At 39.4% G+C, this 144,179-nt stretch overlaps 1 pseudogene; it reads left to right on the plus strand.

Moving 5' to 3' along the window:
• Nucleotides 1-35,558: 35,558 nt before the first annotated feature.
• On the plus strand, nt 35,559-114,560 carry LOC122095507 (annotated as a pseudogene).
• The last annotated feature ends 29,619 nt before the right edge of the window (nt 114,561-144,179 follow it).

Here is a 144,179-nt window from a genome sequence, read left to right on the forward strand (position 1 = left end):
TTTTAAACTTTTATTTGTGGTCCTTAATGTTGGTGCTGGGGAATGAATTCTAGTCCTTCATGTGTCTTAGTCTCCTGTGTGCCTCTGAGCCTGATGCGTCCTGTAGTTTTATTTTCAATCAACTAGAATAAAGAAAAATTTCACTAGGACGGATTATTACTTGTTTACTTTCTCCAGCATCTCTTGCATACATAAAAGTAATATAAGTCTACACTGACAGAAAATGGTGTTCTTATATGGTATTTATTCGTGGTAACTGTTCATTTTTTGTAGCCTCACTCTGCACTGTCTTGCCCCTTTCCTATCCCCCCCATCCCATAAAACTTGACTGGATCCACTGGAAACCCACTTCCAGGCAGCTTCCTCCTTAAATAGCCTAATCTAAACTAACCTACCCCTGGTAGACCTGCTATAAACTTTCAAAGGCTTAACTGCAACAAGACGCTTTACTGAAACGCCTTCTCTGCTATAGTAAAATCCCTCTTCCACTCCACCCCTTCCTGGAATCCCTGTTCTGCACCACCAGATACCAGGCCACATCTATATCTCCTTTCATGTCCCAACATACTACACCAAGAACCCGGCCTACATGGGGCTCCTCGCTCGAAGCCCCATCTCATCCACCAGATACCCTGCTCCTAACTACTCTAGTCCCTCTCAGTCCCATTGCTCCCATATTCTATTACCTCCAAGATCCCCCCTTCCCTTTCTTCCCCACCCCCAACCAGCCTTCTCCCTGGAGCTCCTCCTGATTTTATCAGAATCTCTGCCCATAACTAGCCTACTTCTAAGTGGCCTAAATTCTAAAACACAGCCCTGAACCTACCTCTTCCCACAAAGCCCATCGTGCTATATCAAAAAACCTTCACCTCCCTATAACTTCCCTTGAAGCCCCACCTTGCTTGGCCAGAAGCTTCTCACACAGCCCATCTCCTGCCTGGAGAGCCAGCCCTGTTCCTCCACAAGACTCTTCACCTCCCACATCTACCTTCTCAATGCCCTGCCTTGCTCCCCAGATAAACCCAACCCCTATTGGCTCTTCCCTAAGATCTACACGATACTCCACCTGATACCCTGCCCATAATTATCCTACACCATTGTAGCCTTTCCACTCCTTCTCAAAGCTCCTCCTTCAACTAGCCCCATGGCTCCAAGCCCTGCCCTGGTCCAGAAAAACTCCAACAGAAAACCCACACTACTCCATCTCTCAACACCCACATTGCTCCACTGGAAAACACTTGCACCAGTTGCCCTCCCTCTGGAAGTCTCACCAGGCTCAACTGTAAAACACTCCCTCCATAGTCCCTTTTGAAGGTTGCTTTGCCCTACTGGAAACCCTGTCCAAAGTCCATGTCCTGACTTGCAACACTGAGATCCCCACCCAAACTTCTCTTTTCGAGTTGTGACTGGCTACACCAGAAACCCCATCCTAACTATTCTAGAGCACTGGATACTATCACTGCTCTCACAAAGCTCTGGTCCTGAAAAACTCCTACATACATTGTGACTACATCTTGCTCTGTAGGAAACTCCACCTCCACCCTAACACACTTCCCAAAGGCCTGCCATTCTCCACCAGAAACCCTGCCCCTTACTAGCCCATGTCTTCCTAGTACCACCCTGCCCTCTCAAATCTAGAACCTGAAAGGCCTCTCCCTCATAGCTGCACATTCCTGCACCAGAATCCCCACCTTCTGTCTGCCTCTTGCCTCCATTCCCTGCCCTGCCTTATGGGAAACCTCACCCTACATATCCCACAAGGGCTCACAGTGCTCTACCAGCACCGCTCCTCTAAGTAAGCTCCTCCTTTGTAGCCTTGTTCTTCCTTCCAAAAGTTCTGCCCCAAACAGACTCCTCCCCAGTGAACCCGCCTTCTTCAACTGAAAACCTGTCTCCCTGCCAGCCTCCATCTTAAATCTTGCCTACTCCACAAGAGACCATGTCCCTAACAAGTTTAGCCATTCCTGTCCCTTCCCTGCTGTCTCAAAGCCCTACACAGACTGGCTTTCACCCTCAAAGCCCCGCTCTGCTCCACCACAGAGGTTGGCCAATACCAACTCCTCCTTTGAACGAGACAGGACTACACCAGAAACCCCACACCATCTCACCCATGAAGGTCCCATCTAGTAACTTTTATTACAAATATGATTTTATAATGGTCATAGACTTCATACTAATCAATATGAGAAGAAAGAAGTATTGCAAAAAGGCAACAAAAATTAGATATCTATTAGATGTCTTAATCTAGTTTGGTGTTCTGTTACCAGGAAGATACACATTGGGTGAAAATGTCTGAAGGTGATTCTTCTTATTGAAAGTATTCTTTGAAGTATCAGTAAGGTTTCATGAGTGATCATTTTATTTCTAGAAAATTCGTGCACATTACTGCCCATTAACTTAAAAAATATTAGCTATTTAAAATCCTCTGGTTTCGTTGAGGAAAGAGTATCAGTGTGTAAAAAGATGACTTTCAACTCATCTTTCTAATGAATAATTTTGGAGTTGCTTACCTTAATATGTACCAGAAATTATCTACCAGAATCCACTTTGAATTTCCTCCTTCCACTAAAGTGACCTTTGGAAAAGATTGAAGTGAGATTATACAAGTAAAATGTTAGATATGAAAACATATTTGAGATCATGACAAAATTATGATGAAGACCCCACCCAATTGCTTTAATTTTCTAACAAAAGGAACTTAAGCCTATTTAACTGCAGACTTTCTGAAGACTAGAAGACAAGAAAATAAGAAATACCCTGTTACACCATGGTTCTGAAAACAAAACCAAAACAAAGAAAGACAACATAATGAGACAGAAGGGAATGAGGAAGTTGTACATGTGATATAGAGTTTAAAAAACACACTGAATCAGGTAAAAATAATTTTGGTCAACATATTTCATTGTAAATATTGTTCTTTGTTAAGCTGTGATTTAATATATATAGGTCTCAGCAGGGATCTGCCCAGGTAATTGTGTAGTTAGTCAATTTCATCATTATAAGATCATAAGGATGGAAAACTCCACACACCTTAAGACACAACTGCAACATCACTAGACATACACTCTTATTGGTCCAACATTGTAAGACAGACCTGTGTTTTACCAAAGCTTTGTATGTGGTATGCTGTAGTATATTCAGGCTAAAGAGCTAAAGTAACTCCAATTTGAGATTAATGCCACCATCTTGTGGAGGCTGCCCTCCGATTAACCCCAAGAGAGAGAGAAAAAACACAGGTTGCCAACAACTCTGCCCACCCTTAAGAAAGCAGAACAGTTACCCAAGTGTTCCAGGAACAGAACATACCAATAGTTCATAAAAAGGGCAGTGTACTTAGGGTGGCCTCAAACCAATCATGTAACTGCTTGTGTGGAAATTCCCTAAACTTGTTTGTTCAATACTATAAAAGTTGTGCTGATTTTGTGCTCGGGTCTCTTACTGTCACAGGTTACCGGGTGCATGGAGGAACAAGCTTGAGCTTGCAAATAAAGGACTCTTTTGCTGTTTGCATTGGTCGTGGTCTCTGGTGGTCTTTCGGGGTTCCCAAGTCCATGCAAAATTTTTGGGGGCTCATCTGGAATCCCCCTCATGAGACCTTCCAGACGCCCCACCACAGAGTCCCAAAAAACCCATCTGTTAAGTCAAGGCATTGCTGTTCTGTATAGTTGGTTGCCTGTAGGTTCTGTATCTGTAATTCTGTTTTCCCACGGAGTCTGTATTCTGGGTGGCAAGGAGTCTTGGTGGACGCGCTATAAGACTGCCAACGGGGTCTGTGAGGAGACGTCCCCAGACCCCTCTGGTTAGATTGCTGTTTAGTACAGACATTTTTTTTGGGGAAATGTTGCGTTTGTAGTCTCACACTTTCATGCAGACATTTTTTTTGGGAAGTTTTCCATCTGTATTGGGAAGTTTTCTGTTTTAGGGGAAACTCTCCATCTATAGTCTGGCACTTTCTGGTTGGTAATTTACAATGCTGCAGCGTGCCTTTGTAAGTTGTGTCTTTGTGTTGAGTGTTCTGTTTGTCATTAGGTGTTTATCTTAGCCTTAGGCCTTGGCCCAGGGAGGTGTGAGTATGGGGGAGAATCTACCAGTCAGAGGGGATTTATTTCCCTTGCTACAAAATGATTGGGACTTCCCTTCCACCTTGGAAGGACCCTGGGTAAACAAATGTTGGTGAGATGTCACCCCATTCACTGAGATTTGACTGTTCTCTGTTTTATGTTTCCTGAGATAGAGAAGTTCTGGGTGAGAGTGGCAGGCTCACTCAGAACACTCTGAATACAGTTTGCTGAGTGAGAATGGCACAGAGTTCTGGTAGAGACAAAGGCAGCCTTTGATTGTTGTCTTGTCTAGTTCTGTTTTAGAATTGGTATTAGTTTTAAATGTATGTTTTTGGTTTTGCGTTTTTCTTATTTATTTGAACATCTCTGTGGAAATAAAAGCTCCAGCCTCCAGCTGGCCTGAGTCACAGAGAAGGCTATGTGGCTGGTTTTGACTTTTCAGCTAGTCCCAAAAATGTAAAGTGATTTTATCTAAAATTGATTAAAAAAATCAGGCCAGTTTAGTTTCAGGTGACCCCCGTCACCCCCAGCCTTCCTCCAACAGAAGAGATTCAAAATACCAATTGGTAAAATTCCTTGCTAAACAAGCAAGCCCTGGGAAAACGAAACTCAACAAAGTTACTTAGTTTAAAAGAAATATTGTCTTAATTTTTTGTTTGAAAACTTTAGAATGTCTACAAACAACTGATTTTTATTTTTGCATGCTTAAAGATCTGTGTGAGTGTGTTTTGTATGTGTTTGTGAACATGTTCATGATATAAATTGTCAGCATGCTATAACAATTGGGTGAGTTTAAGTTTAAAATTCAAAAGGTTATAAGGTTTGGACATTACCAAAATCTTTTGAAGAATTTACACATTGTTTTTAATGGCTTTTTAAGGATTCTTTAACTTGAAAATTAGAAAATCTGGTATTTTAGAATGCATAATCAACACTGTAATCAAGATATCTGGCTTAACAAAAAGGAGAAAATTAGAAGCCAACAGAAGACTCATTTTTAGGAGTGAAGGGTGAACAGACACAAGTACAGTTCTGCTGGACATGCATGGTGGAACAGGCCCTGGGAGGAGTCTATGCATGGCGAAAGAGGGCAAGCTGGCACCAACATAGTTCATCTAACCATAAAGAGTTGGACTGGGTGCGTGCCCATTCCACAGGAAGGGTCAAGTGGCCCATCTTTATTCTGTCCCCTTTCCCTGCAGATAGACACTGGAAACCTAATGGTAAAAATGATTGATGTGATGATCTGATTAGCATTGCTAAAACTGCCCCTTGGATGTGTTAAAATTAAAATTAAGGCGGCCCTAAAAAGAGGGTTAAAAAGTTTATTTGTATAATGTGATTTGCTCTCAATGATATTCTGCCATAGGAATTTTTTTAAGGCATAAAGGTGTTTTATGTCTAGCTTCTTGGTACAGTGATGGTGATTGTAATTTTTGCATTAAGAAAAATTTGTTATTTGAGTTTAAAAGTTTGAATGTGTATCTGTTTTAAAACAAGCATCCAAGAGGAAATGAGTGACACCTAGCATCGAGAGTTCAAGGGATTTTTCATAATGCAACCAAAAACTAAAGTATAGAATATTGAAACAGAGATTAATAGGAGGCTTACAAATTAGGAATTGATTTCTGTATATAAAGTTTAAAAGTAAATTTGTTCTAAACATTTGCCTCAAAGTGCAAAAAGGAAAAATTAGGATTACCAAAATAATTGCTTAATTCCCATTTCAGTTTGCTCTCATAGGTTTTTTAGTAACAGTTCCCATCAGGCCCACAAAAATGAGGGAGGATTCTTGAAAGTTTGTCACATGTAACTTTAGCACTTAATATGTTTCAGGTAAGAACATGCTTAAAAGCTACTTCTATGTTGACCACCGTGTTGCTTTTAATTTGAGTAAAGTGGCCTTTAAGAGACTCATTGATCTGCAAACCGGTTCGAAGCCAGCCCGAGTAGAAAAAGGTCCATATGAGAATGTCACCTCTACTCAGCCAGCAGAAAGCTGAAAGAGTAAGCAGTGCTGCTTTAGGATTCAAAAGTGGCAGAGTGCTAGCCTCGAGCTGTAGAGCTGAGGGACAACACTCAGGCCCTGAGTTCAAGTCCAGCAACCAACTAAGAGAAATGCCAATGAGGCATTTTTCCCAGTGTGGAGAAGACACTTCTGGGATGAAAGCAATGGAGGAGCATTCAGAGACTGTAAGCCACTGCTTGGATTGCAGAAATAAGATCAGATCCTAGAGTCATTTGTGTGTGGCCCTTCAAAAATTGGTCAGAGCCAGAAGGTAATGGAAAGATAGATTGTAAGCATGCCTAATGTCTATGACTATCTACCTTGTAAGCGACAGGAACTTGTCGGTCATCTGTGATAGTAGTAAAAAGCTAGGGTTGTAGAATATGGAGGATAGTTTAGATCCCAACCCCTGTATGTGCCAAAAGCTCTAATTGGCAGTAACTTTTGAGCTGAAACCAGCTACATGAAATTCATCTACTCAGGAAAAATGTTTGTAAACCTGAGAGTGTGTTTCTATTGATATCTGTCTGAAGGGCTGCATAGTGAACTCTCACATTGTTAGGATTACTAGAGATCACATTCCTAAACCATCCAGAAAGATGCTTTAACAAACCAGAGTGCTAAATAAGCTCCACTCTTGTAGCCAGAACAAAAGGTCTGTGCATTTGTCAAAAGTTAAAATATTGTTCTTAATGACATTTAACCCTGGTAACCTCTTTGTAAAATGGGCTAAGGTTATAGCTTCCTGGCTAGGTACAATCAACAACCCTGAATCAGCTTAAAGAAATGACAGAAGATGAATCTTCGTCCATCTTCCCCGTTGAAGAACAAGGGACCAGAGTCACCTTTTTAAAAATGTGGTAAAATTGACAGAAGGGAAAGGCATGGGAAAAAATAGTACACACCTGAGCCCTCTATTTCTGCCTAGAAAATCCTAGATTTATTAAAAACTGTAGTTTAAACAGTTGTCATCTTGGTAAATTGTCCTGGATTATTGTCTAAACAGTCTTAAAAACTAGTGGAGTCACAGACTGCCAAGCCTATGCAATGTATCCTTAACCAGTCTGTGTATGAATTTGCAGCCCAGCACAAGGTGTGACAGTCCCTTGCAGCCACGAAGAGACCATGCTACTGCAAGGTAAAGGTCAACAACAGCCTGGCAGTCACCTGGAGGAAATCTCATCATCACCTAGTTCATCTCCACTGTGGTAGATGTCGACTGAACTCCTGCCTGATTCCATCACCTGAGACTGCTTCCCGGTTGAAAGCTGCTAAAACTAAGCTCTTGTGGAATATTCTTTTGGTGATATCCAGTAACCCTCTCTAATCCCCCAGTGGATATTGGGGGCAAGGATATCACTGTCTTGCCTTAGGCACTCCAGGGTCACAGCCTAGTTTGGCTCTCGTATGGTAATAGCCTGCTTCCTCCTATGTGTGTTTTAAAGATAAAGGAGAGATTTTTTTAATCAGTGGAAGTAGTAAGAGGAATGAGACCCAGACCTAATCTTAGCCTTAAAAATCTAGCATGCTTTTCATCCCACTGGTGCATTGAGGCTTTCTGAGATAACTTGGTTCCACAAGACAAAGGAAAAATGGGCAGTTTTAAACTCTAGCCACAAAGAAGCTTATGGAATTTTAAAGAACAGAAGGGTAGTAAAGAAAGCCTTAAGAAATGAATTGGGGAAAAATTGGTATCCTCTGGATAAGAAAGGATTTAAAAAGTACTGATCGTCTTAAAATGTTTGTAAAGAAGACAAACCTCAGAAAGTTTAAGTATGTAGCAAATACTATGAGTATGTCTTAAAATTGGAGCTTAGGAGTACAGTTGGTATAAAATTTTGTTAGCTGTGACATACGGAGTCAGGATTGCTGGAAGGAAATGTTAGGGCCTTTGATACGGTTAATTTTGTTACTCACAATCGGACCTTGTAGACTGGTGTCCTTTGTAAAAGAGAGAATCAGCACAATCCATCTATTAGCTCTGAGACCCCAATACCAAACTGTATATATAGAAGACTGTGCCAATTATGGGACCATGATTGGTCCCTGATGCTCTAGAAGAGGAGAGAATGAAGAGCCAAAGTAAATCCAATTTGAGATAAACGCCACCATCTTGTGCTAGGCTGTCCTCAGAGTAACCAAGAGAGAGAAAAAAAAACACAGGTTGCCACCAACCCTGCCCACCCTTAAGAAAGCAGAACAGTTACCCAAGTGTTCCAGGAACAGAACATACCAATAGTCCAGAAAAAAGACATTGCAGTTAGGGTGGCCTCAAACCAATCATGTAACTGCTTGTGTGGAAATTCCCTAAACTTGTTTTTTCAATATTATAAAAGCTGTGCTGGTTTTGTGCTTGGGGTCTCTCACCCTCACCAGTTACCTAGAGCATGGAAGAACAAGCTTGAGCTTGAAAAGAAAGGACTCTTCTGCTTTTCACATTGGTTGTGGTCTCTGGTGGTCTTTCGGGGGTCCCAAGACCTTACAACAGGGCTTGATACAAAATGTCTCTGTCCAGAGAATTAAATGACGGCATTTGTATCTAAAAGGATTTGGGGTCATTATTAAAATCTAACACATTCTGAGGTTTTTATTTGTACCTCTCTCCCTTTCTTTCTTCCTCCCTTTCTTTCTTTTCTTTCCCTCCTTCCTTCCTACCCTCCTTTCTTCCTTCCCTCCTTCCTCCCCTTCTCTCCTCCTCCTTCTCTACTTTCTTTTATTTCTCTCTTTTCTCTTTTTATCTTTCTTCTCTTTTCGTTCCTCTTTTAGGAAATGAGTATGAATTTAGATATTTTGTTTGCAGAACAAGTATTCTACCATTAGAACAATCCTTTTTCAATTTAGTTACTTTGCTCATAGGTTATCAATTTTGCTGAGCGCTGAACAGAGGCTAAGATCCTCACCTCTATCTGCCAAGTAGCTGGGATCACAAATGCATTCCAACATGCCAGGTTTTAGGATGATATGAAAACCTTATTACTTTTCTTGCACACTGGTTCTGAACTGTGATACTCTCAAATTCTACCTCTTTAGATAGTTATGTGAGCTCCAATAACCTGCCCTCAGTATAGATGGTCTAAATAAATGATTGAAGGCAATTTCACTTTAATCTATTTTTTACCAGTCCAGGAGCTGTTATAATTTTATTTCTAGACAACATTTGTGTATATGTGCACATTAGCTTTAAAATATTGCTTTCCTCCCTTTTTTCCTTTTTTACTTTTCATGGTCATGGGGCTTGAACTCCGGGCCTGGGCACTGTCTCTAAGCTGTTTAGATCAAGGCTAGCACTTTATCACTTGAGCCACAGTGCCACTTCCGGTTTTCTGGTGGTTAATTGGAGGTAAGGGCGTCACGGATTTCCTGCCAGGACTAGCTATGAACTACCATCCTCAGATCTCAGCTCCTGAGTAGCTAGGATTACAGGCATGAGCCACTGGCTCCCAGCTAAAATGTTACTTATTTCAAGTTCTGTGACTTAGTTGAGGGAGTATCATAGGTGTGTAGAAAGGTAACTTTCATGTCATCTCTCTAAATAATTTCAGAATTTTATTTTCATAATATTTATTGCAGTGATTAATAACAAAAGCTCCCAAAGTAACAGAATGATCCTTCATTTTCTCCTTTCCATAGATATTATTGGAAGAAGTGAGTGAGACCTAAGTCTAAGAAAATAGGTACTTGAAATTATAAACAATTTTTTGATGACACATAAAGAGCCAGATTACACAACGTGTTTTTCATTTTCTAAAGAAAGGAATGTTATAAAAGTATATTTATTGGCTGGATTTTTCATCTGAAAAAGAAAAAAACAATATCATAAAAAAGCTGAAGGGGATCAGCAAACATGTAAGTGTGATATAGTATTGGAGACTTTAAGACACGTTATTCAGGTAAAATAATTATTTGGGAAAGGTATATGCTCACTAAATTTATTCATTTTAAATTTTATTTGATTTACATGCCACTTAATATATAAATACATACATGTGTATATTTAGTGTATTGTGTATTTATGTATATATATGTATATATATATATACATATATATATATATGTATATATATATATATGTCAGCAGTATCTGTTCAGTGAACTGTATGGTTAGGTAATTTCATCATGCCAAGCTCATCAAAATGATGGACTTCCATAAACCTTAACAACCCAGCACAGCACTGCACATGCAAACTTAAGCGTTCACCATTGTAAGCCAGACCTATGCTTTACCAAAGCTTTGTATATAGTATGTTATTTTCTCATTTAGCCTTGACACAAAATGTATTTGCCCCTAGAATTATATGATGGCATTATAACTACAATGATTTAGTGTAAATTTTTACATTGAACATATGCTCATTGTGAGTTGTTCTTTCTTTCCTTTTCTTATTTTTATCTTTAGGAAGTTGATTTGAGTTTTGATGTTGTGTTTGCCAGACAGATACTCCACCACTGGAGTCCCTCCACCAATCCTTTCTTGTTTAAGTTACATTACTCATAGAGTAGCAACTTTTGCACCAAGCGTAAAAAGCAGGGATCATGATTACATTCCAATATCCCTACCTAGTAGGATGATATGGGTGATACTTTCCTTCCTAGACTGATTCAGAACTATGATCCTGTCAAATTCTACCACCTCAGTTAATAGTGTGTGCTCCAGTTCTGCCTACCTCTAGAAGATATGACAAAAATAAATGATTACAGGTAATTTGGGTTAAACATTGTCTAATATAGGTGATTTGTTATTAAAATGTAGGGTAAGTTTGTAAGTATAATCACATTAGTCAGATATTTTGCTAAGTAATTTCGTTTTACATTAAAAACACGTCTCGACCAGAATTAAGGACTTATTTTGCTGTCTGTCAACTTGTATGTCACTTGGGAAACTGCGTGTCTTCCATGTGTGATAAAGAACTTTGAATGGTCTGATGTGCTGGTTCACATTGGCTCACATCTATAATCATGGTTAGAAATCAGAAATAAATAGATCACAATTTGAACATAGCCTAACCAAAAATTTAGGAAGTCCCAATCGCAACAATCTAGTGGATCATGTTGAATCATGCCATTAATCTCAGCATGACAAGAGGATAAGTCTCTGCTCAATACCTGTGTCATGTAGGTAACTGGCTCACTTGGAAGCAGTCACCTCTCCTGACGCAGAAACTGTGCTGAGATTTAGCCAAGAGGAGGGAGGAGTCTGCCTCACCTTCCCAGGGTGGACCTGACAGAATGCAGTGAACGTGCTTGCTTTCCTCCTCCAAATGGCTTTGAGATGCCATGCTGCTGTGTTCCTTATTTGATTCCAGTGACCTGTGGAAGAGGTGTAAGGAAACATGAAATTAAATATCACAATGGCCAATTGAGCTGCTCTTCCCAGCTTCTGAGTTCAACTCACCAAGTGTTCATTATTTGAGAGTTGAGAATACTGAGGTAGGGGATAGAAATCGATAGAGAGAGGGAGAGAGAAAGAGAGAAAAGAAAGGAAGGAAGGAAGGAAGGAAGGACGAAGGAAAGAAAGAAAGAAAGAAAGAAACAAACAAACAAAAAAGAAAGCAAGAAGGAAGGAAGGAAAGAAAATGATTGAGAATGAATGGTTTGGAGTTAGGAGTCACAACGCAGAGTTACTACTTGTATTTGGTATTAGGTCTGCCCCAGCCATGCCTAACCTATGCAGACACCCTTCACTTCGTGGCTAAGTTTCCACCCTTTATGTGTTACCTAGGTATCTGGCACACCTGGAGGCAGCCACCTCCCCCTCCTGCTAAGTCACAACCTGGTCAGCCTCTGGTCACACTTTCTATCTGACCATAGGAGAGTCCCAGGCCCTGAGGTCACATCCAGATCCAGTGTGGCCAGACATTTCCCCCACCTGGCCATACCTCATCCAGTCTTTGGCCTAGAAACATCCTGGCCCTAGGTTGGGTCACCCCATTTTTTTTACATGCCTTCTCACCATGTATGGCATGGGCAGCAATTCAGTTAATAAACTACTTTACCTGACAATACCATGTGGTGTTTTCTTCTTGGCTACCCAATGAAACTTATCTAATTAATATACCTTACATTTCAAATTTTCTAGTTATGAATCCATGGATATTTTTCTGATATATGTGAGTTCAGTATCTACAAAACATATGTACTAGCTCACGATATAAAAGAATAATTCTGCCTGGAATCTTTTTTTTTTCCAATTTTTTAATTGTGAAAATAACGTACAGAGAAGTTACAATTACATGAGCAAGGTAATGAGTACATTTCTTATGAAATATTGTTGCCTCCTCCTTTATTTCCCCTTCCTATCCATTCCCAACTCCCACCTCCCCCGCCAAAGTTGTAAAGTTCGTTTTTTGACATAATGTGTTGTACATCTCATGTTGCAATGGGTCCATCTGTATACCTATTTAAACAATATGTTTTTTCCCTTCCCCTCCACAAAGTATACCATCTGAATCTTTAATAGCAGCCTAATTAACCTTAAAGTCTATTGTTTTTACTTTGCGTTGTTTTGTTTTTTGCTTAATCAAAGATTTAGTGGGACAAGCTGAAAAGATCTTTGCCTTCATATTTTCTAATCACCCTTGGCTACAACCTGTGTGTTACCAGCTCAGATGATGGGACTTTGAAATTCTGGAAAGCAGATGCACATCATAAGGCCCCATGCCTTTGGGATTTCTCAGATTCCTTTTTAAATGTAATTGTCACTAAGGTGTGTACAGTGAGGTTACCATTTCACAATTCAAGTAACATACACATTTGTCTTTTAGACAATGCCATTCTTTCCTGAGCTTTCTCCCAGTTTCTCTTTTTTTGTTGTTGATTGTTTTTGTGCCTGACTTTCAGCTTGAACTCAGGATTGGGTGCTGCCCCTGAGATTTTGTAATCAAGGCTACTCTACCTCTGGAGGCTCAACTCGCTTTAAAGCTTTTGGGTGGCAAATTGGAGAGAAGAGTATTACAGATTTTCTCACTCCAGATGGCTTTGAAATGTGATCATCAGCCTCCAGAGTAGCTAGGATTATAGGGCCGAGTCCCCATTGTCCAGCTACTAAAGTGTTGGTTTCATGCTTCCCTAGTTGTGTTACAATTTTCCTCGACTCTTGGCACTAATACTACATATTGCCTGACTCAAATCTGAATTGGTGGAATATGCTTGTATTTTCAGGAAGGTAGGAATAGGAAACTATAGACCATAGGGACATATAAGCTAAACAATTCACTTGGAACATGGCATAAAGACAAGTAAGTTTATTGCCATTTGACTGTGTCCTGTCTTTACTGTTAATTCTCTATGGCCTGTGAATGATGTTAGACATATCCAAATGGCCATTGGCAGAAATAAGGTTTCTCATCCTAAGACAAAACAGAATCAACCAAAAAATACTACGTATGAACAAGTTTACACTCCCACAAACAATGAAGTAAGGTTCCCTTCTGTCCACATCCCCTCCAGCATCTGTTGTTGTTAGACTTCTTGATTATAGCCATTCTAACTGGGGTGAGGTGGTATCTCAATGTTGTTTTGATTTGCATTTCTTTTATGGCTAGGGAGGTTGAGCATTTCTTCATGTGTCTATTGGCCATCCTTCTTGCTCCTTCAGAGAAGTTTCTCTTCAAGTCTTTAGCCCACTTATTTATTGGGCAGTTGTTTCTTTGAGGATTTGTTGTTGGGGGATTTAATATTTTTAGTTCCAAGTATATTTTAGATACGAGACCCTTGTCTGTTGTATGGCTAGTGAAGTTCTTCTCCCTATCTGTGGGCTTTCTATTGACCTTGCTAGCTATGTCCTTTGCCATGCAGAAGCTCTGCAACTTCATGCAATCCCATTTGTCCAACCTTTCTTTGATTTGTTGTGTCTCTGGGTCTCTATTAAGAAAATTTTGGCCTGAGCCAAGGAGGCCTAGGGTTTCTCCTATTCCATCCTGTAATGTTTTCAGAGTGTCTGCTTTGACTCCGAGGTCTTTGATCCATTTGGAGTTGATTCTGGTGCAGGGTGATATATAAGGATCTAGTTTTAGTTTTCTACAAGTAGTTAATCAATTTTGCCAGCACCATTTACTGAAGAGGCTGTCTTTCTTCCATTCTATTATTTGGTGGGAGTGTAAACTTGTTCAACCACTTTGGAAAGCAGTATGGAGTTTCTTCAAAAGACTTCACATAGAGCTCCCCTTTGTTCCAGCAATCCCACTTTTGGGCATTTACCCAAGTATTTACAAACAAGACCACAGTAAATCTACCAGCACAACTATGTTTATTGCAGCATTATTTAGCATAGCTAAGATATGGAACCAACCCAGATGCCCCTCAGTATACGAATGGATCAAGAAAATGGGGCATATATACACAATGGAATTCTATGCCTCAATCAGAAAGAATGACATTTCCCCATTTGTTAGGAAATGGAAAGGATTGGAAAAAATTATATTAAGTGATGTAAGCCAAGCCCAAAGAAACATAGGTCCCATGGTTTCCCTTATTTGCAATATCTAGTATATGTATGAGTCAAGCAGGAAAGGTCAGATAATATGATGTTAGGAAAATGAACCCTTTGATATGTATTTAAATGTTTTTTTTTTCTTTCATGCATTTGTTTCTAACTCATTTATAAGATTATTTCTTTGTAGGTTTGTATGTTCCTCCCCCACAATATAACTCCTGTTTTCACTATATTTGATGTCGGTATAATTTGTGGAGGAGATGGGGGAAAACATGTCGTTTAAGGATACAGGTGGACCCGATGCAACTATGAGAAGTACAAATCGTCATGACAAAAACGAACTTTACAACTTTGGTGCTGGGGGGGGAGGGACTGGATGGGTGGGGGGGGCTGGGAAGGGATGTGAAGGGTAAACAAAGGAGGAGGCTGCAGTGCTTGATAAGAAATGTACTCTTTATCTTGCCCATGTAATTTAACCCCTGTGTACAGTATGTTCACAAAAATAAAAATTAAAATTAAAAAATAAAATAATTAAATAAATAAATAATATACTTCACTACATAAAAAAATACTACGTGTGAGTCCAACAATTTCCTCTAATTAGAGACCAGTCTGCCCCAGTTTATGAAAAAAGTCCTTTATTCAGGTGCTGCTACTTTTGCTGACTACCAATATAATTAAATCTGTAGTAGTCTGTAGAATTGCATACCACAGCTGTCATTTTAATTCACAAGAAATTCAGACATTAAAATGTTTATTTTTTGTCAGTTTTGGGGCTTGAACTCAGGGCCTGAGCTCTATCCCTGAGACTTGTGATCAAGTTAGATAACACTCTACCAATTGAGCCACAGAACCAGTTCTGTTCTTTTGAGTTGTTAATTGTAGATAAGAGTCTTATGGGGACTGTTCTTCCTGGGTTGAATTTGAACTGTGATCCTCAGACCTCAACCTTATAAGTAGGTGGGATTACAGGCATCAGACCCTGGCACCTGGCATCAAATAGTCATTTTTAAAATAATGAGCTGCTTGGTGCCTCTGGCTCACATATATAATCATAGAAACAGTTAAGATTACAGGTATGAGTAACAAACACGAGTGTGTTGTGTGTGTTGTTCATGATGGTTTGTATTGGCATGCTTTAATATTGTTTGTTATACTAAAATGCTGTTATTTTTATTTTAACCTAGATAGGGGTGATAGGTGCTAGCCAGTGTTGAGATGGAGCCATGTGGAAGTTCTTGCCTTGAATGGCATGGAATTGAAATCCTCCTGCTCTCAGCTCCCCATGGACCTGGGATGATATACGTATTCCATCATGCATAGCTAGGGTTGGGGAGCATTGCAGGTAAAACTACACTGGTCTGGAACTGATGTCCCAAATATCTAGCTTTGCAGGCAGAATCTTGTTGTATTCCATTTCACTTTGAAGTGTTGTATGTACATACTTACAGAGTACAGTGAGAACACACTACATGTCTAATATATAGAATAGTCAATATAATTAGCACGTTTATCTCATAAAAGATTTAAACTAATGTATTTTGGTAACCTCCTGACACTGCTAGTTATTTGGGAGCATACCATAAACCTGAATACATTGATAATATGCACTAGAAGATTGGAAGTTGATAGAGATAGAGACAAGTTAGACTATGTGTACTAAATATATATTCATCTATTTCTGCTCTGAAGAACATTATCATATATTCACCATAACAATACCACCATATATTCAGCATGGCAATAATTTTCCTGCAGTGTAGAATTTTCCATTTCATAATCTGCCATCTTTTATCTTTTTTAACATTCTCCTTATAAGTATAAATATTTTTCCTGTGTCTTATAATGTTTTGAAATTATTATAAAATGGAATTAAAAAATTTGTAGAGTCCACTAAAATTATCTTTTGGTTTGATTTTGTGATTCCAAATCATTAACACCAAGGTTTCCTGAAAATTATGCTAGCAGACTATATCACTAAATTGTATTCTAATTACATCTAATTATTGTATTTTGATATAGGACTTTGCTGTTGTTGTTTTATGATATAGAGTGTTGTGAAGCTGAAATGAAACTTGCAACCCCACAGCCTCCAGTAACAATGCTTTATCATCAGGTTCTGGAGGCTCATAATTATATGTCTAGCTAATCAGGAGGTTGAGACCTGAGGTTCAGTTCAGATAGCCTGACCAGGAAATTTTATGAGGCTCTCCAGTTCACTACAAAAAAACTTGAAGGGGAACTGTGGTACAATTGGTAGAGCATTACAGTCAAGGGAAAGATACCTCAGGATTGTCATAGAGCCCTTGAGTTCAAGTCCTAAAACACACATATGCACAGACACACATTCACACACATACACATACACTCCCCACATATGAGCACACAGTAGCCCACTTATTTGTGAAAGTTTTTCTTGATTATTTTGAAGGAGGAGGATAGTTTATGGGACACAGATGACAAGATTTTAGTGAGGAAAATTTTATAAACGACTAGCTTATAAAAAGAACAGGAGTACAGTTTTTATCTTTAAATCTTACATTCCTTCAACTATAGTATTTTTAAATAATAATCATTGAATTATGAGAAGACAATGCAGCACCTTTTCGCTTCTCCACTTCCCCTCTGTCATAAAATGTGACAAATGTATCAAAAATAGTCTTTTACAAGAATGTACACCTGTAAAAATGTCTGACTATATGTGCAAGGTTTGTTTTTCAATACTTGTACGATTTTCCCACCTCTAAGTACTTGCGTTTTTTTTTTTTAGGTAGGTAGAAAGTGAGCTGTTTATTTTTTCTTTCTTTCTTCGTTCTTTCTTTCTTTCTTTCTTTCTTTCTTTCTTCCTTTCTTTCTTTCTTTCTTTCTTTCTTCTTTTTATTGTGAGAATACCATACAGAGGAATTACAATTACATAGGCAAGATAACGAGTACAGTTCTTATCAAGCATTGTTGCCTCCTTTTTGTTTCCCCTTCCCATCTGTACCCATACTCCCCCCACCTCTCTCCACTCGATCCTCTCCCCACACACACAACAAAGTTGTAAAGTTCGGGTATATATACACTATGAATTCTATGCCTCCATCAGAAAGAATGACATTTCCCCATTTGTTAGGAAATGGAAAGACTTGGAAAAAAATATATTAAGTAAAGGAAGCCAGGCCAAAAGAAACTTAAGTCCCATGGTTTCCCTTATTTGCAATAATTAGTATATGTCTGAGTCAAGCAGAAAAGGCCAGATAAGTTGATGTTTTTTTTTCTTTCATGCAATTGTTTCTAACATATTTATATGATAATTTCTATGTTGCTTTGTATGTCCCTCCTGCACTGTTTAACCTTGCTTTCACTGTATTTGATGTGGGTATAATTTGTGGAGGGAAAGGTAAAAAAATAATTTAACTAGGGATACAGGTGGACCCATTGCCACAATGAGATGTACAAGTACTTGCTTTTTTTCCACATGACTGCACACAGGGGCTTTAAGAGCAAACAGAAGATTAGGAAACAAAAACCTAACAATGTCCTAGGAAGTAGGTGTCAAAAATGGATGCAAGAAGCAAATGGCAGGCTGAGAGGGCCCTGAGAGCAAAATGATTTGGGTAGGATGAGAGGAATAGTGACAAATAAGGCATGGATCTGACCTAGGAAGTGTTCCTTGAGACTGAGACCATGCTGTTTCCTAGATCTAGTTGAGGATGTTGGGATTTGACAATGTCCACATGTGTTTAGAGTGATGTGGGAGGGGATATTTCAGCCTCCAGTTCGTCTTTCGGATGGTCGTATGTGAGCAATCAGTTTAGATCATTGAGATCTGAGAAATGACACTACTTCCCTCAAAATAAAACAGAATATGGAACTCTGAGAGCCAGGCAACTATAACTGACAGTCAAATCAAGCCAGATCACGTGGCCTGTGGTTCAGGAACAAGAAAGATGTTCCTGTATTATTTTATTATTTTATTGTGAACATTCTGTACAGAGGGGTTAAAATTACATGGGGAAGATAGTGAGTACATTTCTTATCAAGCATTATAGCCTCCTCCTTTGTTTACACTTCACATCCCTTCCCTGCCTCCCCCTGCCCCCCCTATCCTCCTCCCCCCAACAAAGTTGTGAAGTTCGTTTTCGACATGACAAATTGTACTTCTCATTGTTGCAACGGGTCCACCTGTATCCTTATTAAACGACTTGTTTTTCCCCTTCCCCTCCACAAATTATACCGACATTAAACACAGTGAAAGCACGGGTTATACTGTGAGGGAGGGACATACAAAGCAACAAAGAAATAATTGTATAAATGCGTTAGAAACAAATGCATGAAAGAAAAAAAAACATTTAAGTTCAAGAGACTCAGATCTCAGGCATGAGAGGTGTGAGTGCCTCACTCGATGCTGCAGACATTGGATCAGTGCCAAACCAGGAATCCAATGTCTCAGGCCTTTTTAAAGGAATCACAAGGCAACTCAGTTCAGGTATAACTATCACAGGAAACTTATTTAATCTCATCCTAGCCCACAGTACAACATTCTCTTGTGTGCTTTTATATGTGTATATTGAGAAAATATATACTGTGTTCATTTCAATCAACTCTATTACTAATTTTGAAGTGTACTCCCATTTCCATGTTTCAAAGATCCATTCTTTTTACCATCTAAGAGTGACTAAGAGTCAGCCCAAACCCTAAATGTGCCTTATAATATATGGACCTTGGACTCAGGATTGTTGGAAATGCTGGTAATGGACCTGGTCCTGCCTACCAGAAAGTTGATCTCTTTTATGTTGGAAACTTCCTCCACCACTATAGAGAGTGGGGGACAATGGAGAAGTTGCTGGAAATTCTGTTTAAAAAGTGTGTTCCTCTTTCAAACCCAGGGCTGATGAGACACAGCTGGCAGATTATTGAAATATTTGGTACCTCTCAGACTGTTTCACTGGGGTCTTATCACAGGAGTTTGGCTTGAGACAAAGAGGTGCACTCTCAGGCTAATTTCTTAGGATTGGGCTGCCAGAAGATTTCATTTGACTCAGAAGGTAGTGGAGACTTAGCAGTTTGCTTGCTGAAAAACTAGGATTAAAGGAATGAGCCAGTGGCACCCAACGCCCACCCTCACCTAGGAAATCACTATTTGGAGGGCTTTGAAAGAATATAGATAGAAGAAAGGATGAAAGTTGAACTTGAATTTGGGGCCTGAGCACTCTACCATTTGAGCCCCAGGTATGGCCTTTGGCTGGTTAATTGAAGATAAGTGTCTTTAGAATTTTACAAACTAGAATTTCCATAAAATCGTGTAGACATATCATCAGTTTTTGTCTGTCATTTTTCCATTACCATGTGGGACTTAGCTAGTAACATGTGTGTCGTGTTCAGGAAAGGAGATTCATACAGTTAGCCTCTTTCTCTCCTCCCATTGGTACAGATCCTTCTACAGTAACTGGGAGGAAGATGAACAAGATAAGAAGTGGATGTTGGCAAAAAGAGAACTTCTGTCCTTGCAACTAGGTATCTTGGAGGCTTCTGAATCAAAGTCAACTTCCTTCTTTGCACACCAGTTATGATGTTCACCACAGGGTTGAGGCTTAGCACTTTAGTGGATAGCAGATTACACAGTTGTGGATGGGGTTGTAGTTTTGGACTCTCATGGATGACAAGGAGGGCTGTGTATAACAAGTCAGATCCAGTGGGGAAACAACATTCTCCTCCTATCACATGTGGAACTTTAGAAGATTGCATTTGAGAAATTCCTAGATGTGGGTTGTGAGGAGCATCCTGCTTACAGAAGTCTCTTCCCACTTCCGAACATGCACGTCCCGCCAGAGAAACGCTATAGTATAAGGTTCAGGATAGGGAGGGCAGGCTCACATTTTTCTTGTCACCAATCTGCCCACAGCATGGTTTGCTCCATCTTCCCTATGTGGATGGACTTCTACCCTGATGATTTCTATGAGCACAAAAACTATGACACCCTGAAAGAACTTACACAGTATGTCAAGCTCAAGATGCCCTCTTCAGACTTGCTCTTCTGCTTACATATTCTTCTGTACCAGCTGGAGGAATGCATGACCCATGAGACCAAGAAAATGGGGAAGAAGTCCTTGTTTAGATGCCTCAGAGCTGGTGAGTAGGGATGGAACCTCGGTCCCTAGGGATGGGCCTAATTGGTCAACAACCCTTAGAATGCCCCAGCTTCGCAAATATCCCTTTATGGATAGTCTTTGCTTGGTAATATCTGTTCTCCTTTTGAAAGAACTTGGAAGTAGCCACTCATTAGAAACATTCTACCTTCTCATCAGTGTTCATTCCAAACTAAATTTCTACAGCTTCCCCCATTAGATCCTCAAGAAAGTTTAGTCACACCTTAACTTCTAGAGTTCTAACACTCCTGTACCTATTTCCATGCTCAGGTTTGCCTCACAGTAGAGCAGCTTCTGCAGAACTCCAGATAAAGAACTCATCAATCATGTCACCTATGGTGATTGATAGAGATTGGAAGCCATCACTAATCTCCAGAAAGCATGTGAATATCGAGGTTTTTTTTTTTTTAATTTGTAGAAAGGAACAAGCAGCTTTTGAATCCTATGGATAACCCACTGGTTCTGAACCCCACATGTGATGCAGGTTCACCTCCATATACCACCAAGGAAGAAAATCCAGAATATCTTTCATTCATACTCAAAATCCACCTAGATCTGCTCCAAACCAGTCAAAAAAAACATCTTGGTGTGCAGGGTAAATGTGTGCTAATGGAAAATGACCCCAGTCTATGTTCAGGAAAACCAATAAGTAAGGTTTAAAATCCAGAGTCAGTTGAGGAAAGGGAATCTTTCCTCACAGAATACCCAGACCCATCTGTACTCCTGTAGGAGATCTAATTTCCAATTGAGAAATTAGAATCTGTTCCTCCCTGGACTCAGGAAGAAAATCCTGTCTGTAATGAGGAAGTCAATCCCTTTGAGGCAGAATTTCTGCCTGAAGGCAACTTAGAGGCAAATCTAGATTTACAGATTCGTTTCACCCTTCCTGGGAAAATCTTTATTTTTCTTTTTGTTCTGATTTTTGTAAAATGTTCATTCTATTTATTTTTCTAAATTTATTAAAATGTCAATGATTTTATTTATTCTAGATTCATGAATCCAAAATATGTTTCTTTTTAAGCCTAAAATCTAGAGCATCGTGCATATGTGTTATGTTGGGGGAAAACACAGAGTGACAGGGGGCTGTACTAGAGAGCCTACTGCATATAAAGGGAACTGTTAAATGTACAGGGAACTGAAAAGAATCCAGGACATGCCTGCATGGGGTGATAAGGTGCCTACAAAAGGTCTAGGACAGCGGATAAGATGTCCTAGAAAGCTATTCGTTCAATTGGGACAAATGCCACAATTCTTATAGTGGTATGTGGGACACCCTTCCAACAGTGAGTTCAAATCTGTATGCATATTTATTGTGCTTTGGGTAAATATGGAAGAAAAATTTGGCTCCAATAATATAAAAAATCTACTTAGGGCTGAAAATATTTGACAAAATATATAGGAAATATGTATACTGGAAAGGAAAAGCCATCATCAATAGAAAAAAGGCTTACATACATGAACAAACACAAAATCAGGAAGAAAAATAACACAGTTAAATCAGTTTTATGTAAATACATATTATATTCATTAGGTTATAAATGGTATGATATATAATGTAAGAGATTGAATAACTCCATACTGCTTTCCAAAGTGGTTGAACAAGTTTACACTCCCACCAAATAATAGAATGGAAGAAAGACAGCCTCTTCAGTAAATGGTGCTGGCAAAATTGATTAACTACTTGTAGAAAACTAAAACTAGATCCTTATATATCACCCTGCACCAGAATCAACTCCAAATGGATCAAAGACCTCGGAGTCAAAGCAGACACTCTGAAAACATTACAGGATGGAATAGGAGAAACCCTAGGCCTCCTTGGCTCAGGCCAAAATTTTCTTAATAGAGACCCAGAGACACAACAAATCAAAGAAAGGTTGGACAAATGGGATTGCATGAAGTTGCAGAGCTTCTGCATGGCAAAGGACATAGCTAGCAAGGTCAATAGAAAGCCCACAGATAGGGAGAAGAACTTCACTAGCCATACAACAGACAAGGGTCTCGTATCTAAAATATACTTGGAACTAAAAATATTAAATCCCCCAACAACAAATCCTCAAAGAAACAACTGCCCAATAAATAAGTGGGCTAAAGACTTGAAGAGAAACTTCTCTGAAGGAGCAAGAAGGATGGCCAATAGACACATGAAGAAATGCTCAACCTCCCTAGCCATAAAAGAAATGCAAATCAAAACAACATTGAGATACCACCTCACCCCAGTTAGAATGGCTATAATCAAGAAGTCTAACAACAACAGATGCTGGAGGGGATGTGGACAGAAGGGAACCTTACTTCATTGTTTGTGGGAGTGTAAACTTGTTCATACGTAGTATTTTTTGGTTGATTCTGTTTTGTCTTAGGATGAGAAACCTTATTTCTGCCAATGGCCATTTGGATATGTCTAACATCATTCACAGGCCATAGAGAATTAACAGTAAAGACAGGACACAGTCAAATGGCAATAAACTTACTTGTCTTTATGCCATGTTCCAAGTGAATTGTTTAGCTTATATGTCCCTATGGTCTATAGTTTCCTATTCCTACCTTCCTGAAAATACAAGCATATTCCACCAATTCAGATTTGAGTCAGGCAATATGTAGTATTAGTGCCAAGAGTCGAGGAAAATTGTAACACAACTAGGGAAGCATGAAACCAACACTTTAGTAGCTGGACAATGGGGACTCGGCCCTATAATCCTAGCTACTCTGGAGGCTGATGATCACATTTCAAAGCCATCTGGAGTGAGAAAATCTGTAATACTCTTCTCTCCAATTTGCCACCCAAAAGCTTTAAAGCGAGTTGAGCCTCCAGAGGTAGAGTAGCCTTGATTACAAAATCTCAGGGGCAGCACCCAATCCTGAGTTCAAGCTGAAAGTCAGGCACAAAAACAATCAACAACAAAAAAAGAGAAACTGGGAGAAAGCTCAGGAAAGAATGGCATTGTCTAAAAGACAAATGTGTATGTTACTTGAATTGTGAAATGGTAACCTCACTGTACACACCTTAGTGACAATTACATTTAAAAAGGAATCTGAGAAATCCCAAAGGCATGGGGCCTTATGATGTGCATCTGCTTTCCAGAATTTCAAAGTCCCATCATCTGAGCTGGTAACACACAGGTTGTAGCCAAGGGTGATTAGAAAATATGAAGGCAAAGATCTTTTCAGCTTGTCCCACTAAATCTTTGATTAAGCAAAAAACAAAACAACGCAAAGTAAAAACAATAGACTTTAAGGTTAATTAGGCTGCTATTAAAGATTCAGATGGTATACTTTGTGGAGGGGAAGGGAAAAAACATATTGTTTAAATAGGTATACAGATGGACCCATTGCAACATGAGATGTACAACACATTATGTCAAAAAACGAACTTTACAACTTTGGCGGGGGAGGTGGGAGTTGGGAATGGATAGGAAGGGGAAATAAAGGAGGAGGCAACAATATTTCATAAGAAATGTACTCATTACCTTGCTCATGTAATTGTAACTTCTCTGTACGTTATTTTCACAATTAAAAAATTGGAAAAAAAAAAGATTCCAGGCAGAATTATTCTTTTATATCGTGAGCTAGTACATATGTTTTGTAGATACTGAACTCACATATATCAGAAAAATATCCATGGATTCATAACTAGAAAATTTGAAATGTAAGGTATATTAATTAGATAAGTTTCATTGGGTAGCCAAGAAGAAAACACCACATGGTATTGTCAGGTAAAGTAGTTTATTAACTGAATTGCTGCCCATGCCATACATGGTGAGAAGGCATGTAAAAAAAATGGGGTGACCCAACCTAGGGCCAGGATGTTTCTAGGCCAAAGACTGGATGAGGTATGGCCAGGTGGGGGAAATGTCTGGCCACACTGGATCTGGATGTGACCTCAGGGCCTGGGACTCTCCTATGGTCAGATAGAAAGTGTGACCAGAGGCTGACCAGGTTGTGACTTAGCAGGAGGGGGAGGTGGCTGCCTCCAGGTGTGCCAGATACCTAGGTAACACATAAAGGGTGGAAACTTAGCCACGAAGTGAAGGGTGTCTGCATAGGTTAGGCATGGCTGGGGCAGACCTAATACCAAATACAAGTAGTAACTCTGCGTTGTGACTCCTAACTCCAAACCATTCATTCTCAATCATTTTCTTTCCTTCCTTCCTTCTTGCTTTCTTTTTTGTTTGTTTGTTTGTTTCTTTCTTTCTTTCTTTCCTTCGTCCTTCCTTCCTTCCTTCCTTCCTTTCTTTTCTCTCTTTCTCTCTCCCTCTCTCTATCGATTTCTATCCCCTACCTCAGTATTCTCAACTCTCAAATAATGAACACTTGGTGAGTTGAACTCAGAAGCTGGGAAGAGCAGCTCAATTGGCCATTGTGATATTTAATTTCATGTTTCCTTACACCTCTTCCACAGGTCACTGGAATCAAATAAGGAACACAGCAGCATGGCATCTCAAAGCCATTTGGAGGAGGAAAGCAAGCACGTTCACTGCATTCTGTCAGGTCCACCCTGGGAAGGTGAGGCAGACTCCTCCCTCCTCTTGGCTAAATCTCAGCACAGTTTCTGCGTCAGGAGAGGTGACTGCTTCCAAGTGAGCCAGTTACCTACATGACACAGGTATTGAGCAGAGACTTATCCTCTTGTCATGCTGAGATTAATGGCATGATTCAACATGATCCACTAGATTGTTGCGATTGGGACTTCCTAAATTTTTGGTTAGGCTATGTTCAAATTGTGATCTATTTATTTCTGATTTCTAACCATGATTATAGATGTGAGCCAATGTGAACCAGCACATCAGACCATTCAAAGTTCTTTATCACACATGGAAGACACGCAGTTTCCCAAGTGACATACAAGTTGACAGACAGCAAAATAAGTCCTTAATTCTGGTCGAGACGTGTTTTTAATGTAAAACGAAATTACTTAGCAAAATATCTGACTAATGTGATTATACTTACAAACTTACCCTACATTTTAATAACAAATCACCTATATTAGACAATGTTTAACCCAAATTACCTGTAATCATTTATTTTTGTCATATCTTCTAGAGGTAGGCAGAACTGGAGCACACACTATTAACTGAGGTGGTAGAATTTGACAGGATCATAGTTCTGAATCAGTCTAGGAAGGAAAGTATCACCCATATCATCCTACTAGGTAGGGATATTGGAATGTAATCATGATCCCTGCTTTTTACGCTTGGTGCAAAAGTTGCTACTCTATGAGTAATGTAACTTAAACAAGAAAGGATTGGTGGAGGGACTCCAGTGGTGGAGTATCTGTCTGGCAAACACAACATCAAAACTCAAATCAACTTCCTAAAGATAAAAATAAGAAAAGGAAAGAAAGAACAACTCACAATGAGCATATGTTCAATGTAAAAATTTACACTAAATCATTGTAGTTATAATGCCATCATATAATTCTAGGGGCAAATACATTTTGTGTCAAGGCTAAATGAGAAAATAACATACTATATACAAAGCTTTGGTAAAGCATAGGTCTGGCTTACAATGGTGAACGCTTAAGTTTGCATGTGCAGTGCTGTGCTGGGTTGTTAAGGTTTATGGAAGTCCATCATTTTGATGAGCTTGGCATGATGAAATTACCTAACCATACAGTTCACTGAACAGATACTGCTGACATATATATATATATACATATATATATATATGTATATATATATATACATATATATACATAAATACACAATACACTAAATATACACATGTATGTATTTATATATTAAGTGGCATGTAAATCAAATAAAATTTAAAATGAATAAATTTAGTGAGCATATACCTTTCCCAAATAATTATTTTACCTGAATAACGTGTCTTAAAGTCTCCAATACTATATCACACTTACATGTTTGCTGATCCCCTTCAGCTTTTTTATGATATTGTTTTTTTCTTTTTCAGATGAAAAATCCAGCCAATAAATATACTTTTATAACATTCCTTTCTTTAGAAAATGAAAAACACGTTGTGTAATCTGGCTCTTTATGTGTCATCAAAAAATTGTTTATAATTTCAAGTACCTATTTTCTTAGACTTAGGTCTCACTCACTTCTTCCAATAATATCTATGGAAAGGAGAAAATGAAGGATCATTCTGTTACTTTGGGAGCTTTTGTTATTAATCACTGCAATAAATATTATGAAAATAAAATTCTGAAATTATTTAGAGAGATGACATGAAAGTTACCTTTCTACACACCTATGATACTCCCTCAACTAAGTCACAGAACTTGAAATAAGTAACATTTTAGCTGGGAGCCAGTGGCTCATGCCTGTAATCCTAGCTACTCAGGAGCTGAGATCTGAGGATGGTAGTTCATAGCTAGTCCTGGCAGGAAATCCGTGACGCCCTTACCTCCAATTAACCACCAGAAAACCGGAAGTGGCACTGTGGCTCAAGTGATAAAGTGCTAGCCTTGATCTAAACAGCTTAGAGACAGTGCCCAGGCCCGGAGTTCAAGCCCCATGACCATGAAAAGTAAAAAAGGAAAAAAGGGAGGAAAGCAATATTTTAAAGCTAATGTGCACATATACACAAATGTTGTCTAGAAATAAAATTATAACAGCTCCTGGACTGGTAAAAAATAGATTAAAGTGAAATTGCCTTCAATCATTTATTTAGACCATCTATACTGAGGGCAGGTTATTGGAGCTCACATAACTATCTAAAGAGGTAGAATTTGAGAGTATCACAGTTCAGAACCAGTGTGCAAGAAAAGTAATAAGGTTTTCATATCATCCTAAAACCTGGCATGTTGGAATGCATTTGTGATCCCAGCTACTTGGCAGATAGAGGTGAGGATCTTAGCCTCTGTTCAGCGCTCAGCAAAATTGATAACCTATGAGCAAAGTAACTAAATTGAAAAAGGATTGTTCTAATGGTAGAATACTTGTTCTGCAAACAAAATATCTAAATTCATACTCATTTCCTAAAAGAGGAACGAAAAGAGAAGAAAGATAAAAAGAGAAAAGAGAGAAATAAAAGAAAGTAGAGAAGGAGGAGGAGAGAAGGGGAGGAAGGAGGGAAGGAAGAAAGGAGGGTAGGAAGGAAGGAGGGAAAGAAAAGAAAGAAAGGGAGGAAGAAAGAAAGGGAGAGAGGTACAAATAAAAACCTCAGAATGTGTTAGATTTTAATAATGACCCCAAATCCTTTTAGATACAAATGCCGTCATTTAATTCTCTGGACAGAGACATTTTGTATCAAGCCCTGTTGTAAGGTCTTGGGACCCCCGAAAGACCACCAGAGACCACAACCAATGTGAAAAGCAGAAGAGTCCTTTCTTTTCAAGCTCAAGCTTGTTCTTCCATGCTCTAGGTAACTGGTGAGGGTGAGAGACCCCAAGCACAAAACCAGCACAGCTTTTATAATATTGAAAAAACAAGTTTAGGGAATTTCCACACAAGCAGTTACATGATTGGTTTGAGGCCACCCTAACTGCAATGTCTTTTTTCTGGACTATTGGTATGTTCTGTTCCTGGAACACTTGGGTAACTGTTCTGCTTTCTTAAGGGTGGGCAGGGTTGGTGGCAACCTGTGTTTTTTTTTCTCTCTCTTGGTTACTCTGAGGACAGCCTAGCACAAGATGGTGGCGTTTATCTCAAATTGGATTTACTTTGGCTCTTCATTCTCTCCTCTTCTAGAGCATCAGGGACCAATCATGGTCCCATAATTGGCACAGTCTTCTATATATACAGTTTGGTATTGGGGTCTCAGAGCTAATAGATGGATTGTGCTGATTCTCTCTTTTACAAAGGACACCAGTCTACAAGGTCCGATTGTGAGTAACAAAATTAACCGTATCAAAGGCCCTAACATTTCCTTCCAGCAATCCTGACTCCGTATGTCACAGCTAACAAAATTTTATACCAACTGTACTCCTAAGCTCCAATTTTAAGACATACTCATAGTATTTGCTACATACTTAAACTTTCTGAGGTTTGTCTTCTTTACAAACATTTTAAGACGATCAGTACTTTTTAAATCCTTTCTTATCCAGAGGATACCAATTTTTCCCCAATTCATTTCTTAAGGCTTTCTTTACTACCCTTCTGTTCTTTAAAATTCCATAAGCTTCTTTGTGGCTAGAGTTTAAAACTGCCCATTTTTCCTTTGTCTTGTGGAACCAAGTTATCTCAGAAAGCCTCAATGCACCAGTGGGATGAAAAGCATGCTAGATTTTTAAGGCTAAGATTAGGTCTGGGTCTCATTCCTCTTACTACTTCCACTGATTAAAAAAATCTCTCCTTTATCTTTAAAACACACATAGGAGGAAGCAGGCTATTACCATACGAGAGCCAAACTAGGCTGTGACCCTGGAGTGCCTAAGGCAAGACAGTGATATCCTTGCCCCCAATATCCACTGGGGGATTAGAGAGGGTTACTGGATATCACCAAAAGAATATTCCACAAGAGCTTAGTTTTAGCAGCTTTCAACCGGGAAGCAGTCTCAGGTGATGGAATCAGGCAGGAGTTCAGTCGACATCTACCACAGTGGAGATGAACTAGGTGATGATGAGATTTCCTCCAGGTGACTGCCAGGCTGTTGTTGACCTTTACCTTGCAGTAGCATGGTCTCTTCGTGGCTGCAAGGGACTGTCACACCTTGTGCTGGGCTGCAAATTCATACACAGACTGGTTAAGGATACATTGCATAGGCTTGGCAGTCTGTGACTCCACTAGTTTTTAAGACTGTTTAGACAATAATCCAGGACAATTTACCAAGATGACAACTGTTTAAACTACAGTTTTTAATAAATCTAGGATTTTCTAGGCAGAAATAGAGGGCTCAGGTGTGTACTATTTTTTCCCATGCCTTTCCCTTCTGTCAATTTTACCACATTTTTAAAAAGGTGACTCTGGTCCCTTGTTCTTCAACGGGGAAGATGGACGAAGATTCATCTTCTGTCATTTCTTTAAGCTGATTCAGGGTTGTTGATTGTACCTAGCCAGGAAGCTATAACCTTAGCCCATTTTACAAAGAGGTTACCAGGGTTAAATGTCATTAAGAACAATATTTTAACTTTTGACAAATGCACAGACCTTTTGTTCTGGCTACAAGAGTGGAGCTTATTTAGCACTCTGGTTTGTTAAAGCATCTTTCTGGATGGTTTAGGAATGTGATCTCTAGTAATCCTAACAATGTGAGAGTTCACTATGCAGCCCTTCAGACAGATATCAATAGAAACACACTCTCAGGTTTACAAACATTTTTCCTGAGTAGATGAATTTCATGTAGCTGGTTTCAGCTCAAAAGTTACTGCCAATTAGAGCTTTTGGCACATACAGGGGTTGGGATCTAAACTATCCTCCATATTCTACAACCCTAGCTTTTTACTACTATCACAGATGACCGACAAGTTCCTGTCGCTTACAAGGTAGATAGTCATAGACATTAGGCATGCTTACAATCTATCTTTCCATTACCTTCTGGCTCTGACCAATTTTTGAAGGGCCACACACAAATGACTCTAGGATCTGATCTTATTTCTGCAATCCAAGCAGTGGCTTACAGTCTCTGAATGCTCCTCCATTGCTTTCATCCCAGAAGTGTCTTCTCCACACTGGGAAAAATGCCTCATTGGCATTTCTCTTAGTTGGTTGCTGGACTTGAACTCAGGGCCTGAGTGTTGTCCCTCAGCTCTACAGCTCGAGGCTAGCACTCTGCCACTTTTGAATCCTAAAGCAGCACTGCTTACTCTTTCAGCTTTCTGCTGGCTGAGTAGAGGTGACATTCTCATATGGACCTTTTTCTACTCGGGCTGGCTTCGAACCGGTTTGCAGATCAATGAGTCTCTTAAAGGCCACTTTACTCAAATTAAAAGCAACACGGTGGTCAACATAGAAGTAGCTTTTAAGCATGTTCTTACCTGAAACATATTAAGTGCTAAAGTTACATGTGACAAACTTTCAAGAATCCTCCCTCATTTTTGTGGGCCTGATGGGAACTGTTACTAAAAAACCTATGAGAGCAAACTGAAATGGGAATTAAGCAATTATTTTGGTAATCCTAATTTTTCCTTTTTGCACTTTGAGGCAAATGTTTAGAACAAATTTACTTTTAAACTTTATATACAGAAATCAATTCCTAATTTGTAAGCCTCCTATTAATCTCTGTTTCAATATTCTATACTTTAGTTTTTGGTTGCATTATGAAAAATCCCTTGAACTCTCGATGCTAGGTGTCACTCATTTCCTCTTGGATGCTTGTTTTAAAACAGATACACATTCAAACTTTTAAACTCAAATAACAAATTTTTCTTAATGCAAAAATTACAATCACCATCACTGTACCAAGAAGCTAGACATAAAACACCTTTATGCCTTAAAAAAATTCCTATGGCAGAATATCATTGAGAGCAAATCACATTATACAAATAAACTTTTTAACCCTCTTTTTAGGGCCGCCTTAATTTTAATTTTAACACATCCAAGGGGCAGTTTTAGCAATGCTAATCAGATCATCACATCAATCATTTTTACCATTAGGTTTCCAGTGTCTATCTGCAGGGAAAGGGGACAGAATAAAGATGGGCCACTTGACCCTTCCTGTGGAATGGGCACGCACCCAGTCCAACTCTTTATGGTTAGATGAACTATGTTGGTGCCAGCTTGCCCTCTTTCGCCATGCATAGACTCCTCCCAGGGCCTGTTCCACCATGCATGTCCAGCAGAACTGTACTTGTGTCTGTTCACCCTTCACTCCTAAAAATGAGTCTTCTGTTGGCTTCTAATTTTCTCCTTTTTGTTAAGCCAGATATCTTGATTACAGTGTTGATTATGCATTCTAAAATACCAGATTTTCTAATTTTCAAGTTAAAGAATCCTTAAAAAGCCATTAAAAACAATGTGTAAATTCTTCAAAAGATTTTGGTAATGTCCAAACCTTATAACCTTTTGAATTTTAAACTTAAACTCACCCAATTGTTATAGCATGCTGACAATTTATATCATGAACATGTTCACAAACACATACAAAACACACTCACACAGATCTTTAAGCATGCAAAAATAAAAATCAGTTGTTTGTAGACATTCTAAAGTTTTCAAACAAAAAATTAAGACAATATTTCTTTTAAACTAAGTAACTTTGTTGAGTTTCGTTTTCCCAGGGCTTGCTTGTTTAGCAAGGAATTTTACCAATTGGTATTTTGAATCTCTTCTGTTGGAGGAAGGCTGGGGGTGACGGGGGTCACCTGAAACTAAACTGGCCTGATTTTTTTAATCAATTTTAGATAAAATCACTTTACATTTTTGGGACTAGCTGAAAAGTCAAAACCAGCCACATAGCCTTCTCTGTGACTCAGGCCAGCTGGAGGCTGGAGCTTTTATTTCCACAGAGATGTTCAAATAAATAAGAAAAACGCAAAACCAAAAACATACATTTAAAACTAATACCAATTCTAAAACAGAACTAGACAAGACAACAATCAAAGGCTGCCTTTGTCTCTACCAGAACTCTGTGCCATTCTCACTCAGCAAACTGTATTCAGAGTGTTCTGAGTGAGCCTGCCACTCTCACCCAGAACTTCTCTATCTCAGGAAACATAAAACAGAGAACAGTCAAATCTCAGTGAATGGGGTGACATCTCACCAACATTTGTTTACCCAGGGTCCTTCCAAGGTGGAAGGGAAGTCCCAATCATTTTGTAGCAAGGGAAATAAATCCCCTCTGACTGGTAGATTCTCCCCCATACTCACACCTCCCTGGGCCAAGGCCTAAGGCTAAGATAAACACCTAATGACAAACAGAACACTCAACACAAAGACACAACTTACAAAGGCACGCTGCAGCATTGTAAATTACCAACCAGAAAGTGCCAGACTATAGATGGAGAGTTTCCCCTAAAACAGAAAACTTCCCAATACAGATGGAAAACTTCCCAAAAAAAATGTCTGCATGAAAGTGTGAGACTACAAACGCAACATTTCCCCAAAAAAAATGTCTGTACTAAACAGCAATCTAACCAGAGGGGTCTGGGGACGTCTCCTCACAGACCCCGTTGGCAGTCTTATAGCGCGTCCACCAAGACTCCTTGCCACCCAGAATACAGACTCCGTGGGAAAACAGAATTACAGATACAGAACCTACAGGCAACCAACTATACAGAACAGCAATGCCTTGACTTAACAGATGGGTTTTTTGGGACTCTGTGGTGGGGCGTCTGGAAGGTCTCATGAGGGGGATTCCAGATGAGCCCCCAAAAATTTTGCATGGACTTGGGAACCCCGAAAGACCACCAGAGACCACGACCAATGCGAACAGCAAAAGAGTCCTTTATTTGCAAGCTCAAGCTTGTTCCTCCATGCACCCGGTAACCTGTGACAGTAAGAGACCCGAGCACAAAATCAGCACAACTTTTATAGTATTGAACAAACAAGTTTAGGGAATTTCCACACAAGCAGTTACATGATTGGTTTGAGGCCACCCTAAGTACACTGCCCTTTTTATGAACTATTGGTATGTTCTGTTCCTGGAACACTTGGGTAACTGTTCTGCTTTCTTAAGGGTGGGCAGAGTTGTTGGCAACCTGTGTTTTTTCTCTCTCTCTTGGGGTTAATCGGAGGGCAGCCTCCACAAGATGGTGGCATTAATCTCAAATTGGAGTTACTTTAGCTCTTTAGCCTGAATATACTACAGCATACCACATACAAAGCTTTGGTAAAACACAGGTCTGTCTTACAATGTTGGACCAATAAGAGTGTATGTCTAGTGATGTTGCAGTTGTGTCTTAAGGTGTGTGGAGTTTTCCATCCTTATGATCTTATAATGATGAAATTGACTAACTACACAATTACCTGGGCAGATCCCTGCTGAGACCTATATATATTAAATCACAGCTTAACAAAGAACAATATTTACAATGAAATATGTTGACCAAAATTATTTTTACCTGATTCAGTGTGTTTTTTAAACTCTATATCACATGTACAACTTCCTCATTCCCTTCTGTCTCATTATGTTGTCTTTCTTTGTTTTGGTTTTGTTTTCAGAACCATGGTGTAACAGGGTATTTCTTATTTTCTTGTCTTCTAGTCTTCAGAAAGTCTGCAGTTAAATAGGCTTAAGTTCCTTTTGTTAGAAAATTAAAGCAATTGGGTGGGGTCTTCATCATAATTTTGTCATGATCTCAAATATGTTTTCATATCTAACATTTTACTTGTATAATCTCACTTCAATCTTTTCCAAAGGTCACTTTAGTGGAAGGAGGAAATTCAAAGTGGATTCTGGTAGATAATTTCTGGTACATATTAAGGTAAGCAACTCCAAAATTATTCATTAGAAAGATGAGTTGAAAGTCATCTTTTTACACACTGATACTCTTTCCTCAACGAAACCAGAGGATTTTAAATAGCTAATATTTTTTAAGTTAATGGGCAGTAATGTGCACGAATTTTCTAGAAATAAAATGATCACTCATGAAACCTTACTGATACTTCAAAGAATACTTTCAATAAGAAGAATCACCTTCAGACATTTTCACCCAATGTGTATCTTCCTGGTAACAGAACACCAAACTAGATTAAGACATCTAATAGATATCTAATTTTTGTTGCCTTTTTGCAATACTTCTTTCTTCTCATATTGATTAGTATGAAGTCTATGACCATTATAAAATCATATTTGTAATAAAAGTTACTAGATGGGACCTTCATGGGTGAGATGGTGTGGGGTTTCTGGTGTAGTCCTGTCTCGTTCAAAGGAGGAGTTGGTATTGGCCAACCTCTGTGGTGGAGCAGAGCGGGGCTTTGAGGGTGAAAGCCAGTCTGTGTAGGGCTTTGAGACAGCAGGGAAGGGACAGGAATGGCTAAACTTGTTAGGGACACGGTCTCTTGTGGAGTACGCAAGATTTAAGATGGAGGCTGGCAGGGAGACAGGTTTTCAGTTGAAGAAGGCGGGTTCACTGGGGAGGAGTCTGTTTGGGGCAGAACTTTTGGAAGGAAGAACAAGGCTACAAAGGAGGAGCTTACTTAGAGGAGCGGTGCTGGTAGAGCACTGTGAGCCCTTGTGGGATATGTAGGGTGAGGTTTCCCATAAGGCAGGGCAGGGAATGGAGGCAAGAGGCAGACAGAAGGTGGGGATTCTGGTGCAGGAATGTGCAGCTATGAGGGAGAGGCCTTTCAGGTTCTAGATTTGAGAGGGCAGGGTGGTACTAGGAAGACATGGGCTAGTAAGGGGCAGGGTTTCTGGTGGAGAATGGCAGGCCTTTGGGAAGTGTGTTAGGGTGGAGGTGGAGTTTCCTACAGAGCAAGATGTAGTCACAATGTATGTAGGAGTTTTTCAGGACCAGAGCTTTGTGAGAGCAGTGATAGTATCCAGTGCTCTAGAATAGTTAGGATGGGGTTTCTGGTGTAGCCAGTCACAACTCGAAAAGAGAAGTTTGGGTGGGGATCTCAGTGTTGCAAGTCAGGACATGGACTTTGGACAGGGTTTCCAGTAGGGCAAAGCAACCTTCAAAAGGGACTATGGAGGGAGTGTTTTACAGTTGAGCCTGGTGAGACTTCCAGAGGGAGGGCAACTGGTGCAAGTGTTTTCCAGTGGAGCAATGTGGGTGTTGAGAGATGGAGTAGTGTGGGTTTTCTGTTGGAGTTTTTCTGGACCAGGGCAGGGCTTGGAGCCATGGGGCTAGTTGAAGGAGGAGCTTTGAGAAGGAGTGGAAAGGCTACAATGGTGTAGGATAATTATGGGCAGGGTATCAGGTGGAGTATCGTGTAGATCTTAGGGAAGAGCCAATAGGGGTTGGGTTTATCTGGGGAGCAAGGCAGGGCATTGAGAAGGTAGATGTGGGAGGTGAAGAGTCTTGTGGAGGAACAGGGCTGGCTCTCCAGGCAGGAGATGGGCTGTGTGAGAAGCTTCTGGCCAAGCAAGGTGGGGCTTCAAGGGAAGTTATAGGGAGGTGAAGGTTTTTTGATATAGCACGATGGGCTTTGTGGGAAGAGGTAGGTTCAGGGCTGTGTTTTAGAATTTAGGCCACTTAGAAGTAGGCTAGTTATGGGCAGAGATTCTGATAAAATCAGGAGGAGCTCCAGGGAGAAGGCTGGTTGGGGGTGGGGAAGAAAGGGAAGGGGGGATCTTGGAGGTAATAGAATATGGGAGCAATGGGACTGAGAGGGACTAGAGTAGTTAGGAGCAGGGTATCTGGTGGATGAGATGGGGCTTCGAGCGAGGAGCCCCATGTAGGCCGGGTTCTTGGTGTAGTATGTTGGGACATGAAAGGAGATATAGATGTGGCCTGGTATCTGGTGGTGCAGAACAGGGATTCCAGGAAGGGGTGGAGTGGAAGAGGGATTTTACTATAGCAGAGAAGGCGTTTCAGTAAAGCGTCTTGTTGCAGTTAAGCCTTTGAAAGTTTATAGCAGGTCTACCAGGGGTAGGTTAGTTTAGATTAGGCTATTTAAGGAGGAAGCTGCCTGGAAGTGGGTTTCCAGTGGATCCAGTCAAGTTTTATGGGATGGGGGGGATAGGAAAGGGGCAAGACAGTGCAGAGTGAGGCTACAAAAAATGAACAGTTACCACGAATAAATACCATATAAGAACACCATTTTCTGTCAGTGTAGACTTATATTACTTTTATGTATGCAAGAGATGCTGGAGAAAGTAAACAAGTAATAATCCGTCCTAGTGAAATTTTTCTTTATTCTAGTTGATTGAAAATAAAACTACAGGACGCATCAGGCTCAGAGGCACACAGGAGACTAAGACACATGAAGGACTAGAATTCATTCCCCAGCACCAACATTAAGGACCACAAATAAAAGTTTAAAATGTCTCACTTGGTCATAATGGACAATATTGTCTTAAAATTGTGAATGAACAGAACTTTTACTCTGACCATTTTAGAAATCCTAAAACTAAGTAAATAGTAATGTTTTTAACTTTATACAATATTGGAACATGTACTAAAAATAATTAGGAAAATATAAAACTGTACGCAGAATTTCGTTTTCCAGTATCAATTCAAATCTAAAAGAATTTAAAACCAGAAAATTGCCATATAGTGAGGTTGCAGCATGGTTTCTTTTCCATCATCAAAATGGTGACTTAAGCAATGTGTCTTTATCATTGGATGCATCGATGTTAAAACATATCTAAGAATATGAAGCACTACTGAAGAAACTCAGAAGGATCTATGAAATGATGTTGGAATAAAATTAATGACTAATTACAGCAGGAATTGATCTTCACTAGGGCCATAAATACTTTCCAGAAGAAAAGGCTACATTGAAAAATAAACAGTGAAAAGGAAGCAGGTAGGCAGACCTTGAAGTAAACATTATCCAATGAACAACATCTAATGAGGCATGATTGCAATCTTCTTTTACATAAGTTAGAGTTACTGACCTATGTTCTTCCCTAATGCCAAATAACAAAGTCATGAAAATGCAGTGATCATTTTCAGGACATTGGAATTCAATGAATGTATTGCTAGAATGTAAAGATAGATGTCTGATCTAAGGCGTGAAGAAAATATCCCCAATCTCTGGCCCTCCGCTGTGAGAAGTGTACAAGACAAAGCACAAGGAGAATGGACAGAAGTACAGTAGTGCGTACCAGTAGTTCCCAAGATGCATTGATAGATGTAACAGGGGAGAATATCAACAAGATCACCATAGGACTTAGCATGGAGAGTAGAAAGAAGAACAGTGAAAATGCAAGGAGAATTGCAAAAGATTCCCTTGCATATTTGGCAGAAGAGTGCATGGCATTGAGGTCTAAACTACGTGGAGGTATTATAGAAAACTACCTGTGCTCATATGGTGCCACGAGAAGTGAAGAACTTATGATTTACAAGACATTGAATAATCATAAATGTCTTGCTTCAGTAGTGCAGAGTTAAACCTTGATAAATTCTGTTTTGAAACACCTAACAAAGTATAAAACCAAGACAAGAAGATTCAAATTATATATACGTGATTTGACTGTTTGCAACAATAGAGTTCAAAAAAAATCAAATCACATAATGTGGATGTAAAAGGATAACATTACTAAGGTAATCTTTATACAATACACATATTATGTGAATAGTCCTGATTATAAATGATTTGTTTTCCTTACAGATTTTGGATGCACAATACCAACAAAAAACAAAAACAAAACAAAATAAAAAACACTTGGCAGCTAGATGCTTGTGCCTCATCCCTATTCCTATATAGTCACGAGACTGAGATTGGAAGATCATGGTTCACAGATGACTGGGGTAGCAATCCATGAGACATTTATGTTCAATTATTCATAGACAGAGTGAAACCTTGGTTCAAATAGTACAGACTGAGTCATTCATGAGTGAAAAAACCAAGCAAGAGTTTGAGGCTCTGAGTCAAGTTTCATTACTGTGTGTGTGTGCACGCATGTGCGTGTGCGTGCGCGTGCGCGCGCGCACACACACACACAGAAATGGAATGAGAGAAGAGGGAGAGATAAAAGGGAATATTAAGAGTTTAAGGACTATAATAAGTATATATTAATAAAAATGAGGGAAACCATGGAACCTATGTTTCTTTGAGTCTGGCTTCCTTCACGTAATGTGATTTTTTTCCAAGTCTTTCCATTTTCTTATGAAAGGGGCTTTGTGATTCTTTCTGATAGAAGCATAAAATTCCATTGTGTATATATACCACATTGTCTTGATCCATTCATCTATTGAGGGGCATCTTGATTGGTTCCAATAATGCTGCCAGAAACAAAGTTGTAGATTTAGTGTGTTTAACTTGAGATCATTTTGACAAATGCCCAAGAGTGGGATTGCTGGTTCCAGAGCTATGTACATTTGACCTTACAAAATAATGTTAATTGAAATGAACTCCAAGACATGGAAAAAAGTTTTTTTTTTTTTTTTCAGATGTCAACCTTGATGTCGGTAGAGTGTCTAGATCGTATTTTATTTGATTTGTCTTTTGTCATTGTTTATCCCTTGCAATCTCTGTCTTGATTCTGGTACCTTCCACCTTGTATATAGATTTATCTGATTTGTATAAGTAAAGGGAAAAATATAGTGATGAAAGAAGTACAAAGAGTGACGCATTGCAACAATGATATTCACAAGAAACTATATCAGAAATGAAATTTACAACTTTGGGGTGGGGAGGAGGTGTACGGGGTGGGAAGGGATAGAAGAACAACACGGTGTGGGTAACAATATTCAATAAGGAATGTACCTTACTCATGTAAGTGTAACCCCTCTGTATAGTATTTTTGAAATAAATTTAAAAATTGAACCTATCCTAGAAAATATATAGTTTTCAAAATAATACATCTGTCACAGTACTTGTGAGGGGTTCTAGAGTCAAGCTGTTAGACTTGGAAAAGGATAGATTGGGAAGCCATCTCAAACAGCAATCAAAAGTCTGAGAGCTGTGCTCTGGAAAGGTCGGTCAAGGGAAGACAGGGGTATGAGTCATTACCTCAAGAGTATTTAAGTTAGAGCTGTTGGACACTAAAAATTGAGACTTTGGAGACAAGATGGATGTCTGTGCTATGGTTGTAATGACTATTGCTCCTTTGCTCCCTAAAAATAAAGGCATTTAATTATCACCATGTATCCAAACAATACCTCATGTTAATAGTTGTAACCACAAGCTAGATTGATGTCTTAGTTTGGCAACATACCTGTAGCTACTAACCCCCCCCCCCCCCCCACTGTAGTAGAATGAATATAAAACATGTTTAGGAGGATATGGGGATCCAGAAGCTGGCAATGAGAATTTGGATCCTCTGATGTCATCTTTCCTATCACTTCCTGTGAATTCTCAGTTCTTTGGCCAGGTATCCTATCATCTTTGCTGTCCCATGGTTGTGGTAAGTGACAGTACTGATATTCTGAACACTTCAAAACAAACCATGAGAAAACACTTCCTCAAAGAACATTGACATATGTAAAAGAGCACCTGGAAAGATACCAAACATCAGCAGTCACCCAGTGATCCTCTAGCAAGAATGTATAATTCAGGAGTATCTTTACTTCTGATAATATGAGATGGATAATTGTCCCTTTTGTATATATGGTATTTGATATTGCATACATTTTTAGAAACACATATACATTGTGAAATAATGTGATTTATTTCACAGGTCACAGACCATGTCACTGGATTGATAACCCTAATGCCTTATCTCAGTTGCCTGATTCAGATTTAGATGAGTGTGAATTGCCTAATTATGAATATTTCTCCATGAAACTCAACAACACAGAATGAAGTGTCAGTGTCAGGCCATTCTATACTTGCAAGGATTTTTTCATATATTAGAATAATATACACTAACACTGCTCAGCACTCGTGGCACATTGATGTGTTATATGTTCTTCAGATCAGAAATAGGCTATAGCTTAATGTAGAATGATGGGCTATACATTTTCAACGAAAAAGTGATGATTACCTCCTGCAATTATTATCAGTGAAGAATCCTTCCTATACATTTTAATGACTTAGATTCTGCTCTGTGCCTTACCATTATCAGGCAGGGTCACACTATATCGAGCTACAATACTGCAGCAACCTTAGCTGCCTTTGAATTTTAAATCCAATATTGATACCAAGGTCAACTCTGCAACTCTAATCACATAGACAGTGGACAACTGAACTTTTCAAGCCTGGTTAAAAATTCAGCTATTACTGCTCATTGTCAGTGTTAAAGATCTCACTCCTTTAGACTTATTGTCTATCTTCTAGTATTTCCAACACTGCCTTAGATGTTGGTTTTTGAAGTAGATCTTTTAGTTTGCATTTGATTTATGGAGGTGCTAGTGATGTCAGTTGAATTGAATATATAATAATGTAAGTTATTTGATATTTTGACATATGAATTTAATTTTGGCAATTGAGGAAGTGAATACACATCACTCACAAAAGTTGCTTTATGCGTATTGGTATTGCTATATTGTGAACTTCCTAAAAGCCAGCAATGGGATCACATGTCCCAAATCCCATCACTTCTGTCACTGAGACAAGTCTAGAAAGGTCCAGACCAATTGTCTCTTCACAGAGAGAAGCTATCTACAAAGAAGCAGGAGAGAATAGCAAATAAAGCAAATGAGTCTCCCAACAGTTTATTTTATTTTATTTTATTTTATTTGAGAACATACTGTACAGAGGGGTTACAATTACATGGGCAGGATAATGCATACGTTTCTTACCAAGCATTGCAGCCTCCTCCTTTGTTTACCCTTCACCTCCCTTCCCAGCCTCCCCCCGCCCCCCCACCCAATCCTTCCCCCCACACACACCGACATTGTAAAGCTCGTTTTTGACATGACATTTTGTACTTCTCATTGTTGCAACAGGTCCACCTGAATCCTTAAACGACTTATTTGTCCCCATCTCCTCCACAAGTTATACTTACATCAAATATAGAAAAAGCGGGGGTTACACTGTGGGGGAGTGACATACAAATCAACAAAGAAATAATCTTATAAATGCGTTAGAAACACATGCATAAAAGAAAAAAAAAACATTAAAATACGTATTCAAGGGTTCGTTTTCCTAACATCACATTATCTGAACTTTTCCGCTTGACTCATACGTATACTAGATATTGCAAATAAGGGAAACCATGGGACCTATGTTTCTTTGGGCCTGGCTTACTTCACTTAACATAATTTTCTCCAAGCCTTTCCATTTCCTAACAAATGGGGAAATGTCATTCTTTCTGATGGAGGAATAAAATTCCATTGTGTATATATACCACATTTTCTTGATTCATTCATCTACTGAGGGGCATCTGGGTTGGTTCCATATCTTAGCTATTGTAAATAATGCTGCAATAAACATAGTTGTGCTGGTAGCTTTAGTGGGTCTTATTTGTAAACATTTGGGTAAATGCCCAAAAGTGGGATTGCAGGGTCATAGGGGAGTTCTATGTGAAGTCTTTGAGGAACCTCCATACTGCTTTCCAAAGTGGTTGAACAAGTTTACATTCCCACCAACAATGAAGTAAGGTTCCTTTCTGTCCACATCCCCACCAGCATCTGTTGTTGTTAGAGTTCTTGATTTTTGTCGTTCTAACTGGAGTGAGGTGGTATCTCAATGTTGTTTTGATTTGCATTTCTTTTATGGTTAGGGAGGTTGAACATTTCTTCATGTGTCTATTGGCCATCCTTCTTTCTTCTTCAGAGAAGCTTCTCTTTTTAAGTCTTTCGCCCACTTACTTATTGGGCAGTTGTTTCTTTGAGGATTTGTTGTTGGGGGGTTTAATTTTTTGAGTTCCAAGTATATTTTTGATATGAGACCGTTTTCCGTTGTATGGCTAGTAAAGATCTTCTCCCAATCCGTGATCTTTCTATTGATCTTGCTAGCTATGTCATTTGCCCTGCAGAAGCTCTGCATCTTCATGCAATCCCATTTGTCCAACCTTTCTTTGATTTGTTGTGTTTCTGGGTCTCTATTCAGAAAATTTTGGCCTGAGCCAAGGAGACCTAGGGTTTCTCCTATTCCATCCTGTAATGTTTTCAGAGTGTCTGCTTTGAGTTCAAGATCTTTGATCAGTTTGGAGTTGATTCTGGTGCAGCGTGATATATAAAGACCTGGCTTTAGTTTTCTACATGTAGTTAACCAATTTTGCCAGCACCATTTACTGAAGAGGCTGTCTTTCTTCCATTCTATTTTTTTAGCTCCCTTATCGAAGATTAGATGGCTCTAGGTCTGTAGGTTCTTTTCTGGGTTTTCAATTCTATTCCATTGGTCCTGAGGTCTGTTCTTATGCCAATACCAAGCTGTTTTGATTACTATGGCTTTATGGTAGAGTTTGAAATTTGGTATTGATATTCCTCCAGCAGTGTTCTTTCCGTTGAGGAGTGTTTTTGCTATTCGGGGTCTTTTATTGTTCCATATGAATTTTTGGATTGCCTCTTCTATTTCCTTGAAGAATGAGGGTGGAATTTTGATAGGTATTGCGTTGAATTTGTAGATAGCCTTGGGAGTATTGCCATTTTCACGATGTTAATCTTTCCAATCCAGGAGCATGGGAGGTTTTGATATTTTTTAAGTTGTGTGTTTATTTCCTTTTTCAAGATTGTAAAGTTGTCATCATAGAGGTCCTTCACTTCTTTAGTTAACTTAATTCCTAGGTATTTTATTTTTTGTGGGGCTATTACAAATGGAGTTGCTTTCCTAATTTCAACCACACTTTTCTCATTGTTGGCATACAGAAAAGCCATTGATTTTGGGGGGTTCATTTTATAACCTGCTACTTTGCCAAAGTTTTGAATCAGCTTGAGTAATTTGGGAGTGGAGTCTATGGGATTCTTTAAATACAAGATCATGTCGTCTGCAAAGAGGGAGAGTTTTATTTCTTCTTTCCCTATTTGGATCCCCTTTATGTCTGCATCTTATCTTTTTGATGTACCTACGCATTCTAATACTAGATTGAAGAGAAGTGGAGAGAGTAAGCATCCTTGAATTGTTCCTGAGTTACGAAGGAATGGCTTTAGTTTTTCACCATTGAGTATAATGCTGGCTGTAGGTTTGTCATATACACCCTTCATGGTATTGAGGAATGTTCCATGCATTCCTAATTTTTCCAAAACCTTCATCATAAAGGGATGTTAGATCTTGTCGAATGCTTTTTCTGCATCTATAATTGCTCCTGTTGTTGTGATGAATAATATTAATTGATTTGCGTATATGGAACCAGGTTTGCATCCCAGAAATGAATCCTCTCTGATCGTGGTGTATGATTTTTTTGATGAATTGCTTATGTCGATTGGCCAAAATTTTGTTGAGAAGTTTTGCATCAATGTTCATCAAAGAAATGGGTCTATAATTCTCTTTCTTTGATGAGTCCCTGCCTGGTTTTGGGATGAGGGTTATGATGGTTTCATAGAATGTGCTCGGTAGTGAGCTTTCTCTTTCACTTTCATTGAAGCGTTGGAGGAGAATTGGTGTGAACTCTGCTTTGAAGGCCTTGTAAAATTCCGCTGTAAAACCATCTGGTCCTGGACTTTTCTTAGCTGGGAGGTCTCTTATTGCTGTTTCTATTTCAATGCTTGATATGGGCCTGTTAAGATAGTTTAATTCATCTTGGTTTAGTTTTGGCCTGTCAATATTTGCTAGGAAGAGGTCCATTTCTGTCAAGTTCTCAAACTTATTAGCATAAAGTTTTGAGAAGTATTCCCTTATAATGTTCTGAATCTTGGTTGTTTCCGTGGTGATGTTTCCATTCTCATCTCTGAGTTTATTAATTTGGGTGTGTTCTCTTCTTTTTCTGATAAGATTTGCTAAGGGTCTGTCAATTTTGTTAATTTTTTCGAAGAACCAACTCTTTGTTTTGTTGATTCTTTCTATAGTTTTTTTGGATTCCAATTCATTTAATTCTGATTTAATTTTGATTATTTCTTTCCATCTACTGGATTGGGGTTTATCTTGCTGCTCTTTTTCAAGGAGGTTTAGATGTGTCATTAAATTCTTAGTTTCAGATCTCTCCAATTTGTTGATTTAGGAGTTCAGAGCTATAAACTTGCCTGTGAGTACTGCCTTTGCTCTGTCCCAGAGGAGCTGGTAATTTGTGTGCTCATTTTTGTTGAATAGCATGAACATTTGAATTTCCTTTCTAATCTCTTCCATGACCCACTCATGATTCAGCATTGTGTTGTTCAGCCGCCATGTGATACCGGATTTTCTTTGGTAGCTTTTGGTTTTGAGTTCTAATTTTATTCCCTTGTCGTCAGAGAGAATGCAAGGTATAACTTCAATGTTTCTGAATTTAGACAAGTTTGCTTTGTGGCCTAAAATGTGGTCTATTTTAGAAAACGTTCCATGTGCTGCTGAGAAAAACATGTATTCTGATGATGCTGGGTGAAATGTTCGGTAGATGTCTGTTAAGTCTACTTGATCTATGCAGCTGTTTAGATCTGCGGTTTCTCTGTTGAGTTTTTGCCGAGTTGATCTATCGAGTGGGGGGAGTGGTGTGTTAAAATCCCCAACAATTAATGTCTTTGGATCTATATGGGATTTAAAGGAAAGTAGTGTTTCTTTGATAAATTTGGGTGCTCCATTGTTTGGCGAATAGATATGTAGAATTGTAATATACTCCTGAAGGAGAGATCCTTTAATTAGCATGTAGCGACCTTCTTTATCTCTTCTCACAAATTTTCATTTGAAGTCTATTTTATCTGATATTAGGATTGCAGCTCCCACCTGTTTATGGGGGCCGTTTGCTTGGTAGATTTTGTTCCAGCCGTTAAAATTGAAAATGTGTTTGTTTTTACAGGCAAGATGTGACTCCTGCAGGCAGCAGATAGAAGGGTCTTATTTTTTAATCCAACTAGACAGTCTATGTCGCTTAATTGGAGTGTTCAGTCCGTTAAAGTTAAGACATAGGACTGAGAGGTATTTGGGAGTTGTTGCCATGTTATCCACCTTCTTGGGGGCTGCTAAAACTGGGTTGTTCCTATGGTTTTGGATTCTCAGTTTGGGTGCATTTTCTTGGCCTTTATTGCGGTCTTATTGGTTTTCTATGTGTAGGACATCTTTAAGAATCTTTTGTAGGGCTGGTTTGTTGGAGATGTATTGTTTCAATTTTTCTTTGCTATGGAAGGTTGTTATTTGGCCTTCAGTTATGAAGGAGAGTTTAGCTGGGTACAGTATTCTTGGTTGATAGTTGTTTGTTTTTAGGGCATGGCATACATCATTCCAGGCTCTTCTTGCTTTGATTGTCTCTACTGAGAAACCTGAGGTGATTCTAATTGGTTTCCCTTTATAGGTGAATACCCTTTTCTCCTTGACAGCTTTAAGGATCTTTTCCTTTGTCTGAGTTGATCCTGTGTGGATTATAATGTGACGGTTGGATGTCCTATTCTGGTCTGGTCTATTTGCGGTTCTAAAGGCTTCTTGTATCTGAATAGGCCTATCTTTTTGCATGTTTGGGAAGTTCTCTGCTAGGATCCTGTTAAACAAATTTCCTAGACCATTAACTTCTGTTTCTAGGTGCTCCTCTACACCCATTATCCTTAGATTAGGCCTTCTGATGGTGTCTTCCAAGTGTTGGATAGATCTATCATATTTCTTGGACTTGTCTTGGATGGTTGTATGTTCTTTCTCTATAATATCTAGGCTGTCTTCAATCCCTGAGATTCGATGTTCTGCATGTTCTAACCTGCTGTGAAGACGCTCTACTTTGTTTTTTATCTCTTTTCCTTCTAATTAGTCAGCTTTGATGGTTTCAAGTTCTTTGTTGAAGATCTGTTTTAGGTCTTGTATGAATTTCTTTACTTCCTTAATTTGGTGTTCAGTGTTTGTTCTCAAATCACTTAGTTGATTGGTTATGGTTTCTTTGGACTCCCATACCTTCTGTTGGGTTCCATTCAGCATTCCCTTTGTGGTCTCCCTGATTTCCTTCAGCTCTTTGTTAATGGATTCCATGAATGCCTTTAGTGATCTTTGTGTGTTCTCTACCTGGTCTCTCAATTCCTGAATTACTCTTTGATTAGCTTCCTCCCGTTTGTGGTATTCCTGCAGTTCTCTTTCCTCCCGTTTGTGGGATTCCTGCAGTTCACTTTGAGTGTTCTCAGCCTGCTCACGCCATTCCTCCCTTTTTCTTTGAGTATTCTCAAGTTGTTCACGCAAATCCTGTATCAGTTTTTGAGTAGCTTCCTCACGCTTATGATATTCCGCTATAAACTTCTGGGATGCCTCCTCTCTCTCCCTGTCATGCTCATACAGAGTCCTTTGTAAGTTGTCAAACTTCTCATTTATCATGTTTGCCAGCAGTGTTTGTAGAGCTATTTGCGAACTCTCCTCTGAATTATTCATTATCTGTTCTGACCCCTGATTATCAAGATTGGGAATTGAGATACTGAGTTTGCCATTTTTCTTGTGTTTTTCCGCCCATTTCAGATGAAGATAGCACCAGTTTTGTGCTAGAACACTATCTTACGGCAATCATCAACCAAAGTTTGCATTTGTACAGTCAATAGTCTACAGATACAATCTAGTTCAACAGATACATTTATTCAACATCAAACAACTATATGTTAATGAACTTCGAACCACAGAGAAGAATTTGGAAAACCAGAAATTATTAGGGTTAGGGAAAGATATGGTAAAAAACAGGAATAGATTGGTGTGGGGAGGCACAGCGAGAGTTAACTATGTCCTAATCACAATGCAGGAAATAGGTTAGGTAGGATGCAAGTAGAGAGAGAGAGGAAAAGAAGAAAGGGAAAGGGGAATGAAAAGAGACCTGAAAAAAAATAGAAACGTAAAAATTAATGTTATTATAGAGATTAAAAGGCCATCTATGTAGAGAGGAATGTGAATATATTGAGAGAAGGGGAGGGATATACAGGAGATGTGAAAAACTTTAAAAAATGCTTAAAATATTATATAGGTATAAAGAGGTAGTACTGCTATTAAGGAATTTAAGTCTCAGAGGTTTTGAATTGAGTAATAAATTTGTGGATTAAGTGTGTACACAATTGGGGATAGGGTCTACTAGTTAAGTACGGGTTTATCTGAGGATGTGCAGGACAAGAGTTAAGTCACATAAAGAAGAACAAAAGAGAGGAAAAGGTGGAAAGGATAGGAAAGGGAGAAGAAAAGATCAGAAGTTCAGTAGAGCTAGACAAAAACCAAAAGATATTTAAGAAAGAAAGAAAAAGAAAGAAGATAAGAAAAGAAAGGAAAACCCACATTCACGTATTTCTAAAATAAAAATTATAAGAGGAGAAAAAAAAAGTTACTGGAAAACAATTATTTTTTCAAAAGAATCAAAAATGAAAGATTAATAAAAGTTTTAGAAAAGGAAAAAAAATTTTTTTATATATATAAGGTACCAAAAAAAAAAAAAAAGAAGAAGAAAAAAAAGAAAAGATGAAGAAAAAAAAAAAAGTACTTTGATTTTTTTTGGGGGGGAGGGGTTGGAAGAATCCTGTATCTCCGTTTTGTCTGTAACCAGCCTCTTGTTGGAGTCTCTGGTCAGCTTGAGGACCTGTGGCTTGATTGGTTTCTTAAGTCAGTTTGTACGAACAGGCAGAAAAATGCTCTGCTTTACCCAAGATTTTGAGTTCCCCTCCCAGGTTAGTTTACTGAGAGGGTGATCTGCTTTGAGAATCACAAAAGAGGGGGATGCAGTGATGAGGCTAAGTCCTGGGTAGAGTTGAGGGCTTTCAACAAACAGTAGCTTTTCCCTGCGGCTATTTTGTGAAAAAACTCACAGAGCCCAGGGTGGAGCCATTCTCAGGGTTTCTGTTTTTCAATTGATTGTTGAGGCTGCTAGAGGGATGGGCAGCCTCTGGCTCTGGTTACCCAGTGAGGAGAACCACTCCAATGGCTGGCGCCTGCGCTGGGTGACTATTCCCTGGATGGAACTGAGTCTGTGAGGTCACTTCGCCATTAAGTTCTTGTGACCAGCTAAATGACTCATTTTATTCCAAGGCCTGAGCTGGAGCTAGCAGCTCCTCCGAGCTTTGTCGGTATCCAAGATGGAGATCACCGGTGCTGGGGGGAGAGGGGTGGCCTTCCCTCCTCTGCTCCCTGAGGAGTGAGGACGTCGGGCTTCTACTCACGCCGAGTCTTGGATCCTGGGTCGTCTCTGGTCTGCAAACTGCAGGATGAAGATGTCTGCTCCTTGTCGGTTCTTGCTGGTGTTGAGTAGAATTTCCTCGTCCGCTGCTTCTGGCTCCTTCATCCCGGACTCTCTGTGTCTCAAGTATGACCGCGGCAGTGGTCGCCGCCACGACCCTGCCGCTGCCGCGGTGGCTGCTGGCAAGTGCTCAGATGTGTCTCCTTGCCTTGGCTTCCCCACTCTTGACTAACTCTCTGTCCTGTGATGGCACACTTGGTGTGATTCTTTGGCTTAGGACTGTTCACTGGAACTCTAAAACTGCTTTCTATGCGAGAACTTGTTCAGATTCCAGCTTCTGCTCCGCCATCTTCCCGGACGTCTGCCAACAGTTTTGTTACATATTCTTTACACTTTGCCATTAAGACCAATATAATAGTATTCTTTATAACCTCTTTCCTAATCTTTTCCTGTTCTGAATAGTTTTATTTATGGATCTCCAAGAAGTCCTATAAGAATAACATAAGAGGAGTTCCGGGAAGATGTTTCCAGCCGCCACTGCTGCAGCGGCATCGGCCACAGTCACCATACCTGCAAAACAGAGTCCAGGACGAAGGAGCCAGACACGGTGGGGGAGCAGATTCTACTCAACACCAGCAAGAACCCACAAGGAGAGGACTTCTTCATCATGCATTTCACAGACCAGAGATAAACCAGGAACCAAGACTCAACGAGAGTAGAAGCCTGCGGTCTTCACTCCTTCTCAGGGAACAGAGGAGGGAAAGGCACCCCGCCCCCCACCCTCCAGTTTCAGAGATCTCCACATTGGATACCTACAAAGCTCGGCGGAACTGCTAGCTCCAACTCAAGCCTTGGAAGAAATTTAGAGTCATTTAGCAGCTCACAAGAACCTAAAGAGACCTACCAGACTCAGCTCCACCCAGGGAAAAGTCACCCAGCTCAGGCATCAGCCTCAGGAGTAGCTTTCTTCACTGGGTAATGAGAGCCAGAGGCTGCCCCTCCCTTTTGCAGCCCTGACAATCAATTGAAATTCAGTAAACATAAACACTGAGAATGGCTCCAGGCTGGGTTCTGTGAGTTTCTTACAAAGTAGCCCCCGGGAAAAGCTACTGTTTGCTGAAAGGCTTCAACTCTACCCAGAACCTAGCCTCATCACAGCATCTCCAGACATGAGAACAAAGCCATCTCCCTCTTTTGTGATACTCACAGCAGATCTCCCTCACATTGAACTAACCTGGGAGGAGGATCTCAAAATCCTGGGTAAAGCAGACCATTTTTCTGCCTGTTCAAACTGACAAGAAACCAACCAAGCCACCGGAAAACCAAACACCACCAGGAGACAAGAGGGTCCAACAAGAGGCTGGTTAGTGACACAAGGGCCAAACAGGATTTTTCCCACCCCTCCCAAAAAAATCAAAGAAAATTTTTATTTTTTTTGTACTATTTATAAAAAAATTTTTTTTCTTTTCTAAAGCTTTTTTTAATTTTTAATTTTTACATTTTTTGAAATGTTGTCTACTTACATTTTTTTCCTCTCATAATTTGTATTTTATGGGTATTTGTGTGTGTGCGTTTTTCTTTTTTTCTTTCTTTTTAAAAAATTATTTTTGTTTTTTGTTTAGCTCCACTGAACTTCTGATCTTTTTTCTTTCTTATCCTTTTCACCTTTTCTTCTCTTTCATTCTTCTTTATGCGACTTAATTGTTGTTCTACACATCCTTAGATAAACCTGTAGTTGATTATAAGACCATATCCCCCATTGTGTATACACAATCCAGAAATTTATTACTAAATTCAAAACATCTGAGACTTAAATTCCTTAATAGCAGTACTACCTCTTTATACCTATATAATATTTTAAGTATTTTTATTTTTAAGTTTTACATCTCCTTTATATCCCTCTCCTTCTCTCAATATATTCACGTTCTTGTATGAATACTTTGTATTCGTATCTGCATAATATATTTATTTTTTACTTTTCTATTTTTTCTGGTCTCTTTTTTTCCCTTTACTCTTTCTTTTTTTCTCTCTCTCTAATCCTATCCAACCTATTTCCTGCTTTGAGATTAGGACTTAAGTTAACTCTCCATGTGCCTTCCAACATCACTCTATTCCTATTTTTTACACAAATTTCTCCCTAAACCTAATAACTTCTGGTTTACCAAATTCTTCTTTGCGGTTTGTAGCCCATTAATATATAGTTGTTTGATGTTGAATAGAGGTATCTGTTGAACTAGATTGTATCTGCAGACTATTGACTGTGCAAATTCAAACTTTTGTTGATGCTTGCCTTAAGAAAGTGTTCTAGCACAAAACTGGAATTATTTTCATCCCAAATGTTTAGAGTAAGCCGGAAAAACACAACAAAAATGTCAAGTCCGGGTATCTCAACTTCCACTTATGATAATCAGGGGATAAAACAGATAATGAATAATCCAGAGGAGAGTTCTCAAATAGCTCTACAAACACTGCTAGCAACATGATAAATGAAAATATTGAAAACATACAAAGGACTCTGTATGAGCATGATAAGAAGAGAGACGAGGTAAATAAAAGGTCAATACAGGAAAAGATTGAAAACCTACAAAGGACTCTGTATGAGCATGAGGGGGAGAGAGAGGAGGCAATCCAAAGGTTTATAAAGGAATATCATGAGCGTGAGGAAGCTACTCAAAAAATGATACAGGATTTGCGTGAGCAGCTTGAGAATAATCAAAGAGAAAGGCAGGAATGGCGTGAACAGGATGAGAACACTCAAAGAAAACTTCAGGAATGGCATGAACATCAGGAAGCTAAGCAAAGAGTAATGCAGGAATTGAGAGAGCAGGATGAGAATACACAAAAATCACTAAAGGCATTCATGGGAGCCATTATAACAAAGAGCTGAATGAAGTCAGGGAGACCACAAAGGGAATGCTGAATGGAATCCAACAGAAGGAATGGGAGTCCAAGGAAACCATAACCAATCTACTAAGTGATTTGAGAATAAACACTGAACACAAAATTAAGGAAGTAAAGAAGGTCATACAAGATCTAAAACAAAGCTTCAACAAAGAATTTGAAGCCACCAAGGCTGACCAATTAGAAGGGAAAAAAAAAACCCAAAGTAGAAAGCCTTGACAGCCGGTTACACCATGTAGAAGATCGAAACTCGGGGATTGAAGACAGCCTAGATATTATAAAGAATATACGACAATCCAAGACAAGTCCAAGAAATATGATAGATCTATCCAACACTTGGAAGACACCATCAGAAGGCCTAATCTAAGGAAAATAGGTGAAGAGGAGCACCAAGATAGAAGTTAATGGTCTAGGAAATTTGTTTAACAGGATCCTAGCAGAGAACTTCCCAAACATGCAAAAAGATAGGCCTATTTAGATACAAGAAACTTTTAGAACTCCAAATAGACCAGACCAGAATAGGACATCCCACCGTCACATTATAATACACACAGGATCAACTCAGACCAAGGAAAAGATTATTAAAGCTGTCAAGGAGAAAAGATTAATCACTTATAAAGGGAAACCAATTAGAATCACCTGAGATATATCACCAGAGAAAATCAAAGCAAGAAGAGCCTGGGATGATGTATGCCATGCTCTAAAAACAAACAACTATCACCCAAGAATACTGTACCCAGTTAAACTCTCCTTCATAACTGAAGGCCAAATAAAAATCTTCCATAGCAAAGAAAAATTGAAACAGTACATTTCCACCAAACCAGCCTTACAAAAGATTCTTAAAGATGTCCTACACATAGAAAACCAACAAGACCACAATAGAGGCCAAGAAACTGCATCCAAATTGAGAATCCAAGAACCATAGGAAGAACCCAGTTTTAGCAGCACTGAAGAAGGTGGATAACATGGCAGCAACTCCCAAATACCTCTCAGTCCTATCTCTCAATATTACCGTACTTAACTCTCCAATTAAGTGACATAGACTGTCTAGTTGGATTAAAAACAAGATCCCTCTCTCTGGTGCCTTCAGGAGTCACATCTTGCCCGTAAAAACAAGCATATTTTCAATATTAAAGGCTGGAATAAAATCTACCAATCAAACGGCCCCAATAAACAGGCAGGAGTTGCACTCCTAATAACAGATAAAATAGACTTCAAATTAAAATTTGTGAGAAGAGATAAAGAAGGTCGCTACATACTAATTTAGGGATCTCTTCTTCAGGTGGATATTACAATTCTAAATATCTATTCACCAAACAACAGAGCACTCAAATTTATCCAAGAAACACTACTTTCCCTCAAATCCCACATACATCCAAAGACAATAATTGTAGGGGATTTTATCACACCACTCTCTCCACTAGATAGATCAACTCGGCAAAAACTCATAAGAGAAAGAGCAGATTTAAACATCTACCTAGATCAACAAGTTTTAATAGACATCAACCGAATATTTAACCCAGCAGCTTCAGAATACACGTTTTTCTGAGCAGCACATGGAACATTTTCTAAAATAGACCACCTTTTGGTCACAAAGCAAATTTGTCCAAATTCAGAAACGTTGAAGTTATACCTTGCATTCTCTCTGACCACAAGGGAATAAAATTAGAACTCAGCACCAAAAGCCACCAAAGAAAGTCCGGTATCACATGGAGGCTGAACAACACACTGCTGAATCACGACTGGTTCATGGAAGAGATAAGAAAGGAAATTCAAATGTTCATGCTATTAAACAAAAATGAGCACACAAATTACCAGATTCTCTGGGGCACACCAAAGTCAGTACTCAGAGTCAATTTTGTAGCTCTGTGTTCCTACATCAACAAATTGGAGAGATCTGAAACCAACAATTTAATGAGACATCTGAACCTCCTTGAAAAGGAGCAGCAAGAAAACCCCCAATCCAGTAGACGGAAAGGCATAATTAAAATTAAATCAGAAATAAATGAATTAGAATCCAAAAAGTCGATAGAAAAAATCAACAAATAAAAGAGTTGATTCTTTCAAAAAATTAACAAAATTGACAGACCCTTAGCAAATCTTATCAGAAAAAGAAGAGAACACATGCAAATAAATAAACTCAGACATGAGAATGGACACATCACCACAGAAACAACCAAGAATCAGAGCATTATAAAGGAGTACTTCTCAAAACTTTATGCTTATAAATTTGAGACCTTAGCAGAAATGGACCTTTTCCTAAGAAATATTGACATGGCAAAACTAAACCAAGATGAGTTAAACCATCTTAACAGGTCCATATAAAGCATTGAAATAGAAACAGCAATAAGAGACCTCACAGCTAAGAAAAGTCCAGGACCAGATGGTTTTACAGCGGAATTCTACACAGCCTTCAAAGCAGAGCTCACACCAATACTCTTCCAAATCGTCAATGAAATTGAAAGAGAAAGCTCACTATCTAACACATTCGATGAAGCAATCATAACACTCATCCCAAAACCAGGCAGGGACTCATTAAAGAAAGAGAACTATGCACCCATTTGTTTGATGAACATTATGCAAAACTTCTCAACAACATTTTGGCCAATCAGCTTCAACAACTCATCCAAAAAAATCATACACCACTATCAGACAGGATTCATTTCTCAGATGCAAAGCTGGTTCCATATACGCAAATCAATTAATATTATTCATTTCATCAACAGGAGCAAGGATAAAAACCACATCGTTATCTCAATAGAAGCAGAAAAACATTCGACAAGATCCAGCACCCCTTTATGATGAAGGTTTTGGAAAAATTAGGAATCCATGGATCATTCCTCAGTACAATAAAGGCTCTATATAACAAACCTACAGCCACCATTATTCTTAATGGTGAAAAAGTAAAGCCATTTCCTCTTAACTCAGGAACAAGACAAGGATGTCCTCTCTCTCCACTTCTCTTAACTCTTGTATTAGAATACCTAGCTATAGCAATAAGAAAAGATGCAAACATAAAGGGGATCCAAATAGGGAAAGAAGAAATGAAACTCTCCCTCTTTGCAGATGACTTGATCTTGTATTTAAAGAATTCCATAGACTCCACTCCCAAATTACTCAAGCTGATTCAAAACTTTGGCAAAGTAGCAGGGTTTAAAATTAACCCCCCAAAATCAATGTATTCCAACAATGAGAAAAGTGTGTTTGAAATTTGTAAAGAAACTCCATTTGTAATAGCCCCACAAAAAATAAAATACCTAGGAATTAACTTAGCCAAAGAAGTGCAGCACTTCTATGATGAAAACTTTAAAAACTTCAAAAAGGAAATCAAAACAAAACTTAGAAAATGCCAAAAAACTCCCATGCTCCTGGATTTGAAAGATTAACATCATGAAAATGGCAACACTTCGCAAGGCTATCTTCAAATTCAATGAGATACCTATCAAAATTCCAACCTCATTCTTCAAGGAAATAGAAGAGGCAATCCAAAAATTCATATGGAACAATAAAAGACCCGGAATAGCAAAAATGCTCCTCAACAGAAAGAACACTGCTGGAGGAATATCAATACTAAATTTCAAACTCTACTATAAAGCCATAGTAATCAAAACAGCTTGCTACTGGCACAGGAACAGATATCAGGACCAGTGGAATAGAATTGAAAACAAAGAAATGAGCCTACAGACCTATAGCCTTCAAATCTTTGATAAGGGAGTTAAAATAATAGAATGGAAGAAAGACAGCCTCTTCAGTAAATGTTGCTCGCGAAATTGGTTAACTATTTGTAGAAAACTAAAACTAGATCCTTTTATATCACCCTGCACCAGAATCAACTCCAAATGCATCAAAGACCTGGGAGTCAAAGCAGACATTCTAAAAACTTTACAGGATGGAATAAGAGAAACCCTAGATCTCCTTGGCGCAAGCCGAAATTTTCTTAATAGAGACCCGGAAACACAACAAATCAAAGAAAGGTTGGACAAATGGGATTGCATGAAGTTGCAGAGCTTCTGCCTGGCAAAGGACATAGCTAGCAAGATCAATAGAAAGCTCAGGGATTGGGAGAAGATCTTCTCTAGCCATACAACGGACAAGGGTCTCACATCTAAAATATACTTGGAACTCAAAAAATTAAATCCCCCAACAACAAATCCTCAAAGAAACAACTGCCCAATAAATAAGTGGGCTAAAGACTTAAAGGGAAACTTCTCTGATGAGAAAAGAACGATGGCCAATAGACACATGAAGAAATGCTCAACCTCCCTAGCCATAAAAGAAATGCAAATCAAAAGAACATTAAGGTACCACCTCACCTCAGTTAGAATGGCAAAAATCAAGAACTCTAATAACAACAGATGCTGGAGGGAATGTGGAAAGAAGGGAACCTTAGTGCATTGTTACCACTTTGGAAAGTAGTATGGAGGTTCCTCAAAAGACTCCACATAGAGCTCCCCTATTACCCAGCAATCCCACTTTTGGGCATTTACCGAAGTGTTTACAAACAAGACCACACTAAAGCTACCAGCACAACTATGTTTATTGCAGCATTAGTTACTATAGCTAAGATATGGCACCAACCCTCAGTAGATGAATGTATCAAGAAAATGTGGTATATATACACAATGGAATTCTATGCCTCCATCAGAAAGAATGACATTGCTCTATTTGTTAGGAAATCGAAAGATTGGAAAAAAATTATATTAAGTGAAGTAAGCCAAGCCCAAAGACACACCGGTCCCATGGTTTCCCTTATTTACAATAGTTATTATATGTATGAGTCAAGCAGAGAAGTTCAGATAAGCTGATGTTAGGAAAATGAACCCTAAGATATTTATTTAAATGTTTTTTTTTCTTTCATGCTTTTGTTTCTAACACATTTATAAGATTATCTTTGTTGCTTTGTGTGTCCCTCCCCCACAGTATAACCCCTGCTTTCACTGTATTTGATGTCGGTATAATTTTTGGAAGGAAAGGGGAAAAACAAGTCTTTTAAATTAGGATTCAGGTGGACTGGTTGCAACAATGAGAAGTACAAGTTGTTATGTGGAAAACGAACTTTACATCTTTGGTTGGGGGGTGGGGGGAGGTTTGGGTGGAGGGGAAGGCTTGGAATGGATTGTAAGGGTAAACAAATGAAGAGGCTACAATGCTTGATAAGAAATGTACTCATTATCTTGCCCATGTAATTGTAACCCCTCTGTACAGTTTTTTCACAATAAAAAAATTAAAAAAAGAGTAAAAAAAGAATCAATGAAGAAATCTACATAAATCATATAAGAATTCATACAAATAGTTTGTTAGGGATATATAATCCAAAAGGAATAATTTCAGGAAAGTATTAATCACATAAAATGTAATGCATTGACTATTTATTGAAAACTTCAGCAGTTGTAGATTATTTATTCTGATAACAAAGTTTATAACCTACGTTCTAACAGTATTCCAAATAGAACATAGAACTAGAAACATGAAGGGTACCACTAAAGACAGCTACTGCTACCACTAGTAGAATAAAAATGAAATTTAGGCAAAACTGCTTCAGAACAAATGCCACAGGACAGCCACAACATTACTTCCATTGTTCATATGAAGAAAAGACCTTTTTTTGTAGTAAAGACCAATTTTCACAGATATTAACATCAGTTGGTTATATATTTCTTAAGGCCTTCAGGAGGGATGCTGTGACCCTGTTGATGGAAACTGACTTCTTTAGGACCAACTACACAATATGCAGACACCATTCCAAGCACTGCACCTGCATTAGTGTAATTTTAGTGCTCATGAGTCTTCTCTAAGTTAGGAAATGAGTTAAGTATTTTATTAAAAACAGATGTAGGCAAGAAGGCCAAACAAATATCCTAAGTACCTAAGACTGATCAGTTGTAGACCAATAATTCAAATCCAGGTTTCCAACAGGCATATCTGAGGATATTCTGTGTCACATTCATTACATTTCAAGAGCTATGGAGCCTATGAACCCACATTATCTTCCTAATTATGATTATAAGGGCAATAACAATGCTACAGAATATAAATATTTTTAAATGAAAAGGGTGTGGATAAAGACAGTGTAAGTGATCTTTATACCAAATAAAATGGGATTAATTTCTAAAGAAATACCTGAATGAACATCATTCAGCTTCTACTGTTTATTATTCCTGGAGTAATTTCTTAAGGAGAACAAATCCAGGCCAAAGGCCAAAGACATTTTTTCTGATGAACACAGCCTTTTAACATTAAGTACCTTGAATACACAGGGAATAGTTTGTTATAGATATATAATCCAAAAGAAATAATTTTTGTGACTACTTACTTTCTTGTTGTACCGAAGGAAACTATTACCTATTCTAAAACATATATAAATTTAATGGATATTAGTGTTATCGGTCTAAATTAGGTGTGCATAATATATGTAATGTATTCTATTATGTAACACATAAATGATATATTTATAATATATGTATCATTATTGATATTCTATGACCACTATAAATAATATAGGTATAAAACTGGTTTTAGTATTATTCTGTGAAGGATACAAGGAATGACAACTTTATTTAAATAAATATATTTGTATGTTTTAGTCACATAATTTATTTTTGTACCAGTACTGAGACTTGAACTACGGTCTTGGTCTTGTCCCTGAGCCATTTCACTCAGACTGGCTTCATATAGCTATCTTCAAATCTCAGCCGATAATTAGCTGGGATTACAGACATGAGTCATGTTCTATTTTTTGAATTCTTACATAATTATTTCTGAATGTTCAATTATATTGTGATATTCCATTTTTAACCAAATTGAGAATAAATAACTAATTATTGGGTAAAACTCTGTGTTGCAATCCAAATTGTAAGGACCCTACTTTACTATCAATTTTCAAAGTATTTCTAGTTTAATTCCTGGACAGATAAGTAGAAAAATTAAATTATGTGTGCATAATATATGTAATATACCATATTACATTGCATATAAATTATATGTTTATAATATATGCATAATTTGTGATATTCTATAATTACTTTAAATAATATATTATAAAACTGGTTTTAATATTATACTGTGAAGGATACAAGGAATATCAACATCCCTACATTTTCAACAGTATATAAACTACGCTATAAACACATATCTTCAAGAAAGCACACCTCTGTAGTCACATATTCATCTTCAAATATTCTCTTAATCGCTATGAACATCTTCTAAGATTGGCTACACTTATCCACAGCAAACACTCTGCGATACTTTGTGGATAAAGTTGCTTGTCCTCATCCTTATAGCCTTTCACCTACTTCAGTGAAGAGCATTTTCTCCTGCTTTGCCTGTAGACGATCACCCTTTGTTATTTCCCAGCAAAGAAATTGTGGCTAGCAGGCTTGAGCACTGGTACATTCAGAGGTTCTTTGGTTGTGAATTTTCCCCTTCCTTTCTTGGTAAGAGAGCTGGAATAATGAAAAACATTTAAGGCAGTGTGTTTTAGTGTAGATGGAAACATACTGATTTGAAAATACTACAAATATTCATTCTTAAATTTATTTTTAATTCATATATAATAGGGGTGGTTTTAGTGGTGCATGCCTTTAAATATAGCTATTTAGAAGTCTGAAAACCAGATAAATGGACCAGGAGACACTTATCTTCAACTGAGAACTAAAAACCTAAAAGTGGAGCTGTGGCTCAAATGGAAGAATGACACCCTGAACACAAAAGAAAAGTAAAAGAACTTAGGCCCTGAACGTAAGTCATAGTATTAGCACTCATATACTATATATTTGGTTCCTAAAATATTCTGTGAGTTAATTTGTCAAAACTTGGTCATGGATTACATATGAGGTGTGAAGAAGTATGTAAGTTCGAAATGACTCCAAGGTATTTTGACAAGACAACTGGAAGACTTATCACTTAATCAAATAGTACTGAGGGATAGGTTTGTAGATAAAGATCAAAGCTCAGGTTGGGATCTTTTGAGATTGCTAAAATCAGTAGTTAGGAGTTGTAAGTAGACAGGATGCTATTAAGGATTTGAATTAAAGAAAGAAGAGACTTGGAGGAAAAAAACAGAAATAATTACATGTACTGAGTAGTAACAATCATGAGAAGGAAGATTACAGAACTAAGCTCTGGGATACACAAATATGTAAAACATTACAAATGAAGAAATACAGTAATAAATATGTAATGCAGACTTGTATGGATAGGTATTTTTAATGTTTATGCAATGATTGTGTGATGACCTAAAATTTAAGAAATTGGTAAGGTCAACTATCCCTTGGACCAACCATAGCTGATAGTTTAAAGAAAATGGGTCCACAATAGTGTGTCTTGATTTGCCAAAGTGAAAACAGGTCAATATTTGGAAAGCCATTTTTTGGACAAGTGGTTGGAGTGACAATTACTGCAGTTTGTTCAAGTGTCAGTAGAAGGGTTCAGTTTTTAGCACAACAATAGAAATCTTTCTGGGATCTGATAGATTTTCCCACTGTCTTCAATTTCCATTTTTTCAGAAAAATAAAATATCATTACTGGAAGAGAGTCTAAAAATTAGGCCTTTGGCAAGCTATCAGATATGCAGTCTATCACATGCCCAAATAATAGAAAATGTGAACAGGTCTACATTGAGCACTCACAGTAGACAGGTCTCTGGACTTTCTCAGGAAGAGACTTCTGCCATTGTGGGATGGATAGGGCTGGATAATTTACAAAATAGCCATCATAGATTGAGAATATTCTGCTAAGTCGACAGATGAGATATTGAATGTATTAACTGCATTTTATTGATTTTTATGAATCAGTTAGTCAGATTCTTCATACCATATGACGTTACTAGATAATGAAATGCATGTTTATTGCATTTTCTTTGTATAACATATAGTATATTTTGAAATTTGGTATAAATCATTCATCTTTTTTTTTTTTCCAATATGGATTACTCCCAGTTCTCAAGAGTGGGGAAATGCCCTGGAACTTTGAACTTGAAGTCATATGTTGCCATGTGTCATTTCCTATTTTCCTATACAGAGTTAGTAATAAATTATATGCAATTTATTTTTTATTTGTATTTATTGTCTATTGCAGAGTTTGAACTTGGGTCCTGGGCACTGTTTCTGAGGTCTTTGGCTCAAGGTTATCTCTCAACAACATTGAGCCAAAATGTCAATTTTAGTCTTGATTGATTAATTGGAAACAAGTGTCTCCCAGGAACTTTTTTGCCCAAGCTGGATTTGACCTGTGATCCTCATATATCAGCCTCCAGATTATCCAAGATAAACTGACTTAAGAAACCAACCAAGCCACAGGACTACAAGCAGACAAGGAGCTCCAACAAGAGGCTAGTTATGGACAAAAAGGAGATACAGGATTTTTCCCAACCCTTCCAAAAAAAATCAAAGAACTTGTTTTTCTCATCTAATTTTTGTACCTTTTATAAAAATTTATTTTTCTTTTCTAAAACTTTTTTTTTTTTAATTTTTACCTTTTTTGAAAAAAAATTGTTTTCTAGTAACTTTTTTGTCCTCTTATAATAATTTTTTTTTAGGAGTACATGTGTGTACGTTTTTTTTCTTTCTTTTTTTAAAAAAAATTTGTTTTTTGTTTAGCTTTACTGAACTTCTGATCTTTTTATCTTTCTCTCCTGTCCTTTTCACCTTTTCTTCTCTTTTGTTCTATTTTATGTGAATTAATTGTTGTTCTGCACATCCTCAGATAAACCCGTAGTTGACTATTAGGCCCTGTCCCCAATTGTGTACACACTTAATCCACAAATTTATTACTCAATTCAAAACCTCTGAGACTTAAATTCCTTAATAGCAGTACTACCTCTTTATACCTGTATAATATTTTAAATATTTTTATTTCTAAGATTTTCACATCTCATTTATATCCCTCCCCTTTTCTCATGATATTCACGTTCTTTTCTGAATAGTTTGTTTTTGTTTCTGCATAATATTTTTAATTTTAACTTTTCTATTTTTCATGGTCTCTTTTTTTCCCTTTCTCGTTCTTTTTTTCTCTGTCTCTATGTTCATCATATCCAACCTATTTCCTGCTTTGAGATTAGGACTTAGTTAACTCTCCCTGTCCCTTCCCACATCACTCTATTCCTATTTTTTACCCACATCTCTCCCTAACCCTAATAATTTCTGGTTTTCCAAATTATTCTTTGCGGTTCGTAGCCCATCAATATATAGTTGTTTGATGTTGAATAGTTGTATCTGTTGAACTAGATTGTATCTGCAGACTATGGTCTGTGCAAATACAGACTTTGGTTGATGTTTGCCTTAAGTTAGTGCTCTAGCACAAAACTCTTGTTATTTACATCACAAATGGGCAGAGTAAGCCAGAAAACACAAGAAAAATGGCAAGTCCGGGCAGCTCAACTCCCACTCATGATAATCAGGGGACAGAACAGATAATGGATAACCCAGAGGAGAATTCTCAAATAGCTCTACAAACACTGCTGGCAAACAAGATAAATGAAAAGATTGAAAACCTACAAAGGACTCTGTATGAGCGTGAGAGGGAGAGAGAGGAGGCAATCCAAAGGTTTATACAGGAAAAGACTGAAACCGTACAAAGGACTCTATATGAGCGTGATAAGGAGAGAAAGGAGGCAATCCATAGGTTTATACAGGAAAATCATGGACGTGGAGGAAGCTACTCAAAAATTGATACAGGATTTGCGTGAGTAACTTGATAATACTCAAAGCAAGAAGAGCCTGGAAAGATGGATGCCATGCCCTAAAAACAAACAAATATCAACAAAGAATACTGTACCCAGCTAAACTCTCCTTCATAATTGAAGGCCAAATAAAAAGCTTCCATAGCAAAGAAAAATTGAAACAATATATCTGCACCAAACCAGCCCTACAAGGATTCTTAAAGATGTCCTACACATAGAAAACCAACAAGACCACAATAGAGGTCAAGAAACTGCACCCAAACTGAGAATCCAAGAACCATAGGAAGAACCCAGTTGCCGCAGCCCCCAAGAAAGTGGACAAAATGGCAGGAACTCCCAAATAGATTGTCTAGCTGAATTAAAAACACGATACTTCTTTATGCTGCTTTCAGGAATTTTGCCCCTTAAAACAAAAACATTTTCTTTTTTTTTTGTGAACATACTGTACAGAGTGGTTACAATTACATGGGTAGGATAATGCCTATAGTTCTTATCAAGCATTGCAGCCTCCTCCTTTGTTTAACCTTCACATCCCTTCCCAGCCTCCCCACGCACCCAATCCTCCCCCACCCCACCCCCCACACCAAAGATGTAAAGCTCGTTTTCGACATGACAACTTGTACTTCTCATTGTTGCAACAGGTCCACCTGTGTCCTTAAAAGACTTCTTTTCCCCATCTCCTCCAAAAGTTATACTGACATCAAATATAGTGAAAGCAGGTGTTATACTGTGGGGGAGGGACATACAAAGCAACAAAGAGATAATCTTATAAATACGTTAGAAACGAATGCATGAACGAAAAAAAACATTAAAATACATATCTAAGTGTTCATTTTCCTAACATCACATTATATGACCTTTTCTGATTGACTCATACATATAATAGATATTGCAATTAAGGGAAACCATGGGACCTATCTTTCTTGGCGCCTGGCTTACTTCACTTAATATAATTTTTTTCCTCTTTTTTCCACTTCCTAACAAATGGGGCAATGTCATTCTTTCTGATGGAGGAATAGCATTCCATTCTGTATATATACCACATTTTCTTGATCCATTCACCTACTGAGGGGCATCGGGGTTGGTTCCATATCTTAGCTATGGTAAATAATGCTGTAATAAACATAGTTGTGCTGGCAGCTTTAGTGTGGTCTCGTTTGTAAACATTTGGGTAAATGCCGAAAATTGGGAATGCTGGCTCATAGGGGAAGTTTTTGCGGAACCTCCATTCTGATTTCGAAAGTGTTTGAACAATTTTACATACCCACCAACAATGACGTACGCTTCCCTTCTGTCCACATTCCCTCTAGCATCTGTTGTTGTTAGGGTTCTTGATTTTTGCCATTCTAACTGGGGTGAGGTAGTATCTCAATGTTGTTTTGATTTGCATTTCTTTTATGGCTAGGGATGTTGAAAATTTCTTCATGTGTCTATATGCCATCCTTCTTTCTTCTTCAGAGAAGTTTCTCTTTAAGTCTTTAGCCCACTTATTTATTGGGCAGTTGTTTCTTTGAGGATTTGTTGTTGGGGAATTTAATTTTTTGAGTTCCAAGTATGGTTTATATATGAGACACTTGTTCATTGTATGGCTAGTGAAGATCTTCCAGATCCGTGGGCTTTCTATTGATCTTGCTACCTATGTGCTTTGCCATGCAGAAAGCTCTGCAACTTATGCAATCCCATTTGCCCAACCTTTCTTTGATTTGCTGTGTTTCCAGGTCTCTATTAAGAAAATTTCTGCCTGCTCCAAGGAGGCCTAGGGTTTCTCCTATTCCATCCTGTAATGTTTTCAGAGTGTCTGCTTTGACTTCGAAATCTTTGATCCATTTGGAGTTGCTTCTGGTGCAGGGTGATATATAAGGATCTAGCTTTAGTTTTCTACAAGTAGTTAAACAATTTTGCCAGCACCATTTACTGAAATGCCTGTCTTTCTTCCATTCTATTGTTTTAGCTCCCTTATCGAAGATTAGATGGCTATAGGTCTATAGGTTCATTTCTGGGTTTTCAATTCTATTCCATTGTTCCTGAGGTCTGTTCTTATGCTAATACCAAGCTGTTTTGATTACTATGGTTTTATAGTAGAGTTTGAATTTTGGCATTGAAATTCCTCCAACAGTATTCTTTTGGTTGAGGAGTGCAAAAACATTTTCAATGTGAAAGGTTAGAACAAAATCTCCCAACAATTGGCCTCCATAAACATGCTGGAGTTGCAGTCCTAATATCAGATAAAATAGACTTCACATTAAAATTAGTTAGAAGATATAAAGAAGGTTGCTACATACTTATTAAGGGATCTCTCCTTCAGGAGGATATTACAATTCTAAATGTCTATTCGCCTAGCAATGGAGCACCCAAATTTATCCAAGAAACACTACTTTCCCTCAAATCCCACATAGATCCAAAGACATTAATTGTAGGAGATTTTAACACACCACTCTCCCCAATAAATAGATCAATTCGGCAAAAACTCAACAGAGAAACTGCAGATCTAAACAGCTGCATAGATCAACTAGATTTAACAGACATCTATAAAATATTTCACCCAGCAGCATCAGAATACACGTTTTTCTCAACACCACATGGAACATTTTCTAAAATAGACCACATTCTAGGCCACAAAGCAAACTTGTCCAAATTCAGAAACATTGAAATTAAACCTTGCATTCTCTCTGACCACAAGGGAATAAAATTAGAACTCAACACCAAAAGCCACCAAAGAAAGTATGGTAACACATGGAGTTTGAACAACACTCTGCTGAATCACAAGTGGGTCATGGAAGAGATTAGAAAGGAAATTCAAATATTCATGCTATTCAACAAAAATGAGCACACAAATTACCAGCTCCTCTGGGACAGAGCAAAGGCAGTACTCAGAGGCAAGTTTATAGCTCTGAATTCCTACATCAACATACTGGAGAGATCTGAAACCAACAATTTAATGAGACATCTGAACCTCCTTGAAAGAGAGCAGAAAGATAAACCTCAATCCCGTAGACCAAAAGAAACAATTAAAATTAAATCAGATTTAAATGAATTAGAATCCAAAAAAAACCTATAGAAAGAATCAACAAAAGAAAGTGTTGGTTCTTTGAAAAAATTAACAAAATTGAGAGACCCTTAGCAAATCTGATCAGAAAAAGAAGAGAACACACACAAATAAATAAACCCAGAGATGAGAATGAAAACATCACCACCGAAAAAACCAAGATTCGGAACATTATAAGGGCATACTTCTGAAAACTTTATGCTAATAAGTTTGAGAACTTGGCAGAAATGGACCTTGTCCTAGCAAATATTGACATGTCAAAACTAAACCAAGATGAGTTAAACCATCTTAACAGACCCATATCAAGCATTGAAATAGAAACAGCAAAAAGAGAACTCTCAGCTAAGAAAAGTACAGGACCAGATGGTTTTACAGAGGAATTCTATACAACCTTAAAGCAGAGCTCACACCAATACTCGTCCAAATCTTCAATGAAATTGAAAGACAAAGTTCACTACCAAACACATTCTATGAATCCATCATAACCCTCATTCCCAAACCAGGAAGGGACTCATCAAAGAAAGAGAACTATAGACCCATTTTTTGATGAACATTGATGCAAAACTTCTCAACAAAAGTTTGGCCAATCAACTTCAACAATTCATCCAAAAAATCATACAACACGATCAAACAGGATTCAATATACGCTATTTCAATATACGCAAATCAATTAATATTATTCATCACATCAACAGGAGCAAGGATAAGAACCACATGGTTATCTCAATAGATGCAGAAAAAGCATTTGACAAGTTCTAACACCCTTTTATTATGAAAGATTTTGAAAAATTAGGAATCCATGGGACATTCCTCAATGCAATAAAGGCTGTATATGACAAAACTACAGCCAGCATTTTACTTAATGGTGAAAAACTAAAGCCATTCCTTCTTAACTCAGGAGCAAGACAAGGATGTCCACTTTCTCCACTTCTCTTCAATCTAGTATTAGAAGGCCTAGCTACAGCAATAAGAGAAGATGCAAACATAAAGGGGGTTCAAATAGGGAAAGAAGAAATGAAACTCTCACTCTCTGCAGATAACATGATCTTGTATTTAAAGAATCCCGTAGACCCTACTCCCAAATTACTCAAGCTGATTCAAAACTTTGGCAAAGTAGCAGGGTATAAAATTAACCCTCCAAAATCAATGGCTTTTCTGTATGCCAACAATGAGAAAAGTGTGGCTGAAATTAGGAAAGCAACTCCATTTGTAATAGCCCCACAAAAATTAAAATACCTAGGAATTAACTTAACCAAGGAAGTGAAGGATCTCTATGATGAAAACTTTAAAACCTTGAAAAAGGAAATCAAAACAGAACTCAGAAAATGGCAAAAACTCCTATGCTCCTGGATTGGAAAGATTAACATCGTGAAAATGGCAATACTTCCCAAGGCTATCTACAAATTTAATGCGATACCTATCAAAATTCCAACCTCATTCTTCAAGGAAATAGAAGAGGCAATCCAAAAATTCATATGGAACAATAAAAGACCCCGAATAGCAAAAACGCTCCTCAACGGAAAGAACACTGCTGGAGGAATATCAATACCAAATTTCAAACTCTACTATAAAGCCATAGTAATCAAAACACCTTGGCACTGGCACAAGAACAGACCTCAGGGCCAATGGAATAGAATTGAAAACCCAGAAGTGAACCTCCAGACTTATAGCCATCTAATCTTCGAAAAGGGAGCTGAAACAATAGAATGGAAGAAAGACAGCCTCTTCAGTAAATGGTGCAGGCAAAATTTGTTAACTACTTGGAGAAAACTAAAGCTAGATACTTATCTATCACTTTGCACCAGAATCAACTCCAAATGTAACAAAGACCTCGGAGTCAAAGCAGACACTCTGAAAACATTACAGGATGGAATAGAGGAAACCCTAGGTCTCCTTGGTGTAGGCCGAAATTTTCTTAATAGAGACCCGGAAATACAACAAATCAAAGAAAGGTTGGACAAATGGGATTGCATGAAGTTGCAGAGCTTTCTGCATGGCAAAGGACATAGCCAGCTAGATCAATAGAAAGCCCACGGATCTGGAAGATCTTCACTAGCCATACAATGGACAAGTGTCTCATATATAAACCATACTTGGAACTCAAAAAATTAAATCCCCCAACAACAAATCCTCAAAGAAACAACTGCCCAATAAATAAGTGGGCTAAAGACTTAAAGAGAAACTTCTCTGAAGAAGAAAGAAGGATGACCAATACACCCATGAAGAAATGCTCAACCTCCCTTGCCATAAAAAAAATGCAAATCAAACCAACATTGAGATACTACCTCACCCCAGTTAGAATGGCAAAAATCAAGAACTCTGACAACAACAGATGCTAGAGGGAATGTGGACAGAAGGGAAGCTTACGTCATTGTTGGTGGGAGTGTAAACTTGTTTAACCACTTTGGAAAGTAGTATGGAGGTTCCTCAAAAGACTCCACATAGAGCTCCCCTATGACCCAGCAATCCCAATTTCGGGCATTTACCCAAAGATTTACAAACAAGACCACACTAAAGCTACCAGCACAACTATGTTTATTACAGCATTATTTACCATAGCTAAGATATGAAACCAACCCAGATGCCCCTCAGTACATGAATGGATCAAGAAAATGTGGTATATATACACAATGGAATTCTATGCCTCCATCAGAGAGAATGACATTTCCCCATTTGTTAGGAAATGGAAAGTCTTGGAAAAAATTATATTCAGTGAAGTAAGCCAAGCCCAAAGAAACATAGGTCCCATGGTTTCCCTTATTTGCAATATCTAGTACATGTATGAGTCAAGCAGAAAAGGTCAGATAAGGTGAAGTTAGGAAAATGAACCCTAAGATATATATTTAAATGTTTTTTTCTTTCATGCATTTGTTTGTAACGTATTTATAAGATTATTTCTTTGTTGCTTTGTATGGCCCTCCCCTACAGGATAATCCTTTCTTTCACTGTTTTTGATGTCAGTATAATTTGTGGAGGGGCAGGGGAAAAATAATTCGTTTAAATAAGGAAACAGGTGGACCCATTGCAGCAATGAGAAGTACAAGCTCTCATATCGAAAATGAACTTTACAACTTCGTTGCAGGGGGTGGGGGGTGAGAAGGATTGGGTGGGTGGGTAGTGGGAGGCTGGGAAGGGATGTGAAGGGTAAACAAAGAGTAGGCTACAATGCTTGATAGGAATTATACTCATTATCTTGCCCATGTAATTGTAACCCCTCTGTACAGTATGTTCACAATAAAAAAAAAGAAAAAAGAACAAAATAAAATAATTAAAAAAAGAAAACAATACACACACATATAACCCGAAAATAAGAATTATAAGAGGAAGAAAAAAAAAGTTAATAGAAAACAAAAATCTTAAAGTTAAAAATTAAAAAAAAAGGTTTAGAAAAAATTTTTATAAAAACTACAAAAAAAGAGAATTTGATTTTTTGCGGGGATGGGGTGATCCTGTATCTCCCTTGTGTTCACAACCAGTCTCTTGTTCGATTATCTGGTCTGCTTGTGGTGTTTGATTTTCCTGTGGTTTGGATTGTTTCATTAGTCAATTTGTTTGAGCATGCAGAAAAATGCTCTGCTTTACCAAGGATTTTGTGATCCTCCTCCCAGGCTAATTCAATGGGAGAGAGATCTTTGAGTTTCACAAAAGGGGGACATGGTTGTTTCCTCTAATTTGGAGATGCTGTGATGAGGCTAGGTTCTGGGTAAATTTGAGGCCTTTTACCAAACAGCAGCTTTTCCCTGAGGAGTTAGCTTCTGAGAAACTCACAGAGCCCAGCCTGGAGCCATTCTCAGGGTTTTTGTTTACTGAATTTCAATTGATTTTCAAGGCTGCTGTAGGGAGGGGCTGCCTCTGGCTCTGTTTACCCAATGAAGAAAGCCACTCCTGGGGCTGGCTGCTCAAGCTGGTTGACTTTTCCCAGGGAGGAGCTGAGCCTAGCAGGTCAGCTTAGGTTCCTGTGACCTACTAAATGACTCTTGTTTTCTTCCAAGGCTTGAGTTGGAGCTAGCTACACAGCCAAGCTTTGTCAGTGTCCAAGATGGAGATCTCCAGTAATGTGGGGAAGAGGGTTGGCCTTCCCTCCTCTGCTCCCTGAGAAGGAGTGAGGATGTCAGGCTTCTACTCACGCCAGAGTCTTGGTTCCTGGCTCATCTCTGCTCTGTGAACTTCAGGATGAAGATGTGTGTTCCTTGTCAGTTCTTGCTGGTGTTGAGTAGAAACTACTCACTTGCCGCATCTGGCGCTTAAGTCCCAGACTCTCTGTGTTGCAGGTATGGCGGCTATGCCTGCCGCTGCTGCCGCCACATCTGTGGCCACTGGAAAGTGCTCATATCTGTCTCCTTGCCTGGATTTTCCTTCTCTGGTCTAATTCTCTGTCCTGTGATAGCACACTTGGTGTGATTCTCTGGCTTAGGGCTGTTTGTTGCAACACTAAAATTGCTTTCTATGTCAGAGCTTGTTTAGTCTCCAGCTTCTTCTCAGCCATCTTCCCAGAACTCATCAGAAAATAACATTTAAAATCAAGCCCATGCAGGAAAGTACAGGGGACATTTTTTCTGTGTGTGCCAGTCATGGGGGTTGAATTTGTTCTCCTTTATTCAAGGCTGATGTTCTATTATTCTCAGCTAATCGGTGGGATGACTACCAGCTAATTGGAGGTAAAGAGTCTCATGGAATTCTCTGTGCAGGCTGACTTCAAACTGATAATCAGATTTCAGCTTCCTGAGACATTCTGTGCTTTGCATGAGACACTTCTCTCCAATGAACCAACAAAAAGAAGAAAAAAAAAAACACCTGGGGTTGAGATGTGGCTCCAACGGCAGAAATGAGACTATGATTTCTGGGACAGCACCCACACCTTGAGATCAAGCTCCAGGACCAGCACACACAAAAATAAAATAAATAAATGAAAAGAAAGGTGGAAGAAGAAAAGGGAGAGCCGATTTCAGAGGTTAAAATGAGCAACATTGAGTTAGCTTACACTTGTTACTGTACTTACTCAAGGGTCTCACATCTGAGGATCAGTACTCAAGGCAAGTCATGACAGGGGAGTCCATGAACTCTAATTAGCCAACTACAGTTTTTTTTTTTTTAAAGCTCCGAATTGTGCTGTGGCTCACATATTAGAGGACTAGTATTAAAAATGTACTGGGAGGGGACTGGGAAGGTGACTCAGTGGGAGATTGTTTGCCTTGAATGCATGAGGCCCTAGGCTCAATTCCTCACCAACACATCAGCAAGAAAAGCCAGAAGTGGCGCAGTAGCACAAGTGGTACGGCTATAGCCTCAAGCTGAAGAGCTGAGGAACAGCACCCAGGCCCAGAGTTCAGGATCCATGACAGACAAAAAAAAAAGGAACTGGGACAATACCTAGGGTCTGATTTATAGCTCCAAGCCCAGCATACATATGGAAATAAAAAGTAGTAATTTAAAAATGTATAAGAAAATCCAATTAAATTTTCAAAATGAGTCATGAGTTTTTGGTTTTTGTGTGTAATCCTCTTTTTTTGGTCGGTTGTAAGGCTTGAACTCTGGGCCTGAGCGCTGTCCCTCAGCTCTTCAGTTCAAGGCTAGTGCTCTACCACTTGAGCTACAGTGCCACTTCCTTTTGTGTGTAATCCTAAATACTAAGATAGATTAAATCTGAGGGCTATGGTCTCTCATCTTCAAATCACCAGCAAAACAAATAAACAAGAAAACAGTAATAAATCTGTGATGGAGTTGTAAAGCACCAGGCTTGAATGAGAAAGCTATGAAACAGTGTCCTTGCTCAGAGATCCAGCCTCAGGATCACAAAAATGTAAATAAGAAGAGAACCTGGGGCTGGTGACTCATGCCTGTAATTCTCCAGGAGGCAGAAATATGGGTATCCAGTGTAAAGGCCAATTCTAGCAGGAAAGTCCAGAAGACAGTTGCTTGTGGCCCATCCTGGGGCTAGAACTGTAGTACTCCCAGATTTTTGGCAGTTAATTGGAGGTAAAGATCTGAGACTTTCCTGCTCAGCCGGGCTTTGAACCATGATGGTCAGATTTCAGCCTCCTGAAACAGGCCAGGCCTTGCATGAGTTCTGGCTCCAGCACTAGCACACTCACAAAAAATGAATACATGCAAAGAAGACTAGAAGAGAAAGAAAAACCAATAACTGAGGCTGCAATGAGCCAATCAGCCCATTACTGGTGGTTCATAACTGTAATTCTGTTTACTCAAGAGGCTAAAATGTGTTGATAATATTTAAAGGCCAGACCGAGTAGGAAAGTCCATAAGACTTGTGTGTGTGTATGTCTATGTGTGAGTCCTGTGCTTTAGTTTGTACTGATTGCTCAAAGCTCTACTAATCTCAGCTTTTTAGTGGTTATAATTGGAGATATTATGTACTTTCCTGCCCAGGCTGGCACCAACATTGATTCTCAGATTTCAGCCTCATAAATCCGGTCTGGCTCTACATTATATTCATTTCTAATTAAACACCAAAACAGAAAAAAAATCCTGGAGTTTAGCTGTGGTTCAACTGTCAGAACTGGGAAAATTTCTGGGACAGCACCCAGACCCTGAGTTCAAGCTGGAGGACAAACACAGAAGAAATAAAAAGAGGATAGAAGTACAAAAGGAAGAGTCAGTGACAGAGGTTGAAATGAATCAAACATTGGTTTCTCACACATGTTGTACAAGGTCCTCAGGAGAATTAAATCTAAGGCTCACTGTTCATGGTCAGCCCAGGCAGGAGAGTCCATGAGACACATATATCTAATTTGCCACCAAAAATAAGCTACAATTTGTACTTTGGCTCATTCAGTTGAGTGCTAGTCTCAAATAGAAACTTTGGGACAAAACCTAGGCCCTGTGTTGAAGTCCTAGACATACATTTCAAAACAAACAAACAAAAAAATACCCACACGATTTAAAAAATGATGGGAAAAAGAAAACCAAGGTTTAAGTTTGTTCATGTGTGTATTCCTATACATTCTAGGTTCAAAGCTAGACTGGGCAGGAAAATACATGAAACTACCCCAACTACGCAGCCAAAAGTTGGAAGTGCAGATATGACTGTATATGTAAAGCACTGTATTTGGTGCAAAAGCTAATTAAAAAAAGTGCCGACCCAGAGTTCAATTCTTAGTGCTAAAAAATTGTAGGAGAACTGAAGAAAGGCCAATTGTAAATTTAAATATAAGCCTGGTGTTTGTTGATCATGGCTGTAGTTGATCCCTGGCTACAAAATTCTTGGGATCAAGTTTCAAGGCCTACCCTAAAAGCAAAGTCCAGGAAACTGTGTGTGTGTGTGTGTGTGTGTGTGTGTGTGTGTGTGTGAATGTTTGTGTGTGTGTGTGTGTTTCTATGTGTGATGTGTGTGTTTCTGTAATATCAGCTTCTGGGTGGTGAATTGGATGGCTTTGAAACATGGTCCTCAGATTTCAGCTACCTTATTTAGCTGGAAGTTGAGCTGTGGCTTAAGTGGCAAACTGGGCAAATATTTTCTGGAACTGCACGCAGACTCTGAGTTCAAGCCCCAGGACATGCACAGAAGAAAGAAAGAAGAGTAGAAGTAACCAAGGAAGAGCGAGTGACAAAGGCTTAAATCAATCAAGCATCAATGGCTCATACATGTTTTACTACCTATTCAAGAGCCTGAAATCTGAGGATGATGGTTCATGGCCAGCCTAGGCAGGAGAGTCCATGATTCTCGTCTTTAATTAATCAACCCCCCAAAAAAGTGCCAAAAGGTTATGATGTTTCTCATGTAATAGAGGATATCCTTGAATAAAAACTTTTAGGACAGAATATGAGCCCCAATTTGTAGACCCAGGAACAGCACACACATGAAAAAATAAAAAGTAAACAAAAGAAGGAAGTGGCAAGCACATATTAAAGTTTTATAATGACACAAGGGTTGTTGGTCCTGTGGATAATCCTAACTACACAAGAGACTGACATCTGAGGATTGTAGTATCAAGTCAGCTTGGGTAGGAACGTGCTTGAGATGCTTATCCCAGCTACTTAACACAAAGCCCTGAGCTGGAGCTGAGGTGGTAAAGCAACATCCTTCAGTTAAAAAGCTAAGAAACAGTCCCCAGAGCCAGAGGTCAAGCTGCAGGGCCACTAAAAATTACAAATAACAATCAACACAAAGGAGAGCGGAAGAAGAGAGACTGAAATCTGAGGATCCACAATTCAAAGTTAATGCATGCAAGAAAATCCATGAGACATTCAGGTATGTGTGCATCTGGGTGCCATCTTGCAGCTTGTGTGTGCCTCCTTGAACTTGTGCTGGTTTGTTCAAGGACAAAGCTCTACCACTCCAAGATTTTCAGTGGTTAATTAGAGGTCATGGTCTCATGGATTTTCCTTCTCAGCCTGGCTTTATTCATGGTAGGCTTTCCTCAGACTCTTATCTCCAATTAATTGTCAAAAAGAAAAAAAAAAGCCTGGGAATTGAGTTATGGCTCAAGTGGCAGAATTGGGCAATCAGTTTCTGGGAAAGCAACCAGGCCCTGAGTTCAAGCCCTAAGACAATCACAGAAGGATTAAAGAAAGAGAGACTAGAAGTGCAGAAGGAAGATCCAATGAGAGATGTTTAAATAAATCAAGCATTGGTAGCTCACCGATGTTCTATCAGCTACTCAGGAGGATGAAATCTGAGGATCACCATTGAAGGCCAGCCCAGGTAGGAGAATCCACGAGACCCTTATGTTTCATTTGTTACCAAAAATATGACACTAGCTGTGCTCTGGTTCATGTGGTATACAAAAATAAAGAAAAAAGAGTACAAGTTATGAAAGATGAGAGAAAGAGAAAATTATCATTTCAAAATGAGCCATGGGTTGTTAGTTTATTTGTGTATTCCTAGCTACTGAGGAAGTTGAAATATGAGGATCACAACTCAAAGCCAGCCTGGGTAGGAAAGTTATTGAAATTCTTATCTTCAACTACCCAGCAAAAGCTGGAAATGAAGGTGTAATAGTAGTTGTAAAGTACTGAAATATGGCGAAAATCTGGGAAATGGATCCCTGGTCCATAATTCAGCCCAAAGTCGACCAAAAACAAAACTGAAAGAAGAGAAGAAATGACCATTTGAGATTTAAAAATAAGCCTGGCGCTAGTGGTTCATGCTTATAATTTTAGCTTTCAGGAGGCTGAATTTGAAGACAGTATTTAAAGGCCAGTCCAAACAGGAAAGGCCATGGTGCTTTTTTTCTTTGTGCCAACCTAGGGCTTGAATTTGTGTAGGAGCTCTACCACTCCCAGCATCTTGGTAGTTGATGAAAAGAATCTTATGAACTTTCCTGTTCAGGCTGGCTTCAAACGGTGATACTCAGATTTCAGCCTCCTGAGTCTTGCTGGGCTTTACATGAGACTCATCTCCAAAAGGAAGAAAAATAAAACCTGGCAATTGAGCTGTGGCTCCAATGGCAGAAATGAGAAAATAATTTCTGAAACAGCACCCAGACCTTGATATTAACTTCAGGGCCAACACACATACAGAGAATAAAATAAATGTGGAGGAGGGTGGGAGAAGAAAGAGCCAATTTCAGAGTTTAAAATGAGCCAAGCGTAGGTGGCAAACACCTGAGATGGTAGCTACTCAGGAGGCTCAAATCTGAGGCTCACAGTTGAAAGCCAGCCCAGATAGGAGAATTCATATACTCAACTCTATGTAGCTACTTAAAACCAAACCACATCAAAAAATAGCCACAAGTTGTGTGGTGGCTCATGTCTTAATTTGCTAGTCTTGAGTAAACCCTTCGGGGATAGCACCTGGGCTGATTTGTAGACCGAGGACCAGCATACACAAGGAAATAAAAATACAAATAAAAAGGTGTAAGAATGGCAGGAAATATGGTTTAATGATAGAGTGCTTGTGTAGCATGTTTGAATTCCTGGGTCTGTTTCCCCAGTGCCTGATGAATAGAAAAGGCTGGAAGTGGCACTGTGGCTCAAGTAATAGAGTCCTCACCTTCAGTAAAAGAAGCTCAGGAACAGTGCCCAAGCGCTGATTTCAAGTCTCAAGGCTAGACGAAAAAAGTTGTGAGAAAATCCAATTAAAGTTTCAAAATTATCCATGAATTTTTGGTTGGTGTGTTTAATCCTAGTGATTCAGAAGGCTGAAATCTAAAGGTGGTTGTTCATAGCCAACCTGGGCAGGGATGTGCCTAAGTCTCCAACTAATCAGCAAAAAAAGCCAGAAATGAGGATGTGCTTGTAGTTGGAAAGCACCAGCCCTGAGGAAAAACCTATGAAACACTGCCCTGGTTCAGAGATCCAGCTTCAGGATCACAATAAGAGAATTAAATGATTGAAGTAAAGAACCTTGGACTGTTGGCTCATGTCTGTAATTCTAGAAAAGCAGGAGGCTGAAATATAAGATCCAGTGTAAAGGCAAACCCAGTCAAGTAATTCCAGGAAACCATGGGACCCATGTTCCTGAGGGCATGGCTTATTAACTGAATATAATTTTTCCAAGTCTTTCCATTTCCTAACAAATGGGGCAATGTCATTCTTTCTGATGGAAGCATAGAATTCCATTGTGTACTGAGTCAAGCAGAAAAGGTCAGATAAGGTGATGTTAGGGAAATGAACCCTAAGATATGTATTCAAATGATTTTTTTCATGCAATTTTTTCTAACACATTTATAAGATTATTTCTTTGTTGCTTTATATGTCCCTCCCCCACAGTATAACCCCTGCTTTCACTGTATTTGATGTTGGTATAATTTGTGGAGGGGAAGGGGAAAAACAAATTGTTCAAACAAGGATACACGTGGTCCCATTGCAACCATGGGATGTACAAGTCGTTATGTCGAAAACGACCTTTACAACTTTGGTGCGGGGGGTGGGGAGGGAGAGCGGGGACGATTGGGTGGGGGACAGGGAGAGGATGGGAAGGGATGGGAAGAGGAAACAAAGGAGGAGGCTACAATTCTTGATAAGAAATACACTCATTATCTTGCCCATGTAATTGTAACCCCTCTGTACAGTATTTTCACAATAAAAAAAAGGAAAAAAATAAAAAGAAATTCCAGGAGACTGTTTTGTGTGTGGTAGCCACACTGGAGATTGGATTTTTTTGATTGAATGGAAATAAGAGTTTCATGGACTTTCTTGCTCAGGCTGCTTTCAAACTATGATGGGCAGATTTCAGCCTAATGTATCAGGCCAGGCCTTGCATGAGTTCAAGCTCCAGGACCAACAAACACAAAAATAATGAAATAAATGAAAAGAAGAGTAGAAGAAGAGAAGAAAGAGGCAATACCAGAGGTTTCAATGAACCAATCATTGGTGGCTCATATCTGTGATTCTAGCTACTCAGGCTGAAATTTGAGGGCGCTGTTTAAAGCTCAGCTCAGTTATATGAGTTCATAAGATCTCTCTCTGTATCTCTTTCTTTGTCTCTCTCTCTATCTCTCTCTGTCTCTGTCTCTCTCTCTGTCTCTCTCTCTCTCTCTCACTCTCTCTCTGTGACAATCCTTGTGTTTGAACTTGCACTGTTTTCTTCAATGACCTACTTACTTTCAGATTTTTAGTGGTTAATTGGAGAAAAGACTGTTAAGGACTTTCCTCAATGTTCAGCTTCCCGAATCTGGCCTACCTCTACATGAGTCTCTTGTCTCCAATTAACTTCCCTCCAAAAGCCAAATGTTATGGTTAGTCCCATATATGCACTGAGACAGCATCTGAGCTCCAATTTCTACTCCCAGGACAAGCAAAAATGAAGAAAATAAGAAAAGAAGGTGGAAGCAAGCATATATTAAAGTTTTAAAATGACCCAAATGTTTCTGGTTATGTGTGTAATCCTTACTATACAAGAGGCTGACTTCTGAGGATTGCAATGTCAAATCAGCCTGGGCAGGAATGTGCTTGAGACTCATCTTCATCTACACAGCACAAAACCTTGAGCTGTGGCTGAGGTTGTAAAAGCATCAGCCTTGAGTGTAAAAGGTAAGATATAGGCCCCAGAATTAGAGGTCAAGCCACAGGACCAATAAAATTTTCAAAGAAGAGGAGATGAAGAGAGGTTGAAATCTGAGGATCATGGTTCAAAGCTAGCCCATGCAAGAAAGTCCATGAGGCTTTCTCTGTGTGTGCATCAGTGTGCTGTCCTATGGCTTGAACTTGTGCTGTTTTGTTCAAAGGTAGAGATCCACCACTCCCAGCTTTTCATTGATTAATGGGAGCTAAGATTCTCATGGACTTTCCTGCCTTGGTTGGTTTTGAACTATGATCCTCAGATTTCAGAAAACTGATCCATGCTGGGCTTTGCATAAGACTCTTATCTCCCATTAGCTACCAAGAATTAAAAAAAAACCTGGAGTTGAGCTGTGACTCAAGTGGTAAACTGGGCAATCACTTTCTAGGACAGCACTCAGGGCCTTATTTCAAGCACCAAGACAAAACAAGTATAGCCACAAGTTATATTTTGGCTCACGTGGTAAGCCACTAGTCTTGAAGAAAAAGCTCTGGTATTGTATCCAGGCCCTGATTTGTAGCCCCAAGACTAGCACATAAACAAAAATAACAAACAAGGAAATTTTTAAAAACAAAAATTGGAAAAAATAACATATTAACGTTTTTAAACGTTTGTGGTTCATGTGTATAATCAGAGCACTTCAGGAAGCTGAAATCAGAGGATCATGGTTTGAAGCCAGACTATCCAGAAAAGTACATTAAAATCTTATGTGCAATAAGCCAGCAAAAAGCTAGGAGTGGAGCTATGGTTGAGTTTTAAAACATAATCCTTGAGTCAAAAAACTAATAAACATAAGGGCGCTGAGACTCTAGCCTGTAATCCTAGATATTCAGGGGTTTGAGATATGAAAATCATGGTTCAAAACCAACCTGCGAAGGAAAGTTAATGAGAACTTATCTCCAATTAACCACCAGAAAACCTGAAGTGGCTCTGTGGCTGAAATGGTACAGCATTCGCCTTAAGCTGAAGATCTCAAAGACAGCACTCAGGCCGAGGGTTCAACTCCACCCTCCTTAAAAATAGATAAGAAACAGCAATGAGGCCCAAAGATCAGGTCTACTGACCGCAATTAAAAGGCATTGAGGTTGAAGTCAAGAAAGAGCTGAGTAAAAATATTTAAATGTCAGAAGCTGGTTGCTCATGCCTGTAGATTCTAGCTACCCTGGGCACAGTTCAAAGCCAGCACTAGCAAGAAAGTCCATGAGATTTGTGTATGTAATTACCAGTACTAGGGGTTGAACTTGCCCTGTTTTACTCAAGTCTAGAGTACTACAACCCCCAGCTTTTTGGTGATTAATTGGAGATAAGAATCTCAGACTTCATCTGGGAAGTTGGCTCAGTGGTAGGGTGCTAGCCTTGCATGTATGAGGACCTAGGTTTGATTCCTCATAACCACATAAGCAAGAAAAGCCAAAAATGTTGCTGCAACTCAGTTGATAGAGCACTAACCTTAAGCTGGAATGCTGATGGACAGCACCAAAGCCTAGTTTTCAGGCCCATAACCAATGGCAAAATAATAATAATTTAAAAAAGCCCTCAGACTTTGCTGCTCAGACTGGCTTCCAACCAAGATCCTTAGATTTCAGCCTCCTTAGTAGTGCTGGGGTTCTCATGAGACTCTTCAAAAAGAAAGAACCTGGAAGTTGAGCTGTGGTTCAATTGGCAGAACTGAACAAAATCTCTGAGACAGTGGTCAGTCCCTAGATGGAGAAAAAAACATAAAAATTTCAAAAATAAATAATAAATTGTAATACAGAAAAAATCATGTTTAATATGATACAAAGGAAAACTTTTTTTTTAAGTGCAGCAAACAAAAACATACTACAAAGTTTCAAAATGACATACTGAGAGTAAGGGGAAAAGGAAAAATTTTAATATTTATGTAAATATTAAATCCAAACTGACATGACCAAAACATAATATGATCAGAACCTTATCTCTCACTTGTAATTGCTTACAAACAATTGTCCCTCCAGTTTCAGCAGTAGCATGGGGATTTAGGAAGGACCTCTCTATGCAGCCTTGACTGAATAGGAATCTTCCTGCTTTAGCCTCTTGAGTTAGAAATACAGGCTTTGCCCTTATTTTAATACACAAATTACACTTTAAAACTCAGCATCAATATTCAAATAATGGATTATGTGTAAAAGCATGAATAAACATCCACCAGAGAAGCTCTGAGCAATATAATCATAACAGTAGAAGTGCACCTACCACTTAAGGTAGGTAACAGAAGGAAGATTTAGCAATTTTTTGGAAGTTCAGGGGTTTGAACACAGGGCCTCATGCTTGCTAGGTATAAAATTCAGTGACATTAATTATATCCACACTACTTTTTTACCATTACCTCTGCTTGTGAACTTTCTTTTCAATACTGATGGAATCCACACAATGACCTGCAACAAAGGCTTTTTTGTTTTGTTTTTGGTCGGTCATGGGGCTTGACCTCTGGGTTGGGCACTGTCTCTGTGCTCTTCAGCTCAAGGCGAGTCCTCTACCACTTGAACTACAGCGCCATTTCTGGTTTTCTAGTGTTTTATTGGAGATAGTAGTCTCACATACTTTCCTGCCTGGGCTGACTTTCAACTGTGATCCTCAGATCTCAGCCTCCTGAGTAGTTAGGATTACAGGGGTGAGCCACCGTCCCCCAGCCCCAGAAATTTTAATCTTTCCTTTTTCCCTTAAGAAATAGTTTAGTCAATGTATTTCACATAAATAGATTATTTTGTGTCCATCCATGACAGACATATATTAATTGCAGCCTTTTTTGGATGAGTCATAATTTATGCACACCTCACATTTTATAAACCTATTCATCTGGGCCCATATTTAGCAGCTTGTTCTGAGAAGAATGGTAGCTATTTTGCTAGCCACCTCTATCCTCTGCAGTTTCCTATTCAAATTAGTCTTTGGTATCAGTATGAATCTGCTCAAAGGGTAGAGACATACAGGCTGGCTTTGAACCATGATCCTCAGATCTCAGTCTCCTGAATAGCTAGGATTATAGGTGTGAGACACCTGCACCAGGCCATCATTTCTTCCAAGAACATTTCAGGGGAATGGAATAACAATGTACCACATACATTCATTAGCAACTGCCCAAGGGTGAGCCAGATGCTCATACCAAATCCACTGACTTGATACTGTCTTTGGTGTCCAAAAGGATATTGTTGGACCTAAGGTCTTCGTGTATGATTTTGTTTGGTGTAAGTAGTGAACAGCACTTACAACATGTGTGACAAGCCTCCTGGCTTCATCCTCATATAGGCGGCAGAATTTTCAGATCCACCCCAAGAGGTATCCCCTAGTGGCCAGTTCCATGATGAGATACACAGACTCTTCATTTTCTATTACCTGGTACAACCTGATGATGTGTTTGTGCCATACCTTCTTAAAAATGTCCACCTCATTCTTTATCCAATGATGAGGACTCTCACTTCCAGAGTATTTTACATGCCTGTGAGGAGGCTGTGAGGAGGGAATGGGCCAGCTTCACTTTTCCATAGGTACCTGTGTCGAAGAGCTCTTTCTTCTGGTATTGTTTGATGATCTCCTCCTTCAAGGAGCTTGAGATTGATTCTTTCTGTACTTCCATCCTTCTGCTACAATGGGAGGTAGCAAGTCTACCTAAATAAATTAAATTAAATAAAAGAAAACCCAGAAAGAGTAAAAAGAAATACCAAAATCCAAATAATAGCCCGTCCCCACTACCAAAAAAATCATTTAACTTTGATTCAGTCCAGGGGGTCATCAAACAAGAGCTCCAAGCTCTGTTAACTGACATAGGTTGGAGCACAGTGGTTTCCTATATATCCTTCATGACCTCACACAGTGGAGCAATCACAACCAGGCATAGTGATGTCATAGAAGAAATGGACCAATCAGAGTCTGGGCCAGTGAGGTCAGAGAAATAGCGGACCAATCACAGCCTGCCAGCATTGACACTCTAGCTCTTAGACCTCAAAGACTTGCTAAGGAATCCATGTGGCTTGAGGTTGCTCTGGTCATTCTCGTGGCATTTCTGAAACCACTAGGACAGTAGTCAAAATCCTCTGATTTTCTAGAGGACTACTGAATCTTATAAATTGCTTCTCTGGAGACACTAGCTAATAACCTCAATTCTTGATGTCCACCTTATCCAATGTCTTTTTTCAGCAATAGCACTGCGCAAAGGCCTCCGTCCTTCTCAAGGACAGCTGTGTACTACAACAACTTCCTCCTGAGGGGACAAGTTCCAGGGTGGCTTTGAGCCACCACCCTCACAATTCACCTTCCTGAGTAGTTAGGATTATAGGACTGAGCCATCGGTAGGTTCTTAGCTCATCTCTACATTTGGAGGAAGTATATTTGTTAGAAAGGCGGGTTTTAGATATGTCCTTTTAACACTTTAAATTTGTTGCCTTTGCTGTCTGATAGTGAATCTAGTTTCTGATGAGAAATTTGTCTTAATATCATTGAAGATTACTTGTGTGTGATGAGTTGTGTCTTTGTGCTTTGGGTGGTTTTCTGTTTTTGTTTAATTAGAATGTGTCTTAATGTGGACCTGTGTAATTAAGTTAATTGACTTTTTTGAGTTGATAGATTCCTGCATGGAAGGGTTCATGCTTTCAATCACAATTGGGAAGGTATTGGTTTTTATTCCTTCAAATATTATGTATTTCTATTTTTCCCTCTGTAGACATATATATATTATACACTATATATTCATATTGTATATGTGAATATACATATATATGCCTACATATTTATATTATATATACATTTATATACGTATATAGTTTCACATAGCTTCCACTTTTGTGATTGTTTATGGTAGGAAGTTTAGATTGGTCCTAGCTACTCCATCAGAGTTAGAGTTTGAAGTTTTCCTCTTTATTTCTTGATAAAAATATGCATTACTCGCCAAGGATATTGAAATAGGTATTAAGGACAGATAGCCTCTCTCTCTCTCTCTCTCTCTATCTCTCTTTCTCTCTCTCTCTCTCTCTCTCTCTCATTTCCTACCTTGGTTAGGTCTCTGAGCACAGGGCCATTGCTTGTCGGGTTCTTCTAGTGTGCTGTGAAATTTTGCAGTGTCATATTCTGCTTCAACGGCCACCAGGAAGGCCTGCACTTGGAAGAGGAGCTTCTCAAAGGCAACCTGCATGGGTGCACCTGCCTGCCTCTGTCTTGATGTCATAGCTCCACAGCTACTTGGGGTGGCCTTAGCAGATGCCCCTTTGCCTGGACTGCTGACAGGTGACTGTGCCAGCACAAGCACAGCCCCTTTTTTATTACACATCAGAGGTCTGCGGTGGAACCTGGGGGTGTTCCCTTGTTGGTGGCTATGCATGGAGCAAGGGTGGGGGCTGCAGAAGCCTCACTGTGGCCTGACTTCTGGGGCACAACAAATGCCAAGGGTTTCTCTCGGCTCTTTACAGAATATATGGGCAGGTTCAGGAGCAGAAGCTGAGCTCAGGGGGCCCCTAAATACAGGGTGGGCTTTAGAGCTGGGCATCACAGATTGATTTTTTTGAAGGGCTGCCGACACCATCTGGAAGCTGTTAGGAGGTCTGAGTACATCATGAGATTAGGTGGTGTGGGCCTCTGAGCTTCATCCATTGTTTGCAATATGGCTGAGCCCTCCCTCCCGAATTATCCTGGTGCCCTCTGAGTGTGTGCTGGTTTCTGGCAGTGAGAAAAGTTTAATGTGTCTCTTATTCCTTGAGCCTCACTAGGAAGTTCTATTGTTGGCAGGGATGATTCTGTCATTGGGAGGTCTGTGTGTTCTCTGAGGAAGGGAATCAACAGACCTCAGAGCACATCTTGGCTTTCTTTCTGAAAGGCCTGTTTAAAGCTTCAGATGCTTTAAAGGTTTCTAGACATATCCATGGATTGTTCTTTTTTATCTTTCAATGACAGCTCTAATTTCCTCCCTTAATCATGGTCTATTGACCCCTTTGATTCTGGCATAAATGAGGGAACACAGGCAGGGCTGTTGTGTTGCTAAGGAAAGCAGACAAGGCTGCCTTGTTGCTGAGAAAAAGCAGGCAGGCCTGTCTTGTTACATAGTTTCATTTTATTCCCCGATGTTGGTAAATAAAACCTCCAGGTTGGACTTCAGGAGCTGCCCATGATCATTGTTCCATTCCTTTTCCCTGCTCTTATCATACTGCCTTTCTATTTAAATTTATTTTTATTTTTAATTTTTGTCAGAAAGAAAGAGGCAATTAAAATTCTATATGTAATGTTAATTTTTATTCTTGAATTACTAACATACATGAAAAACATGTCAATTAAAGAAGCATAAAATGGCAGATGGCGTGAGCTTGATCACTGTCCCTCTACTCTGTCTCTCTTGCTCTACCCTGGGGTGACCACTGCAACTAATTAGTTATGTATCCCTGCATCTAAACCAAATGTGCACAAAGAACAGCCTATTAAAAAGAGACTTGCCCACAGCTATCCAAGTCCCTCAAACTGCTATCTTAGTAGGAGGCCAAATTTCCATTCACACTATGGAGATTCAAACGTCTACACTCAGGTTCACAGACCTGATCCAAGTCTGTGCTGGAACCAGGACTGAAGGTGGTAACATTGTTCACTAAGGGAGAAGTCTGCAATAGCTAGAAATCAGCCCTTTGCCTTTCCCACTAAGTCACAGTATCAGGTATGAGGATCAAGGAGTTACACAGGCCTTTTAGAGGTTACTAGACTTTGGGTTTTAACTTTTGTAATTCCAAGTTTCTCTTCAGATCAAATATTGGGCCTGCACAACAGCAGCCCTTGAGGAAGTGATGTCCAGAACTTGTGTAAGTGTCTCAGAGTCTTTGAATTTGTTTTTACTGAATTGTCTTTTTTTCTACAATCCACACCAATGGCCAAATAGGTGTAGAAAAACAAGGCCACTTCCACCAAACCAGATTGTTGGTGTTCAATACCTAACTTGAGTCTACTCCATTTGATGCAATACTGTTCAAAGGAACATTCATTAAGTGAGGAGTAAAACATTGTACATCTGATAGAGATAGATATTAACAGATATCCTTGACTTTTAACCTTATAGGTGGTATTTGAGGCAGATGCAGGTGGCATAAACCTGTAATCCTGGCTACTCAGCATTCTAGTTTGAAGGCACCCAGGTCCAGAATGTCTGTGAGACTTTTATCTCCAATTATCCACCAATAAGCCCGAAGTAGAGTTGTGGTTCAAGTGGTAGAGCAATAGTCTTGGACACAAAAGCTCAGGAACAGCACCCAGTCCTTCAGTTCAAGTGCCAAGGCTAGCAAACACATACCAAAAATGTGGTATTTGTAAACAAAGAATAAATTTTAATTTGATCTCTTTTTAGCCAATTTAATGTCCGAGCTCTTGATCTGCAAGCCTCTTAGCCACTCTACTCCTGGAGAATAACAATTATTCAAGTGGAAAAGCATCTACAATGATTCTCCATTAGAGATGCTGATGTTTGAAAGACTATGCGAAAAAAATACTTCAGTCTCTAAAAGAATATAGCACTCACAGTGGAACCTCTGAATTTGTTAATTGATGGTCAGTATCTAGGCTTGAACTCAGAACCTGGGCTTTGTCCCTCAAGGCTAGCATTCTTCCACTTGAGACTCATCTCCACCTCTAGTCTTTTTGGCAGTCAATTGGAGTAAGAGTCCCGTGGATTTTCCTATCTGAGCTGGCTTTTAATAATGATCCTCAGATCTCAGCCTCCTGGGGAGCTTGGATTACAGGCTTGAGCCTGTGATGGCTAATTGAAATTTAATGGTACCAACTACCAGAGATGCTAGTTAAGACATTTACATCCACCACAAAAGTCCAAGTTAATTTCAGCTTTGGTTTCTCCAACAAACTTAAGTGAAAGATCAGTAGAGATCTATCATTAAACCTTAATAGTAGAATTCAAATACTCTTGGCTTTATTTTTAATTGTGAGAATACCACACAAAGGAGTTACAACTACATGGGCAAGATCTTGGTTTATTTTGAGTCCCGCTAAATCCTAGATTTCCAGGGACAAATCCCAAAATACAAGTGTTAGGAGGTCAGAGACAGGAGAGTTCCCTGAAATTGCATTAAAATTAATATTAACAATAATATCATTTGTTTAACTACCAATCTTACAAGTACACTTAATATAATTTTTCCAAGCCTTTTCATTTCTTAACAAATGGAGCAATGTCATTATTTTTGATAGAGGCATGGAATTCCATTGTGTATATATGCCACATTTTCTTGATCCATTCATCTACTGAGAGGTATCAGGGTTGGTTCCATATCTTACATATGGTAAATAATGCTGCAATAATAAACATAGTCGTGCTGGCAGCTTTAGTGTGGGCTTGTTTGTGATCATTTGGATAAATGCCCAAAAGTGGGATTGCTGGGAAATAGGAGAGCTCTATGTGGTGTATTTTGAGGAACCTCCATATTGCTTTCCAAAGTGGTTGAACAAGTTTACACTCCCACCAACAATGTAGTAATATTCACTTCTCTCTGCATCCCCTCAAGCATCTGTTGTTATTAGAGTTCTTGATTATTGCCATTCTAACTGGGGTGAGGTTGTATCTCTATGGTTTGGTTTGCATTTCTTTTATGGCTAGAGAGGTTGAGCATTTCTTCATGTGTCTATAGGCAATCCTTCTTTCCTCTTCAGAGAAGTTTCTCTGTAAGTCTTTAGCCCACTTATTTATTGGGCAGTTGTTTCTTTGGAGATTTGTTATTGGGGGATTTAATTTTTTGAGTTCCATGTATATTTTAGATATGAGACCCTTGTCGGTTGTATGGCTAGTGAAGAATATCTCCCAAGCTGTGGGCTTTCAATTGATCTTGCTAGCTATGTGTTGGCCATGCAGAAGCTCTGCAATTTTGTGCAATCCCATTTGTTCAACCTTTCTTTGATTTGTTGTGTTTCTGGGTCTCTATTAAGAAAATTTCGCCCAGTGCCAAGGAGACTTAGGGTTTCTCCTATTCCATCCTGTAATGTTTTCAGATTGTCTCCTTTGACTCTGAGGTCTTTGATCCATTTGGAGTTGATTCTGGTGTAGAATGATATATAAGAATCTAGCTTTCATTATCTACAAGTAGTTAACCAATTTTGCCAGCACCATTTACTGAAGAGGCTGTCTTTCTTCCATTCTTTTTTGAGCTCCATTATCGAAAATTATTTGGCTATAGGTCTGTGTTTCTGGGTTTTGAATTCTGTTCCATTGGTCCTGAGGTCTGTTCTTATGCAGGTACAATGCCGTTTTGATTACTATGGCTTTGTAGTAGAGTTTGAAATTTGGTATTGATATTCCTCCAGCCCGATTCTTTCTGTTGAGGATTGTTTTTGCTATTCGGGGTCTTTTTACTGTATCATATGTATTTTTGGATTGCCTCTTCTAATTCCTTGAAGAATGAGGTTGGAATATTGATAGGTATTGCATTGAATTTGGATATAGCCTTCAGAAGTATGGCCATTTTCCCGATCTTGATCTTTCAAATCCAGGAGCATGCGAGTTTTTGCCACTTTCTAAGTTCTGTTTTGATTTCCTTTTTCATGTTTTCAAAGTTTTCTTCATAGATGTCCTTCACTCCTTCCGTTAAGTTAATTCCTAGGTATTTTATTTTTGTGGGACTATTACAAATGGAGTTACTTTCCTAATTTCAGCCTCACTTTTTTCATTGTTGGCATACAGAAAAGGCACTGATTTTAGAAGGTTAATTTTATACCCTGCTACTTTTCCAAAGTTTTGAATCAGCTTGAGTAATTTGGGAGTGGGGTCTGTGGGATTCTTTAAACACAAGATCATGTCATCTGCAAAAAGGGAGAGTTTTACTTCTTTCCCTATTTGGATCTCCTTTACATTTGCATCTAGTCTTATTTGTAACTAGGCATTCTAATACCAGATTGAAGCGAAGTGGAGAGAGTGTATGTCCTTGTCTCATTCCTGAGTTAAGAGGAAATAGCTTTAGTTTTTCACCATTAACTGTAATGCTGGCTGTAGGTTTGTCATATACAGCCTTTATTGTATTGAGGAATGCTCCATGGATTCCTAATTTTTCCAGAACCTTCATCATAAAGGGGTGTTGGATATTTTCAAACGCTTTTTCTGCAACTATTGATATAACCATGTGGTTCTTATCTCTGCTCTTGTTGATGTGATGAATTATACTAATTGATTTGCGTATACTGAACCAGCTTTGCATCCCTGAAATGATTTCTGTTTGATCTTGGTGTATGATTTTTTGGATGAATTGTTGAAGCCGATTGGCCAAAATTTTGTTGAGAAGTTTTTCATGAATGTTCATCCAAGAAATGGGTTTATGGTTCTCTTTCTTTGATAACACCCTGCCTGTTTTTGTGATGAGGGTTATGATGGCTTCATAGAATGAGTTCCGTAGTGAACTTTTTCTTTCAATTTCATTGAAGTGTTGGAGGGGTATTAATGCGAGCTCTGCTTTGAAGACCTTGTAGAATTCCTCTGTGAATCCATCTGGACCTGGGCTTTTCTTAGATGAGAGACCTCTTATTGCTGTTTATATTTCAGTGCTTGATATGGGCCTGTTAAGTTGATTTAACTCATCTTGGTTTAGATTTGGCATGTCAGTATTTTCTAGGAAAAGGTCCATTTCTGCCAAGTTCTCAATCTTATTAGCAAAAAGTTTTGAGAAGTATGTCCTTATAATGTTCTGAATGTTGGTTATTTCTCTGGTGATGTTTCTATTCTCATATCTGAGTTCATTTATTTGGGTATGTTCTTTTCTTTTTCTCATAAGTTTTGCTAAGGGTCTGTCAATTTTGTTAATTTTTTCGAAGGACCAACTCTTTGTTTTGTTGATTCTTTATATGGCTTTTTTGAATTCTAATTCATTTAATTCTGATTTAATTTTAATTATTTCTTTCTGTCTATTGGGTTGGGGTTTATCCTGCTGCTCTTTTTCAAGGAGGCTCATTAAATTGTTGGTTTCAGATCTCTCCAATATGTTGATGTAGGAAATCAGAACTATAAACTTGCCTCTGAGTACTACCTTTGCTGTTTCCCATAGGAGTTGGTAATTTGTGTGATCATTTTTGTTGAATATCAAGAATATTTGAATTTCATTTCTAATCTCTTCCATGATGCACTCGTGATTCAGCAGTGTGTTGTTCAGCCTCCATATGTTACAGCACTTTCTTTAGTGGCTTTTGGTGTGGAGCCTACTTTTAATCCCTTGTGGTCTGAGAGAATGCAAGGTATAACTTCAATGTTTCTGAATTTAGACAAGTTTGCTTGTGGACTAAAATGTGGTCTATTTTAGAAAACGTTCCATGTGCTGCTGAGAAAAACGTGTATTCTGATGCTGCTGGGTGAAATGTTCAGTAGATGTCTGTTAAGTCTAGTTGATCTATGCAGTTGTTTAGATATTCAGGTTCTTTGTTGACTTTTTGCCAAGTTTATCTATCTGATGGGGATAGTGGTTTGTTAAAGTCCCAAACAATCAATGTCTTTGGATCTATGTGGGATTTGAGGGAATGTTGGGTTTCTTGGATAAATTTGGGTGCTCCGTTTGGTAAATAGATATTTAGAATTGTAATATCCTCCTGAAGGAGAGATACATTAATTAGTATGTAGCAACCTTCTTTAACTCTTCTCATTTATTTTAAATTGAATTCTATTTTATCTGATATTAGGATTGCAACTCGTGCCTGTTTATGGGGGCCGTTTGCTTGGTAGATTTTTTTCCAGCTTTTAACATTGAAAATGTGTTTGTTTTTATGGGTTAAATGTGACTCCTGAAGGCAGCAGATAGAAGGTTCTTGCTTTTTAATCCAACTAGACAGTCAATGTCTCTTAATTAGAGAGTTAAGTCCATTAATGTTGAGCGATAGAACTGAGAAGTATTTGGGAGTTTCTGCCATTTATCCACCTTCTTGGGGGCTGTGGCAACTGGGTTCTTTCTATGGTTCTTGGATTCTCAGTTTGGCTGCAGTTTCTTGGCCTTTTTGTGGTCTTGTTAGTTTTCTATGTGTAGGACATCTTTAAGAATCTTTTGTAGGGCTGGTTTGGTAGAGATATATTGTTTCATTTTTTCTTTGTTATGGAAGATTTTTATTTGACTTTCGTTTATGAAGGAGAGTTTAGCTGAGTACAGTTTTCTTGGTTGATTGTTGTTTGTCTTTACGGCATGGCATACATCATTCCAGGCTCTTCTTGCTTTGGTTGTCACTGCTGAGAAATCTGGGGTCATTCTAACTGGTTTCCCTTTATAGTTGATTGATCATTTTTCCTTGACAGCTTTATGGTTCTTTTCCTTGGTCTGAATTGATCCTGTGAAGATTATAATGTGATGTTGGGTTGTCCTGCTCTGGTCAGGTCTATTTGGAGTTCTAAAAGCTTCTTGTATCTGAATAGGCCTATCTGATTGCATGTTCTCTGATAGGATTCTGTTAAACAAATTTCCTAGACCATTAAGTTCTGTTTCTAGGTGCTCCTATACACCCATTTTCCTCAGATTCGGCCTTCTGATGGTGTCTTCCAAATGTTGAATAGATCTATCATATTTCTTGGACTTTTCTTGGATGGTTGTATGTTCTTTCTCCATACTATGTAGGCTGTCTAAATTCCTAAGACTTCGTAAGAACATAGTAGATATCATTGAATACTAGATACACGGCTCTGGCACTCTACTAATACGCATTTATTGGCATACTACCACCTGCCTATTCATGTATGACTATTTTGTCCACCTCTAGGGCTTGATCTCAGTGCCTGCCAAGAATTTCATCCTCGAGTAAGAAGCCAATTGTGACACCTGTTTTCCTTTTCTGGGAGAGTGCTGGGTGACAGGCATGATGGAGAACAAGTCTACAAATCTAGATGTAATTTGATAGTATGTAAACAATATCATATATATTTAGGTGTCCTCACAGTCGGTAAAATAAATGAATAAAACAACAAATACAATGAATAACCACACCAAACATGATATAGACTGAACATGTATATGGAAGTTCAATCCTATCTTTAAAATATATATAAGGAGTATGACTGGGGCATGAATTCAGGCCTATGGAAAAGTCCTGAATTTCTGGTCTCCAAGCATAGTGAGCTTCCCCTTCCCCCACAGTGGAACATAGTTACCCAGTCCCTAAGTTGAAATCCCCGGCCTTGCAGATAAAAAATCACACATTCCAAGCCAAGGAGTTTCATTAGCATTTTTAATATTTTTTTAAAGTTCACTTTGACTTTATTTGAAACATTTTGATTTTATAACATGAGAGTTTTTCAAAAAAGGGGTTTAAACTTTTACATTTCAGCATAGCACATTGGTGTTTTTGACTATCTGCCATCAAGAGTGAGAATGAAAATGAGGATATCATTTCTCCCTAGAAGTTTGGGATAGTTGATGTTATTTCTTATTTTTTCTATTTTTTTTTTTAATTTGGCGGTTGTGAGGCTTGAACACTAGGCTTGAGTGCTATCCCTGTGCTCAAGGCAAACGCTCAAGCACTTGAGCCACAGTACCACTTCCAGTTTTCTAGAGGTTTATTGGAGATAAGGGTCTCACAGACTTTCCTCCCTGGCTGGCCTTAAGTCGCCTTCCTCAAATCTCAGCCTCCTGAGTAGCTAGGATTATAGGCATGAGCCACCCGTGCCCGGGAGTTGATGCCATTTCTATTTAGACTTATTTTTATAATTATGAAATGTCTGCAATTGTGTCCTGTGAGTTTTCCTCAGTGCCTACCACGAAATAGACTAGGGGAGTATTCATACCACCAAAGGTTGAGTTTCTGAATAAACACTAACTTCTGTGAGGACATTAGGTACTTGTAAGCATTTTGGTAATAAACTGGATTCTAAAATGAAAAACAAAAACGTTAGTACTAAGATGTAGCTCAGTAGTGGAATAGTTGCCTAAAGAGCATAAGACCCTGGAAGAAAAGTTTCCTAAGGCTCATAATGTTAGAATATTGTATGAACAAACTTCTTTCCTTTTTTTTTTGTCGGTGGTGGGGCTTGAACTCTGGGATTGGGCATTATCCCTGTGCTTTTCAGCTCTTTGCGAGCACTCTACAGCTTGAGCCACATTGCCACTTCCGGTTTTCTACTGGTTTATTGGATGTAAGAATCTCCCGGGGCTTGCCTTGAACTGCCATCCTCAGCTCTCAGCCTCCTGAGTAACTAGGATTATAGGTGTGAGCCACTGATGCCTGATACATGAACAAACATTTTAAGATTGATTCTAAAGAAACTTCGAACATACTTTTTGTACAAATAATTTATAATGCCATGGCTAAGGCACTAATTCAGAAGTATTTTTTCATTGGCTTGTTTCTTAGTTTATTTATATATATACATTATTAATTTATATATACACATATTATTAAAAACATAGCTTTGAAGTGTACCTAAGAACATATGGGCTCATGTAAAATTATACAAATGCACAAGCTTGATTTTTTTCAGTTTGTTGGTACCATAGGTGGGATTTGTGTACTGTTGTTTTGTTCTCTGTTTTTGAAGGATTTCCCTCCTCTTTATCCCCCTACACCCTCTCCCCGCACTTGAACTCAGCTTGCTTTTTCTTGGCTTGGTTGTTCGTAGCTGATTTTCTACCACTTCAGCCATACCTGTAGACTGGCTTTTTGCCAGTTAATTGGCGATGATATCTCTCAGGCTTTGCTGCCTGGATTGGCTTTGAAACTTCATCTTCCAGTTCTCACCTCCTGAGTAGCTGGGATTACAGATGTGAGCCACTGGGGTGCCTAGGGATAAATTAATTTAGTTTATGTATTCTTTCTGTTTTTCTAAGCATGGGATGATCTACTATAGTATTTCAATGAATGTCCTGGGTCTGAAGCAAGATATATGATACATATGCAAATCTGTATATTTCTCATAAGATGTAATGAATTTAATACATGTTATAAGTGTAATAATAGTCAATAAAAATAATGAATAAATAATACAAAAAATAAAATAAATACACTCAGAGCAAATTGCAATAAACATAAGTATGTAGATATTAATCATTATTTCAAATGTGGATGAATATTACATTAAGAGGGCTGGGGATTGAATTCAGGCCTAGGGAACAGGCCTGAATTGCTTGTCTTCCAAGAGGGTGAGTTTCCCCATCCCCCCATTGAATTTGAGTTACCCAGCTCTGAGTTCCATTGCCAGGCCTGCCAGAAAAAAAGGGCATGAATTCCAAGCAAGGGAGCTTCATTAGTACTGTATGTATGTATATATGTATGTATGTATGTGTGTATGTATATATATATATATATATATATATATATATATCTCATGGGAATTGAACTCTGGCCTTGGGCGCTGTCCTTGTGCTCTTCAGCTCAAGGTGAGTGCTATAATGCTTCAGCCACAGCACCACTTCGGGTTTTCTAGTGGTTTATTGGAGATAAGTGTCTCACAGACTTTCCTGCCCTGGCTGGCTTTGAACTGTGATGTTCACATCTCAGCATCCTGAGTAGCTAAGATTACAGGCGTGAACCGTAGCCAGCACCAGGCAATTTTTAATATTTTTAAATTATTTATTTTTTATTTTTATTTTTATTTATTTATTTTTTTGCCCAGCACTGGGTTTGAACTCTTATCATGGCAACTCTGCCTCAGCTAACATCAACATAGGCTGGGAAGGTGCAGCCTCTGGACCCACAGCCCATACTGGCATACTAGGCGTCAGGGGCTGACAGGAAAACAAAATGAAAACAGCACCAAAAAAAAAAAAAAATCCAGGAACCACCTAAGGATGGCAGTTTCTTGGTTTCCTTTCCTTGCATGGTGACCATCCCGGGTCCAAATAACATTGCTGCAACCTGTAGGTCACCTGGCATTGCTGAAGGCTGACAAGCTGTCAGCGAAGCCATAGGCCAACCTGGACACCTAGATCCTGAGTTTGAATCCCAGTCATGTTACATTCAAAGAGCTGGAGAGCCTAAGAAACTATTTTTTGTCCATAGGATTGCGAGAGAAATATGATCAATGTAATGGTTGGATGAGTAGTTCATCAATCAGTCTACTATAAATTTAGACTGAATAATCACATAACACAGATTGATTTTAATTCATAGTTTATTATGCATTAAAAGAATACTGTTCATTAAATAGAGTCCTCACTAAAGACCTGAGAATCTGTACGAACGTAGTATATATTATTTAATTCCACATAGACATCACTGGCAGTATCAAAATATCTAAATATATATTTATCTGTATACCAGATAAATACATATATATATATATGTGTGTGTGTGTGTGTGTGTGTGTGTGTGTGTGTGTGTGTATATATATATATATATATATATATATATATATATATGTATGGGGGTATATATACCAGATAGAAAGGTACTGCTATTTTGGCCAAACCTGTGGCTCCATCCTAGGTCCTGGGATCCACTTGGCAGCTGAATGGGCTAGAGGCTGTCATGCTGACACACACCCATTCATGAATTGGGACTTCTAGCCCCTCAGTTCAGGTACCAGCATTGCCAAAAATTTCATCTTGGAGTAAGATTCCAAGTGAGACACCTGTTTTCCATTTCTGTGCTAGTGCTGGGTGTCAGGTATGATGTACATAATATGTGTGCAAAGCTACATGCTACAGAATAGATTGGAGTAAATGTAATAAATGATATAGGTGCACTCACAGTCCATAAAATAAATGTTAATTCAATCAATCAATAAGAATATATAATGAATCACTCCAACAAACACGATACAGACTGAATATATAGATGTAAGTATAAATCACATATTTAAAATGTCTATAATGTTACATTTTTCGGGCTGGTGCTTTCATTCAGGCCTAGGGAATAGATGAGAAGTTCATGCATGATTCACATAGGAAATGATAGGCAAGACCTTTGGCACAACAATTATTTTTAATTAAGACTTCACGAAATGTGACAATAATAATTACATTCAGGCAATTGAGGCATTGGGAAAGATCCAAGAATTGGTAGTCACATGGTAGATAGGATTCCAACACAGCTTGACACATCTTCTCTATACAAATAAGTATTTATTAGCATACTAGTTTCAGCTTATGAATGGATGAATATGGTGCACAAACCCCACCCCGGAGCTCAATCTCAGGTCCTGATTAGGGCCTAGATCCTTAGTAGCTCAAAAGCTGTTGTGCTTATATGGACCCATTAGAAAGTTGGGCCTGTTAGGCCCAGAGTTCAACTCCCAGCAATGCCAAAAGTTTCATCCTGATGTGAGAAACCAATCCTTACAGCTGTTTTCCTGTCTTGTGATAGTCCTGGGCCTCATCAAGGATGGAGAATACTAGATAGGCAACTCTATAGCCATGGGAATAGGTTGTCATCCATGGCAGCACAGATATACCTGCCACCATACAAAATAAAATACACAATACATCCATGAATAAGAATCAAAATAAAAAAATAACTACATTGAAAGCAAGACGCATACTACACCTGTATAATAGAAATCCTATGTTTAAAAAAGGTAAGCTTGTTATTTTGTCCACTGCTAAGACTTCAAATCAGGCCCTGGAGCAGGCTGGACATTCTACACTTCAGGGATGATGAGCTTTCCCTTCCCCCACAGTGCAACAGGGTTACCCAGATCTGAGTTCAAATCCCAGGCTTGACAAAAGATTCATCCTGATGTTAGAACCCAGTCTTTTCACCTGTTTTCTTCTCCTATGGAAGTCCTGGGTCTCAGCTAGGGTGGAGAATGAATGCAAAGGCAACCGTATTACAATGGGAACAAGTCATCATCCATGTCAGCAGAGTTATGCCTGTCACCATACTCAGTAAAATAGACAAAACCTCCATGTATTAGACACAAAATAAGGAGGAGTGCATTGAATGCAAGATGCTATCCACACATATATGTCAATACATATCCTACGTTTCAATTATGAATTTATGCCTATCCTGGCCCTCACTGGGGCACAACCTCAGGTCCTGAGAATGACTTAGCTCCTTAGTTGCTCACAGGCCGGTGTCCTCACCTTGACTCTTTTGGGCGTGCTATGCTCTCAGTTCAAATCCCAACACTGCCAAAACATGAATCCTGATGTGAGAAGCCCATTGATCCACCTGTTTTCCTGTCCCGAGAATGTCATGAGTCTCAGCTAGGATGGAGAAGGAGTAGGAAACTCTATAGAAATGGGCATAGATTGCCATCCAAGTCAGCACAGTTATATCTGTCATCATATGCAATAAAATACAAAATGCATCCCTGACTAAGACACACAATAAAAAGAACAACTACACTGAAAATATGATGCATTCCACACATGTATGTAAATAGAGATCCTATGTGTAACATAGTTGGGCATATGATTTTTCCCTGAGCTGGGGCTTCAATTCAGGCCCTGGGACCAGGCCTGACCTTGTAGTCTTCAACGATAGTGAGCTTCCCCTTCTCCCACAGTGCAAAAGAGTTACCTAGACCTGATTTCACATCCCAGCTCTGGCAGTAAAATGGCGCAAATTCTGAGCTACAGTGCTTCACTCATAATTTTTCAATTTTTTAATATTTTTTGCCAGACCTGGGGCTTGAACTCAAGTTGTGGCAACTCTGCCTCAGGACCGATCATCCTAGGCTGCAGCCTCCGGACCCACAGCCCATTCTCAGATCCTAGGACTCCAGGGATTGTAGGAAAAAGTGCGGGAAGTTCCCACTGGTGCTTTTAGGTTTATTTTCATTTGAATGTTGTCCATGGTAAGACCGAACCCGGTGGACTGCAGATTGAAGGTGACCTGGTGTGGCTGAAGGCCTGCTGGCTGTCGGGGGAGCCACAGGATGACCGGGCAACGGAGGCCCCTAGGTCGAATCCTGGTCAGCCATCCTACATTGAGGGAATGGCAGGAGTTCCTGATATACTCAATTCCGGACCTAAGAAGAGCCATGAAATATGATCAATCTCTTCCTTGAATGAGTAGTTCCTGAGGATTCGAGGAGGAAATGATATTCAAGACTCATGGAGTATCGATTATTTTTAGTGAAGAGTTGATGAAGCGTGACCATAATCATCAGAGTCATTAAATGGAGGCATTGGGGAAGATCCAAGAATCAATAGTCACAGGGTAGATTGGATTCAATCACAGGTCTCCATCTCTCCTACACTATACAGATATGTACTTATTCGCTTAATACCTTCAGCTTATGAATAGATGACTATTGTGCTCCCCCTGCCTTACCCCTGGGACTCGATCTCAGGTCATGGGAATGGCCCAGCTCCTTAGTGGCTCACAGGCTGGTGTGCTTATGTGGACCCATTGGCCTAGCAGTGCCAAAATATTCATCCTGTCAGAAGCCAGACGTTTCACCTGTTTTCCTGTGTGAGTCCTGGGTTTCAGCTAGGATGGAGAATGCATGGGCCACCCTGTGGCCATGGGAAAAGGTTGTCATCCATGTTAGCCCAGTTACACCTGTCATATATACTCAAGAACATACATAATACATCCATGAATAGCATACAAAATAGAGAGGATAACTACGCTCAATGCATGAGGCAGTCCACACACGGATGTGAATATACATCCCATGTTTCAATGATGCATTGAGGACTCTTGTGGCCTCCCTCGATCTTGATCTCAGCTCCTGGGAACAGCCCTGCTCCTTAGTGGCTCACAGGCTGGTTTGCTCATGTGGACCCATTGGGCAGTTGAGCCTCCTAGGCCCCGAGTTCGAATCACAGCACTTCCAAAAATTCACCCTGATGTGAGAAATCATTCGTTGCACCTGTTCTTCTGTGCTGTGCAAGTTCTGGGTCGCAGCTAGGATGGAAAATTCATAGGCAACTTTTTACTTATGGGAATAGCTTGTCATCCAGGTCACCACAGTTATATCTGCCATCCTATACTCAAGAAAATACACAATACATCAATGAGTAAGACACCAGATAAAGACAATAACTACACTGAACCCAAGATGCCGCCCATCCATGTATGGAAATAGAGATCCTCTGTTTAAATTCTGAATTTATGACTACTATAGCGCCCACCGGGATTTGATCTCAGGTTCCAAGAAAGACCTAGATGCTTAGTGGCTCACGTGCTGGTGTGCTCACCATGACTCATCCACCACTTGAGCCCACTAGGCCTTGATTTCAAATCCCACTACCAAAAGATTCATCCTGATGTGAGAAGCCAATGGTTGCACCAATTTTCCTATGCTGTGAAAGTCCTGGGTCTCAGCTAGAATGGAGTATGCTATATAGGCAACTCTATACTTATGGGAATTGGTTGGCAGCAATGTCAGCATAGTTATAACTATTATCACACTCAGTAAAATACATATTGCATCCATGAATAAGACACGAAATCAAGAGAATAAGTAGAGTGAACGCAAGATACCGCCCACCCATGTATGGAAATAGAGCTCCTGTCTTTAAATTATGATTTCATGAGTATATTGACCCTCATGGGGCACAAGCTCAGGTCCTGTGAACGGCCTAACACCTTAGTGGCTAACAGGCTGGTGTGCTCACCTTGACTCATTCCCCAATTCTGCCTGCTAAGCTCTGAGTTTAAACCCCAGCACAGCCAAAAAATTCATCCTGATGTGAGAAACCAATGGATCCACATGATTTCCTGTCCTGTGAAGGTCCTGGGCCTCATCGAGGATGGAGAATGCTATATAGGCAACTGTATAGCCATGGGAATAGGTTGTCATCCACGGCAGCACAGCTATACCTGTCACTATACTCAATAAAATACACAATACATCCATGAATAAGGCTCAAAATTTAAAAAATAACTAAATTGAAAGCAAGATGCATACCACACCTGTATGTAAATAGAGATCCTATGTTTAACAATGTAAGCTTGTTATTTTGTCCACTGCTGGGACTTCAAATCAGGTCCTGGACCAGGCCTGACATTCTAGTCTTCAGGGATGATGAGCTTCCCCTTCTCCCACAGTGCAACGGGGTTACCCAGACCTGAGTTCAAATCCCAGGCCTGACAAAAGATTCAGCCTGATGTCAGAAGCCAGTCATTGTGTCTGATTTCCTCTAATGTGGAAGTCCTGTGTCTCAGCTAGGATGGAGAATGAATGCATAGGCAACCTTATAACCATGGGAACAGGTCGTCATCCATGTCAGTATAGTTACATATGTCACCATACTCAGTAAAGTTCACAATACCATCATAAATTAGACATAAATTAAGGAGAAGAAATGCACCAAACGTAAGATATTGCGCACACATATATGTCAATACAGATTCTATGTATCAAGTATGAATTTATGCTAATCCTGGCCCTCCCTAGGGCTCATTGTCAGGTCCTGGGAATGGCCTAGCTCCTCAGTTCACATGCTGGTGTCCTCACCTTGACTCTTTCACCAATTGGGACTGCTAGGCTTTCAGTTCAAATCCCAAAATTGCCAAAGTCTCAAGGACTTTCCTGCCTGGCTGGTTTTGAACTATGATCCTCATATTTCAGCCCCCTGAGTAGCTAAGATTATAAGCATAAGATCCCAGCACCTGGCTCTATGTCTCATTTTAGATGTCCAAGAAATGGAGTACATGATTAAGACCTGCCAGGAAAGTCCACATGATTATCTATGCGAAGTACCTGTCACAAATTAGTAAGAACTTTTCATATGAGTTCAAATCCTAACCCAGAGCTGATTGGGAATAATAGAAACTCATTAGGGATGAAAATTATGGAGTTCATTGAGTGCCAGAACATGCTTCTCTATATTGAACCTGATGAGATGCATGGTGCATATTGGCCTGCTCTGTCTCCCGTAGTTGAACAATCCCTGAGATATTTGGAGCATTTTGATCAAAATGATGAGTAGCAATATTTTGAATGTGGTGTAAAAAAGGAGATTTTTTTTCAGTCACAGACAATATTCTTTAGACATAGTTGGGCTTATGTGGGACAGCTTTCCTATAACCATGATGAATATAGGAAAGACTATGGTAAGTGTCCTCTCTTTGCCCAAGAAATACTTCAGGGACAGAGGAAAACATCAGAATGCCCTGAATAAGGAAAAACATTCTACATAAGAAGTACAGTCACTACTCATCAAAAAATATTCAAAAGAGAGAATCCTTTTCAGGTAATTAATGTGAAAAACCTATCAGTAGGGAAATTCACCTTGTAAAATTCCAGAGCAAATATGCAGAGGAGAACTCCAATGAGTATATAAGATGAAAAAAAATTATATATCTCAGAAGTCAGACCTCACTTTCCCACCTCAAATGCCCACAGAAGACAAGCCTTATGAATATGAGGATTGGACAGTTTCCACCCAGAAGTCAACTTTCAACATGTATCAGAGAACTCATACAGAAGAGAGAACTTATGAATGCAACAAATATGGCATGTCTTTCTGGCTAAAGTCATACCTCACTTAGCATTAGATAATACATACAGGAGAAAAACCTTATGAATGTAACAAATGTGGATAATCATTCACCAGAAGGCACTACTTACTGTCCATCAGAGAAGACATACAGGGGAGAAATCCTATGATTTTAACAGGTTTGGAGAGTCTTTTACCAAGAAGGCAGTCCTTACTGATCATCAGAGAAGACACCCAGGAGAAAGACCTTATGATTATATCATGTATGTAAAGTCTTTCGTCCAAAAAGAAGACCTTCACATCCATCAGAGAATCCACACTGTAGAGACACCTTATGAATGTATCGAGTATGTAACATCCTTCACCTGGAAGGAAGCTGTTACTAATCATCAGAGAAAAAACACAGGAGAGACATCTTACATATGTATCGAGAGTGCAATGTTTTTCACCTGTAAGGCAGCTTTTACTGATCATCAGAAAGACACACTTAAGTAAAACCTTATGAATGTTTCTCACCCAGAAGGCACACATTACACTCCATCAGAGAACGCACAGGAGAAAAACTTTATGAATATGAAAAATATGTAAAGTCTGTCATCCAGATGGCACCACTTACTGTCCATCAGAGATGACACACTGGACAGAAACCTTATGATTGTAACGTGTGGAAATTCTTTCACTTGGAAGGTACACCTTAACAAACATCAGAGAACACATACAGGATAGAAACCATATGAATGTATCCAGTGTGGAAAATCTTTCACCCATAAGGCAAACCTTACTTAACAAAAACAGAAGACACACAGGAGAGAAACCTTATGAATGTGTCCTGTGTGGAAAATCTTTTACTGAGAAGGCAGACCTTAACATCCATCAAAAACACACACACAGGTAAGAAAGTTTCTGAATGTATTAAGGGTGGAAAGTCTTTACACGGAAGCAGAACTTACTGATCATCAGAGAAGACACACAAGAGAGAAATTTTGTGAATGTAACAGGTGTGAAATATCCTTCAACCAGAGTCCAGACCTCAGTAAGCATAATGGAATTCACACAGGTGAGAAATTTCAGGAGCGTAATAAATGTGGAAAGTCTTTCACCTGGAAGAAAACTCAGTTTGCATCAGAGCACCAACAAGCGAGAGAAGTCTCACGAATGCAGCAACTTTCCAGCCTTTTACCCAGAAGGCTCAGCTGAGCATTCTTCACTGAACACTGAAATGAGAGAAATTCTATGAATGCAACAAGTGTGTTTTTTAAAAAAGAATTCATCCCTCTGTTTGCACCAGAAACACACGTTCACGTTAATTTATAGAACACACACAGGAGAGAAACCTGATGAATATTACCAGTGTGTAGAGATTTTCATCTGGGAGGCATACCTCATTGTTGATCAGAGAACTGACATATAGGAGAAACGAAACCTAATGAATGGAACAAATGTTCAATGACATTTAATCTGAAGTCAGTCCTCAGTGAAATTGAGAAAATCCGCAAGACAGAAACTAAATACAACAAATAAAGAAACACATTCAGCAAAAAGTTATATCTCAACAGGTACCAAAGACTTGGACACACGACAGCATCTCCGTAAAAGTAAGCATTAGAGGAAGTCTATCAACTGGATGTCAACTTTCAGCAAGCATTGGAACATTAACACAGAAAAGAAACCCAATGTGGGAAAATTGTTGTCACAGATCTCCGTAATTTATGAAGAGAAATCCTTCATTGAAGAGGTAACTAGGTGTAATGGGAAATCTTTTTTTACTCTTAAGCATTCACTGAACCAAGAATTCTTATCCCTTCATTGTTTTGAGTAGGATATATATACTTGAATATTATTCAAAGATTTGGACACAAGTGATGAGCATTATTACTTTCAGGCATGCAGAGTGATTAAAAGCATAAAGTTGTTTACTGTGTCTGTATAATAAGCAATGACTTATCAAGATAATTTTATATACTCTTCTCAGAAATAAGAGTTCCAGCCCTTTGAGACTGGAGTCAGATGATCACCCACTTCTTTGGGGAACAATAGATGTGAAAAGACTGTCCTGAGTTAAGCCCAGGACATGAGAACAAAGATTTCTCCACTGCTCCCTTAAAGTCTCCACAGTATGTGTGGTCCATTCCTCATAACACAGATGACACTATTTCCAGTTCAGTTTTTGAATGGAAGATATTGTTTATTACAAAATGTGCACGAGCCTAAAATCTGTCTGGACACCTTTTATCCCTAGATCATTCATATAACATTCAAAGAACATGGGAGGACACATATTTGGGAACACATTTTCTTTGTGTGCGGACATAAATCTTACAATTTAAACTCAGAGTCTAGGAACTGCCCTTAAACATTTTTGCTCAAGGCTATTGCTCTACCACCTGAGCCATAGATCCACTTTGGGTTTCTTTGGATGGTGAATAAAAAGAAGAGAATTCTGTATTTGGTTATGGATGAGTAACACCAAAATGATTTCAGTGCTTAATTAATCACTGGAGATGAGCCACTTGTAATTGACTCACTCTTAACTTATTCTGCTGTTTTGTTGAGTGAGTTATAATAAAATATCATTATGGATGATGGTAAGAGCCTGATTTTTCTCACTCTTCTGGAGGATGAAATTGGAGTTGTTAGGAAGATGAGCATCTCTCTATCACCACTGCTGTCCCTTTCTCTCGCTCTCTTCAGATAACTTATCAAAACACTATTAAAAATAGTTTTGGTAAAAAATCTGATAGCAATGTAAAAAATTAGAAACGTGGCAAAAGAGAAGCTTGTTAGAAGATGGTTGCAAAAATCCAAGGGATGAGAGAAACATAGATAGAGGCAGGACTCTGCTAGATGTTTAGTAGGGTAAAATTCAAGTAAAAAGTGATCCTCATCACTTTCTATTACGTAGTTAAGTACATACAGCAATTTGATACAATATTATATTCCATGTTTTCTTGATGCATTGATTTTCTAACACCTGGAAAACATATATTTGTTGACTTATTTGCAGTCATTTGCAATCTCATGAAAGAACATGGAAAGTAGTCCATTTAGTGAAGTAACCACGCAGAGAAAGACATTGAACAATCACAACAAAAATGGAAACTGTCAAAAATAGAACCAATTTCTTACTGGAGTTGAGAGAAGAATAAATGCTACTAGAGTCATGGAGAGATTGGTCCACTTGATTCTCTGTTCAAGATTTTTGTATTCTTCATCTTTTGGTCAAATTGACCCAAGTAAGATTGTGCTTTTGAAGGGTTTCCAGTGTGGTATGCACTTATATATCACAGAGGGGTTATGTGGTCAAATGTCTTCACTTAGAGAGTTCACATAGAAAGAACAGACCAGACAGAGAGAACGGTGACAGAAATCACAAGGTTGCAGCCTGATGTCTTTGATTTGAATTGAACATGGAATCTGCAATGTACTCTGTGCCAAAGATCCAGGATAGACTGTGGAAATGTTACCCCTGTCTATGTTATTCACATTGGATAAACCTGGGAAAAGACAGGTGAAACTTAACTGTTCTTCCTTTATGTAGTTATGTAATTTGGAACTCATATATAATGTCTATGTTTTCCTATGCAACTTCTTTACAACTGTCAATAGAATTAATAATGCTGCAGTTATACTGAATGTGCCAATATCTATTTAGGATCTATTTACATTCCTTGTTTCCTTACTTTTTTCCATTCCTCCTTCTTTCCTGTCTCTATGTATATTAGGAATTAGATTGCTAGATAATAAGCTAGTAATGCTTTTAATTTTTAGAGTGCTTTTCATACTATTTCCCAAGGCAACTGCACTATTTTATATTTCTACCAGCAGCGAGCAAAGGTTCCATTATTTTATTGGTCGTGGGGCTTGAACTCTGGGCCTGGGTGCTGTCCCTCAGTTCTTTAGCTGAAAGCTAGTGCTCTACCACTTTAGCCATAGCGGCACTTCTGGTGTTTTGGTTTTACAGACTTTCCTGCCCAGGCTGGCTTTGCTCCATGATCAGACCTCAGCCTCCTCAGCTAGGATTACAGGCGAGAGCCACCAGTGCCCAGCATCCAGTATCCTTTTATTTACTTTTATGGTAAGCATCCTAAAGAGTCATTGACATTTTACTTACATTTCCCTACTGCTTAGTAATATTGAGCATATTTTCATACATTTGTTAGCCACATACAAAGATTTATGTATCTTCTTTGTAAAAATCGGTGAATTCCAGTGTTTTTATCATTGTGTGTTCAACTAATTCTGCCATAACCAAATATTATACAGTGAGTTAATTAAATAAAAATTTATTTCTTATAGTTCTAAAAGCTTGAAAATTCAAACCAGTACGCTAGTGTGACTGGGTTCTGATGAAGGATCTATTTTAGGTTTGTAGATGGCCTATATCTCATTGTGTATCTACATGAAATCTTGATATGTTCATGACTGGGAATGGAAGAACAGTTGAGATGGAAAGGATCTTTCTTTTCTTTTTCTGTGAAAGTTAAATCCATCTCGGGCCTCACCTCCATGATGTCATCTTACCCTAATTACCTACCAAAGGCTCCATCTCCAAATAATATTTTGAGGATTGGGAATTCAACTTATAATTTTGGAAGAATGAAATGCAATCCATTGTGCCAATTTTTAACTTTATTATTATTATCATCACCATCATCATCATCATCATCATCATCATCATCATCATCATCATCATCATCGTCAGTCTTGACAGTTGCCTTGAGTGTTATCTCTGACTTCTTCAACTCAAGGTGAGCACTCTACCAATTGAACCACAGCACCACTTCCTATTTTCTGGTGCTTAATTGGAAATAAGAGTCTCACAAACTTACCTGGCCAGGTTGGCTTTCAGTTCTATTTGAGGTTTTATACTTTTCGTTATAGAAGTCTTTTACTTCATTAGTTAAGCACAATCTTAAGCTAATTTTTTGAGACTATTGTGATTTTTCTGATTTCTTTCCCAGACTGTTCATTGTTGGCAGACAAGCTGATGATTTTTACATGTTGATCAAATATTCTGGCACATTTCCAATAGCATTTATCAGATCTAGAATTTTTCTCTGGAAATTTTTAGGATCTTTTAAATATAGGATCATGTTATCTGTGAACAAGCATAATTTAAATGGTTTCTTCTCTTTTGACCTATTTATTTCTTTATCTTTGCTTATTTCTGTGGCTTGATTGCATTCAATATGGGAAAAGAGTGAAAAAATAAACATTTGTGTCATTCCTGCTATTAGCAGAAATGATTTAATTTTTCACATATACCCCTAATCCTATCGAGATATATACCCAGTATCACTAGTTTCTTCAAGGGTTTTATGATAAAAGAATGCTGACTTTAATGGGGCATTACACCTGTAATCTTGACTTCTCAGTAGGCTGAGCTCTGAGGATCACAGTTCAAAGCCAGGCCGGGCAGGAAAGTCCGTGAAGCTCTTATCTCCAATAAACGACCAGAAAACTGGAAGTAGTGCTGTGCCTCAATGATTGAATGCTTGCCTTGAGCTGAAGAGCTGAGGGATAGCACACAGGCCCCGAGGTCAAGCCCCACCACTGACCAAAAAAAAAAAAAAGAAGAATATTTACTTTTGTCAAAGGCTTTTTCTGCATCCAGAGAAATGAGTGTGTGATTTTTGTCCTTGATCTGCTTACATGTTGCATTGCACATTAAGATTTATGTGTGTTAAACAATCCTTCATCACTGAAATAAAACTAAGTTGACCATGATGTATGCTATTTAACTAAATAATCTTTCCCTCTTGTTCCTAATTTGCTTAGTGTTTTTTGTCATCAAATCCAATTAAATTATAACAGATAGCTTATGAACACAGAGTGAAGCAAAGATGGGTTTTGTCTAGGTTTGAAGAAATTTAAGAAAAAAATATAGGGACAAGCCTTAATGATAATTCAGAAAACATTTTCCTAAAATAGAGTCTTTTCTCTCTGGCTGAGATTTGCTGTCAAAAATGAGAATCCACAGTTTGGAGATATTTTGTAACCAAAATCCAGATTTCTCATTACTTTTAGTCAAACCTTCTTGGGTGACGTTCAGAACTGAACAGGGTAAGCGTCAGAAGATAAATGTCTCCCAAATTGTATTGATGAGTAAACTTTCTTCATGGTTCCAAGTAAGAGAAGAAGCCCTAGGAACATCTGCTTCCTTTTCCTGATCTCTTCTGTTCTTATCATATTCATTCTAAGATTCAATTCATATCCACAATAATCACTACCACTTATTTTATTTTCACAATATTTTAGACTTTATTTTAAATGTCGCATGAACAAATAGACTTGAATATTACAACAACATAATGAGGCAAATAGTAAACTATAATCACTTACGTGATGAGAAAACTGAAATCTAAAAATGTATTGTGTCTGAGATCACACCTAGTGGTGGTGAAGTCTACCAATACATTTTCTCTAAAGGCACTTACAAGTTCATAAAGACTTACACAGCATTATAAAGTCTTATCTATCTTAGCCATTCACACCTTCACACCATTCACTGAATGATTGTTCCAATCTTTGTTCCAATCACTCTTCATTTTGTTATAACAAATTGATAGATGCACCAATAAATCCACACTATTTGTAAGTTTTAAGGAAAGTTTAGTGACAACTAAAAAAAGTGACATAATATTTCACATAGATACATATCCTTCTGAGGCTAATTTCAAATGTCAATTCTTTGAGGAAGAGGAGGATTGGTCCCTTCTTCTGAGCTTTAGTTAGCTGATTCTGGAACTTTCCATAGTTGTTTGTTTAGCTGTAGCCTCTACATGTGAGTCTGAGTGGTTGGACAATAACTGATCTTTCTTCAGAGGTCTGAAGTCTCAACTGAACCCCCCTCAATATTTTCAGGATAAACAATAAGTTATAATCAATATATGTAATAATTAATCAGTTTTGAAATTTAAGTAAAAGTAACAGGCTCGAGAAATACTGAAGTTAACGTCTTCAAATCAATTTCAACTAATTTATTTCAACTAGAGATGTCACAGAAAGTAAATTTATATCAGGGCTCAAAAACAAATAATTAGGGGCTTGGAATGTAGCTTAATGGTTGAGTGCTTGCCTAGCATGCATGAAGGCCTCAGTTTGATTCCTTAGTACCACATAAACAGGAAAAGCAAGCTGAAAATGGTGCTGTGGCTCAAGTGGTAAAGTGCTAGTCTCAAGCCAAAGATGCTCAGGGAAAAGGCCCAGGCCGTGGACCGGAAAAAAAAAAAAAGCAGAAAGAAATGCTTAGTCCCATTGATGCTGTATTTTAATAATTCACAAGATTCTTTGGTGAAATTTTTTTGGTGCTGGGCCTGAGACTTACAATCAGGACCTAATCACTGTTCCAGATCCTTCCTTTTGTGCTAGCAAGGCTAGCACTCAACAACTTGAACCACAATACCACTCCTGTCTTTTATGGTGGTTAAGTGGATATAAGTCTAACTACTGCTTGGGCTGGCTGCCATGCTTAATGCTCAGATCTCAGCCTACTAAATAACTAGGATTACAATCACGAGTCACTAGAGTCTGCCTGATGAACATTTTCTTTTTTTACCGTATCAAACTTTTTTTTACCTTATCACCTCAAAAACAGACATGTATACCAATTTATACAACTATTAGATGGTACATACTTTTTCAGGCAAAATTACATAGAAAAAAGTCAAACTAATTTCAAAGTCATCTTTTATAACTAGTTGCAATTTGAATGTACTTAATTGTCCATATAGATTTCTGCCAATAATTTCTTCCTATTCTCACTGCTCTGTTATATCTTTTTCCAGCCAAGTTTTGTAATTCTCCACTTTCCCCGTGTTCTCTTTCATTAAATGTCTCCACTAGACATGTCTTCTTCCAAGCTTCATTTCCTTCATTCACAGACCTTGTTTGCTCTTCGGTTTGTATTCTCAAGTGCTCTCCCTCCCTCAGTCTAACTTATATGGATTTGAGACAAAACTGATAGGCGTTGAAAGGCTTAGGAAATAGATTCTAATTCTATATGTGACTTTCATTGAAGGGAATGCCCAAGACAACCTTAGGTAAGGAACCTAGTTTGAAGAAGTTCTCAGGAATTACAAATTTCTCAAAGTCAAGTGGATTAGAAGAGGCCCAGAAACCAGTGTTCCCTCCTGGAGAAGCAAATACACAAGGACAACACTGCAAACAAAAATTGGGTAAGAGAAAATAATTTGGGAAATTTACTAATTTTGGAAATTCTAACAAGGTTGATGAGGGTAATCTGATTATGTGAGGTGGAGTTTGGAAAGTTCAAACATTGGCTGAACTAAGCTGTGGAACTAATAATTAGGTTTCCAATGAGCAGCACATAAGAATTTGACAATGAAGTTACACACTTGGGTTATTATCCACCTGGAGGCACTTAGGCCATGACACATTTTACAATCTCCCTGAACTTCTGAATGTTAATCTGAAGAACATGGATAAAGATGCACAGACTGCTCTGGGAATGTGGCTTAGTTGTAGAGTATGTGTCTTGTATGAATGAAGCCCTTGGTTCTATTCCTTAGAACCACATGAACAGAAAAGGCAAGAGGTGGCAATGTGGCTCAAGTTATTGAGTGCTAGCCTTGAGCAAAAGAAGCACAGGGACAGTGGCCAGGCCATGAGTTCAAGCCCCAGGACTGGCAAGAAAAATGTGTACAACCTGCATGTTGTCTGAAAACGATAAGTAAAAGGTAAAATAACAGATAAACGCAAAGTATCTGATATATCTGGGACCACACATTTTCAATCCTGTATGTCCACATCTTTGCTCAATACTTAACATACACTCAACACATATTCTGAATGAATAAATTCATCAATGACCACTTTATAAGAAATTTAATGAAGTAGAAATTAAACCTGAAAATGGGAATGGCCAAAACTTAAAATTGAATTAGAAACTTGTAGTTAGTGTTATAATGAAGTCTTTGTATCTCTGAGTCAAAGGTTAATGGGGGACCGGAGTATGTGAGAAGAATAGATGATAATTTGATAGTAAGAGATTTTACTTTTCTGAAGAAATAGGGACAAACATTGTTGATCCCCAACTTAACTAACCATTGTTTTTCAACTTGGACGTAGGAAAAAGGAGGTAAAAATGAGCATGTACAGCTTATGAAGATATCCGTAAACCCCACGATGATGATTACCTGTGTAAGTAACCCTCTGTGCTTCCTCAAACAGAAGGCAAATGTGCTTTTATAATAATTCATCAGCTCATTTTGCCCCCGATTACTGGTTTACTCTAGTAACTTCACATGAAGAACTAAGCGACAATGATATGCATTCTGTGCTCTTTCTCATGATTGTTAAATCTGGGAATGTACATATTTCTTGACTAATTTTTGCTGCTCTTGCTTCAGATTGTGAGCAATGTCAGCACTTCATCACCAGCTACACTGTTCATGGACCACCTATATTTGTAAGAGACAATGTTTTGGACAAGGGGCATTATGACCATTCAGTCCTCAGTCTGCCCACTGGGCTGAGAATTCGTCAGTACAGTATTCCTCAGGCTAGGCTTAGAGTATGGAATGAGGAATCTGATCTGCCATTGGGTTTGCACTTTAGCCCCTATGGGGGCTTGATCATAGAAGATGAAGATGCAGACAATAGGTACTCCTGGATGGTAAGAAATGCCTTCCCTTTCCCCCCTTTCTCTAACTCCATGTGTCCTCCTGTGCCTCCAATGAAACATTGCTAGGACATGGACAAAATAGTTGTATGTGTTTGTGGAATCTGCATAAACATGGACATGCTGATTTAGGATCAAAGTATAGTGCATATAAACAGAGTGTGTTAGATGCAAAGTGCATCCACGCTTAAGGAGCCTCTGTTAGGACTATGACAAATCCCCTCAGATGTGTAGACGGCATCTTATATGTTCACAACTGCTGAATCCATGCAGGCTCAAAGAGCATCACTGGAATCAAGTAATGTGATTTTGCCGATTATTACTCAAAAGCCTTTAGCTTGTCTTTCTGAAACTCAGATCACAAAAAGGAGAAACTTCTATGTGTAGATGCAAAAAATAAATCCCAGGCCAACTGGAGTGAGTCCAGCAGTCATTTTCATGGTTCCTAAGAGGATATTCTCCTCAGAAGACTTGCACCCTGATTATCACACCTTTCTCAATGGATTCCCATATCTCCATTTTTCTTTTGCTGTACTTGGTGCTTTCAAAATTATGAATATTTGAGGGAAAAGTAATAAAAATATAAATAGTATAGCTGGGTTCCATAGCTCAACCTTTAATTTGGACTTTTGAGATAGAGATGATGTGATCTCAGTCTGATGCCAGTCCTAGCATAAAATTTTATAAGATCCCCATTACTACCAATGGCTGAGCACGTTGGTGAACATTTGGAAGTACAATGGCTGTATAAAGTGAAGTATCTCCAGCAATCCATGCAAGCACAAGCAGAATGGCAACCCAGGACAGCAGGGGAAAAAACACCTCAAAAATAAACTATGCACTGGTGGCTCAAACCTGTAAGTAGCTACTCAGAAAGCTCAGATATGAGTATCATGGTTCAAATCCAGCCCATGGAAGAAAGGCTGTGAAACTCTTATCTCCAATAAACCACCAGAAAATCAAAAGTGACGCTGTGGCTCAAGTGGTAGGGCGCTTGCCTTGAGTTGAACAGCTGAAGGACAACATTCAGGCACAGAGTTTAAACCCCTTGACAGACAAAAAATACCTCAACAATAAACAACACAAAAAGGGCTCATGCTTCAAGTGGTAGAGTGCTTGTATTGCAAGAGGTAAGTTTAGTTACCACATTCAATCATAGCTCTGCTATGTATGTAAGTATGTATGCATATATATGTGTACTGTATCAAAATAAAAATTTCCATGAGAGACAAAATTAACACATCAGAATAGAAAACCAAAGGACCTAACTTCATTCATAGATCCTGCATCTATAAAGCACATACTGTATCCGAGTCAAAGAATTACCCTCAGTAGTTGAATAAATCATATTCCCTGAGTAATTGTGAAACACATGTGGAGACAGAAATAACAATTTCATTGTAGGAGTATTTAACTATAATTTTTCTTCCTAGTTTTTGCAAAGTACATAGTGCCCTAACAATCTACAAGAAAGAATTTTAGTCTATTAAGGTACACACAAACACGTTGAAGCAGAGTTGGAGCAGTGGTGAGTTTCAGAAAGCAGTGGGTCTATGATATGTGCTGCAGCCCTGTGCCATGGGGAACCATTGTCTTATCATGAACCGACATCATGAATAAACAAATTTCCCTTTATTCTCTTTATAAGACAATGGGTTCTCTGAATTTCTATGGGAACATAGTGGAGACAGGTGCATGAGTGAGTCCAATCTAAGGAAAATTACTTGGGCCAAATGTCAAATGATGTGTGCTAATCTAGAAACCGAGTACATGCCCCCACCCAAGTCTATGACATAAACATTAACTCAATTTAGAGAATCTGGATATCAATCTATTTGTGACAAATCAGGATTGAGAGAAGTCTGGAACTGGGCTTTGAAAACAGTGCACTTAGAGTTCTAGAGTGGATGAGTATTAGGAGTAGATCCAAAGGGAGCAGAAACTTACACTCTTATGTTTCCTTCCTGTGCCTGCTTCAACTTTAGGTATATGAACTGTGGCAGGTATGCTGAGAAACAGAATCTGAGGGCCTTTCAGTACCACAGGTAGATCTTCTACCAAACCTGTCATTTCATCAAGGCAGGATGTGAGCTGCTTGTCTCCTATGGGGATGAGTATTGACAGCAACTGGGCAGTAAGTGGAAGAAACAGCTCACAGCAGGAACAGGTGGACTTCACTTTTTCTTCCTTAAAAAGGAAGAAAAAAAATAATTCTCTTTGGGAATTTTCGAATATCAACTCTTCGGTAGAACAAAAGGCAATTTAACGTGAGAAAAATTTCATGTTAAGTACCTCTGAATTTAAAGATGCAGTTTGTGATAATTTATTAGGAAAATTAACTTATTTTTAACTATTTGTCCTGATTTTACTTTTCAAGAACTTCATATGTTTGAATGCAATACAAAATACTGTGCTAAAAGGCTTAGAGGCCAAACAGAGTACCTAGCAGCTCTCTTTCAAAGAACCAGTTACTTCTGGCCATTGCAGTTTTTCTTACTTCCCTCCATATTCACAAATATTATGCATATGTCATTTTTCATTATTACATAGTCTACATATTCTGTGAATATATTACTAGGAAGAAAATCAGTTAGAATGAGAGTTCCCATAGAGCCTTGTGTCTTTGACAAAAATGAATCCATCTTTTCTCAGGGTGTTTTGCTCCAGCCATGGCCCTCAATTCTTGGTTCGATGGCTGCAACTAGGCCTTGCTTTTCTTCCTCACTATAAAAAACTAAAAAGTTTTTAGTAAGGATGTTCTTTCAGTAGAAAGGCCTGAAATGGAGAGAGGAAACATAGCCCTGTGAATATCTCCGAGATGGCCTGTCATTGGCGTGGAGAAGTTGACTCCTGTAGTTGGAAGTGTCAGTGAAAGGACAAATAAGTTGGCAGTGATTTCAGAAACTCTAAGGAAAACATCTGTTATCTGCTACTGGAAAAAGAGTGTCAGTTCACGTTCTAAGAAAATGTAACAGTAAAAATAACTAAGAAATCAGACAGCCCTGATCTGTCCAGGAATCTCAGACTGCCCTGACCGATTATCTCTGAACTCTATCAGGAAGCAATTTAGGCCAGGAAATAATCCAGGAATAGCGCCCTCAGCATTCCTGTGATTGGTCCCACCTACCCCAACTTATAATATGCTTGCTATGTATCATTCAACCTATCCTGTAACTGCTAAGCTAGAAAGTCCCTGCCCTTACTGGAAATGATCATACCCCAACCAATAAACTTAAGACTAGATTCACTCCGAACCACTGACCTATCACAAAATCAGTGTTGTAATGATCCTTCCACCTGCTTCATACACAATACAAAACCCTGCTGAACAAGAGATTGGGACTCACAATTTCTGACCTGCTGTGTCAGGGAAGGTTTGTGAGTCCAGCTCGAGCTGTAATAAACGACCCTTCTGCATTTACATTGGCAACGGCTCCCTCCTGGCCTTTGTTGGGTCTATTGCCTGGTACTTCAGCAGGAAGCAGGAGAATAGCGAAAGTCCAGAAGACAGGAGAGGCACAGGAGTGAATGCACCTTTCCGTGGAGATGCCTGGGCCATGCTTATGAAGTTCCCAACATGCACGTGGTGGCCACCACGCAAGTCGCTGGAAGCCCCACTGGTCTGGGGCACAGTGCCTGTTCCAGATCTACAGTCCGAACATCCACGGTGGCCCTGGGCCTGTCTGGGCTGGAGCTGCACCCACTAGCCATGCTTCCTCCACCCTGCTGGGCATAGCCTCCCAGCCACTGCCTGGTCTTCAGCATTTATGCCAGTCTGGCTCTATGGGGCAGGCTGAGGCTGAAGTGACCATTCCGGGTGCCCGTTCAAGTCGAGTGAGGTCAAACCTGTGGTGAAGCCAGCCCTCACACACTTCCAGGTATGTCCAGAAAGGATTGAACGCCACTGTCCCAGAGCTGCCGTCCTCCCCATCCCCAGAGTTTACCTCCATGTCCCCACCTTTGTTGTTGAAATTGTTCAGCCACTGTGATCTTAATTTTCATTGTCTGCCTTTGCAGTACTTGAGATTCCTTTCTCTTCTCACCAGGCCACCAGGCCCCATGGAATCTGCCCCAAAAACCCCACCTCACAGACACTCTCCAGAACCAGGCAGCCTTTGGGCATGCTGCTTCCTGAGCCTCTGATTCCCTGCCTCACTTCAGCTTTTGCCAGGGCCTCCTCTCCCCTCCCCACCTCCCCAAGCCCCAACTCCAGTGTGGCCTCCCATGTGGCCTACACTCATCTCCCTATCACGCCCAATCCAACCCCAGTGTGGCCACTGCACTGGAGAAGACAACTAAGGTCCAGCAGCAGCAAAGATGCCACAGTGTACAGCTGGCTGAGAACTGGAGGCAGCATAGGTCTCTCTGATCAGTGTCTCTCATCTTTCTCTTCACTTACTCAGGTATCAATTGAATTTAGTATTTATTTTTTGGGTCTCATAAGTATCTTCTTATTAAGTCTTTGCAGAATAGCTGGTAGAAATGCAGTCCCAAAATTCGGATTGTTTGTTGTTGAATTTTTTTGAGATTCAGAGATGTTTTAAGTAGTTATAATCATCATGAACTCTCACTTTCATAGCACAGTGCTATTCAGAAAATATTACTTATGCATCTATTATCAATTATGTACAAGACTTGAAACTTAAAGTTTCAAATATTACAGGAAGATCTTTGATTCATGTTGAGTGGATGTGAGTAGGTTGAGCTGTTGCATACATTCATTTTGTGTGTGTGTGTGTGTGTGTGTGTGTGTGTGTGTGTGTGCGTGTGTGTGTGTGTAGGGGGTGTATATGTATTATTGAAATCAGGGATAAGGATGAGCACGATCTGAACTTGTTTCCTTTTTCTGAGATATATGTTGTTGCTCTATTGGTGGTAGGCTCTGACTGCTTGCCTTTGCCTGATGTGCACTTTGCAGTTTTTTTTTTCAAATGAGCTTCTTATTGAGCAGATAGGGCTTTGATATTGCTTGCGGCGAACGCCTTCTCGGCCAGCAAGGAAGAACGACCACCACACCAGGAGTCTTCTCAGATCACACTTTATTGGAGAGCCTTTTAGTTGAAGGGAGAGCTTAAGCGCAAGAGAGCGAGCAAGGAAATACAGCCGCTTATATAGGGTTTGGAACACAGGTCGCTTCAGGATTGGCTGTCTGCCTTCTACCGTCACCAGGTGCCACGGGATTGGCTCAGGATTTACAATGGTGGTGCATGTGCAAGGCTAGGGACCCGCAGTCCCCCCAAGCACTGCCTAACGTGGAGTTGTTTACCTCTAAGCTGCAAGGAAGTGGGTGCCATCTTGTGATGGCGTTTGTCCTGGCTCTCTGCAGTTCCCCCTTTTTGTTTTGGTAACAGGTAAGAGTAGAGGTCGGGCCTCTGTCTCAAAGAGAGGACCTTGCACTGGCCTTCGCCTGGGGGGCGCCTTCCCCAGTGACGACCAGGCCCGTCCGATGCCTTTTTTGCAGAGGTGGGATCTTGGGCATCAAACCACTTGCAGCCCAACGTGCTCTTCTTGAGAGGAAAATTCTTCTCAAGTGCAGTGCACTTGCCTTGCACCCTGTTCCAAGTTATCAGTCACATACCCGTCCCGGTGCAATGGGATCCCCAGATCCCTCGGGGTGCTAGGGCTATGCGAAATGATAAGGCTTAATGACCTCTCAGGGCCGACAGCCAAATTTGGGGTGAGGATCCACTCTCCAAGGCGGCTAATGCTTGCGAAATAACAACTTTGTCCCTACTGGTTTGGGCTCGAAGGCGACAGACCAACCATAGGCAGACCACGCATCCACCCAAGCAGCAGGCTAAAAACATTCCAACTCCCACCCACTCCTTAAACCAGGAAACAGTGGAGGAAATCCAGGACTGGAGCCCCTCCACAAATCCGGGATCCATTCGCGTGGAATTGACAATCACAATGGCAATCCGCAGCTTCTCCAGCATCTCATCAAACTCGCCAGTCCAATTACCTAAAAGATAACTGCTGCTTGAGATAAGAGCAGGATGCCTGGAGAAAGGGCAGATGCATTTTTAACCAATTGGAAGCACAAGCTTCCGTTTAGGGAAATGGATCGATTTTTTCTGATGGGCGCTTCTTCCACATCCAGTGTGAGGTACGGGAGATCCATGGTTTTGTTAAAAAGGCGGGCATCGTGCCTAACTGGCATCGGCCTCGGGAACACCGATAGGATCCCCCATCGTAGCTCTCCTTGACTGTGATAGGTCTTGACCATCAGTAATATTATCACGCTCAACGCCTTCTTGATCATCCTGTTTTTCGTCCTGAGTTTCCTTGACCAATCTTGTTAGCCGAGTTGGTACCCAATGTGGTGTTTCTTGATCCTGTGGAAAAACACAAACAGCTCCCCTGGATCTCGTAATAGCCGGATCCGGTCCATACCATTTGTTATCAATGACATCCTTCCACATAACCATGTCTTTATTGTCTGTAGAGTCTCTTGTCACGTGCCGGTCTGCTGCAGACTGGTCTTTATCATTTAACATTAAAAAATTGAGGGTAAAGAGCGCAAGGGAAAGTCTTTCCCTGGGGGACGCTGACTCAGCAATTCCCCCTTTTTGTTTTTGAAGCATTTCTTTTATGCTTCTATTGGCTCTTTCCACTATACCTTGTCCTTGAGGATTATAAGGCAACCCGGTAGTGTGGGCAACTTGCAGTTGTGCACAAAAGGCACAAAAACCCTGGGAAGTATAAGCAGGGCCATTATCTGTCTTAAGTCTAAGGGGCTTTCCCCAAGCTGCCCAAGCTTCCAAGCAGTGTATTTTAACGTGAGACACCTTTTCTCCTGCCAAAGGTGTGGCATGGATGACACCAGAAAAGGTGTCCACAGACACATGTAAATATTTTAACTTACCAAATTCTGTCAAATGAGTAACATCCATTTGCCATAAGGCGTTTGGTCTCAACCCCCTGGGGTTTACCCCCACATGGGGAGGATGAAGAAAGGTAACACAAGATTTACAGGCTTTAACAATTTTCCTAGCTACATGTCTGGGCAAATTATATCTTTTCCTAAGGGTATTTGCAGGCACATGATACAACCTATGAAAATCCTCTGCCAATTTTACAGGATCAGCAGCGACCAGAGCCACAGCCCGAGTTGCTTGATCCACTAAGTCATTACACTTTGCCATTGGGCCCGGCAACATAGAGTGAGCACGAATATGTCCAATATAAAAAGGGTGTTTTCTGTCTAAAATAAGGGATTGAATCTGTAGCAAAACATTAGAAATTGTACTGGCCTGTTTAATTGAAGCAGCAACTTCAAGGGAAGCAACAGCATTTACTACATATAGTGAATCAGAAAATAAATTAATAGGTTGATCAAATCTTTTAAAAACTTCAAGCACAATTAAACATTCAACAGCCTGTGGGACGTTTGGCCGAAAATTAAAGACCACCGGCTGTCGGCATCCTTGAACAAGGAAGGCACCTTGTCCAGATTTTGATCCATCCGTAAAAATGGTTAAAGCATCAGCCAAGGGTTTCTTTAAAGTAACAACAGGAAAATATATTAAATCTTTTTTAACTATGGCAAGCAAAGGATGTTTAGGATAATGATTATCAATAATATTGGGGAATGAGCAAACAAGAATCGCCCACATATCCACTGTAGCGGCCAAAATCTCAACTTGCTCACGGGTATATGGAATGATTAATTTATCTGGGATCTTTGCAAAGTGCATCAAACAATACTTTATGCCCAAAAGTGCTTGTTTAGCCACTAATTCAGGAAAATATTGGACTGTCTTTGCTCCCACCGAGTTGCCATGAAGCCACCACAAGGGGCCATTTTGCCAAAGACCCCCCGTGGGATAATTTTTCGTTTTTAATATACATAAATCGATAGGTAATTTTAAATCAACCCGTGAAAGTTGAGCCCTAGACAAAGCTGCCTCAACCTTTTGTAGGGAATTTAGTGCTAAAGGTGTCAGGGACCTAGAGGAGGTGACTTCAGGGTCACCCTCCAAAATGGCAAACAAAGGTAACAACTCTGACCGAGGGAGATTAAGAAATCCCCTTATCCAATTAATGTCTCCTGCCAATTGCTGAAAATCATTAAGTGTTTTAAGGTGATCAGTTCGAATAAAGAGCTTTTGCGGCTTAATCTCATTGGGAGAAACAATGGTTCCCAGAAATTGAACAACACTAGTCTGTTGAACCTTTTCAGGGGCAATTATCAATCCCTTCTCAGCTAAGGTCTCCGTTATCTGCCCAAACACTTTATGAAGAGTCTCTTTTGAAGGAGCAGCCAACAAGATATCATCCATATAATGGATAATCCGTACCTTTGGAAAGTTTTTTCTAACAGGGGCCAACACAGCTCCTACAAACAATTGACAAATTGTTGGGCTATTAGCCATCCCCTGAGGGAGAACCTTCCACTGGTAGCGAGCATCCGGAGTTTCATGATTAACTGAAGGTAAAGTAAAAGCAAAGCGCTCCCTGTCCTTTTTATGGAGCGGTATGGAGAAAAAACAATCCTTAATACCTAAGGCTAAAATAGGCCATTCTTTAGGTAATGCCGAAAGCAGGGGGAGCCCCCTTTGCACCGGTCCCATGATCTGCATCTGAGCATTTACTGCTCGAAGGTATGTAGCAGTCTCCATTTTCCAGAGGCCTTTTTTATTACAAAAATTGGGGTGTTCCAGGATGACACGGAAGGCTCAACATGCCCCAACTGTAGCTGTTCCTGAACAAGGGTTTGTGCTGCTTCCAACTTTTCTTGAGAGAGGGGCCACTGAGGAACCCACACCGCTTTTTGGGATAACCAAGGTATGGGCACCGCACCTTTAGTGGAAGCTTTGTTTTCAGGGGCCCCTAAGAAAAACCCAAACCCTTTCTATCCTGCTTAGGAAGTGGCTCTATTGGCTCCTTGCATCCTTGGAGACATCGCCCAAGCCCCAGGGCTGGAACAAATCCTTGTTGTTTCATCATGTTTTGACTGGCCTCTGAATAATCATTAGTCAAAGTTAACTTTAGCTGTTGCTGTATATCTCTTCACCAAAGGTTAACGGGGACGTCAACCACAAAGGGTTGCATCCTCCCGATCTGGCCTTCGTCTGTTTTCCAAGTCAATTCTTTAGCACTTAACTGTGGGGCCTCAGCATAGCCCAGCCCTTGCAAGGTTTGGGAGGATTTTTGAGTTGGCCATCGCTTTGGCCACTCCCCTCTTCGGATGATGCTTCTATCTGCCCCTGTATCCACCAGTCCCTCAAATCTTTTTCCTTCCACTTGAAGAGTTAACATGGGCCTTTGGTCCAAGGCTAAGGACAGACATGTAAGGTCGACTCCAGTGGAGCCTAACCCTCCATCACCTCTCTTTATCTCCTTAGCAGGGAAGTTGCCGTTATATTGAGCTTGAGCCTTATCATGAACAATAGATCGAAAATCAAGAAATTGCCCGTGGTTAAGGCAGGTGCGGGCCACCTCGAACCAGTCCGTAGGAGTCATGGCATTAACAGTCAGCCTTCGGAGTAAGGCTATGGTATAATTAGCCGTCACTCCATAAGTCCGGACTGCCTCAACTAAATCCTTAAGCTGGGAGTAGGAAACCGGCTCAAAATTTCTTTCATTAGTAATTGGATTTTCAAAAACTGGAAAGGCGGCCGCCAGCCGTGACCAGGTGCTCCCTTTTATAAAGTGACTCCGCCCCGTCGGCGGGTACGGCGGGGGAGGGGCCGACGGGTGAGGGCCAGGTCCTTTCCTCCTTTCTGGCTGCTGCGGTACTCTTATCGTTTGGGGACGCTGCCCCCCATATCTGTCTGCCTCATACTCAGCCGCAGCCTCTTCTAAGTCTTCATTACCAGCTGGATCGAGCTGCTCTCCTTCCTCCTCTAACATTTCTTCCCCTGAGTCACTCACAGGATCACTGCGTTCTTGGTCCTGCCCTTCCACATGTAGGGCTGAGAACCAGTTTGAAAATTCCTTCAAAAAAGGGTACAGGGGTCTCCTTGAGACCCCCTCTTTGTGGTCATCCCCACAACGCAGACAGTCACAGAGAACCACCAGAAAGACAAACCACAAAGGAAGCAGCAATGCAAACAACCAATAGTCCATAGTAGAAAACAGCATACCTAGGGATACTTACCGATGTCTCCTCTCCGTGTGTTGAGTTCTGGCTCCTGTTCGACCTCTTGCGCAGGTCCCGGGTTTCGGCACCACTTGCGGCGAACGCCTTCTTGGCCAGCGAGGAAGAACGACCACCACACCAGGAGTCTTCTCAGATCACACTTTATTGGAGAGCCTTTTAGTTGAAGGGAGAGCTTAAGCGCAAGAGAGCAAGCAAGGAAATACAGCCGCTTATATAGGGTTGGAACACAGGTCGCTTCAGGATTGGCTGTCCGCCTTCTACCCTCACCAGGTGCCACGGGATTGGCTCAGGATTTACAATGGTGGTGCATGTGCAAGGCTAGGGACCCGCAGTCCCCCCAAGCACTGCCTAACGTGGAGTTGTTTACCTCTAAGCTGCAAGGAAGTGGGTGCCATCTTGTGATGGCGTTTGTCCCGGCTCCCCGCAATTGCTTTGCTTTAATCTGCCATCTAGGATCTTATTTTCCTCTTTAAAAATTAACATACAATATAAATTTTATCTCCTGTCTGATTTTCCCTTTAATTTGCATTTTGAAATAAGTAGTATAAGAAATTTGAGCTCTGTATTCATGAACTTTGAATTCTCTGTTTAATGTAATAACTGGACACATTTGTTAGCACCAAGATCTTAAATTTCTTTTGCAGTTTTAGTTTACAATACATTCCTCCATGTTTTTAGCATAGGGAAACAAACAATTCCTAGTAAAAATAATAATTTATCCGTTAACTATCAGATAATTCATAAATAATGTCTAGTAGCAAATGAACACATTTGCTGAATAGGATTCCCTCATAGACCCATGCACTAAAATACCCCTCATAGGGGCTGAGAAGGAAGATCAGTGGTAGACAGATTACGTTGCATGTATGAGGCCCTGGGTTTTATTCCTCAGCACCACGTAAGCAGAAAAAGCCAGAAGTGGTACTGTGGCTCGAGTGGTAGAGCACTAGCCTTGAGCTGAAGAGCTGAGGGCAGTGACCAGGCCCAGAATTCACCACCATCGACATAAATAAATAAATAAACAAATATATAAATGAATAAAGAAATAAAACAAACTCATACGCAAGTAAATTAGTTTCAAAGGTTGATTACCATTTTAGTTAGGGGCAGGGTGCTAAGATATAGCAGACCTCTGTCCCAAAGCTTCAAGAAGGATTTCAACTGTTGACCAATATTGAAAACAAAAAGTAAAAATATAGCTCTGCCAATAACATACAGAATCTCCATTCAAACAGAAAGAAGTACTACGAATGAAATACTTTTTATAACATTTGTTAAGAGATTCGGGCTGTATAATAATTATCATATCAATTGACCTTCGAAAACTCTATAGGTAGGCCTCAGTCTCAAGGGCCTCTAAAACTGGAGGAGCGAATCATCAACCTCGACTTTTAAAAATTGTTATTGTTAATGCAGTGGACATATGGGTCACAATTTTGTAATTCAGATAATGAGTTCATTTTGTGTTCGAAAATCTCGTCACTTCTTTTCTCTATGTTTTTCCCTCCTTTCCCTGCCCACAAGTGGTATAGTTGATTGTCAACATAATATCTACAGAGTACCACTGCTGCATTTGTTTCCTTGTTCTCTTTGAATTTCTGTGGCTCCCTCACTGCCCAGAAATGGATAAACAAAAAAAGAAAAATCCCTCATTTCCAATTCCTTTAATTCATTTCAATATAAACATCAGTAGTTTTATGAGATTGTCAGGCTCTGTCTGCACATCCGGAACACTTATACTTCCTGTACCCAGTCATAACTCCCACCAGATTCTAAGATCCACAAAATAATTCTGTCCACTTTCCACACAAGAAGAAGCTGAGATTCAGAAAGATTAAGTAACTTATGGAAATACTGGGCTGAGCATAGTGGCTCACTCTTATAGCCTTACCTACTCCAGAGAGTGAGATCTGAAGATCATAATTTGAAACCAATGAAGGTTGACAAATCCCTTACATGTTTATCTCGTTAACCAACAGAAGTCAAGAATTGTGTGATTCAAGTGATACAGCTAGAATGCCACCAGACTTGAAAGGGAAACCTAAAGATAGTGACAATAAGATGATTTTTAAGAACCAATGCTGCCCCATACAAAATCTCAGACACCAGACACACACCTTTAAAAAGATGTTAGTACTGAAATCCAAGTAGTTTTTTTTTTAATTTTTATGTTTAGTTATTACCTTTAGTGAGGTATGATGATAGTCTTTACTGATGAGCCACAATTTAGAACTTTGTTGTAATTATATCCATGTCTGTGCCAGAGAAACATTCTCCTAGTTGTCTTCCCCCGTTTCCAGCAACTATAAGTTGTCTCGTCTTGGCCCAGTTTCAAGTTCATTGTTCCAGTAAATCACAGCCATCCTAATAACAAGGATTATAGGTGGTAACTACCATACTGGACAATACCTGCCTTGGGAAAATTGTTCAAATTTCTCCATTCAGTGGAGGTTGTTAGGATACACCCATGATCACTTTGTGCTCAGAATTGGGAACTTTTTAGGTCCAGGAATTCAGGGCAAGCACTGTGTGCTATTTCATACTTGTACACTTTAATGGCAGCTTCCTATTGTCTACTTTAAGCATTGTGTGAAGAGAAAAACTGCCCCTAGTAGACAGAAACACTGTACTAACTGTTGTTCTCAAAGCACAGGAGGAGGGAAAGAAGTTCTGAAAGAGGCACATAGCCTAGACACTGAGTTCTTAGAAACTTGGGCTGCCTGTTAATCTAAACTTCAACATAGAAAGTCAGAGCCTGCAGTGGTTTGTAAGCTCCATTTATATTCCTGAGCATGGGGCTCCCTTCCCCTCAGCCCTTCTGATGCTTTACATCAGCGTTTCTTAGTGTGTCTTAATGTTTTCCTGTTAGTTCAGTGCACAGGCTAAAAAATTAAGCATGTCCAACCATGGGTTTCCATTGCCCTAGTAGATGTTTTGCATTTTAGGACATTCCTTCCAGGGAACTCTCTTCTTGGGCCCTCATGTGCATATGATCACAGAAGCGAATGTCTCACAAACCATGGAACGCAGTTGCTCAATGATGATTAAGTCACACAGAGGCTCAGACAGTTTGGGCTAGTAGCCTTTGTGAGAGGCCTTGGACTAGGCACTGTGGAAACATTGACAGTAATTCCTCAGAGCAATACCACTGATTAGCGGGATATGGAGAGGTAAAAGAAGAGTGAATTTAACCAAGTTCTTATCTCAGAGAGGGAAATGGATTGGACAGAATGATAGGAGAGAGATTTAAAAGAAAAGAAGAAAAATGGAAATAAAAATTTAAATTTAAACAATGAAACACTTAAAAATTATGTAAGTTTAAAGAAATGATATTGAGAGAAGGATAGAATGAGAGGAGGGGAGGGATAGGAGACATGAAAAACTAAAAAATAAAAGTGCTTAAAATTAGTTATTAAAAAATTAGGGCTGGGAAAGTGGCTCAGTAGTAGAGTGCTTGCCTTGCATGCATGAGACCCTGGGTTCTATTCCTCAGCACCACATAAGCAGAAAAAACTGGAAGTGGAGCTGTGGCTCAAAGTGGTAGGGCACTAGCCTGGAGCTGAAGAGCTGAGGGACAGTGCCCAGGCCCAGAGTTCAGGCCGCATGACCAGCAAAAAAAAAAAAAAAACAGACAAACAAGAAATTATATAGGTACAAAGATATAATATTGCTACTAAAGAATTTAAGCCTAAGAGCTTATGAATTGAGTAATAAATTTCTGGATTAAGTGTGTATACCATGGGGTATAAGGCCTAATAATTGACGACAGTTATATATATGGGGATGAGCAGAATAGCAATTAAGTCACTCAGAAAAGAAAGAAAGAGAAAAAAAAAGAAAATAAAAAAGTACCAAAAAATTAGAAGAGATAAAAAAGCACACATACACATATACACCTAAAATAAAAATTATGAGAGGAAAAAAAGATTAATAGAAAACAATTAAAAAATAAAATTAAAAAAAGTTACAGAGTTCTTTTTTTGGAGGGGGGATGTGAAGATCATTTATCTCCACTGTGTCCATAGCCAGTCTCTTGGTGGAGTCTCTGGTCTGCTTGTGGTGTTTGGTTTTCCTGTGGCTTGATTGGATTCTTAAGTCAGTTTGTTTGAGCAGGCAGAAAAATTCTCTGCTTTACCCAGGATTTTGTGATCCTCTTCCCAGGCTAGTTCAATGGGAGGGAGATCTGCTTTGAATATCACAAAAGAGGGAGATGGCTGTTTCCTCTAGTTTGGAGATGCTGTTGTGAGGCTAGGTTCTGGGTAGGGTTGAGGCCTTTCAGCAAACTAGCTTTTCCCTGAGGGGCTTGCTCCAGAGACACTCACAGGGCCCAGCCTGGATCAATTCTCAGGGTTTGTGTTTACTGAATTTTAATTGATTTTCTAGGCTGCTGTAGGGAGGGGCAGCCTCTGGTTCTGTTTACACAGTGAAGAAAGTCCTGAGGTGGGAGGCGGATCTTCCTCTATTTGGGCTGGGTGATTTTCCCCTGGATGGAGCTGAGCCTGGAAGGTTAGGTCAGGTTCTTGTGACCTGCTAAATGACTCTTTTCTTTTCTTCCATGGCCTGACTTGGAGCTAGTTGCTCAGGGGGGGCCTTTATCAGTATGGAAGATGGAGATCTCTGGTGGTTGGGGAGGGATGGCTTTCCCTCCTCTTCTCCCTGAGAAGGAGTGAGGATGTAAGGGTTCTACACATGCTAGAGTGTTGGTTCCTGAGTCGTCTCTGGTGTGTGATCTGCAGGATGAAGATATCTGCTCCTTGTCAGTTCTTGCTGGTGATGAGTAGAATCTGCTCACCCGCTGTTTCTGGTGCTGTTTTCCCGATCTCTCTCTGTTATAGCTATGGCCGCTATGTCCAGTGTCACTGCCGCCGCATCCGTTGCAGCCTTGGCTACTAGCATGTGTTCAGTTCTGCCTCCTTGCCTGGATTTTCCCTCTCTGGCCAAACTCTCTGTACTGTGATGGCACACTTGGGGTGATTCTCTAGCCTAGGACTGTTCACTAAACAGTGTTTAGGAACACTAAAACTGCTTTCTATGCTGGAGCTTGTTTAGCCTCCAGCTTCTCCTCTGCCATCTGCCTCTGAACTTCTCTAATGAGATTCTTATCTCCAGTTAGCAATCAGAAAACCATAAGTGGACTCTGGTGGAGTGCTTCACTTCAGCTGAAGAGCTCAGGGACAGCACCCAGAATTCAAGTCCCATGACTGATAAAAAATAGAAAGAAAGAAAACAAGTGAGTGCTCAGAGCCAGTGGTTCATACCTGTAAGTCTAGCTAGTCAGAAGGCTGAGTTCTAAGGATCAAGGTTCAACACCAGCTTGGTCAGGAAAATCTATGAGATTCTTATTTTCATTTAACCACTGAAACCCACAAGTGACCATGTAATTCAATGTGGTAGAGCACTAGATTTGAGCACAAAAGCTCAGGGGCAGGATCCAGGACCTGAGTTCAAGCCCCACAACAGACCGAAAAAAAAGAAAAAGGAATGAGAAGCCACCTTAATGAAATAACTAGGCAAGTACAATATACAGAATAATTCTTTCCTTCCTTCTTTTCTTCCTTCCATATATCCACATCCTTCCCTCGTTTTTATCCTATAACTTAAACTCAGGGCCTCATGCACTTTACGTAGGTGCTCTACCGGTTGAGCCATACACCTGCTTTTTTTGCATTAGTCATTTTTGTTTTTGTTGGTCATGTGGCTTAAACTCTGTGCCTGGGCGCTATCCCTGAGCTCTTCAGCTCAAGGCGAATGCTTTACTGCTTGAGCCACAGCACCACTTCTGGTTTTCTAATGGTTTATTGGAGATGAGTCTCATGGACTTTCCTTCCTGGGATAGCTTTGAACTGTGATCTACAGATCTCAGCCTCCTGAGTAGCTAAGACTACAGGCATGAATCACCTGCACCCAGCTCTGCTTGAGATATTTTTGTGGTAGGGTTTTATGTTTATGACCAGGCCATCATGGACCACAATCCTTCTTTTTACCCTTTCTGAGTAGATGAAATAAAAAGCACAATGCATTGGTTTCAGATATTGACTGAGATCCAATATTGTGAATGTTTTGCCTGGGCTAACATCAAATCATAGTCCTCTCTGCATTAGTCAAGTCCCAGCAGATAGTATTACAAGTGTGAGTTCCCATGCTTGGCTCAAATTTCTGACGACTGAAACATATGAATGAAGTTTTAATAATTTTAAATGATGAATTTAGGGACAATGGGTGCTCTTACTTGCCTAGTTTCAAATTTCAGCAAAAGTCCCAAATATTAACTTTTGATTTCCTCGAGTAAATTAAATAAGCAGATAATCTTTTAAAAGCAATTAACTGAAGAAAAAAGTTAAACAGAAAACATCCTTACCACTGCAACTTTGGATTCAACACATTGTCAAACATTGCTTATATCATAGTTGTTTTTTTCTGGGCAGTATATTCCATACACGGATCATGCCATTATCAAGTCAAGAGCTAAACAGCCTATAGGCTGTAGGCAAACATACCAAGGGAAGGCATGGTCCAGCAGCATTGTAGGTGGCAATGTCCCAACATAGGACGTGAAGGGTTAGGGAAGCTTAAGTAGAGCTTTTTCCTTAGGAATAATACTCTATTAAGCCATACCTCTTTTTCTGGGTTTATCACTGATTAATTGGAGACATGTCTCATGGACTTTCCTGCTTGGACTGGCCTGAAATCAGACTCCTCAGATCTCAGCCTCCTAAGCTGTGAGGATTAAAGGCATGAGCCACCAATGTCTAAATAAATTATTCCTTTAATAAAAATCATAATGGCTACAGTATGGTTTAACAGAGAGCTTGAATCCTTATCAGTTTTGTTCCTGACCTGCTATTCTGATAGGACCCACAAAACTTACATTCAATTCTCCACTGAAGTAGAGGGTATCCATTGCATGCTCTGTAGCATCATAAATCACTTGCTGGTGAGGAAAAGTACCTCTTTTCCATAGGAAATGCTCAGTAAATTCTGATTATTGAATAATCATAAACCTAGGAGATGGAAAATACTGCTAATCAATCATTTTTTTTTTGTTCATTGTGGTACTTGAACTCAGGGTCTGGGTGCACTCCCTTATCCATTTTCTAGCACTCTACCACTTGAGCTACAGCCCCACTTCTGTGTTGGTTTGTTGTTGTTGTTGTTGTTGTTGTTGTTGTTCATGGGGCCTGATATCTGGGTCTTGGCTCTGTCTCTCAGCTCTTCAGCTTATGGCTAACACTCCACTTGAGCCTTAACACCACTTCCAGCTTTTTCTGCTTATGTGGTGCTGAGCAATCAAACCCATGTCCTCATGCTTGCAAGGCAAGCACTCTACCACTGAGCCAACTTCCTAGCCACCCACTTCGAGTTTTTGAGTGATTTACTGGACCTAAGTATCTCATAGGGACTTTTCAGCCCGGGCTGGCTTTGAAACATAATCTTTCCATCTCAACCTTCTGAGTAGGATTATAGGCATGAGCCATCTGTCCATGGATACATCCACATTTTTATACAAGTGAATAAAGCTCAGTGATATAGTGTCTTCCTCTTTAACCAAAAGCAGGCAAATAACCAAAATTGAATTTGAAATTCAGTTGAATCTGAGTCTATATTCTTAACAACTGGGTTGTAAGTTATTTGATCTTTGCACAAGTTTGTTAGTAGATACAGCACACATGTCAGGAATTTTCTATTTCAAATGGCCCATGACACATAGTTGGGTGTGGTATGGTAAGCCTGTAATTCCATCACTTGGGAGGCTTAAGCAGAAGCCTGGTAAGTTCAAGGCCATTTTAGCTATGTAGTAAATGCCATCTCAGAAGGGCAGAAAGTAAATGGCTTCTGTGTCTACAATGAGAAGCCTAAGACTCTCCAAGGCCAAACAGAAAGCATGACCCAAAAGACTAACCCAAAACACCTGGATATCAGCTGTGTCGACTCATTCTTGGGCCAATATAGTGTCACCCAAAGGCGCTATTGAATAGTTGGGTCCATGTCTCCTCTTCTTCTCTTCAGAAGGGTCATTTCAAATAATCATTCCTAAAAATGAAAAGACAGCAGTGATAGTAGGATTTCCATTCCAGCCTATTTAAAGTCAGTGAGCACTTAGACATTGGCAACTATAATATTAATTGACTAGCAAGTGGCTGGCAGTACCTGAAGAAACTCATAGATCATAGTATATGTTCTGTGAATTAGAATTAATTAAGTTGCTACCATAGCTGCAGCAGGTGCAGTACCAGTTGGGGGAGGGCGGCAGCATCCTTAGCTCCAGACCCTTGACATCTGGAGTGCATCATGAAACCCACCCGCCCTTCACAAAGGCCGAAAGAGAAGGGGGCCACCATAGAATGCTAGGCTCTTCTGGTGTGGCATGAGACCATCACCTCACTTCTCTTTCCTGGCTGGATAAGTTGAGGCTGCGTGCCTGTGTCACTTCACTCCTGATTCTGGTCTGGGTGGGTAGGTGCTGTGAGCCTGTACCACCTCACTCTCGCTTCTGGTCTGGCTGCGGTGGGGGCCGTGTGCCCGTGTCACCTCACTCCTACATCCAGTCTAGGTGGGTGGGGGGTCATGTGCCTGTGTCACCTCACTCCTGCTTCTGGTGTGTGTGAGTAGGGGAGTAGGGGCCATGGTGCCTGTGTCACCTCACTGCTGATTCCGGTCTGGGTGGGTAGGAGCCATGTGCCTGCACCACCTCACTACTGCTTCCTGGCTGGATAAGATGGGGCTAAGCCACTTTTCGCCTCACTCACGCTTAATTTCTGGGTGAGTGGGGGCCATGTGCCTATGTTTACTCACTCCTGCTTCAGGTCTGGGTGAGTGGGGGTTGCGTGTCTGTGTCACCATACTCCTGCTTTTGGTCCGGGTGAATAGGGGAGTAGGGGCCATGTTCCTGCACCACCTCACTCGTACTTCCAGTCTGGGTCGGTCCGACTGGCTCTGAGGTAATTACTCTCTCCAGATGCTGTTTACCAGCATGCACTTCAGCCCATGCCAGAGGTTAGACTTTTCCAATTCTCATAGTAAAGCATGACATTAAGGGATTAATATGGCACCTTGCTAGGTTTGAGAACTCTGTTATAAAATTGTGCACTTGTGTGCGCCTGTGCACTGGTCTAGGGCTTTGAACTCAGGGTCTGAGGTGTCTCTGAGATATTTGATTAAGGTAGAGCTCTACTGCTTCAGCCACAGCTCAACATATGGCACTTTTGTGGTTAATTGAGACTAAAATTCTCCCAGATTTTCCTGTCTGGACTGGCTTTGAACACTATCCTCGGATCTCAGACTTTTTAGTAGCTAGGATTTACAGGTGTGAACTATGGGCAACTCTGTATTTGCTTGATTGCAATTCAGAGAGAACTGTGCTTGGTAAGTATTCTGGAGTAAAAAGATTTGAACTCTTCTAATGAGTAGTGGTGAAAATACTCAGGTTCTAGCCTGGCATTGGTGGACCAGGCCTCTAATTCTACCGATTTAGGAATGTGAAATCTGAAAATTGCAGTTTGAAATCAGTGTGTGGAGGACAAAGTCTTTGAGATTCTTTATCTCCAACGAACTACCACAAAACCAGAAAGTGGCACTGTAGCTAAGTGGTAGAGCACCAACCTTGAACAAAAATGCTCAGAGACAGCACTTAGGCCATGAGATCAAGTCCAATAAGCACAAAAACGAAACAAAACAAGAAAAAAACCTGGGTTCTTCAGTAGGAGTTTATCATTATAAATATGTTTCCCATTATATTTAGCTCTGTCATAGGTACATGAATCTTAGGGTATTAAGAAACTTAGCTAAAAATATAGGCAGCATTGTGTGTGTGTGTGTGTGTGTGTGTGTGTGTGTTTGCCAGTCCTGAGGCTTGAACCTGGGGCCTTAATCTCTTGATTGGATTTTTTCCATTAAGGCTGGTACTCTGCCACTTGGTCCACAGCTCTACTCCCAGATTTTTTTAAATTCTTATTTGGAAATAACAGTTTTACACACTTTTCTGCCTGTGGAAGCCGATTCTGGAATGTGATTATTTGAATCCTAATATAAAATATGTGTGTGCAGATAGCTCTACTATAAAGCTGACTTACATTTCTTCAGCTGTATATGTAGGATTTCTTGGGTGGAACTTCCACACTGGTTTCTGTTGGGGCTGCACTGATTCATTTAATTGCCAACATTGTGTAAGGTATCTTTCCCTACTTCCTTGTGAGTATTTTTGTTTTCTTTTTTAATAGGCATTCTGCTTAGGCAGACATGAAACTTCAACATAGATTTGATTTGCATTTCCTTGATTACTAAAGATGTTGAATATTTTCATGTATTCTTAGACACCTATATATGTTTTGGGGAATGATCTAGTCAATTTACTATTTATTGATAAGATTGTTCTTAGTGTATTTCATTTTTTGAGTCTATACATCTAGATATTGGGATTTCTTCTCTTACTCAAAAGGCAGGAGTTCAGGCTTATTTTACTAAATCTTAGCAAAAGATGACTTGTGAGCTTCAAATTATTTAATAGATGATTAATTAAAAATGATCAGAAGGTGTGGCTCACACAGGAGAGTGCCTGCCAACAAGTATAAGTTCTGAACTCAGACTTCAGTGTCTACAAAAAAAGAGATATATTTTATTATTTTACAACAATAAGATTTTATCAGTTATATACTCTCAAAATATGTAATTCTAAATATTTCACTATTCTTCATGGTAAAACTTTTGCAAATTTTAGCATAAACTAACAATTTTAGTTTCTATTTTTTCCTTGGTATTCATTCAAGCCAGCAAAACTGGTAAAATACAACTTTGGCCAGGTTCTGGCTCATGTCTGAATTTCTAGCTATTCAGGAGGCTGAGATCTGAGGATTGCAGTTCAAAGTCAGCCTGAGCAGCAAGCTCTGTGAGGCTCATGTCTAAATAACCACCAGAAAAATAGAAGTTGTGCTGTGGCCCAAGTGGTAGAGTGCTTTCCTTGAGCTGAATAGCTGAGGGACTGCCCCAGGCCCCGAGATCAAGCCCCACTTCGAACCAAAAACAAAACAAAACAAAACCAAAATCCAACTTTATATAAAGAGAAAGAATCTCCAAGTTTTTATTCAAGATTTTTAATGCTTGTGGCAAATGATTTATCCAGTAGAAAGTGGAGATCTTATATCTGTCATTGTGATAAACTTGCTACTATGTGGTTGATTCATTTCATTCATCTAACATTGTTGAAGATGAAAAATCCATCAAGGACATGACAAATATTTGGCAAAACTGGTAAGTTGAAATGACAATTTTTTTTCTAGTTTGGCAAAGAAGCTCTGGTTTTCCTTCCCTCACCAGGATTTGAACAATGAAAAAAATTGCCTTGATTTTTCCCAAAAGTGAGGAAGACAGCTCATATTCAAATAATTAGAAGATAATGAAAAGAATGTTTAAGACACATAATATATTTAATTTTGAACCTTCCTCTAAGGAAACTTCCAAGAAACTAGCATAAATTGGTTATAGCTATTTATATAAAAGAGCTCATTGCAGGTGCCTCATACCTATAATTTGCTACTCAGAAGGATGAGATCTGGGATTGAGATTGGAGCCAGCATGGAAAAGCAATAATTGCATGGATGATGTCCCCTGCTGTTAGATCATATGTGCCTTCCTCCCATCCTCAATGTGAAGCTGTTTCCCCACATTACCATCCTTCTGAAATATTGACATTATCATTGTAATTTCTGGTTTTCTCCCTCAACATGAAAGGTTCATGGAGCAGGCCACTTGCAGCTGTATTCACATCTGTTTCTCCAGTTGCCTACAACATTGCCTGGTCCTTAGCGCTTAGTAGCCTTGTGTAGATGAAACTGCCCTGCTCATGTAATCTCAGAATTCAGTCAGGAAAGCTCATCAAGCTGTGATCTTGTGGTTAATAGTTAATTCTTCTAATTATTTTTTTTCTACTTTGTGTATCTAAAGTCCACGTAAGGGTAGATCAGTGGCTGACACCTATCTGTTGTAATGGCAAAGTTGACTGTGACATCATAGAAGATTATTATGAAGCTGCATGAAAACTCATCCACCAAAGCACTGCAAATCACAGCCTCCCACATCCAGGAATAGATTTAACAGCTCTGCAATCAAACCATCATTCACTCTCTGCTGGATTCAGACTCAGCATTTCCCTTTCCTATTTAAAATAAAGAAAAATTCAAGACATGCTTTTTTATATGTCATTGAATTATGGAAATGTCCTTCCAAACAAAAAAATAAGAATGTCATTAGTGGAATGTAAATATAAGGCAAGGAATAAAACAAGCATAAAATTTCCTAGGGAAAAAATTAAAAGTGGCACCTGCTACAAAAGTTGGTCCTTAAAACTAGGACTGGATTCTGACACACACCAGTAATCCTAATATAATATAAGGTAAGGAAAGTTTTATTTTTGTGCCAGTCCAGGGTTTGAACTTGCACTCAAAGCCCTGAGTTCTCTTGCTCAAGGCCAACAATTTACTACTTGAGTCATAGCTCCACTTCTTGTATATTTGGTAGTGTAGTGGAAATAAGAATTTCTCAGACTTTTCTGCCTGTGCTGGCTTCAAACTGTGATCCTCGATGTCAGCCTCCTGAGTAGGATTACAGGCATGAGCCACCAGTACCAAGCTAAAAGTTACTTTTGTGAGATATAAAAATAAGATATACAAAGCAACATAAACAAACGAAACTTTAGGACAACAAAACTGAAACAAGTTATATAAAAGATATAAAAAGACAAACACGAAGGCCCCGAGTTCAAGCTTCAGGAACAGCACAAAAGAAATAAAGAAGTGTAGAAAAAGAGAAGAAATAGTGAGTGACAGAGTTTTAAATTAATCAATCATTGGTGGCCTACACATGTTGTATTAACTACATAGGAGGATAAAGTCAGAAAATAACATTTAAAGGTAAGCCCAAGCAGGAAATTCCACTGGCCATTTTTCTGTGTGTGCTAGTCATGGGGGTTGAATTTTTTCTACTTTAGTCTAGGCTGGAGTTTTATCAATCTCATTAGTGGAATCATTATCATCTAATTGGAGATAAAGAGTCTTATGGAATTTCCTATGCAGGCTGGCTTCAAACTTTGATCCTCAGATTTCAGCTCCCTGAATCATTCTGTTATTTCCATTAGACATTATCTCCAATGAACCCCCCAAAAGAAGAGAAAAAAAAAACAGCTGGAGCTTGACGTGTGGCTCCAATGGCAGAAATGAGACAATGATTTCTGGGACATTACCAACACCTTTAGATCAATCTCCAGGAACAGTATACACAAGAATAAAATAAATAAATGAAAAGAAAGGTGGAAGAAGAAAAAGGAGAGCCAATTTCAGAGGTTAAAATGAGCAAAACTGAAATAGGTTACACTTGTTCTTGTAGTTACTCAAGGGTCTCACATTTGAGGATCAGTGTTCAAGGCCAGCCAAGGCAGGGGAGTCCATGGACTCAACTCTAATTAGGCAAATACAGTTTAAAAACAAAGCCCCAAATTGTGCTATGACTCACATATTAGAGGTCTAGCATTAAAAATATAGTGGGACTGAACTGGGAAACTGACTCATTGGTCGAGTGCTTGCCTTGCATGCATGATGCCCTGGGTTCAATTCCTCAGCAACACATAGCAGAAAAAGCCAGAAGTGGCACTGTAGCACAAATGGTAGGGCTCTAGCCTCAAGCTGGAGAGCTGAAGGACAGTGCCCAGGACCAGAGTTCAGGCCCCATGATGGGCAAAAAAAAATAGGGATACAGGTGGACCCATTGCAACAATGAGATGTACAAGATGTTATGTTGAAAAACAAATTTACAACTTTGGTGCAGGGAGGTGGTTTTCAGGGCGATGGGGTTGTGGTGGGGAGATGGCTAGGGATGGGAAGGGGAAACAAAGGAGGAGGCAACAATGCTTGATAAGAAATGTACTCATTACCTTGCTCATGTAATTGTAAGCCCTTTATACGGCATTTTCACAATAAAAAGAAAAATCAATAAATAAAAAAGATAGACCAGAAAAAAATTACTGGGACAATACGTAGACTCTGATTTATATCCCCAAGCCCAGCATTCATGTGGAAATAAAAAAGATAGAAATTAAAATATGTGTTGGAAAATCCAACTAAATTTTCAAAATGAGCATGAATTTTTGTTTCATGTGTGTAATCCTAGATACAAAGATAGATGAAATCTGAGAGTTATGGTGTCTTATCATCAATTCACCAGCAAAACAAACAAACAAGAAAACAGAAGTGAAGCTGTGATTGGAGTTGTAAAGCATCAGTCTTGAGTGAGAAAGCTATGAAACAGTGCCCTGGCACAGAGATCCAGCCTCAGGATCATAAAAATAGTCATAAGAAGAGAACCTGGTGGTGGTGACTCATGCCTGTAATTCTAAAACCTCAGGAGGCAGAAATATGGGAATCCAGTATAAAGGCCAATCCAAGCAGGAAAGTCCAGAAGACAGTTTTTTGTGGGCCATCCTGGGGATAGTACTGTACTACTCCCAAGTTTTTGGAAGTTAATTGGGGGTAAGGATCTTAGACTTTCCTGCTCAACATGGCTTTGAACCATGAAGGTCAGACCACAGCCTCCTGAAACAGTCCAGGAATTGCATGAGTTTCTGCTCCAGGAGCAACACACCCAAAACAATGAAATTAATAAATGTAAAGAAGGGTAGAAGAAGAGAAGAACCAATAACCGAGGCTTCAATGAGCCAATCAGCCAATCATTGATAGCTCATAACTCTAATTCTAGTTACAAATGAAGCTAAAATCTGAGGATAATATTTAAAGGCCAGACCACGTAGGAAAGTTCATAAGATGTGTTTGTGTGTGTGTGTGTCTGTGTGTCTGTGTGTCTGTGTGTGAGACCTGTTGCTTGAACTTGTACTGTTTTGCATTTTAGTGGTTATAGTTGGTGATATCATGGACTTTCCTGCCCATGCTGGTAGAAAATTTGATCCTCAGATTGAATCCTCATGAATTAGGTCTGGCTCTACATGATAATCATTTCTAATTAACCATCAAAACAGAAAAATAAACTGGAATTGAGCTGTGGTTCTCCTGGCAAAACTTGGAAAATGTTTCCGGGACAGCACCCAGACCCTGAGTTCAACCCACAGGACAAACACAGAAGAAATAAAAGGAGAACAGAAGTACAAAAGGAAGAGTCAGTGACAGTAGTTGAAGTGTATCAAACATTTGTTGTTCACACATGTTATACGAGGTAGTCAGGAGGATGAAATCTAAGGATCACGGTTCATGACCAGCCCAGGCAGGAGAGTCCATGAGACTCATATATCTAATTTGCACCAAAAATAAGTTACAAGCTGTGCTTTGGTTCATGCGGTTGGGTGGTAGTCTTAAACAGAAAGCTTGGAACAGCACCTAAGCCCTAAGTTGAAAATCTAGACACACATTTAAAAAAACAAACAAAAAAACAGAAACTTAAAATGATGGGTAAAGAGAAACATAAAGTTTCAAAATGAGTATGGGCTTTGGTTCATGTTTATTCCTTGTTATTCACTTACAAAAAGAAAGAAAAAAGACCACAAATTATAAAATATGGGAGAAAGCAAAAATTATAATTTCAAAATGAGCCATGTGTTTTTGGTTTATGTGTGTATTCCTAGCTACTAAGAATGTTGAAATATGAGGATTATAGCTCAAAGCCAGCCTGGGCACAGCAGTGACTGAAATTTTTATCTCTAAGTACCCAGGAAAATCTGGAAATGAAGGTGTGATAGTAGTTGTAAAGTACTGAAATTCCATGAAAAACCTGGGAAACAATTCCCAATTCAGCCCTAAGTCAACCAAAAGCAAAACTGAAAGAAGAGAAGACATTACCATTTGAAATTTAAGCCTGGGACTGGTGGTTCTTGCTGATTATTTTAGCTATTCAGGAGGCTGAAGTCTGAATATACCAGTTAAAAGCCAGTCCAAACAGGAAAGTCTATGGAGCTTTTATCTGTGTGTGCCAACCTTGTGCTTGAATTCATGTAGGAGCACTACCACTCCCAGAGTCTTGGTAGTTAGTTGATGAAAATTGTCTCATGGATTTTCCTGCCAAGGATGGCTTCAACTACAATCCTCAGATTTCAGCCTCCTATGTCTTTCTGGGCTTTACATGAGATTCTTATCTCCAATTAACCACCAAAAGGAAGAAAAATAAAACCTGGTGATTGAACTGTGGCTCCAATGGCAGAAATGAGAAAATGATTTCTGGGAAAGCATCCAGACCTTGATATACACAAACACACACACAAAGTATAAAATAAATAAATGTAGAGAAGGTAGGATAAGAAACAGACAATTTCAGAGATGAAAATGAGCTAAGCTTAAGTGGCACACACCTCTGATGGTAGCCACTTGGGAGATTCAAATCTGAGGATCACATTTGAAAGCCAGCCCTGGTAGGAGAATTCATGGACTCAAATCTAAGTAGCTACTTAAAACAAAACAAAAAGTAATAACCACAAGTTATGCAGTGGTTCGTGTCTTAGTGTTCTAATCTTGAATAAAAATTTCTGGGACTGCCCTTGATTTTTCGACCCACTACCAGCATACACAAGGAAATAGAAATACAAATAAAAAGGTCTAAGAATGGCGGGGAATGTGGCTTAGTAACAGACTGCTTGCCTACCATGTTTGAATCCTTAGGTTTGTTTCCTCAGTACCTCATAAATGAAAAAGACTGAAAGCGGCACTGTGGCGCAAGTAGTAGAGTTCTCACCTTGAGTAGCAAAAGTTCAGGGACAGTGCTCAAGCCCTGAGTTCAAGCCTCAGGATTATGAAAAAGAATAAAAATGTTGTGAGAAAATCCAGTTGAAGTTTCAAAATGAGCAATGCATGAAAATTTGGTCAATATGTGTAATCCTAGTGTCAGAAGGCTGAAATCTGAAGGTTGTTGTTCATAGCCAGCCTGTACAGGGAAGTGCATAAGTCTGCAACTAACCAGCAAAAACTGCCAGAAATAAAACTGTGGTTGTAGTTGTAAAGCAACAGCCTTGAATGAAAAACCAATTGAAACAATGCCCTGACTCAGAGATCCAGCCTCAGCATCACAATAAGAAAATTAAATGGTTGGAAATAGAGAACCCAGAACTGTTGGTTCATGTCTGTAATTCTAGAAAAGCAGGAGGCTGAAATATAAGATCTTATGTAAAGGCAAACCCAATCAAGAAATTCCAGGAGACTGTTTTGTTTGTGGTGGCCACACTGGGGATAGGTTTTTGTTGATTGATTGGAGATAAGAATTTCATTGATTTTCCTGCCCAGGCTGCTTTCAAACCATGATGGCCAAATTTCAGCCTCCTGAGTCAGGCCAATACTTGCATGAGTTCGAGCTCCAGGACCAACACAAACAAAAACAATGAAATAAATGAAAAGAAGGGTAGAAGAAGACAAGAAAGACCAAGTAACAGAAGTTTCATTGGGGACTAATGTTTGTAATTCTAGCTACTTAGGCTAAAATTTGAGGATACTGTTTAAAGCTCAGCTCAAGTATAGGTGTTCATAAGACATGTGTGTTTGTGTGTGTGTGTGTGTGTGTGTGTGTGTGTGTGTGTGTGTGTGTGTTTACCAGTCCTGGTGCTTGAACTTGCACTATTTTGCTCAATAATCTACAACTCTCAGATTTTAGTGGTTCATTGGAGAAAAGAGTGTCATGGACTCTCCTCAATTTTTAGCCTCCTGAATCTGGCTTAGCTAGACATGATTCTTTTCTCTCCAATTAACCAACCCACAAAAGCCAAATGTTATGGTTGGTCCCATGTATGCCCTGAGACAACATCTGAGCTTCAATTTCCACTCCCAGAACAAGTATAAAAGAAAAAAAAGAAAAACAGGTGGAAGCAAGCACATATTAAAGTTTTAAAATGACCCAAATGTTGATGATTATATGTGTAATCCTTTTTACACAAGAGGCTGACAACTGACAATTGCAGAGTCAAGTTAGTCTAGGAAAGAACATGCTTGAGATTCTTATCTCCAGCTACACAGCACAAAGCCTTGAGCTATGGCTGAGGTGGTAAAGCACCAATCTTGAGTGTAAAAGCTAAGATATAGGCCCCAGAGTCAGAGGTCAAGCCACAGGACCCATAAAATTTTCAAAGGAGAGCGGATGAAGACAGGCTGAAATCTGAGAATCGTTGTTCAAAACTACCCCATGCAAGAAAGTCCATGAGGCTTTCTCTGTGTGTGCATCTGTGTGCTATGTTTGGCTTGAATTTATGCTGTTTTGTTCAAGGATAGAGCTTTACCACTCCCAGTTTTTCAGTGATTAATTGGAGCTGAGAGTCTCATGGGATTTCCTGCCTTTGTTGGCTTTGAACCCTGATCCTCAGATTTCAGCCAACTGATTCATGCTGGGCTTTGCATAAGACTCATCTCCTATTAACTAACAAGAGTTAAAAAAAAACCTGGAATTGAGCTGTGGCCCAAGATGCAAACTGGGCAGTCACATTCTAGTACAGCACCCAAGGCTTTAGTTCAAGCACAAAGACAAAACAAGTATTGCCACAAGCTATACTTTGGCTTATGTGCGAAGCCATTAGTCTTGAAGAAAAAAGCTCTGGCATTGCATCCGGGCCCTCATATATAGCCCCAGGACTAGAACATATACAAAAGTTAAAAAAAAAAACAAGGAAAATTATAACAAGATAAGTGGAAAAAAACATATTAATATTTTTAAATGACCAGTGAGTTTGTGGTTCATGTGTGTAATCGGAGCACCTCAGAAAGCTGAAATCTGAGGATCATGGTTTGAAGCCAGACTACCCAGAAAAGTACATTAGAAACATGTCAAATAAAAAAAGCTAGAAGTGAAGCTGTGGTTGAATTTGTAAAACATCGTCCTTGAGTCAAAAAGCTAAGAAACAGAAGGGCACTGCTGGCTCTACACTGTAATCTCAGGAGGCTGAGATATAAAGACCATGGTTCAAATCCAGCATGGTCAGGAAAGCTCATGAGAATCCTGTACTCCAATTAAGCACCAGATAACCTGAAGTGGCTCTGTAGGTCAACTGGTAGAGCATTTGCCTTGAGTTGAAGAACACAAAGACAGTGTGTTCAACCCCTACCTCCCTTCAAAATAACTAAGAAACAGCAATGTGGCCCAAAGATCAGATCTATTGGACAAAATAAAAAAGTACTGAGTTTGAAGGCAAGATAGAGCTAGTTAAAAATATTAAAATAAGATGGGCACCAGTGGCTCATGCTTGTAATCCTAGCTACTCAGGAGGCTGAGATCTGAGGAGCACAGTTCCAAGCCAGCCCAGGCAGGAAATTCTGTGAGACCCTTATCTCTAATAAAGCAGCAGAAAACTGGAAGTGGTTCTATGGCTCAAGTGGTAGACTGTTTGCCTTGAGCTGAAGAGCACAGAGACAGCACCTAACCCAGAATTTAAGCCCCACGAATGACCAAAAAAAAAAAAAATTAAAATGTCTGCGGTTGATTGCTCATGCCTTTAAATCCTAACTATCCAGGAGGCTGAAATCTAAGGGTTGTAGTTCAAATCCAACCCAAGCAAGAAAGTCCATGAGACTTGTTAATGTAATTACAATACTAGGGCTTGAACTTGCCCTGTTTTACACAAGGCTAGATAGAGTTCTACTACCCACAGCTTTTTGGTGATTAATTGGAGGTAAGAATTTCAGACTTTGCTGCTCAGACTGGCTTCAGACCAAGATCAGATTTCAGCCTCCTTAGTTGTGCTGGGCTTTGCATGAGATTTTTCAAAAGAATGAAGCTGGAAGTTTATCTGTGGCTCAATTGGCAGAACTGAGAAAAATCTCTGAGACAGTGGCCAGTCCTTACATGCAGAAAAAAAAACATAAAAATTTTCTTTTTTTAAATTTTTATTTTTTATTGTGAACATACTGTACAGAGTGGTTACAATTACATGGGCAAGATAATGAGTACATTTCTTATCAAGCATTGTAGTCTCCTCTTTTGTTTCCCCTTCCCATCCCTTCCAATCCTCCCCCACTCCCTCACCCAATCCTCCCCGCTACCCCCCTTCTCCCGCACCAAAGTTGTAAAGTTCATTTTTCGACATAACGACTTGTACATCTCATTGTTTCAATGGGTCCACCTGTACCCCTATTTAAACGATTTGTTTTTCCCCTTGCTCTCCACAAATTATGCAGACATCAAATACAGTGAAAGCAGGAGTTATACTGTGGGGAAGGGACATACAAAGCAACAAAGAAATCATCTTATAAACGTGTTAGAAACAATCGCATAAAAAAAAAAAACATTTGAATACATATCTTCGGGTTCATTTCCCTAACATTTTCAAAAGTAAATAATAGTAGTTTTATAATATAGAAAAAAAATCAAAAACTATGTTTAATACGATACAAAGGAAAACTATGTTTCTTTTTAAATGTAGCAAATGAGAACATAGTATAAAGTTTCAAAATGAAATGATGAGAGTAAGGGAAAAGGGAAAAATTTAAAAATTCATGTAAATATTAAATACAAGCTGACATGACCAAAATATAATGTGATCAGAAACTTATCTATCACTTGCAATTACTTACAAATTATTGTCCCTCAAGTTTCAGCAGCTACCATGGAAATTTAAACATGACCTCTCTATGCAGCCTAGACTGTGTAAGGGTCTTCCTGTTTTAGCCTCTTGAGTTAGATCTGCAGGCATTGCCCCCATTTTAATATATGAGGTTTCCTTTAAAATTTAAAATTAATATTAAAATAATGGATTATCTGTAAAGCATGACTAAACATCAGAGATCCACCAGAGATCTTCTAAGGAATACAATCAAAACATTAGAAAAGCAACTACCACTCAAGGTAGGTAACAGAAAGAAAATTTAGCATTTTTTGGATGTGCTGGTGATGAACGCAGGGCCTCATGCTTGCTAGGCATGTATAAAATTCAGTGACATTAATTATATCCACACCATTACCTCTATTTGTGAACTATCTTTTTGATACTGATGAAATCCACACAATCATTGAGTAATAATCACCCCAATGACATGCCCCAGAAATTTTAATCTTCCATTTTCTCTTATAAAATGGTTTAGTCAATGTTTCACATAAATAGTAGATTACTTTTTGTGTCCATCCATGACAGACATATATTAATTGCAGCATTTTTGTGGATGTCATAATCCATTAATGCATACCTCATATTCTGTAAACCTGTTTATCTGATAAACTCTCCAGGAATTTCTAACTTCTGACTATTGTGAACTTTGCTGTTATTATTGGCATAGGAGCTATTAGTTTTTTCTTTTCAGCTCTTTTGGTTATGCAATGAGCAATGGAATTGCTGGGTAATGTGGTAATGCTCTGTTATGTTAGAAGAATGTGTCATATTGTACCATAATTGCTATATCACTTTTCATCAGCACAGAAATGTACAAATGGTCAATAAAATGTATTTCAAATGTATTTCAAATCTTCCACAGATGTGCCCTAAAGAATCTTTTTTTTTTTACTTTTTACTTGCTTTTATTTAGGCCATGCAGGCCTGGAGCTATGTAGCATTTTCTAGAGCTGAAGTGAGAACAATACCAAATACCACTGACCTAGCCTCCAAAAACATTTAATCTAGTAGCCATTTTTTCTAGAGATAAAATTTAGTGATTATATGCATTTTTACTCTTCTAAAATAAGGTTTTGAATTTTAAAATGAATTATATAAATGTAACACCTGTGTGTACCTTCTTTTTTTAAGAAGAAAAATTATATTTACAAAAAATATTAAAGGACAAAAAAGCTTCTCAGCGGGAAAATACATTACAATCATAGTCTGATTCTGACCAAAGCACATACAATACAATACAAAAAATAATACAATAAGAGCTAATCTAAAGTAAAATGAAGAGTAAGGTCAGGGGCAGGGGTCAAGTGGTAGAGCTTTAGGTTGCCCAGCACCAGCTCTGAATCAAAACCGCAGTACTGCCAAGGGATAAAATAAAGTATTGAAAGTTAAGGAAGCATGCAGATAAAATATGACGGACAACAAAGAGAGACACAGCTGTAATCACAACACTTGGGAGACTAAGCAGTAGAATTATGAAGTTAAGATCAGACTTGGCTACATAATGAGACTGTATCTTAAATAACATAGAATAAATAAATCAAACAAAAATTTTAATGACTAGGTGTAGTTTAAGTGTAATTAAAGTAGTTTTTGTATGCACAAAAATTACATGCTTTGATAACTACAACATTCAGTTTACACTGCAGTACAAGGTGCCCCGTGGATGCAATCCCTCCTGAGGAAATCTAAGGCAGTTGATGCAATTGTATTCTTGGCTGGACTGAGGGTTTTGCTAGGCAAACAGTGTTTTGATCTCAATTCGTGGATCCCACTTACAACTCTTTTTTTTTAGTACACCACCTACAAATCTCTTCCATCTCAATAACAGGGCCTTCTACCTTTCAAGTGAAGTTATCTTTGATATCTCTTAGGGTTCTTCTCCCCTTTGTCTGGAACTGCTCTGTTCCTGGGCCCACATTCAGCAGCTTATTCTGAGAAGATTTGTAACTATTTGCTAGCCATCTCTATCCACTGCCATCTCCACCTCAAATAAGTCTTTGGTATCAGTATGAGTCTGGTCAGATGATAGAGCCAGCCTGGGCTGGCTTTGAACTATGATCCTCAGACCTCAGCCTCTTGAATAGCTAGGATCATATGAGTGAGCCACTGGCACCCGGCCATCATTTCTTTCCTGCAGGAAAATTTAGGGGGGTGGAATAGCACAGCAGCACACACATTTGATAGCAAATGCCCCAGGGTGACCCAGATGCTCAGATAAAACCACTGACTTTGATATTGCCTTTGGTATCCAACAGGATATTGTTGGAATTAAGGTCTCAGTGTGTGATTCTGTTCTGGTGTGGGTAGTGAACAGCACTTACAATTTGTGTGAAGAGCCTCTTGGTTTCATCCTCATATAGGCGGCAGGATTTTGAGATCCACCCCAGAAGGTATCTCCTACTGGCCAGATCCATTGATGAGATATACATACTCTTCTTTCTCCATCACCTGGTACAACCTGATGGTGAGTTTGTGCCATACCTTCTTAAAAATGTCCACCTCATTCTTTAACTGATGACTGGAGGACTCTCGCTGTTAGGCCATGGTTGCAAGAGTCCCCCCCCCCCCACGCCCCGCAAGAAGACCACCGAGAGTCAGACTCTACAGCTTTTTTATTTAAACGGGCTGCAGCTTGGGCCTCGTCCTACACTCTGACACAGCTGAGCCTAGGAGGAGAGCCCAGAGCTAAGGATTTGCAGGTCTTATAAAGGCACACAATCAACCAGGTGTTTGGATTACCACCGCGTGTTGCTTTGCTAGACAGAAACAAGCAACAAGTGGTCACTGTCTCAAACTTTAACCTTTCATTCACCCCCCCCCCTTGATTTATGGTCCTGAGCCACAATCTTGTGGCTCTGGTCCCAAACTAAACTTCAACAGCTCTTGATCTTGAATGAGTATACCAATAACAATCAGCCCATTTTTCTTTTCTTGTGGCGTATGCGGAGTGGTTGGGTAGGATGCTTGGAGACTTCCCATGTTTCCCCATGGTCATCCAGGGCAAAGAGGTCAGCTGGTCTGGCATGGGAGCAGTGGATCCAAGCAGCAACGCCGACCACCTTAAGGGCAGTGGTTGTAGCCAGTAGCACCATGTAAGGTCCCTTCAATCGTGGTTCCTGAGATCGCAAGTTGTGCCTTCGAACAAACACCTAGTCCCCTGGTTTAAACAAATGTGGGGTAGGAATAGAAGCAGAATCATATAATGCTCTAAGCTGGGGCCACATACTCTTATGCACCAGCTGTAAATAGTCAAGCTTACACAGAAATTTAGTATCATCCAAATTAGCAAGCAATTAAAGACAAGCCAATAGGGTGAATTTCTTATTCTAAACAAGGCAAAAGGAAGGAGCGATACCCAGTCTGCACCAGTCTCCAAGGCCAATTTAATTAAGGTCTCTTTTAGAGTCCGATTCTTACCTGCCCTGAACTCTGGGATCTACAAGAACAGTGCAATTTCCAATCCATCCCAAATGCCATGGCTATTCGCTGACTTACTTTTGAGATAAAGGCCGGTCCATTGTCTGATCCATTGGGGGATGGGAAGCCATACCTGGGTAGAATTTCTTCCAGGATCTCCTTAGCCACGACGTTTGTGGTCTCATGCTTTGTTGGGTAGGCTTCAACCCATACTGAAAAGGTGTCTACAAAAACTAGCAAATTTTTATATCCAAATTTTCCAGTTTTAATTTCTGTGAAGTCTACTTCCCAATACACACCTGGCCTAACTCCATGGAGGCGAGCTCCTTTTGTAACCGGCTGATTGGGGACATTGGTGAGCTGACAGGCTTTACAATTTTTAACAATGTCCTCAATGAGTTGGTTCCCTTGCCTAATTTTTACTTCTGAGTGGCGGAGCAAGTCCTGCATTCTTCAGGTTCCCATGTGAGAGACCCGATGGATTCTCTTAAGAATCCCCTTGGCCAATCTTTGTGGCAAGGTAAGTTTCCCCTCACCAGTTTTCCACCAGTCATTATTTCCTTCTCTGCCCGGGGGTTTATAGGCCTTGGGAATTTTCTTTATCCACTCCAAGTCTTCTTGGGAATACTGAGGCTCAGGAGGCAAAGCTCGTGGCCCTGGGTCTACTAGAGTCAGTACTTCCGCTCTGGGCTGGAGGGCTGCCTCCTTAGCTGCCTGATCAGCCAAGTTATTTCCTTTGGTTATTGAATCAGTTCCCTTTTGATAGCCAAGGCAGTGCATAATGGCAATATTTGCTGTTTCCCATAAGGCCCAGATGAGGCTTAAAATTTCTTGTTTGTTTTTAATAGTCTTTCCTTCAGCTGTCAGCAGCCCCCTCTGTAGGTAAATGGCTCCATGGACATGCACGGTGGCAAAAGCATACCAACTGTCTGTGTAAATGTTTAGTCTCTTCCTTTTTCCCATTTGTAGGGCTTTTTTTACTGCCACTAGCTCTGCTCTTTGTGCAGATGTTCCCTGGTGGAGTACTTCTACCCACACTATCACAGTGTCCGTGGTGACTTTTAGGCCCTCATACCTTTTTCCATCTCGAATGAAACTGCTGCCATCTGTGAACCTGGTATGCTCAGCATGCAATAGTGGCGAGTCCAACAAATCTGTCATCTTTTCCTTGGTCTGGTTTCTCTTTTCATGCTCCATTTTACGTTCTCTGTCCTTCCTTTCCTGACTTTGCTCCTCTGTTTCTCTTATTGTAAACCTTTTCTGCCACGTCTACTAGATCCCTAATAGACTTTTCACCAAGGCTGTCTAGAGCCTGCAACTTTATGTCTGGTGCAGTTTGATTTATATAGGCAAACATAATCATCTGTGTCGACTCCTGGGTCTCAAGTTCATATGGGGTATATTGATTAAAAGCTTCCATGAGATGCTCAAGATATGCT

This window comes from Dipodomys spectabilis, unplaced genomic scaffold (genome assembly GCF_019054845.1).
Source record: "Dipodomys spectabilis isolate Male_0828 unplaced genomic scaffold, ASM1905484v1 ptg000355l, whole genome shotgun sequence".
Taxonomy (NCBI): domain Eukaryota; kingdom Metazoa; phylum Chordata; class Mammalia; order Rodentia; family Heteromyidae; genus Dipodomys; species Dipodomys spectabilis.